Below are 144179 nucleotides of genomic sequence, written 5' to 3'. Positions count from 1 at the left end.
CGAGATGCTCTAACCTTCACATTGGTTTGGATTTGTTAGAACACGTTTAAAGTTTAGTTTAAACTTGATATAGCAACAGTTCAGATGTCCCAGATGCTTCCCAGCTCGCCAACCTACTGAGCAGTGAGCCCCTCAAAGCTTAGAAAGCACCTGCTGTGCTGTTTCGTTGCTAAGTGGTTGCGGTGTTCCACGAGAAGCATCTCATAAGGATATCTCTCCTAGACAGACACTATGGGGTGTAATGTTCACCTGGCAGTACGGTCATTGTGATTGATATCATCTGGTAATAACACATCTGTGTCTCCTGGAATGTTTATTAGGATCATATTTACGTGGTATAAAAATTTAGAAGCTTCTTGACTTTTTGTTTGGTTTGGTTTGGTTTTTGAGACAGGGTTTCTCTGTATAGCCCTGGCTGTCCTGGAGCTCACTCTGTAGACCAGGCTGGCCTCGAACTCTGAAATCTGCCTGCCTCTGCCTCCCAAGTGCTGGGATTAAAGGCATGCACCACCATGCCCGTCTCACAGCCCGGCTCTTGACTGGTTTTGTTTGTTTTTTTTTTTTTTTTTTTTTTTTTTTTTTGGTTTTTCGAGACAGGGTTTCTCTGTGTAGCCCTGGCTGTCCTGGCACTCACTTTGTAGACCAGGCTGGCCTCGAACTCAGAAATCCGCCTGCCTCTGCCTCCCGAGTGCTGAGATTAAAGGCGTGCGCCACCACGCCCGGCTTGTTTGTTTTTTAATAGGTAAACTATTTCCTGGATATCAAAAAATAAATCTTGGGAAACACATCTGATGGAAAGGAAAAGTTCTCGGAGATAAAAATGGGGTGTCAGAGAAAGGAAACAGCTTCAGAATGTGATATCCTCTCTGCCTAGTGCAGAAACACGGCTCTTCCCCTGAAGGGATTAAAGGCAGTTTATTCCAGTGCCAACTAAGAGGGTCATAGCCCAGGCACACAGGCTCAAGAGGCCTAAAAAACCAAAACCATGTTCCAATGTGATAACAGTTTCCTAAAATGTGTATAGACATAGAAAAAAGTCATAAATCAAGACACTTCTCAGATATAGTGGGGCATCAGTTAGGTGCATTACAGAAACACAGGGAAATCTCTGAGACACATTTTTGATGGCATCTAATGACATTCTTTTTTTAAAAAAAAAATATTTTCTTTATTTACATTTCAAATGTTATCCCCTTTCCTAGTTTCCCCTCCGAAAATCCCCTACCCCCTCCACCCTGTCCCCGTTCCCCAACCCACCCACTTCTGCTTCCTGGTCCTGGCATTCCCCTATACTGGGCATAGAACTTTCGCAGGACCAAGGACCTCTCATCCCACTGATGACTGACTAGGCCATCCTCTGCTACATATGCAGCTAGAGACATGAGTCCCACCATTAGCTTTTGGGTTGGTGGAAGCTAGTGGTCTGTTAAGTTAATACATCCTAAAACATTTCCCATTGTAATCACAAGAATGTCAGTCAGACTACGATGAGTAAGCTATTGGGGTAGGGGGTAAAATTCCGGATGGGCAACATTCTAACTTTCTGCAATTGCACACATTCTAATCAGTCCAGTAGCCTTGTAGGGTTTTTTTTTTTTTTTCTTTTTAATGAGTAGCTTATCCCTCCACCCCCACCTTGGAAACTTCAGCTCATACCAGAACCCAGCAGCCACGACACACCCATGAGATAAGCTCACTCTCACCAGCATCTACTTCCTTGTCCCCTGTGATTGACAAACTTTATGAAGGGGGCAAGAACAACAATTTCGTAAGCAAGCTGTCATTCTCTGATGCCTCTGAGTTCCTAATTAGTGTGGACGTTTTTCATTGAGAAGGTGGGGCTATGAAAGGTGGGGCTGTAAGGCCAGGAATAGAGAGAGGGTCAGGAGGGATACGCCCAGCAGTTGAGAATGTGCAGAGACCTCAGGCAAATCAACATTCTATTCACTCAGGAGCAGATGTGAGCCCTCCATATCAAGGACATTTACACAAAACACATGAAAGTGACATCTTGCTAGAACTGGTTATATAACGAGTTATATGTTTTATTTATGGCTAAGTCTAGGTTCCATGGATATCTTTTTTTTTTCCCCCAAAACAGGGTTTCTCTGTGTAGCCCTGGCTGTCCTGGAACTCACTCTGAAGACCAGGCTGGCCTCAAAATCTGCCTGCCTCTGCCTCCCAAGTGCTGGGATTAAAGGCGTGCGCCACCACTGCCCATCCAAGATAAAGATTTAGACAACATGATGCAGGTATGGATATTCAGAATAGGTCAGGTAAGATATCCAGGATAGCCGGGCAGTGGTGGTGCACGCCTTTAACCCCAACACTTGGGAGGCAGAGACAGGCAGATTTCTGAGTTCAAGGCCAGCCTGGTCTACAGAGTAAGTTCCAGGACAGCTAGGGTTACACAGAGAAACCCTGTCTTGAAAAACCTTAAAAAAAATCTTTATCTTATCCTTATGGATTCAAGTCTTTGACTTCCATAAGCTACATAAGACGTTTTATATTTTAATTGTTTTTGTGGATAAAAGTAATCTAACAGATACTTTGCTCAGGATAGGGCAGGGTGGGGACTGAGATGAGGGTTGGGGCTGAGAACCCAGGGTTTGAAACAGAATCCAGAAACTTTGCAACTGAACAGCTGAGGCAGCTTAATTTGTGTTCTCAGAAACTTGAAAGCTTACATGCTCCCAGAAATTTGACTTGAAACAGACCCATAAAACTTTCAATAATTTCTCCCTTCTCACAAGGAGCAAAAGAAACATACATTGACACACAGATGTAGCAAATGGCAAATGACAGCTTTCATTAAAGGCTTGTTGCATGCCCACACCCACATATCACATGTTCATACTGCACATGTCCATGCCTGCACATTGAATGTCCACACCCGAATGTCACACGTTCACACCAAGCAGGGTGTTTTATGCCAAATTTGTGTGCAATAATAATAATAATAAAATTCTCCAAAAGTATGGCTGCTTCAAGAGCACTTACTTCTCTGGCGGCTGTACACACCTCTTCCTGCCATGGCAGATATAGAAATGGTACATGGAAATCTAGAACAAGAATTCTCAAATTAGGGGCTGGTGAGATGGCTCAGTGGGTAAGAGCACCCGACTGCTCTTCCGAAGGTCCAGAGTTCAAATCCCAGCAACCACATGGTGGCTCACAACCATCCTTAACGAGATCTGGTGCCCTCTTCTGGAGTGTCTGAAGACAGCTACAGTGTACTTACATATAATAAATAAATAAATCTTTAAAAAAAAAAAAAGAATTCTCAAATTAGAACCTCAAGACAGGCTGGGGACCAAGCTCATCAGCAGCATTGAGGTGCAAAGCTTTGGTGGAGGAAAGACCAGCTCGGCAGCATCTCCTCCCACAGGCACACACCGCAGAGCCCTGCGCAGTCCTGGCCTCTGCACATACAAGCACATCTCCTTCTTCACAGCTCCTCCTTCCTTGTTTGTCTCTCTTTTCACTGGAAATCATCCTGTGTCTACCATGGGGTTGCAACATGCTTGCCACAGCTGGCCAGCTGGCCTTGAAATAGTTCCACATGCATGGCCCTGTCCCTCCAAGTCCAAGGTCATTGCCAGATCTTCTTTTCTTCCACACCCACCAATAGATATTTCTTCCATGTGCTGTTCCTTCAGCACTGCCTACCACATCACCCCTTAATGGGAACTATGACTCCTCAGGAGGAAAGGAGAACAGATTTATCTTCCATTCTGTCCCTTCATGGCACAAAACTAGGGGAGCTGTAAGGGTCATCTCCTCTGCCTTCTGGTTATGGTTGAAAAATCCCCCCCCCCCAAAATTGTAAATATTTTAAAGAAAGGGAAAATGTGGTGTGAGAAAACAAATAATGCCCCTTATATTCTGAAAATCTGATTCCTGGAGCGCGTCTCTCTTTGCTCTCTGTTTCTCCCATCAGAAATGCCAGACAATGCAACCAAGTCTGTACAAACTCTGACTTTGCCAGTGAGAGACTATTGTGGGGTGGGGGGGAGGGGTCTGGACACTTTCTCATGTGGAATAAAACCAAGTGAAGGTTGTGACTCCTCCAATAACAGCAGACTAAGTAGGAGTGACACACACACACACAGAGAGAGAGAGAGAATCAGACAGACAGACACCAGAATGATGGAGAGGAAGACCACTTTCAAAAGCATCATTGAGACTCATCAGCAAAGAGGGGTCCTGTGAAAGTTGGAATAAAAATAGAGATAGCTCATCATGAGTAGAATAAAAGCCCCATTGCAATGGGGTGCCCACCCTATGAAAATGCTCAGCATCTAAATTATAGAGTGCGCAGACTTTTAGAGGGACCACAGTGGACTTCATAGTGATGGTCAAAGAAGTAGGTGAAAGGGAAAGACTTGAAGGAATCCCTCATCAGAGGAAACACTCAGAAAAGTCTTAACGCCTCAGACTGGGATTTGTGTGCCATCATGGTACACAGGGTCCTATTTGGGGTAAAGAGGTGGGAGGGAGGGAGAAAGGGAGAGAGAGAGAGAGAGAGAGAGAGAGAGAGAGAGAGAGAGAGAGAGAGAGAGAGAGGATTCCTGCAGGTATGAATGAAGCCTGAGCACAACCTCAGATCTCTCCTATCAGGCCAGGCTGGCTGGCTGCATTATAAGCCTACATCACCACACTCAAGGATTTTGTATGTGTTCTGAGTTCTAACTCGGGCCTCAGGCATCACTTTACTTCCTGACGCATCCTCCTGCTTGCCCCATCTGAGACCTTTAAGTGATCCAAAACGGCAGTGCTCATTCTCACATATTATGAACACATGACATGCAATCCTATAAATTCTCATTTTTATAGGCCTTGAAATGAGTTATTTGGCATCACTAAAACCAAGAACCTAGGAACTAAAGTGGACCATTTCTGGTGTATACCGAGGCCTCAGTGCAGAATTCCAATTATAAATCTGTCCTGGCAATGTTCTCACTGTATAAGCATAAATACAAACAGTAAAAAAAATTCTGGTTTTAGCCGGGCGTGGTGGCGCACGCCTTTAATCCCAGCACTCGGGAGGCAGAGGCAGGCGGATTTCTGAGTTCGAGGCCAGCCTGGTCTACAAACTGAGTTCCAGGACAGCCAGGGCTATACAGAGAAACCCTGTCTCGTGGGGTGGGGGGTGGGGAGTTGCCCTATTTCTACTATCCTGGAAACATCTTTTGTTTTGTTTTTACTCCAGTGCTAGACTTGAGCCCAGGATATTGTAACTACTGAACAAATGCTTTAACACAGGGTCACACCTTCATTCAGCACACAGTTTTGTAGAGTAGAGTTCTCGATAAACCATTTACTAGTAAAGTAAAACATCTTTACTGGAGAACATTGGCGCTTAGACATGGATAGCTTATAGACTGGCATGTCCAGCATGCCTGCCAGGGAGCTCTCCATCCCTGGGGACTGTTGGTTTCATCTCTCCTTGCATAGAGCACCTTCTGGTTCTCTGAAAGCTAGTTCTCGGGGAGGACACTTCCGGGTCAAGTTCTCGGGGAGGACACTTCCGGGTCAAGCCCAGCTCAGGGGCCTCTGGACTCTGTGTCTGCGTGCTTGGTGTTTACAGCACTAGGTACTTACTTTCCCCGATGTGCCTGCTGGGGGAAACTAAAGAAAAGCACAACGTAACGGTAGGGAGTCTCTTATACAAGCCTAACCAACAACCCAAAAGGGAGCTTCTTATGCCAGGTGGAATTTTTGTTAAATAGTATATGACTTTTGGAGGGAGCGTTGTCAACCCAGAAGGAAAATGTTATGCGTATTACACAAGTCCATCTGGTCCTGGGCTTTGTTAGCTGGAAGGCGTTTATCACTACTTCCGTCTCCTTGTTTGTGTTTGTGTGTTTGGTTGGTTGGTTTTTGAGACTGAGTTCCTCTGTGTAGCCCTGGCTGACCTAGAACTCACTCTGTAAACCTTGCCCTTAGAGATCTGCCTGATGGGATTAAGGGCAGGGGCCACCACACCTGACTAATCCCATCTGATAAGGGTCAGTTTAGGTTGCTGACTTCTTCTTGATTTAATTTCTGTCATGGGGATAAATCTATACATTCATCCACTTCTAGGTTTCCCAGTTTCTTGGGATACAGATTTTAAAGGTATTCCTTTGTAATATTCTGAGTTTCTTTGGTGTTCCTTCCAATTGTTTTTGATTCTGGTAATTCAGGTCCTATCCTTTTTTTTTTTTTTTTTTTTTTTTTTTTTGGATGGGGTGGTAATTGGGTCAATAGTCTGTCGATCTTGTTCATCTTCTCAGAGATGATTTGTGGGTTTCTCTTAGGTTTGTTGGTCTCTTTTGCCTCCCCACCGATGCATCTTGGCGCTCAGGATTTTGAGTTTAACTCATGCTCTAACTCTCAGAACCACTAGAGGGCCACAGACACCACCGTATGAGGGGACATAGGCCTTTTATAAAGTTGGGTTGTAAGCATTTACACTGTAACAACATTCATTAGGCCCTGTTATTTCTTTAGCTATCCCCTCAAAGTCTGTTTAAAAAAATAATAATTTTCTACAGCATTTAATTACATCACGACATTATTTAGATCCCAAGAGATTAAGAGCTCAGGTTGGCCTGTGTGTAAGTCTACGGAGCACTGTGTTACCCTAGGCAGGGATCCCACACTGTTTAGGTGTCAAGAGTGAGTTGACTATTTACATATGTTCCCCTTCTCTCTGTTCTTGACGAAGGACATAACTATCTCTGACTTTCCTGCTTTGAGTTCCCCAAAGTGATGGACTCTAATCTGGAACTGGAGGCTAAAATAAACCTTTCCAACCCTGAACTGCTCTTTGTCGACGGTCATGGCAACAGACGCTGAGACCAGGATGCCTGATAAGCCTATCTAAATGGAAAGGGAAAACTGTCCACATAGCCTTCAGGCAGTTCTAACTGTGTTACTCCGTGCATTCTATAAGCCTGACCTGGGCAGTGAAAAAGACACGATCCGGCCTCCGAGAATTAAACCAACTAGAAGCACAATAACTAACTACTTGTGAGTGTCAGAGTCACTCGCAGCACCAGCAAAGGAAACACAGTAAGAAAGGCATGAGCTGTCTGGGGAGGGAAGAACGTCTACTAGACTCATGTGCATTCGGTGTGGAAAGAGATGTTGAGAGACCATGTATTCGGTACAGAAAGAGAGGCAATTTGTAGGTTCATTTGTGTTTGTTTAGAGGAGGGAGTTTGCAAGAGCTACAGCATCAGGAACCTAAGCAGATCCAGAAAACACCTAGGTGATAGATTTCTCTCATATTAAATTTAAGTTGTAAAACCCTTTCAATGATTTGTGTGGATTTGAGACAGGCTTTGCTTGGTTGGTTGGTTTTTTTTTTTTTTTTTTTTGGTTTTTTTGTTTTTCGAGACAGGGTTTCTCTGTATAGCCCTGGCTGTCCTGGAACTCACTTTGTAGACCAGGCTGGCCTCAAACTCAGAAATTCGCCTGCCTCTGCCTCCCGAGTGCTGGGATTAAAGGCGTGCGCCACCACGCCCGGCTGCACAGTGTTTCTTTCACTAGAGTAGGAGACAAGAGGAATACCACCCCAGCAGGTGCTGGCAACTCAGAGAGGTAGGAAAACTCTCTAGAAGAGCCTGACAAGGCTTTTAGAGAATACTTAAAAAAAAAAAACAAAAAAACAAAAAAACAAAAAAAAAAAACCAACCAGGCCAGGCATGGTGGCACACGCCTTTAATCCCAGCACTCGGGAGGCAGAGGCAGGCGAATTTCTGAGTTCGAGGCCAGCCTGGTCTAAAAAGTGAGCTCCAGGACAGCCAGAGCTATACAGAGAAACCCTGTCTCGAAAAACCAAAAAAAAAAAAAAAAAAAGAAAGAAACACATTGTGTCTGCTTTGCTCAGGGGAAGATGAAGGTTCTCCAAATCCAAGAGAGAATGTGAAATATACCTTTGACCAGTCCAAAGACCTAAAAACTAACCTTTGTACCATTGACCTTTGCCCTGTGCTCATTGACCTATAATTTGGGTGTTGAGTTGAATCACATGCAGCACAGATAGGAGAACTGGGGAATTCTCCAAGCCCTGGAGGCCTCTTTATGACCCAGGGAACTTCCTCAAATTGTAAAATAGGCCCTAATTCCCTGAGCACAGTGATTAACCTGGAAGTTCAGGATGAACCTCATCCAGTTTCTCAATGCATAGTTACCTCAAAGGGACTGAAGTAGGGCAACCAATCGAACGTCCCGTGCTATGAAAGCTGCTAACACAGAAGCAATAGGCAGTCCTGCCCAGCTGTTAAGCCTATAAGCCACAACAAGGCCTGGACAAGCAAGACATCCCAATGGTACAATAATGGCACTTTTATTCTAAGGGTAACAGCATCTGTGTAATTGGACTTAAAGACCACTCAACAGGAGGAAATTGATTTGGCTACTGTAAATCCAGCCACTGGTTCATGACCTGAGAGGAGGACTTTCCACTGCCACCTTCCTAAACTGGTGCACCCTAGCTGCATTCCATGCCCCAACCTTACTCTCACAGATGTAGCTCTCACTTCTCATCAGAGCTTCTATTTGCAACAGATGGAGGCTACTGCAGAGATGCACAAGCAGCTAAACTGAAGAGGGTAAATGGCTGTGGGATGTCCAGCCCCAACTGACCCGTCTACAGTATTAACCCCTATACCTAAGGCTAAATGGGGAGTCACGGACAAGGGTATAGAAAGATTGCAAGAGTCAGAAGACCAGGATGTCTGCTATGAGATAGTGTCTTCAATATTTGACAGGGCAGCTGAGCCCATGAACTCTCAACAATGTAGTTGCCTGAACAAGACCAACATGATGACACCAATTGACATGCTAACACAGACAGGGGAAATTCCATATGGTACCACCCTTAGATGAAGAGCTACATGTGGCTAGTGCCTGCTGACAGTGGGAGAACCAGTCCAATACCAAGTGGTCAGCACAGGACATAAGTACATATGAATAAAGATAAATGGGACCAGAATAGTGAATATTCATGTGGGCCAGAATATATTTATGTATCTATATGAATAACAATCATATTTTTTTTTCTTTATAATAAAGCACTTGCAAGGAATAGAGGACACGGGGCACTGTGCCAGTAAGGAAGACAAGCCATGAACATAGTTGCTCCATGTGATCTCCTCGGTGGGTAATAATAACTAGACCTGGGTTAGTATGGGCTCAGGATGGTGCAGAATCTCACTAGTTCTACAGCTCCAAGAACACAGACCCCCACGGAAGTCAAGTGACAGACAGTGAGGCAGGACTTCTCTGGCCTCAGGAAGCACCTCACTGTATAACACCACTCCTCATTTGTGACAGGGTCTGAAAGTCCTGGAACCTGCCTCCCTGTATCCCCGACGGCACATAGGCAAAGCCTCTTTCTCTCTCTCTCTCTCTCTCTTGTTGTTGTTGTTGTTGTTGTATCTGAGACAGGTTTCTCTGTATAGCCCTGGCTGTCCTGGAACTGTTTGTAGACCAGGCTGGCCTCGAACTCAGAAATCTGCCTGCCTCTGCCGGAGTGCTGGGATTAAAGGCGTGGGCCACCACGCCCAGCTTTAATTCAGCCTTTTGAGATTCTTTTTTTTTTTTTTTTTTTTGGTTTTTCGAGACAGGGTTTCTCTGTGTAGCCTTGGCTGTCCTGGCACTCATTTTGTAGACCAGGCTGGCCTCGAACTCAGAAATCCACCTGCCTCTGCCTCCCGAGTGCTGGGATTAAAGGCGTGCGCCACCACGCCCAGCGCCTTTTGAGATTCTTATTTGGTGTTGCCTTCCTACAGAGAAAATGAGAGCACCTTGGACTATAAAAAAATAAATAAATAAACAACCCCATGGATATAGACCTAAGCTAGTGATGGAGGGATTCTAGTCATACCATATAATATATGAACAGGGGCTAACGGTCACGATGCAGGTGGACCTTGGGTGACAGCAGCTCAGGATCCTGTGCTGAGCAGAAGCAGCACGGTCTCCCATCCAGACAGAATGGGCTCGGGGCCCAATTCTGCCTCTTCTAAAGTAAAGTCTGGTGGCATGCCGGTTGGTGGTGGTGCACGCCTTTAATCCCAGCACTTGGGAGGCAGAGGTAGGTGGATTTCTGAGTTCGAGACCAGCCTGGTCTACAGAGTGAGTTCCAGGACAGCCAGGGCTACACAGAGAAACCCTGTCTGGAAAAACCAAAACAACAAAACAAAACAATTTTGGGCTGGTGAGATGGCTCAGCAGGTAAGAGCACCGATTGCTCTTCCGAAGGTCCTGAGTTCAAATCCCAGCAACCCCATGGTGGCTCACAACCATCCGTAATGAGATCTGACTCCTTTTCTAGAGTGTCTGAAGACAGCTACAGTGTACTTACATATAATTAAGAAAGAAAGAAGCCGGGCGTGGTGGCGCACGCCTTTAATCCCAGCACTCGGGAGGCAGAGGCAGGCGGATTTCTGAGTTCGAGGCCAGCCTGGTCTACAAAGTGAGTTCCAGGACAGCCCGGGCTATACAGAGAAACCCTGTCTCGAAAAACCAAAAAAAAAAAAAAAAAAAAAAAAAAAAAAAAAGAAAGAAAGAAAGAAAGAAAGCAAGCTTAAAAAAAAAAAGGAAAACAAGTCTGGTGGCGATGTCACTGCTTGAGAGCGTGGCTTTCTCACCTACAACATGGTGACTTATAGGTGATTGTGACTCTGTATTTAGAAAATAGGGTCTTTGCAGAAGAACTTAACATGCAAATAAGTGCAGATGAGCTACACTTAGATCTCTAACTCCAGTACTGATGGCCTATGAGAAGACAAAACCCAGAGAAGAGTGGAAAGGGGAATTGGCTATCTGCGGGCAGAAGCAGAAACTAGAGTGATATGTCTCTGACTCAAGAAATGAAAGGATTCCCAGTCAGCAATGAATGAGGGAAGCGTCCTAACAAAGGATCCTCTCCCAGGGCCTCTAGAGGTGCACAGCCTTGCCATAACTTGACCTTGAACTTCTGATGTCTAGAACTTCAAAAGAAAAATCATTTCTTGTTTGAACCAAGAATTCAAGGTACTTCTGAACTGCAGTGTTGGAAAGTAAAACAGTTACAGAGCCCATTGGTGGGCTGGTTGTAAGGGTTAAATGGGGTTATATGGATGTTTATTGTGTTACTGTCATCCCTTTTTGCTTCCCAAGGACTGGGAGAAATGAATGCAAGTAGGATTTTGATAACCCTGCTATTATCTGAGAACTGAAGGCAGGCCAAGGAACTTGGGCAATCTGGCTTATGATGCACAATTCAGAGGCTTACAAATGGAACTGGGGGGTCCCTCGCTGACCATTCTGGAGGTGTTTGGCCCTTCTCTGAGAGCCCAGCCACAGGGCACCGTGCTCTGGAAAGCAAGCAACAGAAGCCTGTCTCCATTGCTGCTACATATTAGGAACAGCCCCCAAGGAGCATCTCCAAGGCCACATAAATCTCCCAGAGACTCAGGCTGGAGTCTCATGACAGGGGTTACAGTATCATTGTTGTGTTCATTGATATTGAAAGACCCAGACAAAACATCGACAAGGCGATGCCCTAGGCGTGACTTCCTGCTCTGAATAAGAAGATAGTGAGCGTGCATGTATTCATTACTGCTTCCTGACTGTGGATATGACATCACAGAGCTCCTGCCCCCTTGATTTCCTCACTGCAGTGAATGGCACCCATGAGCTGCAAGCCAGAATGAACCTCTTTTTCCGTAAAATGCTTTTCCTCCAAGGATTTTATCAGATAACCAGTCAAAGAAAAGTAAAGACAAAAACTACAAAAGAAAAAAGAAAAAACAACAACTAAGATTGTTAATCTGGGGCCAATCCCAGCACTTAGGGTAGAAAACAGCTGTAGTTGTTCCAAACTGAGTCCATGTAAACTTTTCTGTGTTCTAATTAGAATAGGCAAATCTGAAAAGACAATGGCAGAAGTTACATACCATTAAAAAGAGTTTCTGTAGCCTGGTAATATTTCTACATCAGCCACGTAAAAGAGACGAGCCTGTTTCCTTAGGTGCTCTCAGAAAGCGATTAGCTTTAATGACAAGCAGTTGACAGGTATAAAAAGTCCATATGTTTACAGGTTTTGTGTGTCCCAACGAGGAAAGATGCTACCTCACACAGGGGTATGTAGGTAAGGTGGTGCAAGAAGCATCACAGCCTCTGAAGATGAGACTGGACAGCTCAGAATGTGTATCTGCCCAAAGAGGTTCGTGTGACTCAGGGATGACAGTCAAGAGATGCTGTGGCCACAGGGAGTGAGCACAGCATCTCCCTGGGAGCACGCAGATCCAGTCTCCTCGTGTGAGCACTACCTCTCTATTTCAGGCCCAACAGTAGATTGGTGTGTGGCTATAATTCAGTACCCAGCTGTTAACACAATGCCTAGAAAATTAATCTTATATCTACTTAGATTTTTATCTTCAAGTATCAGAAACCCAATTCAGTCAAACTGTGCATTTTTTTTTTTTAATGGTATCAGCTTGGGATTTTGAAAAGGGCTGATAGCCAGGTGTGGTGGCACACGCTTTTAATCCCAGCACTTGGGAGGCAGAGGCAGGCAGATTTCTGAGTTTGAGGCCAGCCTGGTCTACAAAGTGAGTTCCCGGACAGTCAGGGCTATACAGAGAAACCCTGTCTTGAAAAAAACAAAACAAAACAAACAAACAAACAGAAAAAACAAAAAAAGAAAAGAAAAAGAAAAGGGCTGATACGCCAGATAGATGTGAGAAGGTCACAGATGCAACTGTTCAGAAGGATACCAGGGGAAAACCTTGAAGACACCAGCAACCTCCCTGCTTGTGTGTCTTCTCCCTCGCTGCTGCCAGCTCCCATCTATCACCAGAAACAAAGCCCCACAGCCTGTGGCAACAAAGTGCCAGCCTGGTTCCTCCTCAGTTTTACAGGAGTAAGATGCCACACTCAGACATCAAGACAGGCAGCTGTCCTGATGAAGGTGCCAAAAGCAAGGCCCACAGTTCTGCTAAAGTCTCATAATTAGAATCAGGAATGGCAGTGGGAAGGGCTGGTCCCCCAAATAGACAACAAGTTCTTTAAGAAACAAAGAGGCAACATCCAGGCTGTTTCCAGTTTCTGGCTATTACAAATAAAACTGCTTTGAACATAGTTGAGCAAGTGTCTTTGTGGGATGTTGGAGCATCTTTTTGGGTGTATGCTCAGGAGAGGTACAGCTGGGTCTTGAGGTAGAATTATTCTCAGTTTTCTTAGAAACTGCCAGATTGATTTCTAAGGTGGTTGTCCAAGTTTGCACTCCCACCAGCAATGAAAAAAATGTTTTGCTTGCTACACATCCTGGACAGCATATGTTATCTCTTGAGTTTTTATCTTAGCCATTCTGATGGATGTAAGGCCTTGGACATGTTCAAGGCGATCAGCATCCCAGGTCCCCACAGCCTTACCTCACTGTCAGGTCAGAAGATCACAGTACTCCAAGAATGGAGCAAAAGTCACCTCTCCGATGATCATGTATAACAGCATGCACATATTTTTATTGCTTTTATTGATTGGATTTAAAATACAAACAAACACATACACACAGATGGATTGGTGTCTGGACAGATGCACAAACACACACACAAACACACACTATAAAGCAACATGGAAGAATTCTCTCTTCTTGATTTGCTCTGACCTTTTGTTCACAGACTGTTCATTGAGTAAAATTCCCTTTTCTACCGTGAAGGATGATGCAATTATAAATATTTGACTTATAAGTATTTTAGCCAATAAGCCCATCCCCAGTATCTTAATCAAATAAGAAGCAAAGAGAAAAACAGATAAACTTCAAAGGGCAACGGTGGTTCTTGCTAACTGTATGGATGAACAGCCTGCTCGATTGAGAAACGATGCCTTTGTAAATATAGTAACTTGGGGTGGTTTTGCTTGATTAAATATGAATGAAATAAACAGTATTTACCACTAGGTGTCCTCTCTCTCTCTCTCTCTCTGGTGTGTGTGTGTGTGTGTGTGTGTGTGTGTTGCACACGTGTAGGTGTATGTATGTATGTATGTGCATGTGGAGGCCAACCTTAGCTGTCACTCCTCAGAAGTCAAGCATGTCACACCTCATGCTTGGAGACAGGGTCTCTCACTAGCATCTAAGACTAGGCTAGGCAAACTGGTCAGGAGTCTGCTTGTTTGCTGTTCCCACAGCCCTACGATTTACAAGTACGCTGCATGACACACAGCTTCTTATGTAAGTGCCACAGATCACAATCAGGTCTTACCTACACAGTAAGTACCTTATTGATGGAGCTGTCTCCTGAGCCCCTGCCACTGGATTTTATCAGCACTGCCCACCCCAGCTATTAGGAAGCAGAATTCTTGCCAAGTTTCCACACTGGCTGTCGTTGCAATGGTAGCACCAAACAGGCTTGGGAAGGAGTCCCTCCCTGCTACGGAGAGTAGACACCTGCTTCCCTGCTGCCATAGACTTGAATGAACAAGGACTACAAGGAAGATGTGTCTCCCGGAGTCACCTTCCCATTGGTTACTGAGAATCTCCTCACATAAACAAAAATATCCTCTTGTTCCTTCTCATTCCGAAAGAGCCACCTATAATCTCCTCTTCAGATCATCTAATTCCAGCAATCACATATGTTTAGATTTCTTTTTCTTTCAAAATCCATTAGTATTATAGGGTTTGATCCAGGGTAAATTCAAACCTCTGGGTATTTCCCTTTCATACAAAGGGAATAGCCTGGTACTCTTCCTCCAGGACTTCTGTCTCCTAGCAAGATTTCCTTGTACTTTTCTTGACCACCAAGCAAGATATGCATTTCTAGTGGCAAATTTCCACAGTAAATCCCTATTGATGCTCCTATTTTAAGCTTTTATTTTCCTTCCTGCTCCATTTCCTCCCCTTCCCCAACACACACACACACACACACACACACACACACACACACACACACACATACACACACACACGTGTTGAGGAAGCTTAGCCTGCCAAGAGGAATTCTGTATTACCATATTTATGATTCTAACTGGGCATGCCCAGAAGTGTTCCTGTCCCCATTTTAACCTTTGAGACACGTGTCCCAAGATCTTTAGTTCAGCATGCCTAAAAAGTGGGTCTACGGGCTGGTGAGATGGCTCAGTGGGTAAGAGCACCCAACTGCTCTCCCGAAGGTCTAGAGTTCAAATCCCAGCAACCACATGGTGGCTCACAACCATCCGTAACAAGATCTGGCTCCCTCTTCTGGAGTGTCTGAAGACAGCTATAGTGTACTTACATATAATCAATGAATAAATCTTTAAAAAAAAAAAAAAAGTGGGTCTACATCTGCCCTCTTTCCTTCTTGAATAACTTTAAATGGTTGGGAATGTGCCCCTCAACTGAGAATGCTCAGGAATATGTCAGCCCCTGAAGCACTTTTGTGAGTGAACACAGAAAGGATCTCTGAATGTTTCCTCTTTGCAGTGGTTTGGAGATGAATTCCACAAACTTCTTATCTGACCCAGCTCGTAAATTCCTCCCTGCTTGCTTGGGCTTTGAATTCAATATTAAAACCACCACATTTTCATCTTTAGGGTCTGGAATCATCATCATCCGGGTCTCTCCCGAGACATCAGAAGCAGTGGGATGCAGTACATGCCAGGCCTCCAAACACCCACATGCTAAGTATCTAAACTAGAATGGGGCAAGAGCCACCTCAGGTTGCCTCTGCTAGTACAATGAATTTCAAGTCTCAAAACTGGCTCACACCCAATCTTGACTTGGCTCAATCCAAAGCCAAGTTGTGTTGAAAAAACAAAAAACCAAAAACCTGTTCCTTTAATACAATATCAAATTAGAATCAGTGTTTCTGTTCGAGAAGGAAAACCAGAAATTCTTTCCCTTCATACAGCACAGGGAAAATGGTGAGATATGATCATTTCTAGATCAGGAAGAAGAACCTCCAGGCCTTGCAGGTGATGAGATTGTCTCCATGGCAACAGACAGGGACTATATAGGAGAGCCTGTTATCCTTGCACAAGATGGATTCTAGCAAGACAAGTTTAGAAGGATTTGGGGGGGGTAGAACTGAGGGTCCCTGCTCAGTTGACTCCCTCTTAACATGTCCTCACATTCCTGGCTTCCACCTTGTTTTCACTAATGACACTAAATTTAACACAGGGACTTGGGGGAGTTTTACATTACTACAGCTCACAGAACTGCAGATCCACCTCCATGCCTGCCCTGTGGCTTCCAGAGTAAACAATTATTTTAAGGCTGAGTCCTGAACGTGTTTGTGCCCTAAGCCAAGACTTCCAGCTCTGAACTCACTGTGTTCTTCTATAAACTTAAGACCTCACATTCTGTGATCACCGTTCCTGGCACATCAGTCAAAATCCATGTCTGCTTCACCTCACCAAGATTTGACCTCAGCCAGTACTTAAACCCAGGAGATAGTAGAGAAGGACTGGGGCAACCATGATGCCGCTGATATCACAAGGAGTCACGTTTTTTAAAAAAGTCTGTTTGTTCTTTCAGCTGTAAAAACACCATCACCATGCGGGCGTGGTGGCGCACGCCTTTAATCCCAGCACTTGGGAGGCAGAGGCAGGCGGATTTCTGAATTCAAGGTCTACAGAGTGAGTTCCAGGACAGCAGAGTCACACAGAGAAACCCTGTCTATAAATAAACAGACAAACAAACAAACCACCATCACCATGAACAGGTAAGCAGGCTGTCCTGGAACTCACTTTGTAGACCAGGCTGGCCTTGAATCCGCCTGCCTCTGCCTCCGGAGTGCTGGGCTTAAAGGCCGGCGCTACCAACACCTGGCTCAAAATCTTATCTTAAAAGACCTGATTTTGGCAGTCTCTCTAGAGATTTTAACAACTTTATTATTTGGGATCCAGTTTGTTTGTTTGTTTGGTTGGTTGGTTGATTGGTTGGTTGGTTGGTTAAGAAAGAGATCATTTTAGCATTTGAAACACAGAGAACTGAGAAGTGGGGGTGGGGGTGGGGGGGTGGTCTGTAACCTGTTTGCCTTACAAGCATGAGAACCTGATGTGGTACATGGCGAATACACTGCAAACTCCCCCACCTGCGGCTGGGCATGCTTCTCGTGACTATGCCCGTCGCCACCCACCATAGTGGTCTGTATTCACTGATGAAAGACACACATGAAGCCTTCTATTTTAATATGCCTCGAACAGCACAATGGCTGGGCACTTCCAAACCTCCCTGCTGCTAACACACTCTCCCTTCCGATGTTTCTGAATTAATACTTACTAAGTCTATATTTTATCTTTGCTGCCCTGTACCCTGCTCAGCAGCCCTCCTGGGGCAGCTTCCCCTACCCCCTACATTTTGGCTGTCTTGCCCTCCGGCACCTTTCTGGCTCAGTTCATCTCCTACCCTTTTGCCATGGCGGCATCTCCTCTTCCTCTTCCCTCAGTTCCTTCCCGGTAAGTAATCCTAAAAGTCTGTCTCCCTGCCCAGCTGCTGCTATCTTTACTGACTACTCAGAAAACCAATTGGGGACAGGCTTCCTTTAGTCCTAAGTGAAGGATACTGCAAACAGGTTTTTGGATTACATAATTAGCATGAGAACACAAGCTACTACAAGGACCAGAGCTTGATCCCCTAAGACCCCACATGGTGGAAGGCACTTGCGGTCCCACCACTGGGGAATGAGAGACAGGCAGATTCCCGGAGATCAGACTACCTAGTGTACTGGCAACCAGCAAGCCAGTGAGAGACCCTGTCTCAAAAAAGGTGGATGTAGCATGAGGAATGTACCAGAGGTTCTACCCTGCCCTGCCGTATACACAAATACACATGCATGAACACATACACACAAAAGTGCATGTGTCCATACACACACACACACACACACACACTCATACACATATATTTATATGCACATGAACAGAGAATCAAACTCAGAGAACGAGATAGACATGTGGCAGAAGATCAGAGAAATGAAACGAAAGACACAATTAGAAACAGTGGCACAGGAAGACAGACACATTGTCCTGGGCCAGAGGAACAAAGGAAAGGTTTCTAGAGCCCACAGTCCAGAGCCACCCGGTGGGGGTGGGGACCACAGCAGGTCTCACAATCACACTCAGACCACAGCAAAGTTGCTGCCATTGCTTCAGACACCAAACCAAACACACACAGAGGAAGAAGACCTCTCTTCCATCTCCTCTTCCATCCCCACTGGCCACATACGCTTCCTGACAACTTGGGACACCGTATGCTGATACTCAGTCTCCTGGGGGCAAAAAGGCACCAATCTGATGCTAGAGATGAGTACTGGGCACAGCAGGGCTAGAAAGGCCAGAGGCTATGTGCATAGAGCCTGTTCTGTTGTGGTTAAAAGCAAAAACATTGGCTCTGGCTGGTGGAGTCCTGTGACACTGAATGACTTCTAAGGTTTAAATGACCTCTTATAAATACACTCACTGAATGTAAACAAATACAAGGAAAGAAAAAGCAGCCAGAAAAAAATCAAATGAGCAAAATGCATGTTTGAAGACTTCAGCGTTCTTGATGTGGTGTTCTAGAAGGGTGGATGCCTTTGATACCCAAATCAAAGGACGGAATGATGTTCTGTTTGAAGTTGAACCAGAAGTTGGGAGTGTGAGCCACTCATGTTCGCACCCACCAGCAGGTGCAGGGAGAATTCTAGGGAGGTGAGCACAGACTTCAAGTCTGAACACTTCCTCCCTAACACTAGGCATGCATTTTTCAAGACATATCAAATTCTCCAAAGGTATCAGATTAATCCCTAGATGTCTCATAGCCCACAAGGTTCAAACAGGAGGAGGCAATTTTATAAAGAAGCATTCTGGAGGTGAATTATCTGTGAATGAGCTGTCCTAACGGAACACACTAACTCCCAAAGAAAGAGATGCCAGATATTGAGTTCAAGATCAGAGACAATATCCCAATTTACAATGTAAAAAAAAAAAAAAAAGCTATCTTTTCGTGGGGTTATAAAGATGGCTGGGAGGCTAAGAACACTTGCTGCTCTTACAGAGAACCGGAGTTCAGTCCCCAGCACTCATGACCATCTGTAAACCAAGTTTGGAGGATCTGCTGCCCCCTTCTGGCCTCCATGGGTACCAGACATGCATATGGTACATTTACATACATGCAAGCAAAATACTTATGTACATAAAATAAAAAATACATGAACTTCTAGTTATCAGTTTTGGAATGGAAATGTGCTTAAGACAGTAGAGCGTCTGCCTAGCTTACACAAAGTCATAGATCCACTTTCCAGCACTGCATAAACCCAGAATCATAGAAATACCTATATCCCAGCGCTGGAGAAATGGAGGCAGGAGGATCAGATTTCAAGAGCACCCTTTGCCACCAGATGAGTTTGAAGCCATTGTGAAAAGTATAAGCTCCTGCCTCAAAAAAAGAGGGGGAGGGAAGGTATACTATTTCTTAGTTTTTATTTATTGTCTACACAAGAATGTTTTGCCTGCATATGTGTGTGTGTGTGTGTATGTGTGTGTGTGTGTCTTGGGCATCCCTGGTACCAACAGATGCAAGAAGAAGGTACCAGATCTCTCAGATTTAGAATTACAGGTGTTTGTGAGCTGCCATGTGTTTCTAGGAACTTAACCTGGGTCACTGTAAGAATAGTAGATGCTCTAAACCATGGAACCATTCCTTTCAACACACACACACACACACACATGTTACCCTAGTTTTTCTTTTTTCTTTTGTTTTGTTTTTGTTTTGTTTTTTTGAGACAGGGTTTCTCTGTAAAGCTCTGGCTGTCCTGGAACTCACTCTGTATACCAGGCTGTCCTCAAACTCAGAAATCTGCCTCTGCCTCCCAAGTGCTGGGATTAAAAGTGTGTACCACCACTGCCCGGCATCCTTGTTTTTCTTAAACTGCCTCTTACTCAACAAAGTGCTGCTTAGCATATGTGGTCCGCTATTTTATAAATGGAGAAAACTGGACCCAAAAGACGTATATGACTCATTGTTGAAAGTCACATGGTTATTTAAAGGGAAAACGCTAATTTAAAGGCTGATTCCAAACTCCTAACCCAACACATGAATAAGCAATAGTTTTCAATCATGGAGCATCGCCAAGAGGAGATGGACAAATGTAATAAAGGTGCTGGCTCTGCTTCAGCCAGGAGCTTAAAATGAGGCAACACCAAGCTGCCTTCCAACCCATCTCTTGTGTCACAGCAACCTAACCTGTGTTGCAAGTCGGCTTCAGATCACAGGTAAATCTGTAACAGGCTGGACTCTGATGATACAATGTGCGTGAGAAGACTTCTGGCTCTGGCCAACTCCAGCTCTCATTTGGAATCAAGGAAGTGATTACACAGATGCTACATCTCAAGTTTGAATTCTTCATCTTTGCTTAGTCTCTCATTCCGGGCTCTGCTGGGTTTGGAACACACCGCCTCCGCCAAGCACAAACCCGTGGCACAAGGATTGCTCTCCCTTCCTACAGCTACGCTCCTCTCTTCCTCACCCCCATGCAGCCAGGTGCTGGCAGCTTTTCATCTTCAGTGATTTAATAGAAATCTCAACGTGTTCCAGTGCCATACACACATTCATACATACACACACACACACACACTTTGTAAATGAACAGCTGGACATGTGTGTGTGTGACACTGTTATTCCCACCTGTAACCCAGTTTTCCAAGGCCTTTCTTTACAACTGGCTATAAATACACGGACTTGAACATGAAGCAACAGATCTGGGCAGGAGGTCAGGTTCAGAGATCCACTCTTCCTGAAAGAGAGTTAACTTTCACACCCACCCCTGCCACCGTTCCTACTGCCAGCTCTCTGGGATATCACAGAAGCAAGCTCCCTTCTAAGAAGCAATTTAAAGCATAGCTTCCTGTCATCTAGATCAAGCACTAAATCATGTTCTATGGAAAGTGTATTCCAAGACATTATTTGATTTTGTACATCATTTATTATAGCAGGAGTATAATTAAGACTCAGAGAAGACAAATGATTCATGGAACTACTTTGAATAAGAAATATGCACAGATCATGAGCTTTCTTCCAAGTTTTTTGTTCTCTCGTTCTTTTTTAGTATAAACTTTTATTGACTGTAGACAGGAAGGTTTAATATGATAAGCGACTCCAGAAAAATCTCTTTGTAAAGAGGTACCATTTTTTATATCTGAACATACACTGCAGATAGAATCGTTTGCACCTGACTTTATGAATCACGTCAGATCCCAATGAGATGTTACCTTCAAGCTTCAAATCTTAGCTTGGAATATCGTATGTATATTTATCCAGCAGATACGTGAACCCTTACCATCTAACAGGCAGTGTGCTGGATCTGGGAGACAGACGTGTGCGAATCCCAGGCCAATTCTTCTTTTGTGGGGCTCAGAACCTACTGATTTCATCATTATGTGATATATGTGATATTTTCCATGCTCCGAAAAATCCAGAGCAGATTTCTCAGCTCCATGCCTTTTCTCATTTATTGAAAATGACTGGTCATTTCATTGACCTCAAACAGGGATGGCAGAAAACATGGAAGTAGGCAATCCCCTCCACCCCCACCCCCGCCCCCGCCCCAGCAATCCTTTTCTGTAACAGGAGACACAGCAAATGGAGGTCAAAGGTTGAAATACCAAAAATAATTGAGCTGTTGGTTACTTTTATTTTATATTGAGAAATAATTTCAGATTTATGGAAAACTTTATATGAAAATATACCCCTCTACTCATTACCCAGTTTGTCAGTGACTCCCACGGCGTCCCCATTTGCTCCACCATTTCACTACCACCAAGCGCAGTAGTCTTTGTCAGCTGCTTGAGAAAAAGCTGCGCATTTGCCCCCCCTTCCCCCCCTGCTTTAAGTGAGTTTCCTAAGAACAAAGAGAGCTTGTAAGACAGTCTGGCCTTTGCTACATTTCATGTCAATACATTTTTTTTAACCCAATCTACTATTCTAATATCTACTTTCTTCTCTCTCTCTCTCTCTCTCTCTCTCTCTCTCTCTCTCTCTCTCTCTCCCTCCCTCCCTCCCTCCCTCCCTCCCATTATCCCTCCATTGCCTCTCCTCCTTGTCCCTTTTTCAAAGAGAATCTCAAGGATCAGTCTGTCTTTGAGCTTGGAATTAGCACTGCCACGCCTGGTCTCCCTGACTGTTTCTCTCTGGAGACAAGGCATTTCAAGGACCTGGAACTGTCACTGCCCTTGACTCCCGGTCGGTCGTCTGCAGGACTCTCATGCCCTTTGCTTAGTTTTAATGACAGTGTGTTTCTGAAGGGTGACCCCCGCTGTCCCAGTTTTAAGTAGAACTGCTCTCATTTGAAGTTCATTTCTGTCCTGCACATGTGCCTTGCCCAGCTGAACAAGCACAGCCTTGTCCACCATCCCTGGTGTCTTAATCAGGGTTTCTATTCCTGCACAAACATCATGACCAAGAAGCAAGTTGGGGAGGAAAGGGTTTATTCGGCTTACACTTCCATATTGCTGTTCATCACCAAAGGAAGTCGGGACTGGAACTCTAGCAGGTCAGAAAGCAGGAGCTGATGCAGAGGCCATGGAGGGATGTTCTTTATTGGCTTGCCTCCCCTGGCTTGCTCAGCCTACTCTCTTATAGAACCCAAGACTACCAGCCCAGGGATGGTCCCACCCACAAGGGGCCTTTCCCCCTTGATCACTAATTGAGAAAATGCCTTACAGTTGGATCTCATGGAGGCCATTTCCTCAACTGAAGCTCCTTTCTCTGTGATAACTCCAGCTGTTGTCAAGTTGACACAAAAATAGCCAGTACACCGGGTGACACTCAAGGACCTTTCTTGATGATGTTCATTTGGGTACAAGCCAAGGCATTTCTCAATTATATAATAGTATCACACACATCTGCAGCAAGTCAGATGTCTATGAGGAAATCATAAAAGATCATGCCTAGATCCAGACCATCATGGTAAACTTCCCCTTGGCCTTAACACCCTTCAGTGGTTCTTGCCTGCATCAGCTCATACAGTGTGTGCCAATGATTTCCTCTGTCTATTCCTGCACATTTATCAGTCCTCTGGGCAGGAGTCCTACTTCCCTTCATAATAGTTTTGCCATTCTTATGGATTTTTTTTTTGATGTGAAAAGCAAGAGGAATTTATTGTTCCAGTGCACTGGGGTCGTCCCAGACCCGAAGGAGAGGCAGTGACTCCAGCACCCGTTAGGTGAGTTTTTATATGGTTTCCAGGAGCGGAATCAGCAACTAGGCACAATATGATTGGTGGAACAGTTCATCCTTTAAACTGATTGGTCTTTAGGGAATGAGGTGACAAGGACTTTCCTTGTCTGAGAGTGAACAACAGTTTGTCAGGTGGGATGTGTCCCCACCCGCATGCAGGTTGGTTCTGCCCTGTGGTCTGAGAAATTTTAATTAGCCTCTCTCTTCCAGAGGGGCGAGTGTTTAGTGATCTTCCCACAGTTCCTAAGCTGACCTTTTCTTTTTTATTTTATTTTTTTATTAATTTAGGTATTTTCTTCATTTACATTTCCAATGCTACCCCAAAAGTCCCCCAAATCTTCGCCCCCACTCCCCTCCCCCCCACACACCCACTTCTTGGCCCTGGTGTTTCCCTGTACTGAGGCATATTAAGTTTGCAAGACCAATGGGCCTCTCTTTCCAGTGATGGCCGACTAGGCTATCTTTTGATACATATGCAGCTAGAGTCAAGAGCTCCGGGATACTGGTTAGTTCATATTGTTGTTCCACCTATAGGGTTGCAGACCCCTTTAGCTCCTTGGATACTTTCTCTAGCTCCTCCATTGGGGGTCCTGTGATCCATCCAATAGCTGACTGTGAGCATCCGCTTCTGTGTTTGCTAGGCCCCAGCATAGCCTCGCAAGAGACAGCTATATCAGGGTCCTTTCAGCAAAATCTTGCTAGTGTGTTGTCTTAGTCAGGGTTTCTATTCCTGCACAAGCATCATGACCAAGAAGCAAGTTGGGAAGGAAAGGGTTTATTCGGCTTACACTTCCATGCTGCTGTTCATCACCAAAGGAAGTCAGGACTGGAACTCAGGTCAGGGAGCAGGAGCTGATACAGAGGCCATGGAGGGATGTTCTTTACTGGCTTGCTTCCCCTGGCTTGCTCAGCCTACTCTCTTATAGAACCCAAGACTACCAGCCCAGGGATGGTCCCACCCACAGGGGCTTTTCCCCCTTGATCACTAATTGAGAAAATGCCTTACAGTTGGATCTCATGGAGGCATTTCCTCAACTGAAGCTCCTTTCTCTGTGATAACTCAGCTGTGTCAAGTTGACACAAAAATAGCCAGTACATGTGTGCAATGGTGTCAGCATTTAGGGGTTGATTATGGGATGGATCCCCGGGTATGGCAGTCTCTAGATGGTCCATCCTTTCATCTCAGCTCCAATCTTTGTCTCTGTAACTCCTTCCATGGGTGTTTTGGTCCCCATTCTTATGGATTTAATATTTGCATTTTCTCTGGTGGTTCACATTTCATTACTGGACTTCATTATCTAGGTCACATGCTACATGTGGTCATGGTGCACTGCGGTATCTTGTTGCCATAAATCTCCTCCCTAATAAGCCCCAGCAAATGAAAACATGACAGTTAGTATGATTACGTGTTGTGTGCCTAGATTGGGCAGATCTGCCACTACACTACCATCTTCCACATCTATGAGACCCCTTAGAACTTGTGGTCTCAAACCGGGCCTGGTGGCGCAGGCCTTTAATCCCAGCACTCTAGAGGCAGAGGCAGGCAGATTTCTGAGTTCGAGGCCAGCCTGGTCTACAAAGTGAGTTCCAGGACAGCCAGGGCTAAACAGAGAAACCCTGTCTCAAAAAACCAAGCCATGTGCTTTTCTTCTTCTCTGCATCCTCTCCCTCGTCCATTTTCTCCTTCTTCTCTCCCCCAACTTCTGCTCCACCTTCCCTTTTTCTGCCCAATCATCAGCTCTCCTTTATTTTACAAATTAAGGTGGGAAGCAGGTTTATAGGAAATCACCTGAGTGCTGACTCATTCCTCATACATGACCATTCACAGGAGAATGGAATTAACATCAAATATAATTAGCCCCAGGGCTGTCCACAACGGTATCTGCCCACTATGTATTTTTTAATGTGTTCCATAGTTTTTAACAGCTTAGTTGGCAGCATGATAGTATATATTACATACTTATGCTGTATCTGCACTGCTGAACATTGAAACCAGCCACTTCATTGAGGACACTTGAGAACTGTTCCTGCTGTGGCATTGTGGCCTTCAGACCCTTCCAACAGCCAGTGCCCAACTATCCCTTGTAGGAATGAACCGATCAGAGTGTCTTCATCAGAGGTGAACTTTCAGAAGTCAGCTTTATCTAAAACAGTGTTAGAAAACATGTCTGTTCTCCCACTGGAACAAAGAGTACAAGAGTCCAAGTCAAGAGAAGGAAATCGATACAGACAAGGTGAAAAAATAGGATGACTCACTGTGCAAAGGGCGACTGCCAGGACCCACAGACTCCCCTCAGGACAAAGGTTCCAAAGCTGGATCCAGCCCAGCTGACTTGGTTCTTAGCTTGGACTTCAAGATACCAGATTGTTATAACTAGAAAAATGTGCCGTGTCCTGTCGGAGACACCTGTGCAACCTGGGGGGATCTGCTTGAACTCTTCCTCGTCTTTTTCCTTTTTTCTTTTCTTTTCTTTTCTTTTCTCTCTTTCTTTCTTTCTTTTTTTTAATTAAGGAAATCCAATTCTAATCAGAGGAGGGAGAACATTTTAAAGTCTTCCTCTTTCTTAAAAATTTATTTATTTATTGTATATGAGTACACACTGTAGCTGTACAGATAGTTGTGAGCCTTCATCTGGTTGTTGGGAATTGAATTTAGGACCTCTGCTTGCTCCGGTCAACCCTGCTCACTTCCATCAGCCCTGCTCACTCTGGTTGGCCCTGCTCGATCTGGCCCAAAGATTTATTTATTATTATAAATAATAAGCACACTGTAGCTGTCTTCAGATGCATCAGAAGAGGGCATCAGATCTCATTATGGGTGGTTGTGAGCCACTACGTGATTGCTGGGATTTGAACTCAGGACCTTCAGAAGAGCAGTCAGTGCTCTTACCCACTGAGCCATCTCACCAGCCCCCAATTGTGATTTTAATAGTGAGATGGATTCCTGGAAGGTCTCTGCTCATCCAGCCTACCCTATTTGATGAGTTCCAGACAGTGAGAAATACTGCCTCAAAAACAAGATGGGAGTTTCAGGTCTGTCTGGTCACATATTGAGTTCCAGGCCTGACAGGGATATACAGAGAAACCCTGTCTTAAAAATAAAGAGAAAAAACAAGGTGAATGGTACTGAGGAACAATTCCCAAGATTGTCCTCTAGCCTCCCCATGCAACGTACACACACACACACACACACACACACCCCTGTGCACACATACATGTGGGCACTAAGGGGGTGTAAGGGAAAGACGGGAAAGGGAAAGAGCCTGCGTCCGGCCAGAGTTCCTCCTATGCTCTGGGCAGGTGGACACAGGATGGCTGCCGGTCACTTTCCACCTGACCCCTGGTGGGCATCTAAGCTACTGACCCCACTCAATGAGGGGTGGACAAGGGGCAGCCCCTGATACCATGGGCCCTGGGCGACACCCTCAGCCCCGGAGTTATGGGAGAGAGGGCAGAAGGAGAGAGGTTCCCACTCAGGTGAGAGTCCTAACTCCGGTCCCTGGCTGGAGCACAGGAAGGCCATCCATTGGGAGATTAGAAACAGCTCATTAGGGGAAAGCCTATGAAAGCCTATCCTATTGTCCAAGCACAGCAGGCCTTGATGAACAGAGACAGTCTATGGTTTTAGAGCTTTATTGTAGAAAGACAGGGGGAAAGAGAGAAGGTAGAAAAAGAAAGAGAGAGACTGGCCATGGCCAAGAGGGGGGATGGGGGGGGAGAGAGAGAGAAGAAAGGCTAGAGTAAGAGAGAGAGAGCAGGAGGGAGAGAGAGTAAGAGAGGAAGAGATTGAGAGGAGAAAGAGTAAGAGAGAATGAGGAGAGCATGAGGAGAGAGTGAGGTGGGGCCAAACAGCCCCTCTTATGGTGGGCTGTTATCTTACTGTTGCTAGGTAACTGGGAGGAGTCTAGCGTGAAGGTCAGAAGCTTGGGACATGGTCTACGTTACTACTAGCCACAGGCTTCTCCTGTGGGGGCAGTAACTGACAGGAGCCAGGGTTCCAGAAGACATGAGGGAAAGCCTACAGTGCAATGTAGGTGGTGAATTATCACCACCAGGTCCCGGGGTTCCACACCTCAGCTCGACTGGGGACCAGCCTGTCTGTGAATAGCCCATTGCCCCACACATACACACACAAGATGCCGCCACATACACACACATGCATGTGTATATGCACATGCACACACAACATTTACTGGGAAACTTAAAACATGCAAAAATAGGGAAGAACCTCCTGTGGCCATCGCTGACACTATTTCATCAGTGCCCTTGATTCCCAACACTCAGCAAGAAAATTTTAAAGCAAATTATAAACATAATCATTCAATCATACCCAAAAACAGTTGCCAATGATATCCAACAAATTTTACCTAAGGATACAATCATCTAATAGTATCCGGTCTGTGCTGAATTTTCTCCAGTTGTCTTACAAATATGTTTTTATACTTTGCTTAAGTGAAGGTATAAATAAACAGGACTTATGCAACGTGCTTAGGTTTGTTTGTTTGTTTGTTTGTTTGTTTCTGAGACAGAGTTTCTCTGTGTAGTCCTGGCTTTTCTGAAACTTGCTCTGTAGACCAGGTTGGCCTCAGATTCAAGAGCTTCAGCTGTCTCTGCCGCCACCCAAGTGCAAAATTTGTTTCTTTTCTTTTAATGTTCTTTGCTTGTTGAAGACCCTAGGTGACATTATAGGAATTGCTACATTGTGATACTCTGTTTGTAACAAGCGAGAAGTGTTTAAAACAAGGTCAAGTATCTACTGGCCCAGTGAGTGGCAAAACTGTAGTGACTCAGCAGTCAGTATAAGATTGAGAGAGGAAGGGCACAGAAGTCCAAAGGGAAGGAAGAAAGAAAGAGAGAAAGGCAGATTGTAATTCTAATCCAGGAAAGCACTCTTGGACTTTGACATTCACTCACTGCCGTGGGGAGGAGGGAGGCTGGGCAACAACCAATGAGTTGTTGCTATTTGTTTCAGGAAAACCAAAGACCTGTTTCCCAAACTTGTGAAAGCTGGTTACAGAGTGTTTCCATGGGCTTTCAGTGTCTGCCTCTGTGGCATTACCTTTGATGAACTGTGCTTTGGGGACACACTTTCACTAGCATGGTCCTGGAAAAATCCTCAGTTCATTTTAGAGTCTTTAAAAACAAAACAGCCTTCCTTAAAACAGTGATAATTTTGGTTTAATTTACATCTTTACCTTATTTATTTATTTTTGCCACATCTGACTGGAATGAAACTAAACTCCACAGGAATAGAGAGGTCAATGAGGCAGTAAAAACCACGCTGCAAGATGAAAACAATTCAGTCCTTCATGATCTGACATTCCAGAGAAGACACACATTTTCTTTCCTGAACTGACTTCTTTACATTGATTAACACACAGCAAACAGATTTCGTTTTCAGTTCTGCAGGCTGGAAGTCTGTCATCAAGCTATCAGAAAGACCCTGTCCTCTCTGAAACCTGAGGGGAAGGTCTCCCTCTTCTTCCAGCTGCTAGTATTGGTGTGAACACTTGGTGTTAGCTCGTCTTTTGTAGCCCCGTCTCTCCAGCTACTGTTCTTTCTGTGTATTAGTCTTCAGTGGTTATTTTCTTATAGAAGCACGGATCTTTTCCTTTTCTTTCTTTTTTTTTTTTTGAAAAATTTCAATAATAATTTTTTATTAGATATTTTCTTTATTTACATTTAAAATGTTATTCCCTTTGCTGGTTTCCCCTCCGAAAACCCCCTGTCCCCTTCTCCTTCCCCCTGCTCACCACCCCACCCAGTCCCACTTCCTGGCCCTGGCATTCTCCTATACTGGGGGATAGAAACTTCACAGGACCAAAGGAAAGGCACTGATCTTATTGGATTCCAGCCTACCCTACTCTAGTGTGGCTTTGTCTTAACTAACTGCATCTGTGGTGACGGTGTTTCCAATTAAATGCTATGGGCTATGACTTCACTATCTTGGGAGCGTGGTATCATTCACCACTAACACCTTCTTTGATAAATGGGTTCAATATAACCTAAGCACCCACAAGCAGGTCCAAATGAAGATAGACTGCCAAACTCACTTTCTATCTGTGCTTGAGGAGCACTCTCCTTGGAAGTGGCACAGCAAGGTTCAGTCCCTGATTTGACCAGGATGAATGTATGAGCGAGCCCACTTCCTGTAATCCAGGTTTAGGAGGGCTTGAGTCAAGGTTGCTAATAAACAGCATAAAGCCCTTTGGCATTGGAAAATAAGTGCAGGATGCACACCATGCACTGTGAGGCTCACAACTTAGGATGCAGAGTAAGTAGCAAGAGCCAAGAGGTAAGATCTGGAGCCTCTGGAGCCCAACAGCAACACCTGCTGTATGTCTCACATCAGCAGGTCACTTGGCTGCTCTGACCTTGGCTGGTCTTGACCAACAACTGAACTCTTCTGGACCTGATTATACATCCATACAGGATTACTCCTTCTATCAAAGGTCTACATGGTAGTGCCGGAAGCAGGACCAGATAAGTAACTACCACCGTGATAAGAAACAGCAAAACAATCAATACCAAATGCCTCCAACTGACCTTTGAGTTTAACATACTCTGTACTCTGTGTTGTTGCTTCTTGCACACGGGCCTGACAAGGCTCCTCAACACTCAGTATCTTTTTTTTTTTTTTAAAGATTTATTTATTTATTTATTATATGTAAGTACACTGTAGCTGTCTTCAGACACTCCAGAAGAGGGCGCTAGATCTCGTTACAGATGGTTGTTAGCCACCATGTGGTTGCTGGGATTTGAACTCTGGACCTTTGGAAGAGCAGTCGGGTGCTCTTACCCACTGAGCCATCTCACCAGCCCTAAAGATGTTTTTTTTTTTTTTTTTTTTTTTTTTGGTTTTTCGAGACAGGGTTTCTCTTTATAGCTCTGGCTGTCCTGGAGCTCACTTTGTAGACCAGGCTGGCCTCGAACTCAGAAATCTGCCTGCCTCTGCCTCCCGAGTGCTGGGATTAAAGGCGTGCGCCACCACGCCCAGCTGAACACTCAGTATCTTAAACTGAGAGCACCAACAAAGAGGCTGGCCAAAGAGTACCCTAAAAATATTATAAAGGTCAACACTCAAGGTCTTTGATCTTTGGAATATTTCACATCCATGTACCACTGAGGCTTCAATTAGAGGTTCTCCTATGTATACGTCTCTAGGACCCATATCCTCCCTTTTATATCTGCTTTATAATTATGAATATGAAATGGGATTTATGAATGACAAAACATGCTTCTTGCCGGGCGTGGTGGCGCACGCCTTTAATCCCAGCACTTGGGAGGCAGAGGCAGGCGGATTTCTGAGTTCGAGGCCAGCCTGGTCTACAAAGTGAGTTCCAGGACAGCCAGGGCTACACAGAGAAACCCTGTCTCGAAAAACCAAAAAAAAAAAAAAAAAAAAAAAAAACATGCTTCTTAAAAGAATCATCAATAATGACCTCAAATCTAATACAAAGATAAAATAAAATAATGTATAATTAAATAATAGTATTGATATTAATATGTAAATACTTTGAGACTAAGTACACCCAAAGAATATAGAAAGTTAACTGAAGGGGAGACTTTACCATGTACGTGCACAGAAGTGGCCCATGCTGGGGTGAGATTCTTCAATGACGGGCTGTTTCAAGGTCTCCATGTACGTGCACAGAAGTGGCCCATGCTGGGGTGAGATTCTTCAATGACGGGCTGTTTCAAGGTCTCCATGTACGTGCACAGAAGTGGCCCATGCTGGGGTGAGATTCTTCAATGACGGGCTGTTTCAAGGTCTCCATGTACGTGCACAGAAGTGGCCCATGCTGGGGTGAGATTCTTCAATGACGGGCTGTTTCAAGGTCTCCATGTACGTGCACAGAAGTTGCCCATGCTGGGGTGAGATTCTTCAATGACGGGCTGTTTCAAGGTCTCCATGTACGTGCACAGAAGTGGTCCGTGCTGGGGTGAGATTCTTCAATGACGGGCTGTTTCAAGGTCTTCCGTCCTCCAGAAGTAACTCTTCATGCCCAGGAAACACATCAGCTCCCTGGTACAGACTTTGGTGTGGAATCATTACTGTCACTGGTAACCATATCTGTGTGGTGAGTCGATGTGTATTCATGTCTGCCCAGGGGGAATTCAAGCAGTGTAACACAAAACAGAATGTGTTTAGGGCCATTTTTTTGAGATTGTTAGGAATCCTATCCCAATCCTGGGCAAAATTAATGTCATGAGCTTTCAAAGTTCAACTCAGCGGCTTTAAAAACCAAACATTCTAATACGTTACAATTCGAAGGTAGAATTTGATATTCACGTGCTGATGAATAATGATAGAAGAAACAAAAACAAAAAAATCTGTTGGTAATTAAAGGGCCTCTGGTATTTCTAAATGCCCGTGGAAGATGCTACCAACCCCTGAGAAGGGAGCTTCAGGGTTGCAGACTAGGGCTGAGCCCCAGATTATCTGACTATGGCCTTCTGGAGAATCTGTATGTTCCAGCAAATAATCAGCAGACCCAAGACCTCGGAAGCTCCGCCTCCTGCGCCTGTGCTGAGCCCAGAGTCTTCAATTGTATGTCACAACCCCTTACTGATTTCACACTATGTGTAGGAGGTTGTGAAAAATTTGGCTACAATGAAATGTTTCTGAATGTATAAGGGATTAAATGTAACTCAAAATTAAGTGTACACTGAATTTGAGGTGTTTCTGGTCACACCTGCCTGTGCACTATCATGTGACTCACTGCAGCCTGGGTTCTGAGTGTACAACGTGTGCATTTGGCACTGTGTATGCCATCAGAACACACTAAACACCCTACTCATATACTGGAATACTATCTCTTATACATTTTTTACTGTTTAAACTCACTGAATAAATATTTTTTACTATATACAAAGTTTCTGACTCTTACAGGAATATAATGGTTTAATTTCAAATAAAATTGTTTATTTTTATTACCACCATTCCTCAGCATATAAATATGAAATTATTCCTTTGGATTTGATCATACTGTCACGTTTTGGTTTGTTTTTTAAAACCAGCTGAGATGCTGAATTGAGCTTCAAAATAAAATCATTCAGGAAATTTTGTCATGGAATTAGAATGAACACCTAAGAATTTCTGAAATGGCTCTAAACATGTTGCTGTCTGTGTTATATTGGTGGATCAATTCTTCCTGAGAAGGCATTAACACATGTGTATATACTCACCACAGATACCGTACCAGTGACAGAACAAAGGAAAGTTTCCACCCAAGTCGATCTTGGGAAACTGGTACGTTTCCTGACGTTACTTAGAGGCAGATAAAGGGTTAATTATGGAGGACAGAAGACCCTGAAACAGACTCATCCCTGAAAAGTCCCACACGGGAATGGATGGCTTCTGTGTACCTTTATGGATGGGGTGCCCTCCTTCAGCTAACTTTCCACGCTCTATACACTTGAGCATTTCTGGAGCTTGGATGCAGCTGGGTCAGAATTACACACAGCATGGAGCATGTCTAGGCAGGAGGAATCTCCATGAGGGAATATCAGTAAGTCTGACACCGAGTCTCTTGTGGGTACTGATTAAGATGCTGTTGGCTGATAATGCTCCCAGAACAGCATCATACCACAAATGAACCCATGCACCACGGTAGTCTCAGCATTGACCATTATAGAATCAAAGCAGCGGTCAGCCCTGGAAATACTCCAGAAGCTCTGCATCCTCCAATAGCCAAAGTCTGCCAAGATTTAGTTCTTCATGTAAAGATAAACGAACATCCATCTCACCAATATATTGTTTTGTCATCTTTAATAGTGATAGATTACATGTATACCAAAAATTGTTTTACCAAAAATAAATCTCTTTATGAACAATGATCAGTCAATGTTTGATTTATGTGCCTATCTTTTATAGCTATATACTCAGGATGATATAAAAATTTCTCAGCTCAAGAGAGTCACAGGTAGAAAAAGCTTATGAAGACCACTCTGAGAAAAAGCCCAAAGTATGAACCACTGAGGGAGAGAAACTGAAGCCTCCACTCAGACAGCAATGCCGTGAGGAGAGCAGCAGAGGCACAAGCGCTGGGGTCTTCCAGTTTCCAAGGCTCCTTCCTTCCTGTTCTTACGACTCTGCAGACTCAAAGCTGGAGAGAGAGAGCAGTTGGTAACGTACATGTCACACAAGATGAGAACCCGAGTCAACTCTCCAGAATCCAAGGTTTTAAGAAAATCCAGGTGAAGGGCTAGAGAGTCGGCTCAATGCTCCTCTTGCAGAACTGACCTGAGTTCAGTTCCCAATACCTACTTGAGGTGGCTTCTGACTACCCGTAACTCCGCTGGCATCTAACACCTCTGCCCTTCTTAAGCACGGAAACTCATGCACAAACTCACACATATACATATAATTTAATACACCAAAAATAAGTCTTATATAAACAAAAAGGTCAGACACAGCAACAAGTGCCCAGAGTGCATTGCTGGGGAGGTGACAAGAGATGATTGGGGCTTATTGGCAAGCCTATCTAGCCACATCCGTAGGCTCCAAGTCCAACGAGAAACCCTGTCTCAAAAAAAAAAAAAAAAAAAAAAAATCACATGGTGAGTGATTGAGGAAGTTACCAGACAGAAATCTCTGGCCTCAACCTGTATAACTCATGTGCACGCGTGCCTGCAAGCAACCACATGTGATCTACACAGAAGCTTGCTGCCTCTGGTTCTGTGCCCCAATGTGGTCAATGTTGGAGAGTGGGAAGGATCTTTTGGTGATGTTTCTTCCTTCCATGGTTAGCTCAGCCCTGGCTTTCCTGAGCACTGGTGGCAACAGGAAGCAAGTGTTGGTGAGGGAGGGATGTCATGTTTAATTCTTTATCACAAACTCAGGGAAGAGATTAGGGCATACAGTGGAATTGCAGCCAGTGAAAAGTGCCCCTTGTCTTATCAAACATGGAAGACCTGAGGGCAGCTGAGCAAATCATCTTCAAGAGTCAGGGCTGCCTCACTCCTACCTGTTTACATACCTGTCATAGAGAAAGTCACCAAGTGGCAGCTCAGTTTTGCCCATTGGCTACAGGGCATTGTAGGAACACCCTGATTCCAGAGGGAGCTGTCTCACCTACTTACGACCTGCCAAGTTAGATATAGCAGGGCAATGTAGGAACACCCTGATTCCAGAGGGCGCTGTCTCACCTATGTAGGACCTGCCCAGTTGGATGTAACATTCTCAACCAGGAGGAACAGCCAAGCTGAAAACACGCCCAGTTAAACCACAATGAAGAGTCCAGACTAAGTTTAGCATGAGATCTTGTCCTGGGACCTAGAGCTTTCCAGTCCACATAGTATGGCACTCATTCTTGCAGAGCAGCTGAAGCCCAAGTCACTTATTTCACCTTTGTACCTGTTTGTCCTCTGCTCCCTTGCTTCCTGTGAGGACAGGGAAAGCCATGTAGAGATGACAGAGATAGAAAGCCCCCAGAAACTCCTGTTTCACTGTGTCCTCCCAACCATGTCTAGGTCCTGCATGTAAACAGCAGCACATGGCAAGGCCCCTCTGGACCATGGCCACAAAGCCCCCACCTGAGAGGAAACACATCTGCAGCCAGGGTGTGTTACAATCTCACTGGTTTTCTTTTTGAAACAGGAATTTTTTTTTTTTTCTGGTGGTGTCTTTCTGCTCCTCTTTCTCCTTCTTAATCCTCCCTTTTCCTCTTCCTCTTCTCTCCCTCCTCTTCCTCATCTTCCTCCCTCCTTCCCTCGTGCCGGATGATCAGGTCTTCCAGGATGCCCTCAACCCACCATGGAGCAAAGAATAAATTCGACTAGAAATCGAATAAAGTACCAGCTACCACTGCAGCTGGGGAGGGAGAAGCCCAGAGGAGATTTTCCTAGCAAGCTCTCTGAAGGAAGATGCCCCCCGGGGTTCGATTTTAACCTCCGGAATTGTGGGGAGCACAATTCAGCAGCTCAAGTCACCCATTCTGTAATATTTCATGTCAGTCTGAGCAAACGAATGCACTTGTTTTGAACATTGTCTATCTAATGAATCATAATAAGTCATCAGTACTTAATATGTAATCCATAACGAGAGTACTGTCTTATTACAGTGCTTACAATTTGTGTTTAAAAGAACAGAAAAATCCTGTCCATCAGAAACTCCACCTGTAAATCCCATCTTTTGTTTGGTTTTTGACCAAGTTAAATGCAACATAGATCCACAACTATAAACGCAAATATTCAGAAGGCAGTTTGATATCATGCACATTTATTGAAACAAAAACAGTAGATTCCTACCTAAGGGTTATGACTCCACAGTCATGGAATTTTAGCCAGGATAACAGTACCAGACAGACATGGTATTCTTCCTGTGGAGCGGGCTGCCAATCCAATTAGAAAGTAGTTGGTTACCGCCATAACTATAATGCCACTGTCACAACAACTGGCACAAGTTACCTAACTTGTCAGTATTAGATAGCGTGCAGGATCTGGCACTGGACAAGACTACTGGTGTCTTCTCTCCCCCTGTTGCCCTCATAGCATCTCCTAACACTATAAAAGCTAGCCAACAAAGAGAGTTTCCTGGTCACGAACCCCAAAGACCACCAAGGAGCCGGATCCAATGCAATTGCATTAGGGTCTCTTTATTCAAGCTCGAGCTTGGGCTCCCCTCCAATCCTGACACAGCAGGAAGGTGGAGCCCTGAGTCTAGTTTTAGGCAAGCATTTATAGAGACAAGAAGTGGGTATCTAGCTTGGCACAAATCTGATTTGGGGGCCATTATAGCCTTTAACATAATTGGCTGGTGCTGGGAGCCAAACCATGAACTTCTGCTTTCCTCCTGATTGGTGGTTGTTAGGAAATGAAGTGTCAGGGGCAGGCTTGTAACCTGGGGGTGCAGATTTGTTGGGGAATGACCTGGAAACTGGTGCTAGATGCAGGTCTTGTTGGGGGCAGCCTGGAAACTGGTGTTAGGTACCAGCCTGTTAGTTAACTTGAGTTCAACCACAGGTCAGGTTCTCTAAGATGGAGTCTGAACCCAAAAGATTGGGTCTCTCAATTACATGTCCTGCAAATAAAGTGAATGGTATCCTTAGCATCAGGGTGTTACCAGTGAGTTATCACAGACATCCAAGAGAAATCACAACGGCCTCTGTTGTTTGTGTGCCTCAAGGACTCCACCTGCAGGCCTTCTTATCTTAGTCTGATCCTTCTCTGGGCATGTCTAGATAAGGAAACGAGCCAGTGAGAAATAATAAATGCTAGCTCTGGCCCAATAATACTAGTCGTCTATAATGAATACCCCAAGCCCAAATCAATAAATAGACATCAGTTCCTCCCTTGACCTTGAAAGTACTTCCTTGACCTCAGGAAAGTAGACAGAGAGGAGACTTAGGCTTCTATTTATTCCCTCACGTACCTATTTGAATTCATTTGGCATGTAGAACAGTTTTGGTTATTGATCAACTATTTTATTAGCATGGGCTTTATCCCACTAGTGAGTTAGGGCTGTTAAGGAGGTAAGTCCTGGTTGCTACTCTAACTTTCATGATTGTGAGAAATGATTTGCAATGGGGCTATCAACCACTCTACACTCTAATTCAGTGGTCCTCAACCTTCCTAACACTGCGACCCTTAAATATAGATGCTCATGTTGTGGTGACTCCCAACTGTAAAATTATTTCTGATGCTACTTTATAGCCTAATTTTGCTACTGTAAATATTTGACATGCACAGTATCTGATATGAAACACCTGTGAAAGAGCCTTTGGACATCAGAGGGGTCTCGACCCACAGGTTGAGAACCACTGCTCTAAATAAACACAGTAATAAATAAGAGATGAGTCCTGCTCTAAATAAACACAGTAATAAATAAGAGATGAGTCCATTGTCGTTGTTTTTCTTTTGTCTTTTTTCTTTTTTTTTTCATACCAAGTAAAAGGTTTATATCATGGGAGTCATATTTCAGTGGCAAAATAGGATGATGACATCCTTTGGTTTGGCTCTGGTTCACATGGTATGTCACAAAACGTTTTTCATGCCCACACAAGAATCACAAGCTGGTTAGGCAGTGCTGGTTAGTGCAAGGGGAGTAGAGAGCTCCCATGAGAACAACCTCTTCCTGTAAATACCAAATTCTGTGAGAGTTGTCAGGACTAGACTTTCCTCACCAGAGAGGTAAATACGGAGAAGTGATCAGAACAGGACTCTTACGTCCCACGTGTCATTTGCCAGTTGTGATCGCTACGTGAACTTTAACCCTGGCAATGAAAGTGATGATTACCTAACATGGGGTTCACTAAAGGATTAAAATGTCCTTTATCTGCCTTGCCTGAGTAAGGAACACAGGAACTTTTTCTGGGGTCAGAGATTAGAAAGGAGAAATCAATGAACCCTGCTGAACCACTGCTTGGAGACTAACAAGCAAGAGAGGTCTTTGATTCAGCCAGTCTGGGCTCGGAGAGTTGGCAAGGACTCCCACCTCAGCAGCCCGCTGAAAGTATTCTTTGATTACTGGGGAAACAGGAGACTGGAGTGTCTCCCCTGAGAAGGGCCAAGCAGGAAAGTGAGTGTGTCACCTACTGTGACATTCCCCTGAGAGGACAAGCTCCTCTGGAAGGGCACGCTAAGGAGACCAAGACACAGATGTAAAGCCCCAGCTGCCCAGAACAGCCCTGAAATGGCAGCTAGCTTGCTCTCAGTTGAGCACAGTGAATTAAAAAACAAAACAAAACAGAACAAAAAGCACATGGGCATTTCTATGCCAATCCTGACATGTTTTCTCTCCCCACTGATGGCCAGAACCTCTGCCTGATGAAACATGTATGTTGAGACTTAACCATTGACTCCAGTTTAGCCTGGAGGGCGTCGAATGAAAAACCAGTTGCACAGCACAAGCAGGAAAAAGCAAGTTCATCTCATTTGTGTTGTAAATTAGAAAAAGCACTCTTCAGCCGGTAAAACTGACAACTGTCCTACCTACCAGGGCTGAATCTCCCCAGCCATCCCCATAAACAACTCATCTTAAACAACTCACTTTCAAGCCATGAAGGCTTGCCACGCAGGCATGATGCACAAAACTGGATCCCAGTACCCATGCAAAAGAGTGAGTCATGGTGGCACGCACTTGAAAATCCACTCATGGGAAGGCAGACACAGGAGGATTCCTAGGCCTGGCTGACCAGCCAGCCTAGCATAATTGGTGAACACAGTGGGGGCTGGAGAGGCAGGTCAGCGGTTAAGAGCACTGGATGCTTTTATAGAAGACCTAGGTTTGGTTCCCAAAATGCTTATAGCAGCAGTCTGTGACTCCAGTTCCAAAGGTTCTAACAGCCTCTTCTGTCCTCCTCGGGCACCAGGCAGACACATGGTGCACAGATGTACACACAGTCAAAACATATGCAATAGAAATTGTGAATTTTTAAAAAGCAAAACAAACAACAACAAAACTCCACAGCACCTGAGGAACAACAGCCAAAGTTAACTTCTGGCTTACACACACACACACACACACACACACACACACACATCCCACATAGAGACACATATACCATATACACATACATACAGCACATATACACACACCACATACACACCCATATACACACACATACACATACATACACCACATACAAACACATACACACAAACATAGACACACATACACCACATACACATATATACAGCACACACACACACATATCCCACATAGAGACACATATACCACATACACACACATACACACACACCACATACACACATACCACATGCACACACACACACACACTTACAACATACTCATGGGGCAGAGGGAACATAAGGAGAGAGGTGAAGTGTTCGCAGCCTGAGGTCATTTGGTGGGTTCCCTATGGAAAGGCATTGGTTTCTGGGCCTGCTGGTGCCTAAAAAGAAAGAATTCTTCATTCTAACACTGCCAGTAAGGCCAACTGTTGTCTTTCACAGGAAGCAGGATTCTGAACAGCAGCTCTCTCCCTGCTGCTGATGGGAGCTGGATGTTGCTCAGGATCTCAATCCACTCAGGCTGCAGCTGGCTCTTGAGGGTGCACCCCCAGAGCTATCACAGTGGGATCCAGAGGTAGCCACCCAGTTGAAAACCTCTGAATCTTTCTGTGCATCTTGCTCCTTGTGGCAGCAGCAACAGCATCAGAGACAGGCTCTGGGCAATTACTAGCTCCTAAGGAGCGGGATAAACTCTCATTCCCTCAGAGCAGCAGGCCGAGGTCTAGGTTCTATTGGACAGAAATCTTTCAGTTGCAAGTGACTAAAACCCACCTCAAGCTGACGTAAGCAATCATATGCAGGTCTCAACGTTCATGCTCGTATCCAACTGGAAGACCTTACTATTCTCACAGGTCACGGTTGTCAGAATGTCAGCAACATCCCACACTGAAAACCTATTGGAAAGTCACACCACAGACAGGCTTCAAGAGAGACATCATCGGATGCGTAGCCAGTCTCTCCAGGAACTCAGATTTCCCAGGGCATTGGTGACAGCTTCATCTTCAGTCTCTCTAAGTTCCATCTCAGAAAGACCACGTGACTTAGGATACTGTGATGTCCGTAACAGTTCCAGGCCTGCATCAGTACACGTTATCCCCATGGGGAAGAAGGGCAGCCTTTCTCACAGTGTCCACAGAAGAGGGAGGCAGACTGTCTTTTCCTTGACATACCCCTCTTTCATCTCACAGGTTCTTACAGAACGATGTCATTTAGTTCCACTCTGGTGAGGATATAAGATACCCTTTTACCTCAAGCTAATTCTAACTCACATACAGTAGGGAATGAAGTCCATCTCATGTATGCTATGTAGCTGGGATAGATGCAGGTTTGTATAAGTTAATTTTGTTGTTATCACATGGGAGTGGTTATTCATTGGCCAAGACACATCCATGCACACTGCTAGTATTGAGATGAATAGAAAGAGTGAGCCTAACGCAGTGAGCCACTGAAGGAGGAAGCCTGTGATGGTTTGCATATGCTTGGCCAGGGAGTGGCACTATTAGAAGGTGTAACCTTGTTGGAATAGGTGTGTCATTGTGGGTGTGGTCTTTAAGACCCTCATCCTAGCTGCCTAGAATTCATTATTCTCCTATCAGCCTTCAGATGAAGATATAGAACTCTCAGTTCCTCCTGAACCATGCTTGCCTGGATGCTGCCATGCTCCCACCTTCATGATGATGGAATGAACCTCTGAACCTGTAAGCCAGCCTCAATTAAAAGTTGTACTTATAAGAGATGCCTTGGTCATGGTGTCTGTTTGAAGCAGTAAACCCTACCTAAGACAAAGCCCTGGAGAACAAATGGCCCTGAGGAGCCTCTTGCTCTGGCTTCTCAGTAGACACCAGAGAAACTGGTGCCCAGGCTTCAGCCTCGTGGCACTGCGTCCTTCTACAGTTCAGTCATGCTTTCCACAGAAATTGCCACAGCCTCTCCCTTCTCATGTGCTACACCTCTAGGGATGGCATCAAGAATAGAAGACACCAGGGTCACATTACCATTTCTGTTGCCCCCTCCCCCTCCCCCCCATTCCTGAATCAGGGGCTCTTGTAGCTTCTTCCAGAAAAGATGGAATTCCTTCTCTGGGGGAGGGGGTAAAACCTTGGTGGGGGGTGCACTAAGTTTTCCCCCTTCCTGCTCTCCAGAGACCGCAACTGTCCGTCAGCCCAGATCTGAAGTAGTATGTGTGCTTCTTTCATCTTTAACATTAGATGCGCCAAGAAGCCACCATCTATCTCTTTCCTCAGTATCACAGACAAGCTTCTTGAAATTACAGTCCCCAGTTTTCTGGTCTCCTAGGAACCACCTCCAGCCCCTTTTCTTCCCCTGAGCGCTGCCCCAGGTGAGATGCCATGATCATTGCCCTCGGGCTGGCTCACCTGCATCCCCCGCATCCAGGACCTGTTCTCCTGAGTGCTGCAGCAGGGGAGAGGCAAGGACAGCCCTCCTGCTCACTTGACACCTTCCAGGTCAATCCTCCCACCTGCCCAGGTGGCAAGGGCAAAAGGGAAGGGAGGGGAACTCTCCCTTGCTGATGCTATCACACAGCAGATGTGAGGCCAGGACAGCTCTCCCACACTCACAACCCCCACATCCAGAAATGCACTCTTTTCTTAGTCCATTGAGTCTAGTCATGCTGCCTGTGTGTGCACAGGTTTGGGCCATCTACTGAAGCATGAGAAACCTGCCTCTGGGGACTGCATTCTTGAGGAAAACTGTCTCTCCCAGAAGCCATCAACTACCAATAGTAGTTACCTCAGTTAGGGGTAGTCCTCAGTTAGCTTCGTCACTCCCCTGCTGGATCCATGCTGGCTTGATCTTGGGCAAATTAGAACTTTCTGTTAAATGAAGAAACTCAGCCACTAAAGATACCACAGCTGTTTCAAAATATTCTTCCCTTGAATGGGAAAAGGCATTTATAAATAGTGACTCCTGACCTTTAGGGATTGGCTCAAAGGATTTTAGAACAATTTACTATTTTACACAGACAGACAGACAGATACATGCTATTTAAAAGGATGCCTAGGATGTCTAACTCTGGCACAACTATCTTGACCCACACACCTGCTGCTCTAGATTTCATGTGCCACTCATTAAAGCTTCATTCAGCAGCCAGAAAGCTACTAGGGTATAATTTTAAATTTTTAAAAGCCTATTTTTGTTTGTTTTGTTTTTTTCCAAGACAGGATTTCTCTGTGTAGCCCTGGCTGTCCTGGAACTCACTCTGTAGACCAGACTGGCCTCGAACTCAGAAATTCACCTGCCTCTGCCTCCCAAGTGCTGGGATTAAAGGCGTGCGCCACCATGCCTGGCCTTTAAAAGCCTATTTTTAACGATGGTTTTTAAATGCTTTAACCACCACCCTCTAGAAGTGATGGAAAAGAAAGACTATGGGGGAAATAAATCTGTTTAGAAAAAAAAATTTTTTGGAACAACTCTCATCTATGTTGTTTAAAAATCTATAGTTTAGTTTATAGGTCAGTAGAGACAGCTGAATCTATTTATAAATATTTTATAGATATATCAATAGTCTAGTTTGACAGAGTCAGGTTAACAACAGCAGTGACATGACCTAGTAAAGATAACTAGGCCTCAGCCTTGACATAAGTCAATAGAGGGAGGAATGACAGAAAAATGTTCTTGGCCCTGTCTCTCTCAGGGAAATAAAGATTAGTGAAGGCATGAGACTAACAAGCGCTCTATAGCTAGCTCTATAAACAAGCCTAGCCCTGTATCAGTCATTGTCCATCAAGTTCTATTTATAGTCCCTCCAAACATCACATACCCTCAACACGTGTCTTGTCTCAGCACCTATATCTGTCTCAGCTGACATCACTCTGTTAATTAGCCCGAGTCCACAAAAAAAAGACAAAAAACAAACAAAAAAACTATAACACACCACCAAAAGTTTTTTGGTACGGTTTTCTCTATGGGGTCCCAACAAATAGAGCACAACTACACAATAGAAGTCAGACCTAGGGCTGGAGAGATGGCTCAGCGGTTAAGAGCACTGACTGTTCTTCCGAAGGTCCTGAGTTCAAATCTCAGCAACCACATGGTGACTTACAACCATCTGTAATGAGATCTGCCGCCCTCTTCTGGTGTGTCTAAAGACAGTTACAGTGTACCTACATATAACAATAAATAAATCTTTTTTAAAAAATTAAAAAAAAAAGTCAGACCAATACATACATGTCATTAACGAAAAAGATCCTTTATTTGGTGTCCTTTTTCCTGTTTATTTTAACAGGACATCCTTTCGCCTGTGTCTGTTTCAATAAAATGTTCCTTCATGAGTCTGCCTTAGCCTTTCACCTGTGTCCATTTCAAGAAAACACTTCATGTGCTTGTCCCAACAAAATACCATCTAACACAGCTGACTTTCTAAACAGCCCTTAAGTTTTCACTTCACTAGGGTCTCTCACTGATTGAGAACTAGCACTGCTACTGGCTGACAGTAGGTTATACACGAATCAATGCACACAGCATCAGGACACAGATGTAGATACATAACTTGAACTTAAGGTATTGAAAGACAATCAATCGGTCTTCCTTCAACAGCCTACACAGAAAACCTCTGAAGATCCATCTCAGTACAACCTACCAGGGACATGGTCTGAAACACGAGGGTTAATGGCCATCTCACACTGGTGTAGACAAGTAGATGCCCCCACGTAGCCTGCATTCCTGCTCTAACTAAACAGCTCTTCTGTGTATTTGTTCCCAAATCCTTATATTGGTTTTCTATACAGCTACTGTTACGCTAATTGATGTCCTATAACCCGAAAAATAAAAAAGTACATGGGCCAGCAAGTAGGCTCAGTGGGTAAAGGCACTTACGGCATAAGCCTGAAGACCTGAGTTTGATCCTCAGAACCACAGAAAGGTGGAAGGAGAGAGCCTACTCTACAGAGTTATCTTTTGATCTCCATGCATGCACACCTGCTCATACACATCATACCCACAACAGTAAGCAGGTTTTAGACTTCAAATAAATAAAAAGAAAAGGTGTTCCCATGGTGATGAAGCAGAATGCTTCTGAAGGCTTTAAGGGGCTGCCAAAGTTACTCATCAGGGGCAGGGAGGAACTTTAACAGACCAGGGAAAGCTGTGGAACTCCAGGAATGCTGCTACAGAAATATTTGTTCAGTTATTTCTTTTATTTTTTTAATATTATGATATAATTTCATCATTTCCCTTTCCCTTTATTCCCTCCAAAGCCCCCCATGTACTCCTTGCTCTTTTTCGAATCCATGGCCTCTTCTTCATTAATTATGGCTACATGCATACATACATACAAACATACATATATACATACAAACATTCCCAACTAAGTAAGTACAACCTACTCAGCCTGTATAATAATACTTACTTGCGTTTTTTGGGTTGGCCATTGATATTGGATAGACAGTGAGTATGCTCTTTGGGAAGACTATTTCTCCCACTTTCAGCATTCCTTAGCTGCCTGTAGGGCTGGGGCTCATGGGCTCTCCCTCAGCACATTAGCATGTTTATTGGTGTGTCATCCTTCTTGAACACATGTTTAGGCTTTGTGTTGTGAGATTTCATAGACATAATGTCCGACCTTCCTAGGAGGCACAGAACATGGTTTTTGCTCTAGGATGGGAATTTGTGGGAGTTCCTGCAGCTTCACTCCACTTTGAAGGGAGGGAAGGGGACTTTTCAACAATGTGGAGTGACGCTGAGGGAACTCCCACACCAATTGGTTGTACGGCACCAGTTAGCCCTGAAAACATGCATACAATTAGCATGTACTCAATAGGTTATACTTAGGAATCTGTGTGTGTCTGTGTGTGTGTGTGTGTGTAAATACATGTGTGCATGCAATAACAACTGATGGTAAAAGAGAACACACAAATTTGAAGACCAGTGAGGAGAGGTACATGGGAATATTTGGAGGGAGGGAAGGGAAGAGAGAGAATGTTATAATTAAATTACAAATCTCAAAAATAAAGAACAGCAAAAAAAAATGAAGTCAAAAATTCCTTATTCCTACTGGATTTGCCATGATGTTCAATACATAGAGAAGAGTGCCTTGCTCATCTCTGCTACGTCTTAGATTAGAGTCTCTTAGCTTAGACCAGGAAAGCCAACTCCTGAGAAAATCAGGTCACTACTGGATGCACAACAACAGGAGTTAGTCTTTTGTCTTTAGGTGCCATAGCCACACATGCTCTCCCTGAAGGAAACATGGTTCAGGAAAACTTCAATTCAAAACATCAGCTACTATAGCTCAATCTCCTGGGACCCACCAGGTAGGTGCTCAGTGCTGTGCACATGAATGCCATGTGCCTCAAGATAAACAAGATTGTGTTCTTTCCTACTGCCAGACCTCAGCAGGACGTTTTGGATGCTGATACAATCTCCATTTTCCAGGACAAGAGTACCACTTGTGGTTTGGGACAAGTGGAGCAGAGTCAGGACTGGGCACTGTTCTTGAAATGTGAACTTCCCTGACCCTGAGACACTCAGTCCCTGAGACCTTGTCCAGTTGCTATCATGAGACACTGTGGCAGAGCAAAGATAACAGAAGTCATGGGGCTCAGGTCAGAGCTTCTTTGGCTGTGAGAGCATGGGGCAGGCCCCACCCTCTGTGTTTGTCTCTGATAAGCTTCTACTAGCCCTCACCCTGGAGTTCTTGGACAGACTTCACGATAAACACTACCTCCATCTCTACAGTATTTCACAAGCCAACAAGATCTGGAGAGCTATGCTATGGGTATTAGCATTCCCTTCCCCTCTTGCCAGCCTGGGCAACTGCTGCAGCTAAACACACCTGCACTCTGACACTCAAAAGCTAGAACTGACCATCTGTCTGCAACTCTAAGAACACCCAGCCCTAAACGGTTGGAGAGTTCAGGGTGGCCCTGAACTTGGTGCCATATCCAGATAGTGTCAACCAAGAGTAATGTAAAGACAATGGCAACAACAAGATCAGAGATCCAGATTAAAGATGGGACACCAGGTAGACATCAATCATCTCGTAGCTTGGAAATCCAGATAAAAGCACCACCTGCATCTCAAGTATTGAACGAAGCTCTCAGGAACACAGTGCAGGCAGAGACAATGGCGTGAGCAGATCAGGGCCGACGCGTTAGGAGTGCTTACAGCGATAAGTCGGAGAGAAAAACTGGGCTTGGGAGAAGGCTGTGGCATGAGGGCAGGCAGAGAGATGGGCATGCGATGGAGCAACTGCAAACACTGCAGATAGTTTACATTCAGTTGCGGAAGTCACCGATTCAGCTCTAACATAATCAAAGAGGGCAGAGTCCCTTCTTCAGCTTCGCACACAGCCATAAAGGAGACTGCTTCCAATTGTGGTGACAGCAGGAAGCACACAGGGGAGGGAGGGCCATGGAGAAGAGGACTTCTGCTCTGGAGTGACTGGGACCCTGGGGGTAAGAACATCAGAGAGTATGGTTCTAGGGCCCAGGCGTGAGTGTATCTTGACCAAATTGAGCTATGTTGGGATAGAATTCATGTAAAACACACCAATGGCTTTTAGACTATTTAGAGCCACACAGCCATCACCATAGCTGAAGTCAGAACACTTTCATTATTCTCCAAGAAACTCTGTTCCCATCTCCAGCTATTATCTTTGCTCCCCAGCTGACCTCTGAAGGTCTAGAAAACCATGGTGTCTACAGATTTGCCAGCTCTGAATACTGGAATTACACAAAATGTAGCCTTTGGTATCTTCTACTTGGTATTCTTTCCGATTTTGAGACATGCTATACCATGTACTGACCATACTATTAGGTAGGTGTGTGTGTGTGTGTGTGTGTGTGTGTGTGTGTGTGATGTTAACAGTGCAGCTCAGGTGGTAGTCAGAGGAACTTGTGGGAGTCACTTCTGTCGCTCTACCATGACCTAATGAGCTAACTTAAGAGACCAAGTTTCAATGGAGGCAAGCACCTTTACCTACTATGCCCACATGTCCATAATGCATCTTGCTCATCTGGCTGACATTCAAAAGGACTGTTCCCAAACTGTTATTGGGTTGCAAAGCGTGACAGGTATAATCACAGAAAATAAATCAATTCAGCAACAAGGCATTGAGATCACAAAACAAGAGCTTTCAGAAGCAGAGTAGGCATTAAACAGGGTAATGGCCAAGCGATGAGGAAACACAAGGGCTGCTCAAGCTTCTAATTGTTCATCTACTTCCTCAATTCTCTGTGACTCCAAGGACATTAAAACAAGTTGAACTTTTTAACCTAAAAATGGCAAATACGTCACTTTAATGGTTTCTGTTCTATTAATCTGTGTATATTCATGGGTGCAGTGTATACATGTGTGGGTGTGCCCATCCATGCCCGCTGTGAAGGTCAGAGGATGTAGGATGTATAACTCTCTTGCATTGAGACACTGCCTCCCCCTGCACCTGGAGGAACCCAGTGATCCTGGTTCCAACACCTTCACAGTGCTAGGGTCAAAAGTGCACATGACAATCCCCAGCAGTTTATATAGGATTTGGGGATTTGAGCTTGGGTCCTGAGACTTTCATAGCAAGTGTTAGTCTTTTCTGAATTGCAGACAGTATTTTTTTTAATCTGCATATTTTGCTTTGTGCCCTGCCCCCAGGGGACCCAGTATGTATTAATAAGTATTAATATGTATTAATAAGTATGACTGTTTCACTTTTTTCTTCTCTATGAAGAACAGAATTGATGGTGTTCATGATAACTCCATCCCCGAGTAGACTTATGTTTAGGTCAATCTGGTTCAAGAGACTCTAGTGTACCTAGGTGTAGAGCTCACACAATCATGTATACCAACACAGACCACCCGGCAACAAAAAGATTTGCTGTCCCCTAACACTCCCTTAAACAATGTTCTTTATGCTGGGCGTGGTGGCACACACCTTTAACCCCAGCACTCAGGGAGGAAGAGGCAGGCGGATTTCTGAGTTCGAGGCCAGCCTGGTCTACAAAGTGAGTTCCAGGATAGCCAGGGCTATACAGAGAAACCCTGTCTCACAAACAAACAAACAAACAAACAATGTTCTTTACTTAAGTCAGAAGTTAAACTATCAGGCCCAGGATTATAATTTAGTGGTAGAATACTTGGCCAAACTGGAAAGGCTCTGAAATTCCTATTAAGAGAAAGAAGAGGAAAGAAAAGGAAGTAGAGTGGAAATTGTATTACACTTGTGTCCCTGAAAAACAAGAAGTCCTTTGAATGTGTGTGAATACAGAGATATGAAGATACAAACACTAATTTGGGGTCACGGTAGCATAGGGTGACCCTAAATTCCACTGATTAGTAAATGAGGCAGAAATTAAAATGATACATCTGTCATTTGAAGGCTTGTAAGGGTATCACAGGAAGCTAGAAGAAACTCTGGAAACGTGGCCATCTTAGAGGAGCCAGGTTGAAAGCTTCTGCCAAGAGCCTGCTTCGAGAGCCATTAGAATTACTCACCTGTGCTGCTTTAAACCAGAGAGTGAGTTACACTGTCCTAGGAGAGCCCCAGGACATTAGCACAGTTCCACAGAGAAGCTCAGAATTTGGAAATGGATCCAAACACCCCTCAAAGGGATACCGTCTAAGAGAACTGTCTCCTCACCCCGACTCCCCTGAGCTTCCACAGGCCCTGTTCAGACACCCAATGGGCAAGGAGACTGATCAGTTCCACACAGTATTCACAGGAAGCCACCAAGGCAGAGGAATGGAACATGTGCTGTACCTGGCCCAGGGACTAGGTTCCTCCTGGGAACACAGAGGCTGCTGCACATACCATGTAATTCTGCCCACTCTCCACTATGACACAGTAATAAAGAGCAATGTGAAGCCATGGAAGCCCCTTGGAACACAGTAGAAAAAAAGATTATAAATTAACATGGAAGGAATGGGGGACTGAGGAGGTGGCTCAGTAGGTCAGTGTGCTTTCTCTGCAAGCAGAGGACCAGAGTTCAAATTCACAGTTGCCTGTGTCTATAACCCCAGCTTTGGAAAATGGAAACAGACAGGTAAATCCAAAAAGCTCACCGGCCAGCTAGGCTAAGCAAAACTTCAAGCTTCTGCTTCTATGAGAGACCGTATCTCAAGGCAACAGGCAGAACGCTAGAGAAGCCATCTTACATCCTCTCCATGGTTCGATTCCCAGACCATGTATAAACTGGACATGGTGATGTATACTTACTCTCAACACTGAAGGAGTCAGAGATGGCTCAGTGACACAGCATATACTCAGCATGCACAAGGCCTTGCACTGACCCACAGCACCATGGAATGGTGGGAAAGGGGGATGCATGCCACTGACTATAAAACCATTCATACTCAGTGGTGAGAAAGATGACTCAGCAGTGAACAGCACTTGCTGATCTTGCAGAAGACATGGATTCAGCTCCTAGCTCCCAGGTGACAGCTCATAAACTCATGCAAGGAGTTCCAACAGCCTGGCCCCTGTGGGTACTAGGCACCCGTGTGGTGGGCATACACACATGCAGGCAAAGCACTCATGCACATACAATAAACATAACTGAAAAGTATTTTTAAAAACAACCCATGCTCTGTAGCAACAGGAACATTCCTTTCTGATGTGCTATTTCTTAAGGCTGTTACTGCTGGTTATCCAATCACAGATTCGTACAGATTCATTTCCCAACTAGCCAATTACTCCCTTGGGTTTCTACATTTAAAATGATTAGTCATGGATATTAACAATATACAGGCAGAGGACAACAATGGAAGCCTCGTGATCTGAACCAACTCTTGAGGGTTCAGTGTGGAAATGAGCAGAGGCACCCCAGACTTCTCCAGCCTCACTCAGCAGCTGAAGTTCTTCAAGAAACAAGTACAAAATAAATATCTCCAGATCTGTGCTTTGATGACTCACTTAGCCAGTATTTCCTAAGAAGAGTTCATCGACTGCTTTTGTCTCTGGATGGGGAATTTGTAGAACTTCAAGGTTATGAAACTGAGAGTCTCTGGGGAATGGCGCTTCAACTGAGAACAGGCAGTAACAAGAGTCTTCGTCAGTATGTGAGCTGGTTTGTGTTCCTGTTTGTCACATACACAACATGTGCTGTCTCTTATAGACCATGTAGGCCATGTTCACATGCATTTCAAGTATAAAATTATCAATCTTTGAGATGTAATTTCTGACTCTTAATTTTTTTTTTTTTTTTTTTGGTTTTTCGAGGCAGGGTTTCTCTGTGTAGCCTTGGCTGTCCTGGAACTCACTTTATAGACCAGGCTGGCCTCGAACTCAGAAATCCGCCTGCCTCTGCCTCCCGAGTGCTGGGATTAAAGGCGTGCGCCACCACGCCCGGCTCTGACTCTTAATTTAAAAAAACATCAGCAATTTACAGTTTGGATGTGAAAGGTACCCTCCACAAGCTTATGTGCTTGAACACTTGGGTCCCACCTGGTGGCACTCAGGACATTGTGGAACCTTTGCCTCTATGGCCTAGCTAGCAGGAATAAATTATTCAAGACAATAACACACTTCTGTTTCTGTCCTTAGCTCTCTGCTTCCTGATCCAAAAATGCTACCACAGACCTGCACACTAACCCGTACCAAGTCCTCCTGGCGGTATGGAGACTTACATTCTTTTCTTCTGTCCTTTGCTTCACTCAGTTATCTTGTCAGAGATAGGAATGCAATACAGAAACATGCAATAGGCACATGCAGGCTGATTGCAATTACCACTGAGCAATTAAGACAAGAACAAGCTAGCACCAGGGCTGCTGCTTTACTTTGAGACACAGACAACAGGGTCTGAATAATTAGCACATTAAGCAATTCTGTTAAATAATCTGAAACACTAAGCACTAAATAAAATACACCAAACAAGCAGACACATATGGTATACTTTACAAGCCAGATATATTTTAAAAAGATCGTGTTTACAATAAGTAAATTATGTAGTGAAGAAACATCACAATGAAGTTGAGTAAAAAGGCACATTTAAAAAGTTTAAGAGTACAAAGAGTCCCTTGTTTGTTCTACTAGCACAGGAGGAAAGGGAAACAGATATATTACAATTATGTTCTCAGGGGGAGGTTTCTGTCAGTGGAAGTGATTAACACTGGCTTCTTTTCTCCCCTCTCTGGGGCAGTCTTTTAGTTCCTTGGCTTCGGAGAGACAAGTTAATCTTCTGCCATGTAGAAGCGATACATCAGAGCTACAGCCAGGGCTGAGATGGCTGGGATCACCCAGTTGGTCCACCAACTAGAAAGACACATGAACAAAAAGATGCTTGAGTGACCCTGAATGCAGAGACCTCACCCCCTGCCTCCTCTGATGGAAAACTACCATAGCATATTTTCCTTACTTCTAGAACCACTTTGGCAAAAAGGGCAGCTCACTTTTGCTAACATTATCTTGTGCACAATGCATGCCCTAGAGAGCTGGCCTTGCTGCTCTCCCCTATTGTCACCATGAGAAACTAACACCTTGCTCTGCTTCCATCATCTTTCATTGACTCTATACAGAGAGCTGTTAACAGCTTCCTCAACAGGTGCTGCTCGAAACTAAACTCTGGGTTCCCAATCGTAAGCCCACAAAGGGGAATGGTCCTGACACCTTTTGTTCTCCCACATAAACTAAACAAGCATTTTAATGTCACCAAGATGAGAATCAGATCAATGTTCTCATTTTGAGTATGCTGTCAGCAACCTCTGCAGCCAAGAGCCCTACCTCCCACACCAGAGTAGACAACCAGAAACCTGAGTTCTGAGGCTGCACCTAGCCTCAACTTTATCATTCTCAGATCCTCCTCTGAAAAACAAATCTTAGCATCTATAGTAGATGGATTTAAACCATTCGAGAAATACCATGCCTTAAGTACTTAGTTGGTGGTCTACTCCCAAATTCCAAGGCTGGTCTAATTTATGCATCATCCAGTGTGTATAAGCTTTCCATAGGTGATACATTAGAGACTATGGGTAAAATCAAGGATGTGGCTTGGAAGAGCTTTAATGCAGTCATAAATTTGATTTCAATGTCTATACTTCAACTTTTTATTGAACAAAATTTAATACCTATACTTAGCACCCAAGAATACATACAGACATCTTTCCTCATAATCTCAAATAATCTTCATGTATCAATACACTCAAAGAACAAATTCAATTAAAAGATGTAAAGTCTGAAAGAATTAAAAGTATAATCTCCAGATGAGTGGGATGGAGTGAGGCTTTTCAGCTTCACTTTAGAGAGAGGGAACCTGCAGTTTAAAGAAGTTGGTATGTATTCTAAACTATTCCCAGCAGGCAGTCACACTGAGAGGGGGGCGGTTCAATTTGATGAAATACAGGTGTGTAGCTTTGGGCTTGAGTCTAAAAATGAAAACAACAATAAGAAGACCATTGTTATATAGGTCAACACGGCAGAACTGCCAAAAAAACCCAAGCTTGGGCTGTAATACGGTGAGGAAATTTGTCCCCTGTAACAGGAGAGTCTCCCTGCACTTAGATTAGTGGGCTCAGCTTGAGTAACAACAACTGAAAACCGAGCCATGCTTGCAGAAACATAATGACCAGTCCTAAAAGGTGCTCTTGTGTCAAAGGACTGGCTGCCACGGGGATAAGGAACCCCACTTGTTCTCCATGGTCCTTGGTATGGATGTATCCAGAGGGCGATGATATCTGGGGTCACTGTGTAAAGTGCAGGCAGCCCCAGCTGACAGTCTAGAATGGAACACCCTGATGTTTTAGGAGCGCATGCCCAGACCGGAGGCTAAGAGCAGAGTGGGGATCCAAGCATAGGATCAGATGGGGAGGTCAGGAAACTCTGGCTCCTGAGCCCTCCAAGAGACCTTATGTCAAAACAAAACAACCAAAGAAACAAAAAGACAGCACTGCGTACCTGGAATTAGACTCGACAGTAGTGATAAGAGTATCCTGGAACACAAAAGAAACCATGAAGTTAGGGTCCCATCTGAGCATTTATTCCCCTGACTGAAATCCTGTTTTAAGATAAGAATCACCTTACTTTATTCAACTCTATCTTTTAAAAGTTGTTAAAAGGCAAAATTGTGCCCAAGTTCTTTTTACTAAAGAGCCTAATTTCACCATTTTTCAAGAAAATAAAATTTATATTTAAATTACTTAAGAACACAAACTTCATTACTTGAAAGTGTTAATTAATAGAATACATACAACAATTCACACTTTTAACACTTTTAAGGACTTCGACATAAAAACGGAAACTTCAACATAAAATCTCATGAACACATAGAAGACTGCGTCACTGTCTTTTGGAAGGGAAATTCTTCAAAGGATAGAATATGAAATAAATGTCATTTATTTCATTCAAAATTGATAGGGCATAAAAACATACCTAAATTATACTAACAGTGTGCCAACCAGAATGAAATAATAAGAATTGTCATGTCATGTGCTAGACCACCTTTTCTGAGTCTTCTTTAACTCACTGGATAGTACCAGGAAGACCCGATTAACTCAGAAACCATTCTGCCTAACCAGCAGATAAAGCTCAGTGTTTACCTTCCAGTTTCTGGGCACAGCCCTTCTCATGAAGACCATAAAAAAAATTGCATATATTCTCAAACCATTCCAAACTCAGCCCATAGAAGCACACACAGTTAGGCTTTAGCAGATGTTAGAAAACACTCTTGTTATATTCCACACCAGCAAAACTGTTAGTGCTTCAACAGAAGCAGCTACAGGCAAGCTCGACCCATCAGAAAATCATGTCTAAGCCGGGCGTGGTGGCGCACGCCTTTAATCCCAGCACTCGGGAGGCAGAGGCAGGCGGATTTCCGAGTTCGAGGCCAGCCTGGTCTACAAAGTGAGTTCCAGGACAGCCAGGGCTACACAGAGAAACCCTGTCTCGAAAAACCAAAAAAAAAAAAAAAGAAAAAAAGAAAATCATGTCTATAGCACTCTGTAGACGAAAAACGTCAGTAAAGCAAGCAGCTGTTTGCAGCAAGGCACAGCGGTGTCCCTGCAAGGCATGTTAGGGAGACTCCCAGGAAAGGCAAATCCATTCTAGAGACGCAGAGCAAAGCAGCACCGCAGCACACACCAACCTGGACACACCTTTAAGATTCCTGACACAGTGGGGGAAGAAAAAATGTCATTTAAAAAGAAAACTTCACATCTGCTATTGTTTTTAGCAATTTTAAATCCTAGTAACTATAGAATTCACAGCCACCACAGGATTATGTCCCATGAGTATAATTAACAGTGATTATGACAATTAAACATGCAAACAATGCCAGTCAGTTACAAGGAACACAATCATGTGAGACACCAGAGGGCTCACTGGAGGACACTATGGCATGCTGGAAAGTTAGTGAGAGGAGGCAGACAGGAGAGGCCACTAGCTCGTGACACACGCAGGGATGGATGCATTTCAGGAGACCCCATGCAACTTCAGGTGGCCTTCCTTGACGCCCCTGTCTTGGTGTCTGCATTGCTAATGTAAAAGCACCGATGCCAGGTTAAATATTGCTGAGGCTCAAACATGCCCATGCCATTTAAAATGCTGTCACAAGGGCGGGCGAGATGGCTCAGCAGGCAAAGGTACTTGCTTCAGAGCATGACAACCTGAGCTTTACCGATCCCTAGGACCCTCATGGTGAAAGGAGTATCGATTCTCCTGAAAGCTATCCTCTAAACTCTGTGTGTGTGCTGTGGCGCACAAGCATGTGTGCAGGCACACACACACACACACACACACTAAATAAATATTTTAAAATGTTAAATGTAACATAAATAAAATGCTGCTAGCATGCCACCACAACCACTATCACTGGCAATCATGACCCTCCAAAAAATAGAACTTAAAAAAAACACACACACACACACAGTTTTGGATTGTCTATTTTCTTCATAGCCATAAAACCCAGAATGCTTGAGTTTAAGCTGTAATCACCACTCAGCATTGGGGTACAGAAATGGATTTCTCTGCAGGGCTCAGCTGTTAGGTAGGCAGAGAACTTTTCAAACAGATCAGCAATGAGCTCTGCCGCCTACTCACCTTGAAACCTGGAAGGCTTCCAACTCACAGTAAAAAGGATAACGACTGTGTATGGCATGCATAATGACCTACAAACATCATGCGAGCCAGTATACATCATGATTAGCTCCATATAAAAAACGCATACCAAGTCTCCAAAGTCTTTGCAAATCAGTTATCTCAATTCAAATCCATCTAACCTAGAAGCCTCCTTTATTGGAAGTACTGGCAGGGGAGCCTTCCTGAAAGTTCAGTGCCTCCTGGAACCTAAGAGACCACAGCTGACAAGCCAGAGGCTGGGCATGTGACTCTCACGCAGTGGTTCCCCAGAGCTTCAGGGCCTCGAGGTCTGGGGACCTCAGAGACAAATACAACCTTGTATATCAAGAGGCCTTGAAAGTTAATAGCACGGAAGGCCACCAATACAGCTCATACCTTCTATATTAGCAAATTTGGTTGCTGTGGATACACTTGAAGACATGTAATTTCTGTGTCTATAAAACCTTAACTTGGCAATGTAGGTTCTTTAGGGCAGGTTCACGCTAATACATCTTTTCAAAATTAAACTTGATCCTTTAAGTAACACTTCCTTTCTCAACACTGAGGACTACTGCATACACCAGGGCTTTATGCATATTTGTGAAGTGCTCTACAGCTGAGCCCTAGCTCAGTCCCAAGCATCATGTTTACTGAAAAACAACAGACCACAGAACATGTTCTCCAGCTTCAGATGATTACACACAACCCCGAGAAATCCTTAAGGAGCCAGTATTGTTTGGCAGAAATAGCAAAGCACCCAGAAAAGCTGTAACACATTTTCTTCTGTGTCACTTACTTCCAGCCTCTCAAATCACCAGCAAGGGCCACCCCACTTTCTTCCATCTGTGCTCCTATTTAAGCAAAGTCACAGCTGGAAACATAGGGGTCCTGTTTGTAAGACACCACAAAGTCACCCCTTTGTAAAATCTTGACAGTAAAAGTATCTGCTTTAAACAGCGAGTCAATGCAGACCCGGGGAGAGGCTTCTACCAGCACATCACACCTGATGAAATGACATGTTACTGCGAGCTGTCCCCTCCTGCAAACATGGGCAGGAGGACTTTCATCAAGGCTGATGTTAATAAGTGTGCTCTGTTCACCAGCCACTCCAAACCTCAAAGCGATTGCAAGTTCAAACAGAAAACTAAAACAAAACAGAATAGCAAACACAGCGAGAACACTGGGTTCCTCCCCTTGACACTACCCTTTAGGACAGGCGCTTGTAAAGTAAATCCCAGGCCAGCCTCAGGCTCACTATGGAGCCACCGGCTATGTCTGTCCCAGGCCAGCCTCGGGCTCACTATGGAGCCACCGGCTATGTCTGGTCCTCCTGTAACCACTTCCCAAGCACCCGGGATTAGGGGTAAGCAGAATGACAGCCAGCCAGTTGTTAGAGACTGAACCCAGGCTCTCGCACAGGCTAGGCCAGCACTCCACTGACAGAGATGCCCAGCTGCACAGTGAAGGCATCTGAAAACAAATGGAGGAGGTGCACACCTGCTCGTGCACTACGGTTACAGGAAAGAAACCTCCGCAAAGCCTTGTCTTCCTGCGGATGACTCACAACAGAACCACTTCATACTAAACATGTAAGAGGACAGAAACAGACCTTTTCTCCGACAGACCTCATGGGGACAACAATTAGGTGCTCCACAACTGCAGCTGGTGATAAAGCAGCCACAGAAGACATGGAAAAGTCACTTTCTGAGCAATGGTCACAGACAGCATTCAAACTCTAAACACCATTTTTTTTTTTCCTTTTTCTTTTTTTCCCTCCCCCAACACCATTTTTTTTTTAAATCTTTGTAATGCACTACTATCACTAGTGTTAAGTGTGTCCTTTGTTTTGAACAGGGGGAAACAGAAGTGCAATTGCTGTGCCCAGGGAAGCCCACACAGGCCTTTTCTTGCCGCAGGTGAGAGTTGGAGTAATCACACATTTGTGCTCACACTGTATGCTACACACTGAAAACAGCAGAGGCCTCGCAGTGGACTGTCCAGCAGTCACTGCAAGCTCAAAGAAGCTCGCCTGCCATGTGTGGCCTCTCCACTGAGAAGCAGCACAGACAGAAATAGAAAAGCTGAGTTTTCTTGCTGCCATTTTTGAAGCAAAACCTTCCTTTATTCCAGGCCAGAATGAACTTTTCCTGCTTACTTTTCAGGAACCTGAGTTGGCTGTTTAAATTCTTACTCTAGATTTATTGAGCACGCCAGGGTAAAACCAGCCTTTCCTGAATGCCTATGAAGACACAGGGATGCAGAGAAGGAAGAGGTATGGGCTTCATCAGTTAGGAAGGAAAACATGCCTCAGCTTCAACAAGTTCCAGGTCCTCTGAAGATAAGGCTTACGTTCAGTCTTTCAGAGCAGAGGCACAGTTTTATTTAACTTACTCTATCTAGAAATTAAAGCCAGGGTTTCATGCATGTTAGACAAGTATCTTCCACTGAGCTATGCATCTGGACTTTAATTTATCGGCAATTATGATGTTTAAAAAATTAATACTTCTGTTGTACAAAGTAACACATAAGCTCTCCTCAAAAGGACGTGGACTAGTACAAAAACAAAACAAAACAAAACAAAAACGAACAAACAAAAAACTCCCAAACCAAACTTGTGCAAAACCAGTAAGTTACATATTCACCTTGCCTAGAAAGAGCTGAAGAGGCTGTGATCTTTGCCCAATTTTGGCATGTACTAAATAAATGAAGATGCATAGTTACCTCTATACACCTCTCCTTTGGGATATTTGGACAAACTTACCGAAGGCTTGGCTATCTTTGATCTGTCATCCTGTAAGGGGTAAAAAGGGAGTTGGCATTAAGAATTATACTTTTTATTGAGAATTAAAAAAAAATACTATTCAATGATTAGCGTTTGGCATTCAGCAAAGTTAAATGCAAAATTTGATCCACCTGATTTGACAACAGAAATTAACAGCAGAGCTAGGGCAGGAAGCATTTCCATCCACAGCCCCAAAGTTTAGAATGGATCCATGGCTGCCTGAGATACAGGAGGAGGTGTTCGGAGGCTTACTAGTGCTGAACTCACTTTAATTCAGACAATAACTGAAGACCAAACCTGTCCCTTCCTTCTCTACTCTTAAATTCATGGAGGTACGCATCTTTCTGCCATGATGGCCTCAGAGAAGCCTGCAATCTCCCAACAATGTAATTATAAACTATTTAAACCTCAGACTGAGGGTATCAAAATCCAAGGGCATCAAAATGCTCCCCACAGGAAAGTCTTGCAGAGAGCTGACCTAAATAAAGCCACCCTCCCTCCTCACGGGAACAGAATAGGAGGTGGAGGGACTTTTACAAGGACAGACCTCACAGATGCAGTCAGCCCTGTTAGTTCTGGGAAGTGTGACTATGAAAATGTGTGGTCTGTTAATCCTCCAGTGAAGCAGACTCTCTCTGTACAGATAACATCCCAGTTAACCAAAGAGGCAAAGCACAAGTAGACACACACACACACACACACACTGCTCAACAGAATTTAGACTAAAATGGATTTCTAGGGCTTCTAAAAAGAGCCTGCTTTTATCTTTCCTTCATTTGCAGCTCTTATAAGACTGCAGTTCTTACAAGTTCTTATACAGCAAGACTCATAAATAAATAGGAATATGCCTATATTTACTTATTTTTAAAGTTGTTTTGGTTTGCCTACGTGAGCTGGGGCTACTGGCTATTTATCTCTTGTCAGGGAAAGTGTAGTCGTGACCACCCTTCACTCTCTTGGCTGAAGAACAAACTACATGACTGATGCTCTGCCCTTTGAATTTCTCTCTGTTGACTCTCAGAGGCTGAGTACCATTCCCCAGCGCAAGGCCTTGGAGCACAGCACTCTGACCCCGAGTTCTGCAATAACTGCAACCAAAAGAAACCGCAAAGTAAAGAAAGGTTGAATCAATGTATTTATCACAAAAAATGGTATCCCGATAAGCACTGTGATTCATGCCTATAATCCCAGCACTTGAGAGATAAAGGCCTGAGAAGTGAGTTCCAGGCCAGCCCGGGTTCCAGAGGAAGCTCCAGGCCAACCTGGGCTAGTTATTGAGAACCTGTCACAAATGAAGTATTCTAATTCAAAAGAAATTGCCCGTTCCACTTTAAGTTTTCTGTGGATGCAAATCTACACCTCCCAATGTCAAAAAGCAGCCTTGGAAGAGAAGAAGAAACTTATCCAAGAAATGACTTACTGGATGGAGTTCCCCGATGATGTATGTTTTGGACAGTTCTCGTGCATCCGTAGAGTGCCCGACGTCCTCAAAATTCTCGGTAGCATCACCCCCAGCTTGCTCTCTTAGGACTTCTTCTCCACCAGGATGCTGTTCAAAGAACAGGTTGTATGAATACTAAAATCTTTTCATTCAGATGAGTTAAAAGGAATCAGCTTATCTGATCAGGCAGCCCACGGCAGAAGTCACACATGGCCGACTTTAAGTATCTATTGAGTGGACACTAAACATCCCCCTCCATTTCCTTTGGGATGGTACAGTAGAACCTTCCCAACACCAGTGTTCTATGGGTAGCCTTAATAATACTGTAACGTTTGTTCTGCTTTTCCAGAAAGCTCCCCAAACTTGCCCCCTTCAACTGTTGCTAAACTGTCTCTTCAGCCTTCTACTTAAGATGTCAAACTTGGGACTCTCTCAGTATGAGTGTGGACCAAGGAGAGACCATTGGTCAGAGGTGAGAAAGGAGAGCACAAAGTTTCCCTTCAGGACACACTATGTACACCTGCAATGTGCAGCCAACATCCACTGGACAGGCAGGAAGGCCAGGCCAGGCCAGGCCACGCCTAATATTCTTTCTAGAGGAATGTAAGTAACTGTTGTCTGTATAGCCGGAACATCGAGAGCGAGCGCGAGAGCGAGCGAGACAGAGAGAGAGAGAGAGAGAGAGAGAGAGAGAGAGAGAGAGAACACGCACAGGTGGACAGGAAGAACCTTTCACTTGGCAGAATCACTTTAGTGCTCTGAGACGCTCCAGTTCATTGTTAATACAGAGGGCAAACACCGGGCAGTAGAGGCACACACCTTTAATCCCAGCACTTGGGAGGCAGAGGCAAGTGGATTTCTGAGTTCGAGGCCAGCCTGGTCTACAGAGTAAGTTCCAGGACAGCCGGGGCTACACAGAGAAACTCTGTCTCAAAAAATCCAGAAAAAAAAAAAGTGCCTATTCCTTACACTTCCCTATTTGGACACATCTAGCACTAAAGCTTTACTAAATACAGAGCAGATGAAGCTCCAGGAGACAGAGACTATACTGCCCAAGTGTTTACTACATACTAGGCGTGGTGGTTTAAATGAAAATGATACCTATAGGCTCATATGCTTGGATCCTTGGTCTCCAGTTAGTGAAACTGTGTGGGAATGATTCGGAGGTGTGGCTTTATTGATATGTATGTATCACTGAGGATGGATGGGCTTTGAGTTTTCAAAAGCCTACACCAGGCCCAGCGTCTTCCTCTCTGTCTGCTGTCTGCAGATCAGGATGTGAAGGTCTCAGCTACTGCTTCAGTGTCATGCCTGTCTGCCTCCTGTCACAACAATCATGGACTAAGCATCTGACACAGTACCCAAGCCTCTGATTAAAAATGTTTTCTCTTATGAGTTGCTTTGGTCATGGTGTCTCTTTGTAGCAATAGAACACCAACTAAGACACTTTTGAGGAAATACTCGTAGTTGGGGTTGGAGAGGTGGCTCAGTGGTAATGAGTATTTGCCTCTTGGAGAAAACCAGATTCAGACACCAGCGCTCATGTGGCTCACAACCACTTATAATCCTAGTATGGGGGGGGAGGGGGTCAGTGTGCATCTATCTGCACACGTGTGGCAGACACACATGTACAGAGCATTTTATAAAAGGAAGGAAATGCCAGTATTTATCTCAAAGCCTTTGCAGGATATATTTTAAAATGTGTCAGACACATACCATATGTTCAATAAACACGACAGTTTCTATACTAAACACTTCCCAATATAAGTATCTGTCCTCTACATGACTTCTCGCATTGCATAAACACTCCCCTAGTTCTCCGAAATGTGTTTTCCTCTTGTCGTTCTGACAATGAAAAATCTGACAAACATCAAATAAGACACTAAAGGCAACTCACAGGTATGGAAATAGTAATCAAGGTTTTCTGATTCTGGCATAATCTGGAACCGTGAACCTTTATCTGACTGAGGAGCAGGCAGGTGGGAGATATGAAGTAACCAGAGTCCTCAGGGCATGAAGGTGACTGGTAGCACACCACTGGTCACCATCAAATGACCTAGTTCACAAGTTTGCCAACTTGGGACTCCTGCTCAGGACGAGTGAACATCAGCTTATCTGCTTGAGTCTCACTGTGCACCAGGGACAGCCTGTTTTCCAAAATGACACAAAAGAGGTGATGTCATCAAGAGACCAATCCTATTCCATCTTGGGACAGGCCTCCATTTTAAAAGAAAAAGGGCCTGAGAACTTGATCTGCAGCTGAACGCAAGCTGCATCCAAGATCCAAGAAGAACCACATAGCTTGTCTCTGCCCCGTACCTTAGAGTTACTCCCTAGCAATAGCTAATCAGGATTAGTCTGGTAGTTAGTTCCAGGTGTACTTTCTGACTGACGGTTATTGGTTTTGCTTGAGAGCACCCACCTATCAGCTTACAAATTAGATGCCTGCCAGGCTGGACACCGCTCACTTGTTCACCATTTCCTATAAAACTTTATCCAGCTGAGGGCTCCGGACTTCACCCTGCTGTCCTGCTGTGTCAGTGACTGCAGCGGGCCCAAGCTCAAGCTTGGAAAAAGACCCAGGTGCAATTGCATCAGAATCGGCTCTGCGATGGTCTTTTGGGGTTCATTTTGGTCTGTTATGGAGGTGTGAGAATTTGAACTGACAGTGCTGTGGTGCAGAAAGAGTATGTTCCACCTCAGTCACGTAATAATCATAACCTGGAAGTTAAGGGTGCAAAAGGACAGTCCTTAACTAACACAAGCTCTGAAAGGAAAGGAGGCAAAGGGCAAGAAAGCAAAGGCGTGCTCACCCGATGCTCCTCTTAAAACCCTTTCTAAGGGAAAAAGAGAAAACACTTTGGGCTATTGGTCTCACTGGCCACTGCTACATATGTATGTGTGTAAATAAACAATAAACTGATTTTTGTTAAAATATTTTTAACTCTACACTAAAAACCATTTTGGAAAAATTAAAAAGAAAATCAAAGCCTGAAAAATTGGTGTAAGATTAAATAAACTTCAAGTCTTGCTAAGACAACAAAGATAAGAGACTAAAGTTTTGTAATATCTAATGTTTTCCTTAAGATATGAGACACACACAGATAGAGAAAGAGTCTAAATCACAATTGTCTGGAAATTAGTGATTCTCTTGTTACTCTCTCATTCTCGCTGTTAGATCTGCTGCAGTTTCCACAAGCACAGGCATTGTTGGTGTAAGACTCTAACTGCAATAAACAACTGGAGTGCACACAGTGTGCGTGCCCTGCCTTTTGGGAATGTTGTAGAATTTAGGAGTGACCCACAGGAAAAGCTACGAAAGCACCTGCAGCCTTGTGAGCACCTGCTGATTTCTCTGCTCAAATGCTCAGCCAGACAGAACAATGGCCACGTCAGAAGTCTCCTCTCACCCACTGAACTCTGACAGAAGCAGGCAGCTGTAGAACCTGGAGAGAAGGAGGGGAAGGGACACCAGCGCAGAGGAAAACGCACACAGCCAGTCTTTCTGTGAAGGTTTCCATTTTCCCAAGGGAATACTTCATTTTCAGTGTGTGGCTCTACTTAATTCATAGGACAAATAATTGGTGTTGTGCCCCCAAAGACCAGACTCAAGAGTAAACAAAGACAGCCATGGCTCCTGCCCCTGGAAGCCATAGTCTAACAGGCAAACATGAACAATGCCCAACTGTTAACCACAAATGTCAAGTCTAAAATCACAGGGTGGGTGTCACCATGATGAAACAAGAATGTCACCAATGGAAAAGAAAAGAGCAGACACAACTGGAGTTGTGAAGACTGGGGTCACAGCAGAAAGATCCTCTAATGCATGGAATCCTGAGTTCAGGGTCAGGAAAGAAGCCAGCCAGGGGCTCAGGAAGGAAAGGGCCAGACCAGGCCAGGCCAGTGGAAGGGCTTCCAGGTCTCTTCAAGGATCTTGATCCTTATCTGCTGAGCAATGGTAAGTCACTGAAACAGATGGACGAAGGAACGGAGGTAAGGAAGACAGAGTTCACTCTGAGAAGAGTCCCGAGGGCACATGGGGGCACTGTAAGACACCCAGGCCAGAAAAGATGCTCTGAGTGCAAGGCGCCTGAGGACAAAGATGGAGATGGAGAGTGTCTTACAGTGCCCCCATGTACACTCAGGACACTTCTCAGAGTCAACGCCGTCTTCCTCACCTCTGTCCCCAATGAAGGATAGGAGTTAGGGTGAGACACAGAATGGATGGATGTGAGACGGAGGTATGAAAGGAAGTGTATGAGTCAGGACTCACAGATGACAGGACTCCCACTTAGTGAGGAATGACTCAGATATCTGAGGAATGGATAACTGGATGCTTAGAAGACTTAAACCTCAGCCTTATAGCTGCAGGAGCTGGGAACAGGAATCCCACAGAGACCAGGTCTAATCTGGTTGTTGAAGCAGCCTTATCGACGTACTCTGTTCACATATCTTGTGAGACCACAATCCTTCCATGTATTTTTTTTTTTTGCCTTGATATGTATTTTTTTTATTACATCTTTTCCTCAATTACATTTCCAATGCTATCCCAAAAGTCCCCCATACCCCCTCCCCTACTTCCCTACCCACCCATTCCCATTTTTTTGGCCCTGGCATTCCCCTGTACTGGGGCATATAAAGTTTGCATGTCCAATGGGCCTCTCTTTGCAGTGATGGCCGACTAGGCCATCTTTTGATACATATGCAGCTAGAGTCAAGAGCTCTGGGGTACTGGTTAGTTCATGTTGTTCCACCTATAGGGTTGCGGATCCCTTCAGCTCCTTCAGTACTTTCTCCATCTCCTCCATTGGGGGCCCTGTGATCCATTCACTAGCTGACTGTGAGCATCCACTTCTGTGTTTCCCAGGCCCCGGCATAGTCTCACAAGAGACAGCTATATCTGGGTCCTTTCAGCAAAATCTTGCTAGTGAATGCAATGGTGTCAGCGTTTGAATGCTGATCATGGGATGGATCTCTGGATATGGCAGTCTCTAGATGGTCCATCCTTTCGTCACAGCTCCAAACTTTGTTTCTGTAACTCCTTCCATGGGTGTTCTGTTCCCAATTCTAAGGAGGGGCATAGTGTCCACACTTCAGTCTTCATTCTTCTTGAGTTTCATGTGTTTAGCAAACTGTATCTTATATCTTGGGTATCCTAAGTTTTGGGCTAATATCCACTTATCAGTGAATACATATTGTGTGAGTTCCTTTGTGATTGTGTTTCCTCACTCAGGATGATGCCCTCCAGGTCCATCCATTTGGCTAGGAATTTCATAAATTCATTCTTTTTAATAGCTGAGTAGTACTCCATTGTGTAGATGTACCACATTTTCTGTATCCATTCCTCTGTTGAGGGGCATCTGGGTTCTTTCCAGCTTCTAGCTATTATAAATAAAGCTGCTATGAACATACTGGAGCATGTGTCCTTCTTACCGGTTCCTTCCATGTATTTTTGTGAATTCCCAACTTCTTTATCTGTCCTTATGCACTCTGATCCTGCCAGTACGTGAGAACTCTCAGAGATTAGGGAATACCAATAAATAGCCTTCGCTTTTTGAGAATTAATAGGAACTCTGTTTTGAAATACTAAGAGTTAGCGCTATCCATAACTGGAGAAGTTTGCTGCCACACCTCCAACTTTGAGTGCTGACGTGATACCCCAATTGGAAAATTCTAAAATTTGACTTCATGTAAGGGGTTATCATCAAAACATAAACATACTAAATTATATAAAATTATTTCAGGTGATCAGTGTAAGGACATGGCTTTGCCACGTATCCTGCAAGGATGAAGAGCATTCTCAGCATCGTGGCTGTCAGCACTCCTGAGATGTCTGCACCACTCTGGAGGGGTGAATGATTGTTAAGGGACCCAGAAGAACCCTCTGGAACTCTTTAATTACAATAATTACATCTGTATAGAGCTCAGCCCCCTTAGGAAGAAAGAAAAAGGGCTCCGGCTTGAGAAATGGTGGGAGAATCAGAAGCTGATGAGGGTTCATACTCTCCACAGCGATGTACATAGCACAGGGCCTCCATTACTAGATGCGATCTCAGGGTGCTCACTTCCCTGTTAGGTCTCTTGTTCAAATCCAAAATTTCTGAGGTGAAAATCTGCAAGGTCTGATAAAGACAAGTGTTACCTGTTTTGTTCCCCAAGCCAAGAGCTAGGTTCTGAAGCCTGGAAGGAAACGATGCTGCACTTCTTTCCAGGTTAGTGGCTTTGATTCAGAACTACAACAGGCTTGTGTTGGCATTTGTTTAAAAGGGCATCAGAAAAATGTAGATGGTGTCTATTTCTGTTTTTGGAAAACGAATAGCGTCGTGGGCTAGATCGGACTTCCCCTTCTACAGAAGCAAGGTACTAGAGTAAAACTCTAATTTGTGGTGTTTGACACGACAACAAAAAGGCTTATGATGAAACACAACAAGAAGTACATGAAACACATGAGTTTCATACTGGTGAGCCTCATCCCTCAGATGTCCCTGTAAATATACCAATATTCCAAAACTGGAGGCCTGAAACAGTCCTAGTCCCAAGCATTTCCAAACTGTATCACAAAGAGCTAATGCTGGCTACCACCTCCTGAAAGTTCAGCTGGCTCTCAGAGAGGAATTTCTAATCATGGACCTCTTGAAACGCTGCCTTCATCTAACCCGTTCTCCTACGCAGTCCTTCGGCCCATCTCTAGGGCTCAGTCCTTGGCCCTGTTCCTGCTCCACCTGCAGTATCTCTCCTGGGGATCGCATCTCCAGTTTGCATACTACCTGTCCACTGATGAGTACCACTGAGTAATAGCCTCTCTGACATCTTGGTGCCAGGCTCCTAACCCATCTATCTACGAGAAAACTCTCTTCGACATCCAAACACACAATGTCAAGCATAATATTTTTCTTTCCTGCCATAATCTTTCCCAGTCTTTTTGTTTTCAGAAAACGTTGCTACCACAATCCCAGTGGCCATGGCCATGCCCTCCACCCCCCACAGCCACTTCTCAGGTTCTATCCTTCAGTTCCGACCCCAGCATGGCCTCCCAGCTTCCCTGCCCTTCCCTTCCCATTCCTGCCCTTCACAGCTCACACTGTTACACTTTCGAGTCATTTATCAATTTGTTTGTGAGATCCCTCACAACCCAGACTTCAGCCTATGCCATTCATCTGTGTTTGCCACAGGCTTCAAGGCCCTTAAGTATGTGCTGACTGGACATGGAAGATCAGCACAGGCCTTTACTTTTAGGGTCGTTCCCAGCCAGCTGAGGAGCTGGGCGTTCTCCAACCAGCTCAGACAAATCTCCTTCCCCTCAGCTGCTATAGTTCTTACCCTTCAGATCACAGGACTTCACACTTAACTTATAATTCGTTAAATCAATGGGCAAAAACAGATCTACTATGTATAAAGCGCTGTAGGACATAGAAGAAAGAACACACCCAATCTTGTCTGATCGAATGGCTGAGCCTGTTAGTAGTAATTAGATGAGAGGAATAAATAAATATGGATACAGAAATTATGGTACATTTACACAATGGAGTACTACTCAGCTATTAAAAAGAATGAATTTATGAAATTCCTAGCCAAATGGATGGACCTGGAGGGCATCATCTTGAGTGAGGTAACACAATCACAAAGGAACTCACACAATATGTATTCACTGATAAGTGGATATTAGCCCAAAACTTAGGATACCCAAGATATAAGATACAATTTGCTAAACGCATGAAACTCAAGAAGAATGAAGACCAAAGTGTGGACAATATGCCCCTTCTTAGAATTGGGAACAAAACACCCATGGAAGGAGTTACAGAGACAACGTTTCGAGCTGTGATGAAAGGATGGAGATACTGCCATATCCAGGGATCCATCCCATAATCAGCTTCCAAACGCTGACACCATTGCATACACTAGCAAGATTTTGCTGAAAGGACCCAAATATAGCTGTCTCTTGTGAGACGATGCCGGGGCCTAGCAAACACAGGAGTGGATGCTCACAGTCAGCTATTGGGTGGATCACAGGGCCCCCAATGGAGAAGCTAGAGAAAGTACCCAAGGAGCTAAAGGGATCTGCAACCCTATAGTTGGAACAACATGATGAACTAACCAGAACCCCGGAGCTCTTGTCTCTAGCTGCATATGTATCGAAAGATGGCCTAGTCGGCCATCACTGGAAAGAGAGACCCATTGGACTTGCAAACTTTATATGCCCCAATATAGGGGAATGCCAGGGCCAAAAGAATGGGAATGGGTGGGTAGGGAAGTGGGGGGCGATATGGGGGACTTTTGGGATAGCATTGGAAATGTAATTGAGGAAAATATGCAATAAAAATATTAAAAATTAAAAAAAGGAATAAATGAATAAATAAATAAATAAATAAATAAATTTAAAAAAGTATTTGACTTGATCCTGAAGAAGCATGTAATTCATTTGGGCTAAAAGAAAAAACTAAAACAGAAACAAACCCCAGAAGCCCCATGTCCTTCATTGTTACAGCTTCAGTTTTGACCTATCATGGGTCCGAAACATGCTGCATGACTCTGAGCCCAGTCCCTGACAGGGCAAATATGATGACCCATGTGGCTCCCAAGGACCCATGTCACAGGCAGGTGCACAGTTGTCATCTTTGTTAATGTTAAAACAATTTCTCTCCAACTTTACAGTAAATAAGTTCAGGTTCTCTCGCTCTCTCTCCCCCTCCCTCTGTGTGTATGTGTGTGTGTGTATGTGTGTGTGCGCATGTGATAACATAATGTTCTAAAATACATAAACATTTTGAAGTGACTCAATCAAGATAATTAATCTATCCCTCACCTCACACACCTATCAGGTTTATTGTTTTGTTTTGTTGTGTTGTGTTTGTTTTTTGTAGTAATTTTAAATTCACCCTCCTAGAAATTTGCAAATAGCCATGTTGTTCAACACAGTCCCAGAATGGAGCCCTTTAACACAACTCTCAACGTTTCAGAAGGCAGAGCTTTTGTAGCTGAGTCACACCTGGAAAGGCGCACACGTGAGCCACAGACCAAGTGACTCTTCTGTGACTTTGGGATGAATATTAGGCTCAAGTCAAACCTGTTTTACAATCTTCCCAATCCTAGGACATGAAGACATTCTGAAAATAATCCAATTAAAGCTTATGTAACATTTCATTCATATTATTTTACTATAAATTAAGGGTTACTGCTTTAAGCGTTGTTTTATCACTAAGTATCCAAAGTGGTTTCTTAACTTTCTCACTTTAAAAAAAAAATTATATTATTAAATGCAAAATTCAGCAATATATTGTAAAAGGGTCTACCTATAAAAATGAGAAATATAAATAGGGTAGGAAAGCCAGCATTTAGTGAATGACAGCAATAAACCCGAACAAAGACGGGTCATTTCAGATAGGCAAAGAGACAGGAAGAGATCCGCACTCTTCAGAATCTCTGGCGGGAAGGTGGGGCTGCCCTGATGGCATCAACCAGGCCTCCCAATCATGGCACTCGGTGAGCTAGTGTGCCATCACATATTTAAAAGGCTCCTTGAAAAAAGTAAGAGTTCTAAAAAGGAAGACAATGTCACAAACTTGATCACGTTTTGTCACTGAGCAACATTTACCCATAATGAATTAAGTGCTAGTTAGAGACTTTTGGCCAACGCCAATAACAGCTCAGATTCCCATTTCATCTTTCACTAATAATTTTATGTAATTACTTACTGTTAAGTAAGAATTGCTGTGAGAAATTAGCTCAGTTATTAAAAGCATGAGCATAACACATCAGCTCATCCACAAAGCCATCCATGGCCTACACACCCTACATCTTTCCAAATAAGACTCCAGTGGAAAGAATTTAATTTGAAAAACACCCAGCCTGGGAAGAGATCCTGGGATTGCTTCCTTCATGAGGACCCTAGAGTTATCAAAGTGGCACGTGTAAAATGTCCCCCAAGGGACCAAATGATATTGTCCTTCACAATAAGAACCTCAGTGAGAGCACATGCCTCTTGTTTAAGACTACAGTGCACAATGCTTTACCCTGAGTCATAAAAAATAATTAGCCTGAACATTATAGGCACTGCAGGCAAGCCCATGTGTGTCTGACCCAGTACTGTCTGTGTGGCAAAACCTGACCCTGGAAGGGATTCGTCTTCACTCCATTCTCCCACTCCTTGTTAAAATTGGGAAGATGTTAAAAATAGGCAGCTTTTAGGTATGTGGAGAGACTTGGACTCTTCTTGATACAGAGCTTAAATGTAGCTTGTCACTGTTAGTTGACACTATTGTCCTTACTTTGTTTTCCCAGCTAGTAGAAGAGTGTTGGGTGATTTTTCTCAGGGAGATGTGAGGACAAGTCTATTTACCCCAAGAGGAGCATTGACAACAGACCAGCGAAATCATCCTATAATGGATTTATTGGCATTACAGGTGCATCACCAGAAAGCCCACCCTGCACGAGTGACGAGCACTCCCAGGAGCTGCACATGTGGGTTCCCTGTGCAGCTTTTAGGCAGCTGCACCTCCTTTGCTCCTCGTGTGACCCTGTTGGGAGCAGTAAGTTTCCTGAGCCTCTTAGCCTCCCCTTTCCCTTCAGGAGGAAACTACCAGTTAGACTCCAGCTGTCACTCAGGCCACAGTACCTTCCTGATTCTCAGTGCAGGCACCCTACGGAGACACAATCTGCTACCCCCCAACACTAGCCCCATCAAAGGCCATTTGTTCTCCATCCTCCTCCCTGCCTCCTGCCTGGCTGTGGGCTTGCACAGTGGAACCTCCTCTGCTCTGAGAGAAGTATAAGACACGGGCCCCAGTTCCTCTCTGCAGAGGACCTGCCATGCCATCTCTGCCACCAGGGGCTGAGCTCTCCTTAGAACTGCCACCATGCTGCTGTCTGACTGACAGTCCATGGTGTTAGTAACTCTTCAATAAACACATTGCTCCTTAGTTTGTCTCCGTGTCCTTTTTCAGCACCCCTGCCTCCCAACATGAGACCTTTCACTATACACATGGAAAGGACAGGGGGTGAGAGCTCAGAGGTGACAGTAAGGATGGGGAGCTTTGGATGATGGATGGATGGATAGGTAGACAGACAGACACACACACAGGCACACCGATAGTCAGACACAGACAGACAGACAATAGTGACTTTGAGGTATTATTGAGAAATGCAGGTATCTTGGGCAAAATTGCTGAGCTGCTTCTCAGTCTACCCAGAAAGGGGGGAGAACGAGACAGATATCACTTCCCAACACTTTGTAAATAAACCTCCCATGACCCTCAAACTGAAGATTAAGCAGCCTAATAGTATTCAGTCTGGCACCCAAGCCTGTTCAACTAATCATGTAGTTTCCCTTCTTCACCACCCTGTGACCCTACTCCCAATAAATTGCTGAAAGCCAATTCTAGCACCAAACCCCAAGCAACCCCCATTCTTGCTGACTCCCCTTATCACCAAGATGGTGGGCTTAAGCAGTTACCATGATTCTGAGAGACTAAGAGTCAGAGACATAATCCCTGGCAGGGAGATAGATGGGGAAAGAATTTGTGCCTAGGTCATAAAGGCGGTGAATCTCCAAGATGGCCAGGCCAGCTTCTTCTACCAGGGAGTCTGTCCACCTCCTAGTCTCTCAATTCTACTAAGCCAGAGACTCAAAAAGTTCACAGAAACCTCATAAAAACAGTGAGCTCTTTAAGGTCAGTTATGAGGAGGGCACCTATGTAATATGGCGTCAGCTGTGAGCTGGCAGATAACCAGTGGTTTTCTCTCCTTGAAAAGGGAAAGAAAAAAATTCCTCTTTTTAGAAATAAAATAGTAAGTGTTTGGATTGAGCCATTCCACGAATCAATGCTGACTGTATTCATGCCTGGTCAGTGTGCCCTGACCAGTGTGCTTAATTCACCTTCACTAAACTGTCTCACTGGTAAGATTAAGCAAGTTAAAACATTGGAGACATAGTTATTATTCTGATTCCTGAAGGACACAAAAGCCCCCAGTTCTAATGCAATGACTTTGAAGCAGAGGGAAGAAAGACAGAGGTCAGGCACAGAGGTCAGGCCCACTTCCCAGGGACCGGAGAACCACATAGATGCCAATCAGCCTGAAGTGGTCACAGTGGACTCTTGGCTGACTACAAAACTTCATTGAAATTAGCAAAGCTACCAAAAACAGGGACCAAGAGTCAGATGACTTTGACCTGAGAGGGGCTTTTGCTCTACCTGAAATCTATCTGGAGTCAGAAGAGCCATAACTACCTCATCAACACCAGAGATAGAAGAGGAGGGCTGACCGTGGCGCCATTTCACCTTCCCGGCTTCCTCCTAAACACTAAAGCACCAGGGATGCTCTTCTTCCAGTTAAGTATTAAGAATAAAGAACTGGACTGAAATCTGCAGATGATCAAAGGAAAAATAAAACAGGCTCCCAGGAAATGGATTACTCAATATGACCCAACAGCTATTCTCTATGAGTTTTCTTCTTTTTTATACTTTTTAAGATTTCATTCATTCAATCAACTAACACATACTGAGTCCCTTCTCAGTATTCTTCTAGAGATTAGGAGATATCTATGAATAAGACTGAAAAGCTCCAGGAGTCACAGAGGGCATCTGTTAGTGGAAACAGATATGCAACAATGTAATAAACAAAGTATGTGTTTCTGGGTCTTGTACTCTAGAAAACAAATACAAGGATGGGATGTAACTCAGTGATACAGTAACTGCCCAGCAATGACCCTGGCCATGGTGTGACCATGGAAGGGGGAAGATAACTCAGTGATACAGTAACTGCCCAGCATGACCCTGGCCATGATGTGGCCACAGAAGGGGAAAGATAACTCAGTGATACAGTAAGTGTCCAGCATGGCCCAGATCATGGTATGACCACAGAAGAAGTGAGAGAAGGAGGGAGGGAGGGAAGAAGAGAGGGGAGGGTGAGGGGGCTGAGGAACTCAGGGATCTAGATGGATTTGCAGCTCAGAAGAATATAGTCAGGATAGGTTTTGTCTGTCTGTCTGTCGTTTTGAGATCTCATTCTGTAGCTAAAGCTGCCCTGGAATGCACTAGAAAGTCCACACTGGACTCAAATTCACAGCAATCCTAGCCTCCCACATCATGAGATTATAGGTGGGAGTCACCAACCCAGCAAGATATGCCTTCTTTGGGGTAATGGTTAAAAATTAGCTCAAAATGGACCACAGAAATGCTTTGAAGGTTTAGAACAAATCTTATTTCTTTTCTGACTCCTGGGACCCAGCCACTCCAGAACCATTTGCTGAAGACTGCCCTTCCTCCATAAAACTGCGGTTATATTTTTGTGGAAAATCAGTCAGTGCAAGTCCATTTCTGGATTTCTCTATTTCTATTCCACTGATCTATGTATGTATGTGTCCCTCTGCCAGCATCACATTCTCCAGAATACTGTAGTTATAGCCTAAGATGTTTAATTAGGTGGCGTCATCAACCCTGACGTGTTTACGCAGAACAAAGTAATACAAATTGGCTTTAATTCTAAAATGTCAGTCTATTGTGATGAGCAAACTCAGGGTCCTCGGAGGCCTGGCCAGGCATGAGATGGCAGGGATCAGCCCAGTGAGAGCAGCAGAGACAGTAAGAGTTGGTCAGATTCTAACTTTAAGCCAACAGACTGTTCTGGAGGAGTTAATATGGAGTGCAAGAGACTGAAGACTGGGGCACAAGTGCTAACAACTGGCACGGGCAAGGAGAAGGATGGAAGTCTGGGACAGAAAAGCAGGTATTGTTTCTTTTTAGATGCTAGGTTTGAGAATTTTGTCAGATGCCTTGGTGGAGATATGAAATAGAGAGGCTCAGGAGACAGGCCTTTCTGTCCTGGATATAATAAGTTGGAAGCTGTGACATTGGACAGCATAATCCAGGAAGAATGAAAAACCCCCGGCTTGGGGTGTCATGTACTGAAGTCAGAGATAGGTGGAAATGGAAGAAAAGGAGGCCAACCATGTGACCAGGGAGCCAGGAGGTGGGGGTGGGACTGGGGGTGGGGAGATGGTCTCCAGGAAGCCAAGCAGGAAACAACTGCGTGATATTCAGCTGACACATGGAGAATGTCAGGAGAACCTGGCAGGAGCGACAGATTTTAAGAGAAAGGAGCAGGAGAAACAGAGTGGAAGGGCATGGGTGGAGAAGGTAGAGGAGACACTGGAGAAGCCCTATCTGGAGAAGCCGTGTATAGGTACATTTTTGATTGGGGGTCAGTGGGGGGAGGGTGGGAATTACCTTGTTGAATAACGAAGGGAATGGCCTGGAATGGAGAACTTGCTTATGAAGAATAGAAAACAGAAGGTGGGAAAGAAATGTCATGTCATCAACTGAGAAAGGAGACCCCTGAGTAAACATGGCCGCATTGACTTAGACAGGAAGAGGCAGGAAATCGGCTCCGAAGGTGCTGTTTGTGCTAAACCCCACTGTGTTGTACAGCCCAGGACCCGGCTCAAGTGCTCTTTGCTCTGTGCTTATGTTAACAGGTCAGATTTACGTAACTAAGTCCCAACAAGCCAGATTTACATAACTAAGTCCCAGAAGTGGTGAGTGGTAAAGGATTCAGCTAGGAGTTTCATCAAGTGTCTATGGCAAAGAAAAGATCCTAATGCTACCACTAAGTGCCACTGGTGGGAAAAGGGTGGGGGTAAAGTACGACAGGTGTAGAGAGTGGGTGGCAGCAGTCTTCCACCAAAGGGCTCTCTCATTCCACCACAGGGTCATTGCTGAGCAGTCTCTAGGTCCAGGGCAGAGAGTGATGAGCAGACACAGGAAACCTGCCATCCAGAGGGGACAGGCAGTCACTCACTTCAGTCCCCCCAGTGATGTCACTGTCAAGACAGAGAACTGCCCTTTCTATGGAGCCTCAGATCTGCCTTTTGGGGCAGTAGCCATGGGAACAGAGGATAGGCAGGGAGGGAAGAACAAAGGTTTTCGGCAGAAACAAGTCTAGCTGGTTTGAGAAACAAAAGGGGTGCAGTGGAGAGGAGATAGTGTTACCACCTGAAGTGGAAGAGACAAGGCAGGGCCCGGTCACCCAGCTTTAAATCCGGCATATTGGGAAGGCATTGGAAGGAAGCACAGGGGAAGAAACGAATGTCCTGCACAAGAGGGAGTTTTGTTTCCTTCTGCAAACATTTCTGCATTCCTTAGAGCGATGCTAGCTGTGTTAGCTGGCTGAAAGCTCTTGGTGCCACCATCCATCTGAACAAATACCAAAGGCTCGCTCCAGATTGAGCAAAAGGGTGAGGACAGAGCCACATGTTTTCCAAGGACCGCCAATTAACGGGCTTCTCCAAACCCTCCACAGCCTCCTTACACGGGCCTGACACGTGGGAACTGTCCCTTTGCAGATGAAAATCACTCAGATGGTGAAGCCAGGCCCAGTGCCCAAGAACAAAGACTGCGGAACAACCTCTGCTGGAAGCTAGAATGATTGCGCACATTCCTTATATGCTGTCTCCATTGTCTTTTGACACAGAGCCTCTTACCAGCCTGCAGTTGGGTAGGTTAGGTGGCCAGTGAGCTCCAGGAATCTTCCCAACTCTGCCTTCTAGCACTGGGATTACACGTGTGCGCCACCACACCTGGGTTTTAACACTTGAGTTCTGGGGATTAATCTCAGGGCCTCCTGTTTGTGTAGCAAACACTTTGCTAGTTGATCAATCTCCCTAACCCCAACAAAGAAGGTTTTATAACCAAAACGCACTTGGCACTACAGCCTCCTACATAATGAGTGTTATAAATGTCTAGTAAATGTCCCCAGCAATAGCTTTTATTACTTCATTGAAGAGGAGGGAATTCATAGGTAACATTTACTTTCACAGTGAAAAGATAGAGAATGTATTTTGTGACCCAGGCCATGGTAGGAGAAAACCTGGTACCACATGGCCTGCAACCATTCAAACAGGCTGCACCACCAGTCAGCCAGCCAGGCAATGTGCACCTGGAGGGTGACGTCACCACCTCACACCCTTTCCTCCCGCCCCTCCCTGATATCCATTCCTCTTCCAGCATCTCCCCAGCCTCTGTGGTGAACTACATAGTGCTGTTAAGTAGAATTTATCTTACAGACCTGAGAAAAGTAAGTTCTATCTTTGTGACCCTCATGACCAGAGGCCACAAAGGCCGAGTTCTGTAGGCCACCTACAAGACTTTAGCCCACCCAATCTCCAACTCGTTCTCCTAGTTTCAATAGCAGCAAGAGCCCTGAAAGGCAGTTCACAAATACACTTGAAGTTACTCCCGAGAAAACAATATCCCAGGGTAACACCAAGAGTGCACTCTTTCAAGGGAGAGGAAGTGGCTTGGGACACTGCTATTTCAAGTTCTACTGGATCTGCTGTTTCTCAGGCCACTTGTCGAATAGCTTTGCACCTCGCACAAAGAGACAGTGCTGGTGCTGGTGCACGCTGATGTTCCATGGGACAGTTAGGTGTGATCCTCAAACTGTAATAGTAGCAGAATTCACATGTTAAAGGTGCCAAGCATTCCTCTGTCCATTTCTGTTTCTGAGGGTAACACACACCCACATCACTTAGAAGGATGAGTAAATCAGAAGCAAGTTTCTTGGTCACTGAGAGACCTGAAAAGACTCAGAGAGAGAGAAAAAACAAAACAACAACAATAACAACAACAACAAAACAGAAAACAAAAAACCTAACCTCTAGCATGTGAGCCCTTGCAAGTGCCGACAAGGACCATGACCCCCAAGTACATCATTGAGATTTATGGAAATTAAATGGAAAAGAACACAATGTTTCACCACAAGGATCTATTGTAAGTAATCAAGGTAGACTAAGCACAAACCACGCAAGAGGGAGGTGGCCTGTATGATAAAAATCCACCTGCATAATAAGACGCAGCCAGGAGGGAAGTGAGCTCTAAGGTGGATCCTCAACAGAGTTTAGTGGGGAAGGTGGCAGGTGACCGAGAGCAAGAGAACACCTTTCCACGAATATAAAGCACAGCCATGAGCAAGGTGGCACATGCTCGCACTTGTGGCACTGACTGGAGGACACTCGCCAGGCTTTTCTGTGTGGTATTCAATTCTGGGCAACTGTAATTTTCTTCTCACTCTTGTGTGTCACCCAGGTCCTCACAGTAATTGTGGATTCTTCTCCCCTACCCAACAAGCAGTAAAGTTTATATTTAAAAGTTCTAGAAGTGAGATGATTTCCCATTGTATGTGACGCATCTTCCTAGAAAAATCATATTTCTGGTGCACATTAGAATTCTGAGTAGTTTCTTTTGCTGGCGAACATTATAATTATTATCAATTAAACCAATATTGGACTTAACACAAGCAAAAATTAATGTTAATGACAATTGGTAAGGGAGATGTTTTATTTTTTCAATGCTGGAGATCAAATCCACAGCTTGGATTATGTTCTATAATCCTCTGCCATTAAGTTATACCCTCACCCCAAGAAGACAGTAATCATTGGAAGTGGGTAAGGTGGCACACCAGTTATCTCCGCACTCAGGAAGCTGAGGTACGCGGACTGACCACCCCGATCACATGTTAAAGGCCAGCCAGCATGTGAAAGACTGTGCTTCACAGTAAAATCAAATCAAATCACAAGGAGTGGGCTGTAGCACACTGGCTTATCAGGCGTGCTCAAGGCCCAACTTCAATCTCCAGTACAAAACGAAACAAAGAAAACAAACTTTTAATTGTCTGAACACCTTCTCTTTCCATGGTTTTCTAAGTGTTTTTCACATGTATTGTTTTTCCCAATGTTCTACACCAGAGCCAGTCATGTTCCCATGCATGGAGGCGGGCCAGTTACTGAGATTCTGTTACACAAGAGAGGTCCTGTGGGTTGTCCCCAAGGTTTTAGAGTCTTGGGGAATAACAGACATCCACACTAAGTAGTGATTAGCCTCTTGCCTAGTCCCCACTTGCCCTGGCTGACCTGCATAACCTGTTTTACTTCCTTATTTACAAAATTTTCATCACCTTAAAGACAAGCAGAGTCAGGTGCCTCAAGTGTGATCTGATGCCTTAATTTTGTTTTGGATTTTACTGTGTTAAAACAAAACTGGAATCTCTTTTCAGAAAAGGAACACCTTCCCCAACAGTAGAACTGCTTAAAAGATACTTAGGTGCAGCCTTACAAGATAGGGCTTTTCTACCTATTTATCCAGGATACCTCAGTCACCACCCAAAACACATCATTACGTAGTAGGATTTCACTTTACACGCATTAAAGAAAGGTACATGCGGCCGCACCAAAGAGTAGAGACCTATGCCCTTCCATTTCTCAGAACACAGGTGAGCATCTGAAATGTCTCAGGGAGACAGTGGTCCTCAGACTCTGAATTCTTCATCTGTGAAAGGTAAGCAGCCTCAAAAACCAAAACTTCATTCATCAAGACCCCAAAAAGGCTGAGTCAGAAGCTAACAGCCTCGCAAGGTGGGATGCTTTCAATGAATAGTCAAGACTTGCTTTAAAATCGCAGAATCTCAGCATCACTAGAAAAACATTCTGTGGGGAGGACAGACAACTTGCCTTCAACTCAGGCCTAGGAGATGTTACAGACACCCACTGCCCACCCAGAACGGAAAGGCAACAGGATTACTGCCCGACGCTCTCTCTTCCTCCTTTCCACAGCTCTGCTTAAACCTGGCTCAACCACAGAACAGGGAAATGCAAACTTGCTCCTTGGCCCTTAACACCTGTTTTCATTCCAAATAATGGTCTCTCGGATTTCTATAATCATTAACCTCTCTAATGCCATGATCTTATATAACAAGACTCAATTTCATAAATGTAAACTCAAAACCTAGGGGGCAGGACTAGGAAAAAAAAAAGGTTCAAAATATCTAGGCAATGAGGCTCATAATCCTGTGGGCAGGCGCCAGCTTGGGATCTGAGCCCTGCTGCTGTTTAGATGGCCTCCCTGCGGGATCCCCACCTCTGGACCTCAGATCATTATTTCAGGAAGACAGAGTTCACATTGCACAAGTAACCTTCAAACTGTGTACGTGACTAGAAAGATAATTTTTCTACTATTCTCCTATTTCAAGATTACCTTCCGGATTCACATTTCACCTAAAGCACACCCCAAGCATTCAACTACCCAGGACACCGCGGCAAAGGGGGAATCACAGCTCAAGTCTGGCCCCAACTGCAGTTTCCAAATGAGCAGGGAAACTCATCATGCTTTCTGTTAAAAAACACTCTTTTTTTTTTTTTTTTTTCCTAGTTTTGGTTTCTGGAGAGATTCTCACTGTCACCCAGGCTGGCCTCTCTAATTCTTGGGAACTCTCCTGTCTGACTCCCGAGTCTTGGAAGAGCTGAGAATACAGGCATGCATGCACACTATACTAGTCAATGCCTTAAATCACTGTCAGCTGCAAGCAGGCACTGCTTGTCTCTCCTTTACATGTGAGGAATCTAAGGCACAGAGAAGGCAGGCAGCGGAGCAGGAGCCAGCCAACCACACAGCACGTGCTCCCTCAACAGAAAAGCAGAACCACGTGAATGGGTGAATCCAGAGCCTGTGGAGACACAGCTCATGGTGACAGAAAATTCCAAAAAGGGAAGAAGGATGCTCCTCCCACTTTTTTCATTTGTAAATTAGCAAAACATATTCTTCAGCTCACGGGCCTCGTGAAATTTCTGGAACCTTGAGATGTAGAAGGGAAGGAAGACAGGGAAAGTAGGACATTCTGACCCTTGTAAAAAATATTTCTGTTTTAAGCCAAAGCATGAGACAAACCATGTAGACCTAACAACATAATTGAAACTGAAGGAATCTAGAAAGAAGAACAACTGTGGCAGTATGTTTGAGGTGTGTGTGGAAGTTGTAACCCAAACAGGAACAAGCAGTCATGTTCAGTGCCTGCCGGTGCCCAGAGATCCTAAAGGCAATGCCACACTAGGGGAGGAACGCCAATGACCAAGACTGTGTGAAACAAGCAGTCATAAGTAGTACAGCAAGCTATGAAATGTCAAATGTCAACACCAGGCAGAGTCTGAATATACCAAGAAGCCTGATGATCCCAGAAATTGCTCCATTCCAACATGGTGGGACATTCACACACAGTGAGAGCAGGGGTAAGAGAAGCAGCAAGGGTCCTTGGTCCCTCTAACCCTTAAATCAACAGGACCCAACCATTCTGTGCTTCTCGAAGACTCTGACCTCCTCATCAACGTCCTAGATGCCTGGTTCCCAGGGAGTTTCTCCATTTTGCTCAAGAAGCGTTCTTTCCAAGCTATCCTCAGAGACAGGGTACCAAAAACTTAGCAGAACAAAGAAACTTTCTTTCCAGCTTTTTTCCCTACAGAGTAAGCTTCTTGTTAGCCCTTCAGCTGAGCTCAATAAGTCTGTGGGGTCCTCCCCCCCTTCCCTGCCTCATGAGAATAAATCAAGAGAATCAATGACTTTGAATATAATAATCTCATCCCTGCTACCTACTTCAAAGATCTACTTTTAAAAGTCATACACAATTATTTTGGAGCAGCAATTCTCTATCAGGAACAACTGTATGTCCTGTGGGACATTTGGCGGTATCTGGAGACAGTGCTGGTTGTCACTGTTAGGACATCCACTGAGTATAGGACAGGGAGGCAACCTAAGAAGTCAAGAGTCCCGAGATCTAGGGACCTGTCTGAAAGGACAAGGAGACAAGATAAATAAAACAGCTGCATCGGATAAATTATCCCAATGTTTTGTCTTCTTCTTTTTACAAGTGCTGCACTTTATTACAGACACAAAGTCAAGGGACGAATTTTATCATAAAATTTCAGAATTACATATATCATGGTGGCGGGGGGAGGGACAGTTCCACGTGAAGTCATTCACCTGGCCCTTGGCTTAACAATACAGGACTGTTAGTTTGAGAAGCTGTCAAGCAAACCTGCTCTGGGCTCAGCAGAACAGAGGCAGATCTGAGTCTACACTGCAAGCCACTCCTTACTAAACTGGAGCCCTATTTTACCATTAACAGTCAAGTATTTTAGCATGAAACTAAAACTCCAAACTTTCAAGTTTTTCTGTATTAACACTCTCTGCAAAGCAAATGTCCCTTGAGGTAAATTCTAATCTAACACTGACCCTCGACTTTTGCCCAGCCCACCATCAAACAAACAAACAAACAAACATGCAAATCGCCCTCGTCAGCAAGCACTCTTATTTACTGGAAAGAAGTGGGCTGTAGAGTCGTTGGGAGTGTGTGTGACCCGAAGTCACAGTGCATCTGGAAGGAATAAAGGAAAGACTACATACAAAACGCCCCTTGGGCTGGGCAGCGAAAACTACAATCTTGAGATCAGCATGGCCAGAGGAAATGTTTTCCTCTAAATAAAGCCATTTTACAATTTCCAAAGTAGCCTAAAGATTTGGTTCCAGTTTTCTGACTGTACCACGCTGCCTACCTCCCTTCCTTAGTACTAGCTCAAGGCACACACTAGGGAGTCTTTAGGACACTCACCTGGTGCTGGGGCTCTGAGACAAGTCACTAATCCATTAAGGTCCACATCCTTCAGGCTCTGCTGAGTGAACACTAGTAAATTTATGGGTCTGGACATCAAAGTAGCCCTGGGAGCGCCCCCCCCCCCCCGCCCCTACCTGCGACCCTAAGGAACCCTCTGGGGGAAATAGCTTTTAAGACTAGAGGTCTCCAAACGGCTGATATTAAAAGTCCATTCGAAAATGGAAGCGTTCTACATGGAAAGAGCCTTATACGAAAGCAAAAGAAAGAAAGAAAGAAAGAAAGAAAGAAAGAAAGAAAGAAAGAAAGAAAGAAAGAGAAAGAGAAAGAGGAAGAGAGAGAGAGAGAGAGAGAGAGAGAGAGAGAGAGAGAAGGGTTCTTTCAAAATCCTTATGCGGTTATTCACTGTCCCAGCAAGTGGGTAGCATTTATTCAAGACACTCCTGAGCATCATGTAGGGATCTAGCTATGGCCTGCAAATACTCCGCCCATCGAAGCCTACAAAAACAGCCCACACTGCAATGATGTTTCCCTACCTCCCATGGGCATGCCCAGATGTGCAAACCCAAGGCACTCAGGAGCACAGATGCAGGCGTGCACAAGCAGGTGAGCATGCTCAGAAGCGAACACAAGTGTGCAGACGCGGAAGGCCCTCTTAAATGTTCTCAAACACTTGAGCACCCAGATAACGCATATTCGGACATCGGTCCCTGGTCACACTGGGGGTATCCACAGGCGGGACCACCCTTTCCTGCGCCCCATTGGAGCGTGCGTGCCCATCTCACCTCTTCGAGAAACTTGGTTAGATCGTACACCTTATGATGCAGGATCACCCAGGTGCTCTTGCTGTCTTTGTGCTTCTGAATCTCTTCCAGGGTGTAGTACTTCACATCCTTGTCTGACTGCCCGGCCATCTCGGAACAGTGAGCCTTCCGGGCCCTGCAACACAGCCGTGCAGGGTTGTGCTATGATTAGGTCTGAGCGCCTCCGCCCGGGACATTCCCAGCTCTACCTGGCCTTGTGCCCAGAACCAGGAGGGGGCGGTGCCTCAAACTGGGCACAGACCGCAAGGCCTCTGGGGATTGGCCAGTGTGGTGCTCCCGCCCTCAGCCGCCGCCCTCCAATAGTCCAATCATTCCCCCCCACAGCCCGGCGCGTGGTGTTGATTGGCTACAAGTGGGGCCTTTCACTTTTACCCCAAGCCAGCCCTTTGGGTGGGGAGACGTTTTTCTGAGTCTGCGCATGTGGCAGCGGGTGGGGGTGGGTGGGAGGGAGCTAGGGAAATGTAATCAGAGGTCTCAGCGCCCAAGTATAGAGGAAGCTTTAGGGCCAGGTCAAACTCCATCTCAGCCTTAGTTTCCTTCCCTTACACCCTACTTCACATTAACTCTTGCGTATTTCCTAAACCAAGCGGCCCTACATCCTGATAATCACTTGGAACAAATTGCAGTGAACCAAAGTGACCCTCTGCGTGGTTTCCCTTCAGAACGGACCATTCGAAAGAACCTCTTACGCAAGTGTTACACGATCTGGAAATAAATGTGTGGCCCCAAATAACGCGCCATGCCTTTTGCATCACTGGAATCTGCAGGGGATTGGGGGTGGCTCATCCAACAGGCAAACAAAGGAAATTGTTACATTAAAATTAGAAACATCTAATAATTTCTTCAACCTGAAATAACTTCGGGGCCACAGGCCCTGACATGGCAAAGACTTTCTCTTATCCTCCACTATAGTGTAAATTTACATCCTACATAAGGACCAACACTAGGCACAGCACAGCACTGAGTCCCTCCCCAGGCTGGCACTCCCCTACCCTTTTGTCGGGAAGTCAATACTATATATAAATTACAGATATCTGAAGCAGGAGTCGGGGAAAACAGAAGACAACTTATTTACTTATTTTAAAAGCCCTTCGTAGTTTGTTTGTTTTGGTTTGGTTTTTGGTCTTTTCAACAACGGCAATTAACTCCAAAAACATAGCATTAGTGATAGCCACATCAGTGATTCTCCCAGGAAATCAGGAGGGTGCTTGGACATGCAGAACTTCCCTTTCCCTTAGCTGCTCATTGGGAAGTAAGCATTGCTCAAAGCATCCAAACTATTTTCACTGTTTTTTTTTTTTTTTTTTCTTTTTAACCATAAGGAACCATTTCTGGTTGTAATTGTTACTCAGAAATATTTCTAAGGTAAATTCTTTGTATTAAGATACTAATCCGCCTGGTTCACATACAATATATGAATATTTTATTTTATATCAACCAACTAACATATAATGTAGGAACAATATCCAAGAAGTTCAATGGGGCTTTGTGGGAGTTGGATGGAGACAGGGTTTCTCTGTGTAGCCCTGGCTGCCCTAGAACTCACTGTGTAGACCAGGCTGGCCTTGAACTCCAGAGATCTGCTTCCCTTTAATTTTAAAGCATAGCTTCATGGAAAGTTACAAGTGTGGAACAGATGTGTCCTCTTTCTCTGTATCCCTCACCCAGTTCTCCCAATGACCACATATTAATGTAACTGCGCAGTACCAAAACAAGGCAGCGCACACCTGCAAAAACACCACCCTAGAGACAAAGACAGGCAGATGGCAAGTTAGAAGCCAGCCTGGGACTACCTAGTAAGTTCCATGTCTACCTTAGTTATATAGCAAGACCTTGTTATGGAGAGAGGGAACAAAAGAAATCCACACCAATACAGCAAGGTTCCCTCAAGTTTTAGGACTGGTACATGGGGTATATGGGGTGCCTCCGTATACCCCAGCATAACTGCTCTGTCACAAGCTCTAGCTGGCACTGTCTTCCTGACCTACACTCACACCCTCCTGTAGTATCCTTAACACCTGGTGATAAGTAATCTGTCTCATCCCTGTATTATTTTGTCATCATATTATATAAATGGAATCATACAATAACACATTTGAGGTCAGCTTTCTCATTTGTTCCATTGTCCTTGAAATCCATCCCAGATGTGAACTGTATCCATAGTGATTTCACTGTCTTCACTGAGGAGTGACATAACCGTCCTGGTGGGAGCCAAGAGATTGCTGAGGCATTGTCCCCCAGATTGGAATTTCCATAGACTCTCATGCTGGGAGAAGGAAAGGGCTGAAGTCTGGTGTCAGCCAGAAAAGGAACTTGTCTCCCAGGAAAAGGATTTCACACAGTTGTGACAAGTTGTCAAAGCCCATTGAAGGGAGACAGAAGCTGAGATGGGCCAGTGACTAGGCTTAGCCAGAAGTGCTTAGTCATGCTTAACTTTTACCTTCTGTTTAAGCCTAAACTCCATGTCAGACAAAAAATGAGCTGAGGCAGGGGGAAGGAGGTGGCTAGCACTCTTTATGTGCCCCCTTCCCATGCTCTTTGCTATTCAGTATCACTGTTTGTTGTTGGTCTGTTGGGGAATATTGACTGAGCCTGGCTTGTTTGGGCTGCCAGGGGCCAGGCTTTGACCACAACAGCTCCAATCATCTTTCACCGTGTGCTTGTGCCATGTCACAGCAGCTTATGTACAAACTCACTGCTTGAGGTACATTTTTGGAGATTTCCAGCTTTTGATTAACCACGGAAAAGTTGCTATGAGCAATTGTATACAAGTTTTGTGTGACTGTAACTTTTTACCTTTGCATGCCAGGGAGAGTGGCTGTTGGGAAATACAAGTACCTGAATAATCAGTTTGTCAGAAACTGCTAAGTCATCTCCCGGGCCACATGACTACAGCAATGCCTGAGAGACCCAGGTTCTCAAAATGCTCGCCAGCCTTGTCATTATTCTGTATTGTCCTGACTTCCATTTAATAGGTGTTCAAAGCAGAAGTCTTAATTGGAACCAGCTTTCCACGAGCTTATTTGCCATCTGGATTTTATTTTTCTTTGCTTTTGTAAGTTTGAGTTTTGAGAGTATTCTGTTTTATAAAAAAAGAATTTTATAGATGTACTAGTTCGTTGTCAGAACTGGGAAAATTTTTTAACCCATTTCTGGCTTTTCTTCTCATCATCTCAGTCCTTGTCAAAGCAAACAGTGTTAATTTTGAAGATGGTCAATTTTTATTTAGTTCTTTGTGTCTGTTTTGGTGTTCTCTATGTGTTCCAGTCTGGCTGGAAATGTACTGTGTAGCCTGTTTCTTTTTGTCTGTTTTTGTTTGTTTGTTTGTTTGTTTTTTGAGACAGGGTTTCTCTGTGTAGCCCTGGCTGTCCAGGAACTTACTCTGTAGACCAGGCTGGCTTCAGAAATCCATCTGTCTCTGCCTCCCAAGTGCTGGGATTAAAGGCATGTGCCACCACTGCCCGGCCCCTTGCTTCTAACTCCTGGTTAAAGAGCTCTTTCTGTCTCTGACTCTTGAGTAGCTTGGACTACAGGCATACCTCACTAGGTGCCAACGGTAATACATTCCAAGCTCCGTTTTCTTTGTGTATAATAAATTATTTGGGGGCTGAAGAGATGGTTCAGTGGTTAAGAGCACCAACTGCTCTTCCAAAGGTCCTGAGTTCAATTCCCAGCAACCACATGGCGGCTCACAACCATCCGTAATGAGATCTGACACTTTCTTCTGGTGTATCTGAAGATAGCTACAGTGTACTTAGATATAATAAATAAAAATCTTTAAAAAAAGAATATTAAAAATAAAATAAAATAAATGACTTACACTGGGGTTCCTTTTTCTTCTATCAAATTGCTCAAGCATTATTTGTTGAGAAGACTTGAAAGGAGTAAGAAATGTCCTGCACATACCCAACAGTAATTAAAATGTGGGTTATTTGGCTGTACCTAGCAATCAAACACAGGAGCTGATTTGCAAGAGAAAGCACATGAGCAGTGTTCATTTTATGTGCTCATGGAGATCTTCACAAGACCCTAAAGTGGGGGGGGGGGGGAAACAAGCAAGTCATGGCCCTTTTATATGATTTAGATAAAGAACAATAAACTTTTGTGGAGATGACAGGCAAATGGACCTCTGAACTCTGGTAGTCAACTCAAGGGAAGTTATTAGGAGATAGATGAGATGGGCAGTAGAAGGCAAGGTCTACAAATGTATTGCTGAGATTTTAATGAAAATATCCTTCAGAAAGAGGAGAGAAGGCTGAGTCGTTTAAAGTATGTAATGCTCTTGCAAAGGACCTGGGTTCATTTTCCAGCACTCACATAAAGCTGTCACAACTGCCTGGAGTCTGGTTCCAGTTGCCCCAGAGCCCTCTCTAACCTCCAATGTCACCTTCATGTATGTGGCACACATACAAACAATGGGCACATGCATACACATTTTTAAAAGAATTTTTTTCATTAAAACTATATGTTAAGTTAGGAAGAATTGTTTACTGTGGTCCTTTCAAATCTATGAGCACAGAGGACTGGTGCACAGATTCTTAGATATTTTTCATTGGTTCTTTTAATTTCATCACACAAGTTCTATATGCTTCACTGGGTGTAGATCTAAATTACAGTTGTTGCATAAACTTTTAGGTATTCCTTATTATTACTGTGATGTGGAGGGGGGGTACACATGCCAGCGGCATGTGTGTGAAGGTCAGAGGACAATTTTACTTCCCTATTTCCACCTTGGTGTAGGTTCTAAGAATTGAATTTGTGTCACCAGGCTTGCTGGACAAGTGCCTTTTACCACTGAGCCATCTTGCCAGTCTTAGGTGTTCACTTTTTATCAATTATAAATGGTGTTGTATTTTCTTATATACACCCTATATTCATTTTCAATATATAATTACATAACTAGTTATGATACTTCCCTCGAGTCTGCACTTTGAGGAACTCTGCTTCTTTGCATGTGTGTTGAGATTTCCTTGTAGGCCACTATATCATCTGACAATGACTTATGCCTTCCACTCTCTTTCTTCCTTTTTTTTTTTTTTTCCAATCCTTTATCTCATTGAGTAGAACCATCTTGAAAGGTGACTATAATAATATGCTTGCTTGCTGCTGCAGTAAAATAACTGGGAAAAACTACTTTAAAGAAGGACAGTTTCTCTGGCTCACAGTTTGAGGGTCCAACCTCATGGGGAAGGCATATCTGGAGGAGTTTGAAGCCGACATCCATATTGTATCTGCAGTCAAGAACCAGGAAGAGTGGCTGGAGAGATCGGTCAGCAACTAAGAGCAGAGTCTGTTCTTGCAGAGGACCAGGGTTTAATTCCCAGCAATTGTCGACAACATTAGTTCCAGAAAATCCAAAACCCTTTTCTGCTACCCACAGGCACCAGACACACATGCAGGCAGGACACTCAGACATAAAATACTTGAAGCTCTTTCTTTGTCAAAGAAGCAAAGAGAGTTGTCTCCTCCTGCCCCACCCCACCCCCCAGCGCCTGCCTTCCAAGTGCTGGGATTAGAGGCATGGGTGTTCTTTGCTAAATTGAAAAGCTTCTCCACGACCACCAGCTTTCTGAGAAGTTCTAGCACGAGGAGGGAGAGAGCTTGATCTTGTTTTCCATCAGTAGAAATGGTCATATGACTTCCCTTCTTTAGCCCTTTCCTATCAGGAGATGCATTGTGTTTTAAATATCAAACTAGCATTGTGTTTCTAGAATAAACATCATTTGTGTGTGGTATGCAATTTTTGTGTATACTGCTGAGTTCTATTTATGTTTTGTTTACAATTGTGTGCCTGTGTTTATGATAGAAGATGCTGTCTCAGTTCTATATTAGCTGCTGTAGTTTGCAGGATTGAATAATAAAGGGATCTAGCTTCATATAACAAGGACCTGTTGCCTTCTTTTAAGGGATTTGGTGAATACTTTTGTGTAATGATTTCTTAGAATCCCTAGGTTAATAATTATATGGGTCTACTATGGGTCAGCAGACTTTTATTTTTTTGACTAGTTAAAGAACTGCTTAATATATCTGGTTTATACTGGGTGAGTTATGATCATTTGTGTGTGTGTGTATTGTATATAAATATGATGTGTCAATAGTCATGTGTGTGTGAATTCAGACATACCATGTGCAACTAGAAGACAATGTTGGGTTCCCATCCCCACTTCACTTTATTTCAGCCTTCCAGGAAGCTAGGGTAAGGGTCTTAAAGCCCACACCCACAGTGACATATTTCCTCCAACAAGGCCACACCTCCAAATAGTGCTACTCTCTGGGCCAAATATATTCAATCCACCACAGCCATCATCCAAGCCCCATTTGGAACTTTTCAATTGTGTGCTCAATCTATGTGTGAGAACCCGATCATGTTAGTCTCTTAATAATTCTTCTTAATAATGTAGGATCTGTAGTTACATCCTCTGTTGAATTCCCAACATTAGTAATAGGTAGTATGGTTTTTTTTTTTTTTCTTCTTTGTCAGTTTTGCTAGAAGTTTGCCAGTTTTGCTCATTTTGTCAAAAGGACAAAAGATCAGCTTCTATTTTGCCTGGATTTCTTTTTCCCTCCTCTCTCTTTTTTAATTTCATTGATTTTTGCTTAAAAGGCATTTTATTATAATTTTCTTATTTTATCTACCCCTTCATTATTGATCTCTGACTTTTCCTTTTTTCACAAATAGGCATATAATGTACCATATTATACCTTTTCCCTTGAAGCCCTAGGACCATCATAGGACAGAATCACCCTATGACCTCCTACACAGCCTTCTCTTGAGGTTATGACAGCCTCTATAATTCAGTGCTTCAAACTTTGGTTTCAAGTAATTCCTTATGTATTTCAAAACAAAACCTTGAACCTGGGGAGAGGTATCAGTGGGTGATATGCTTGATGGGCAAAGGACCGGACAGGAGTGTGAATGCCTGAAATCTGCTTAAAAGCTGGGTGGGTATGACAACCTTCTGCCACCTGAGCTCTAGGGAGGCTGAGACACAAAATGCCTTGGGTGTGCTGGCTAGCTAGGCTAGCCAACATGGCAAGCTCAGGTTCAATGGGAGAGCTTGGCTCAATAAGGAAGGTAGAGAACAATTCAGTAAGATGTGTAACACCAACCTCAGGTCATGTGCACATACCTTCACACCCACCAGTGTGCATATACACACAAATCAAAACCAGTACACATATACACACAAAAACAAAACCATTTTGGGGGTTGGTGACCTGAATCCTATCTTTACTTTTATCAGATGTATGATGAAGGTATTATGATGGCCTAGTCAGCAAGTGTTACAAGCCATTCGTTCATGTTTCACAGTGAGCATAGCACATTGGCATCAGTAAACATTACCCAGTACAATTGTTATTCTTACTCAATAAGCCTTCCTTACTCCAAAACACAGGTATGAGGAAACGGTCTATCTGGCAAGGTACTGTAAACAGGCAAATTTACACACAGAAACCTAAGGAATTAAAAGTTCCCAAATATTTACAAATGCCATCTGACTACTACAGCAAGAACATTGTAATTAACATTTAGAAGATTAATCCCTTTTGGGATAGCATTGGAAATGTAAATGAGGAAAATACCTAATTAAAAAAAAAGAAGAAGATCAATCCCACTCTTAACTTTCTGCAAATAAAAAATATACTCTAAGAAATATTTGCCCCACCACTTCTTTACCTGCTTTCCTTATCAAATAAACTTTTCTACTAAAACGGACCTTCAATTTAGATGTGAACACAGAAAATCTGCATATAAATATGCCTTTTTAATATCATGTTTTAAACTAAAGACACTGAACATTTCTTTAAGTGCTTCTCAGACATTTGAGATTCCTCTTTTGAGAATTTTCTGTTTAACTCTGTGCCTCATTTTGGGGGTTATTTGGGTTGTTGGTACTTAACTTCTTGAGTTCTTTATGAATTTTGAATATTAGCCCTCTGTCAGATGTGGGATTGCTGAAGATTCTTTCCTAATCTGTAGGCTGCTGTTTTGACCTAATAAGAATGTCCTTTGTCTTACAGAAGCTTTGCAGTTTCCTAAGGTCCCATTTGTCAATTGATGATCTTAGAGCTTGAGTCACTGGTGGAAACTGTCTCCTGTGCCAATGTGTTCAAGGGTATTTCTCACTTTCTCTTCTATGACATTTAGTGTATGGTTTTATGTTGAGCTCATTGATCCACTTGGACTTGAGAGATTCCATCTTATACCAGTCAGAATGTCTAAGATCAAAAACTCAAGTGATAGACCATGCTGGCAAGGATGTGGAGCAAGGAGAACACTCCTCCATTGCTGGTGGGAGTGCAAACTTATACAACCTCTTGAATCAATTTGGCAGTTTCTCAGAAAACTTGGAATAGTTTTACTTCAAGATCCAGCTATACCACTCTTGGGCATACACCAAAACGATGCTCCCCTATCACAAAGATACTTCTCAGCTTTGTTCATAGCTCAGCTTGGTTCATAGCAGCTTTATTTGTAATAGTTAGAAACTAGTAACAACCTAGATGTCCTCAAACTGAAGAATGGATCTTGAAAATATCATCCTGAGTGAGGTAACCCAGTCCCAAAATGGACATGCACAGTATATACTCACTTATAAGTGGATATTAGACATAAAATACAGGGTGCGCATGCTACATTACACAGACTCAAAGAACCTAAACAAGAAGGAAGGCACAAGCAAAGAAGCTTGACTGTCTCTTAGAAGAAGAAATAAAATAGTCATAAGAGGCAGATGAAGGGAGGGAACTGGATGAGAGAGGGGATGGAGAGGGGAATGGGGGGTGGAAGTTAGGGATAAGGTGTGGGGAGGGACAGGAGACATGGCCAAATGCCCTCGAGAATGAATGGAAACCTGAAACTGATTGGAGTGGAAAGGTAGGGAGCATCTCCAGGAAGAAACAGAGACCATGATAAGGGGGGCACCCAAGAATCAATAGGGGTGACCTTAACCGTGAGGCACACAGCATTGGAGATATGGAACCTGAAAAGGCCACTCCTACAGCCAGGCAGGAACCCCAATGGAGCGAAAGGGACACCAACCCACCCACAAAACTTTTGAATATCATGTTAATGTAGGATATCTTTTCCTTTCCAGAAATATCTGTCTCTTGTTCATATTTAGTTACATCTAAATAATTGTCCACCTAACAGAAGTAATTCCCAACTTTTCTAAAATATGCATTCATTTGAAAATAAAACATCTTTCTATGGGTTGAAGTTGTTTTATCCCATGACTATTCATAAACACCAACAAAGCTACCGAGATTCTTTCAGCATCAGAATGAGGAATTAAAGTACAATAAACTATCATATCTGACCATAGAGCTAGTAAAAGTATCTAGACACATGGTTCGTCATAGGGAAGAGTACGCTGATTGATTATCCAATTCCAAAGGTCATCCCTGAAAACATGCATACAAGTATATGGACGGAACAGGGTGTGTGTGTGTGTGTGTGTGTGTGTGTGTGTGTGTGTATGTGTGTGTATGTGTGTGTGTGTGTATGTGTGTGTATGTGTGTGTGTGTATGTGTGTGTGTATGTGTTCCTAATAACAATTAATGAAAAGAGAAGCCATAAATTAGACAGAGAGTGGAGATGGATATATGGAAGGATTTAGGGAAAGGGAAGGGAGAAACACTGTAATAAAATTATAATCTAAAAAGCAGACAACATTTTTTAAAAGCATCTAGAGTTCATTTGTGATCTAGAGTCACTTATCACAGTAACTTCAGACAATGATAAGTTATTACATATAGGATACTATGCCATAAATTAATTTATATTACTTAATTTTCCATAGTTATAAACAAATAACCAAATGTTTGAAGAAGAGGAAAGAAGAGGAATTATTGATTTTAGCTCACGGTTACAGAGAGGTCAGTGCATGATCACCTGGTCTCATGAACTTGGACCAAACAACAAGGGTTGGGAGCACATAGCAGAGGATACTTAGCTCATGAGAGGCAGCAAACATAGAGGAAAGGACTGGGGACCAGGTCTAACTTCTAAAATATGTCTCTACGTGTTCCATTTCCTCCAGATGAGCTTACAATACTGAAGTTTGCATGATACGGAGGACCAAACCACACACAAGTCAAAGGTGATCATTTCGCTTTCAAGTCCTGAGAGCACTCTTAGGCACATGTGCCTGTGTGTCCCCCTGGGGACAGGAGCAGGGCAGTATCAGTAATTAATAATTGTAGGTACTAGTTTAAATGGTAAATGTAGGAAGCATGGAGGTCTTTGTGTCTGTCTACATGTTAAGTTCATGGAGTTGTTTCTTCAAGGAAGGAATACTATACCTACTACCCACACAGAAGGCTGGGAGCAAATGTGTTTACTAGCCCTGCCTGCTAACCATTGCTCCATCTATGTGGCTAGAGATGCTTCTGGTACTGGGTACTCCCTTACACCTCTATCATAAGCTTGTTTTTCTCAGTCAATCTGTAGGATCTATATTTATGCACTTTCCAAAGAATGAAGATTTATGTATACTCTGTTATGATGGTGGAATTGAGTTGAGTATCATCAGAATAAGTTTTCACCAAATTGTGCTGTGCTTAAATAGTCCTAAAATAAATAAATTACTTGGGGTCAAACTTCAGAAGTTTGAACTAACGCTGGCTACTGAGTTGTGATGAACCAAACTGCCTTCTTACTTACTCTGGCTTGTCACTCTGCTGGCCAGGGTAGTCGCAGAAACCCCTGCAACAAGCAAGAACAATATTAAAATAATATAAATAGAATTCTACATACCATATGTAATTATGCAAAATGTTTAGAATCCTTGACAGTCACAGGACTAGAGACAATGATTAGAAATGATTAGAAAACTATCACTTATTTTTAAACAAGATCACACTAAAGTGTGTCCTATCTGAAACTTTTTTTTCCATTCAGAATTGTAGTACCATGATGAACTATTAGCATGTTTAAGAAGCAGAACTTCGTGTGAGTTGCTTACATACAAAATCCATTAGTGTTGGAGGCCCTAATCAGCAGTTAGGGTGAGCTCACTGGTGGAGGATTTTTTTTTTTTTTCTGGGCATGAATTCTGATAAGCACATCTTATCTGAGTTGTTGCAGTCTTGAAGAATGTTACAGGTAAACTTTGTGTCAGTAATTCGAATGTCTGCAAGGAGAAAGCTCTTTGGAGTCTTGCAAAAGAACTTAATCAAAAAGAGCAGGCAATTCTCTCATTACTTCCCAACTCTCATTTTCTGTGAGTGTAACAAAAATGAGCTCACTCAGCCGGGCGGTGGTGGCGCACGCCTTTAATCCCAGCACTTGGGAGGCAGAGGCAGACGGATTTCTGAGTTCAAGGGCAGCCTGGTCTACAAAGTGAGTTCCAGGACAGCCAGGACTATACAGAGTAACCCTGTCTCGAAAACAAAAACAAAAACAAAAACAAAACAAAAAAACCAAACAAACAAAAAAATGAGCTCACTCCAGTAATACTATGTTTTCCTACTCCGAGTAAATTCTTCTGGGACAGAAAATACTGTTTGTTTAATCATCAAACACGAGCAACCGTGTATGGTGTGTGCTTAATAACTATCTGTCAAATGAGTCACAGGAGTGCATTTCAAGCTTTTTAAGACCTTACAGTGGTGGAGCTTTATCCCCACAAAAGGAGTTCTGGAAGTTGCACAGAGCAAAGAGAATCTGAGCAGAAAGGTGTCTGTAATCGAACATTCTGCCCTCTACTCACCTCAGTAACCGAACATTCTGCCCTCTACTCATCTCAGAGAACTCTGTTGGCTGCTGCTTCGTGGCCGTCCTTTTACCCTGACCTGAGCACCACCCACTCTTAGGCATCTCGGTCACCTGCAAAGTGCTAATTGAACTCTGGATTTGGTGGGGGAAAGCACAGGGGTAGAACTGCGTGGTAAGCTCCACATGTATTGGATAGTAGGGCTTGGGACATGTTGACACAGCAGGTCGTGCTGAAAATGGCTCCCTACGCTAAAAAGGCACCAAAGTACCATGGAAGAAAACAAGACATGCTCAGAACACGAAATGCGCTGGAGCAGCTGCCAAGGGCCATAAGGCACGGATGGATAAGCACAGGGGCTCCGGGAGCTCTAGACCTGGTGGGAGCACAAGGCCCAGCGGGAGCAGGGTTAATAATGGCTCGATTCTGACAAGAGCCCTCTGCTAGGCCTGGCAGTGACTGGGTGGGTGCTGCCTGGGCTGAGTGAAGTCCTAGCCTGACCCCAATGCGGCCCCTGCAGGGCGCAGGAAACTGCCTGGAGTGCCACTGTCCTGACAGGAGCTGGAAATTTGACAGGAGAGCAGGAAGGTCAGAATCGCAGACATGACCAGAGAGCAGAGGCGACCAGAGAGCGGGTAGGGAGCAGAGGCCTTCCCAGGAGCGTACAGCGCAGGGCCTGATGGGAGAGGCCAGACCCGAGCGCAAGGCCCGACGGGATTTCGAGCGCATGGGGCTTGGCGGGAGCTGTCTGAGGAGAGCAGGTTCTGACTGGAGCGCGAGGCTTGCTTCATACACAGAGCATCCCCAGAGTGCGCGGGCAGCAGGACAGTCCTGAGAGGACAGAAGTACAGAGACTGAGGTACAGAGAGGGCCGCCGGCAGCGGCGGCCATGAGTGAGCAGGCTTTGATGCCGGCCTGGCCTCCCTCTTCTCCCGAAGAGAGGCCGTAAAAAAATTAAAAATTTTAAAAATTAAAAAATACTAATAATATATTTATATGTAAAGACTAAATTTATATATTCTTTTATTTTATACATTAATATTTATTTAATATTATTTTATTTAATTTGTTTAATATTTATTTAATATATTTTTATATATTAAGTATATATGTGTATATATACACACACACATATATATTCTTTAACCTAGGAGTGGTTTATAGAGAGAATCTAAACTAGCAGAGCTCTTAGTTATACGTTTTTATATTTAAATTATGTGAGAGGCACCAGGCATTAGGAAGCATGGTGCTTAGGAAAGGGAGGCATCAGAATCATAAGACCCTCCTTCTCCTGAGGGCCCAGGGAAAGTCGGGGTGCGGCATCCTGAGGACCGCACACACACACACACACACACACACACACATCCTCCCCTGTGTTGAACAGAGAGCTCTTTTTGATTAGCGCTAGCTTTAGGGCCAGAGATTATTACTCTGTTAAATCTCATATGTTTTGATTTTTAAAAAGCATTAGACACTTCTAGAATCACTTTTAAAATTTGTTTTTTAAAAGACGTTGGCGATATTGCTGTCACTGAGAAAGTGGCCCGTGGGAAGCATAAGTGAACCCAGCACTAAAATATGACTGAGGAAAATTTCACATGCTTCCTTCTGGGGTTTAAGTGAGCCAAATGTGTTCAAGCCAAAGGCCATGGTTAGAATCCCTCCAATGAAAACAAAGGCTTTTGGTTAAAGAGATCAGACTAAAGTCCACCACACATCAGATTCCAGGGCTTGTCGTTTCCTTTTAAAGAGAGGGGATATGTTTGTGTTAAGTTTAGCATTCAGTCATCCAGATTACCTGGTTACTCTGGTGTATATGTGCACCTCAGGGTAGTTGATCTTCCCTACCCAGCTCTGCATTTACTTCCCAGTTTTGTGAGATGCATGATACACATGCCAAAGGCAGAATGTGAATTAGCAGCTTTGAAAGGTGCCCCATGTAGAGGTTTAAAGCCAAGTAAACTGTTGGAAATGAAACCTATTAAACAGTTAGAGATTCTGGCTAACATTTTCTTTCATGTAAAATAAAAGAGTAATATATTCTTTAACCTTGAAGTAGTTTATAGAGAGAATCTAAAACAGCAGAGGTCTTGGTTATATGTTTTATGTTAAATTATGTGAGAGAAAAGATTATGTTTTTCTGAAAACAAAACTTTAAGGATAGCCAGCATCAGTAGAATAAAATTATTAAACACAATATGGAAAGTACCTAAAAAAGACTAAGGCATTTAACAAATTAGGGATTTTAAAATTATCATTATTTGTATTTAAATTAACCATTCAACTTGTGTTGTAGAACTGAAGATTTAGAATCTTGGGAGAGTGATGAAAGTGTTCTCATTTATTGCATAGTGTATAACTCCATGAATATAGTAAAGAAAAAGCACTGAACTTTATAGTAACTGGATAATTGCAGGTGAATATTATCTCAATAAAACTCTGCTAAATACAAGTGATTAGAGATGGTGAGAAACCGTGGAGGTGAAGCGGTGATGTTTTTGTGGCTAAAGTTTACTAATTTACTTTTTAATTTTCTTATTCTAACATGACATCAAATATTATCTGCTGAGTTGGTGTTGAAGCCTGCTGGCTAAAACTGTCTATGCACTCTTTACTCTCATTTGTTTTTGAAGGCCTGGTTCCTGAAACACAGTCAAGAAGAAAATATGAATGAGTCCAGACTGCAGTCCCTGTTCTTCATCATCCTTCCAGATTTACACAAACTCTGCTCTGTCCAGATAATACTGAGTAGCAGGGTAGCAGAAATAGACATTAGAAGTGCTCAGCTAAAGATGTGCAGGTGAAAACATAGGCTTTCTGTCTAAGCTTTTAAAGTTTAAAAACCCCATGGTTGCTATTGTAGAAGGTGTTTCCTCAAAACATTTATTAAATCTGTATATACACTTTGAAAGCAAAGAACCCGGATAAATTGGATTTAAAGAGGGACTTAAAATACCTGAAGTGGATATCTCTCTGTTAAGCTTTTCTACTTCTGACATCTTCTGTGCTTTATTTTATTTTATTTTATTTTTTTTAATTCTTGGGGCTAGAGAGATGGCTCAGCATTTGGAGCACTAGCAGCTCCATCAGAGGACCTGAGTTCAATTCCCAGTACCCACATGTAAGCTCACGACTGTCTGTGACTCCACTTCTATGGCATCCAACACTCTCACAGAGACATACATGCAGGCAAAACACTAACGCACATAAAACAAAAATAAATTTTAATTCTCTATAAGACTTAACTTCATAAATTAAGTCAGGCTCCCCAAAACTTAGAGATAGAGATACTCAGTAGTGAAACTTTACTATCTGCTCTTTATAAGACACTTAAAGATACTAAAACACTAATATAATTTTCATACCCAAACAGGACAATGGATAGTATTTCTCTAAGAATTATCTTGTAATGTCTGACCCAAGATAATCTTTAATGAACAGCTCAGCTGAAGCCTGATTATTAAGGATTCGCATTTATTAGTTCCTTTAATTGAGGTCCTCAATACAAGACTATATATTTAAATAAATATCTTTAAATATAAATTTAAAGAATAAAACCTTTAAATTTTCTAGGAGTGAACTGGGTGTAACAGAGCATACCTATAATCCTAGCAGTCTAGAGGCTGAAATTTGAGGATCTCAAGTTAAAGGCGTTCTAAACTCTACAGTAAGATGCCTGAACAGAACAGAATGCTCAGGGCAGAATGAGAAAAGCAGTCTGGGAGTGCACCCTGTATCGTATCCCCCCAAGTGCATCAGGAAGTCTGCAGCCTCCCTGTTTGGGTGTAATTTAGTTATGCTTACTGCAAATTACCTCTGAGACCTTTGAAATTAACAAACTAGGTAGGAAGTGAGATTTTTAGACTATTTCTAAGTATTCCAGTAACATACAACTATAGACGTAGACAAGTTCAGTTAGAAAATAAAGTATTTCTTCTCCACAGGCAGTTGCTACTTTTGCATGAAGATATTCTCACAGCACCTGTGTCTGGAATATTAAACCAAATTTCAGTAGTGATGTCGGTTAGTATTACTGATTATTTGAAACAGTATTGGTAAGCAGTAATGCAAGTATGACATCAGAAATTAAAGATGGTTTACAAGGATTAACTACCCCATATTTTTGTTTGAGTGAATACCCCACTAACGGATGTGTCTGATGTTTAAATCTATTTTGTGATTCTAAATTAATATTTAACTTTATCTGGCATAAATGCTGAGGTAGAGACCACTAGTAAACAGAATGTGTTATACGCAATATCTAAGACACAATTTGCTTTAGTGTGTTTTATCAATATTTTAATTATAATTAAGTATCTCATCTCAGTAAATCAACTTTTTGTTATTCTCGGAGAATATCATATATGCATATAATTTTTTTCTGTCACATTCTCCCTCCACCCTCCAGTTTTTCCCTTCAAATCCCTCCAGATATAACCACTTCCTCTTCCCAACTTCATATCCTCTTAAAAAAAAAAAACAATCCACTGACTCTAATTAGTGCTGCCCATACATTTGTGGGGCTGGCTCGTCTACTACATAGTCACCTAACAGGTACCACACCCCTAAAGAAAGCAGATTCTCACTTCCCTAGAAACCATCACTCAGTAGCTTCTCAGCTAGATGTGGGACCTCATGTGTCCCTCATATTCATGTTGGCATGCTGGTTGTCTTGATTTTGTGCAGGCCTACACAACTGCTATGACTTTGTGAGTCCAGTCACCCTATAACACCCAGAAGCTATTCCACAGCAATCCTCCCTGATCTCTGTCTCTTACCATCTGTCTGTCCACCCCCTGGGATGTCCCATGAGCCTTAGTGTAGGGAGTATGATATAGTTATCCCATTTAGGGATGAGCAGTTCATAGTCACTTACTCTCTGCACACTGACCAGCTGTGCGTCTCTGGTAGTCACCATCCACCACATGAAGAAGGGTCTGTGGTGAGGACTGATAGCTGTGCTAATCTATAGGTGCAAACATGTATAGAAGACAGGCTGAGACCCTGCCTGTTTAGCAAAACCGTATCTTCTAAGTTAAATAATACTCTTTAAACATTTAAATTTAAACTTCTATTTAGGTCCATGTCTAGACAGAATGTGTTACTCATGGCTAAGCATGTCTTGTATACTTAAAAGGGGTCAAGTTTCACGTATATGACATTTATTTGCTTTTTGTCCTTTATATGACTTGAAGATCATGTCAATATCAGGCAGCTTCACCTTGACCATGTACCTGTCACAGATCCTACTTCAGGGAAAAAGTGGTTACCACAGTTTCTTTCTTTAAATGGATAGAGAATAGATATGTAAAATGGTAGTCAGAATCTATGCCCTCAGTTGTATTTGCTTAAGATCTTTATATGTGGGGCTAGAGAGAGAGCTCAGCATTTAAGAGCAATTACTGCTCTTCCAAAGGTCCTGAGTTCAATTCCCAGCAACCACATGGTGGCTCACAACCATCTATAATAGGATCTGATGCCCTCTTCTGGTATGTCTTTTAAAAAATTAGCTAGAGTGGACTCATATAAATATAATAAATAAACCTTTAAAAAACCTTTATATGTAACAATACTTTGTTTTGTGTCTATGTTAAGTTCTTTTTATAAATGTGGACTTTCTGTTATAGATACCATTTTTTAAGTCTGGGAGACTTAGTGCCTATATTGAAAAATACGGAGCTAAGGTATGTATTTAGAATAATAATAATATAGATGCTATATTGGTTGTATATTCTACTTCAGTGTCCCAGTTTGCTTTCTGTTACTATGATAAAACACCATGACCAAAAAGCAACTTAGGGGAGAAAAGGGTTTATTTGTCTTATACTTCGATACCACAGTACATCAGCAATGGAAGCAAGGCGGGCAATCAAGGCAGGGACTGAAGCACAGACCACAGAGGAGCTCTGCTTTCAGGCCTGCAGCGTGGCTCACTCAACTTGCTTTCTTACATAACACAGGACCACCTGCCCAGGGGTAGCAGCACCCAGTGGGCTGGCCCTCCCACTTCCATCATTAATAATAATAATAATAATAATAATAATAATAATAATAATAAATGATCCACAGAATTGCCTAGCAACCAATCTGATGAAGACATTTTCTCAGTTGAGGTGTCCTCTTTCCAGATGACCCTAGTATATGTTAAGTAGCCAAAAATAAATAAATAAATAAATAAATAAATAAATAGCCAAAGTCTAACCAGCTCAGTTAACAAACAAAACTTGTAGTATCTTTTTCACAAGTTCTTGTTATGCATGGGAAAAGACCAAGATTTTTGCAAGCAATTATTTTGTGCACATTTATGGAGACACAGAGAGAAATTAATGGATTTTCTGAATTCTCAGACAGGAAAGAAGGTGAAATTCTGAGAGATGGCATCATTGCCACAGTGACATAACTGACATATAGAGAAATAAAATTATAGATTGTGTTCTACTAATGGTGAGCTTCTTTAAAGATAGAAAGTTGGTGTGGGGGTTGGGGCCGTACATCACAGCTTCAGAGGGCTGAGCACACTGGTGGGAAGGTGAAGAAGCTGAGAAGAGCTGCTCTTCTTGTGTCGTCCCCCCCCCCCCCAGGTGGGAGGAGAGAGGGAAGGCCTGCGCTCTCCTGCTTTCTACTCTTTCCTCCTGTGTTTCAGCCTTCCCTCATCTGCAGCCTGTGGGGATGGTACAGCACCGCCCCTCAGTAGGTCCCACCCCTCAGTTGTTCTCTCTGAAATCCTTGCAGACACACCCAGAAGCCTGTTTCCTTTCAGTACCTGTCAAGTCGGTCAATCTGACAGTTAACATTATCCATCACAGCCATGGATCAGTTAAGATACCTGCCATCAGGGATCATCTAGTGAAAAACAAATACCGCCCCCGCCCCCTCTTTAATAAAATCCTATTTCTGGCCAGGTGTGGTGTCACATGCTTCTAATCCCAGCACTTGAGTAGCAGAGGCTAGCCTGATCTACAGAGTGAGTTCCAGGACAGCCAAGGCCCAGAGAAACCTTCGCTCAAAAAAAATTTTAAAAAATGAACAAAATAAACGAGAAAACTTTTTTTAGAAGAAGTCATGTCTAATTTTATTATTTCTTCCCTCAGTGTTTTATGAAACTCATCCATAGGGCTATATGAAATTTAGATTCTGAAAGTTTAACTGCAATTTCATTTTAACAGGAAATAGGGATATTATTTATTTCAAGGATTTAGTTTTCATCTAAACTTTCGAAATTGCTTTGGTAGTCTCTTAGTTTCTTTTGTTATAGAATCTGACATGATGTATCCTTTATGACTCAGCATTGGTTATATGTGTGATCTTTTGATCTTTTTTCTTTTCTTTTTCTTAGGTTCTGATCAGTCTACCTTGAGAGTTAATAGTCATAGATGAGAAATTACTTTAATCCTGCCCGGGGTTTCTACCCCACCGTAGACTTTTTAGTTCTTGGATGAAAGACATACTCACAGCCTTTAATAAAGGCTGTGAATAAATAAAAAAAGAACTGGACAGCTGCCTACTCTTCATGCATAAAATCTACTTTCCTATCAATAACCCCAAGTTATTACTTACTATTTACTGTGTATTATCTCAGCTTCTCTTAACTCCAATAACTTCTCTTAACTGGGCAGCTGCTTCTTCCTCCTCCTAACCCATGGTAGCTTCTTTCCTCCATTCACCTTCTTCTTTGTCATTCCTCTCCAGCCCCAAGCCTGGGAAACCTAAACCCCACCTATGTCTCTTCTGTCCAGCTATTGGCTGTTGGCATCTTTATTTACCAATCAGAAATAACTTAGGGTAGGGTCACAGGGTCTAAGTGCAGACTCCAGGTCTTGGGACGCATACTTCACATTACAGTAGCTAGCAAAGGCCAAGCCTCAGCAGGGGTTAAGGAGGGGACTTGGTTTCATTGGTTTTTCTCTCTTGTTTTACCACTTTGTAGTTCATTGACATTTTTTTTGCTTTCAGTTTATAGTATTCCCTTTCTTCTGCTTAAAGTGACCACTGACGCCACTGAGTTGAGAAGTCATTCTTTTCTGACATGGACATAGTTAGAGTTGTGCCTGTTCTCTGAGTAGTCGTCCCTTTGACTTCCTAACGTGTTACAAATAGGTTGTAGCATCTCCAAATGGGGCTTTCCCAGAGATCTTTCTGCTGATGATTTCTCATCCTGTTATTGTTTAGGAAGATATTTCATAAAGCTTCAATTTTTAAAAACGTCTGAGATAAGAGTATAATTTATCATGGACTTAGTAAACATCCTTTGTCATCTTGACAAGAATATGTATTCTGGTCTTATTGTATTAAGTAATCTCTAAATGTGAAATGGGTCTCGGTGCTTGATGATGATAAATCTACTAAATTCTTGTTGTTCTCTCTTTGTGTAAATTACTGGGATCAGGGCATTGAAATCTGTGTAACTGTGGATTTCCCAGTGATTAATACTGGAGGACACTTCTTGGCGCTCTCACTTTCCTGCTTGTCTTTATTACAGATTCCAATAGAAGTTTTCTAGATTTTTACTCCACAGTGTTTTATATGTGTTTTAGAGGGAGGCTCCACAGCTTTGGATTCCATTCTAACCTTCAGCAATTCCCTCACATGTGTGCTAATCCTTACTCAGCAGAAAACTCAGGGAGCACTGTGCTGATCTGCAGAGCCATCTGTCTCTTCTCTGCAGAGCTGGCCTCTCCAGCACTTCCTAACTACTTTGACTCCCTGTGGACCCTCAGCTCTATCTCTTCAATTCCCAGAGACTAACAGACTCACTAGACTGCTTCTTCCATGACTACAGCCTGGAAACACACTTTGTACAATAAGCCAGTGAGAGTGATGGGGAATGTTACCCTCTATAGAGGGTAATTTGTTCCATAATGTCCAGTATTTGATGAACCATTGTTTCAAAACCTTGCCTATATTTTTTTTCTTTTGAGACTTTAAGTGGGAGGATAAATCTGATTCCTATTGCTTGGGAGTTAGCAACGAAAGCCTTAATATTAAAGATTAATTTTGAATAAATGGATATGTATTTGATTACACGTGTGCTTTTGTGCTGAGCCATTTCTAATGTTAAACTATAGGGAAAATAAACCACAATATCATTCTGGCTTGAGTTCCTCTGTGTGGAGCAGGATGCATGGTTGGATGCTCAGCACAGCTCTTGAGTTTAGGCCCAAGCATAAGCAGGAAATTGGGCAGATAGCTTTGCCACAGTGGTAGCTTCAAAGTGAGTATCTCTTTAAATTCTTTAGCCATATAACTAAACAGTACTATCTGTAGGAACAACTATAATTTTAATCTAGAATTGCTTAGTTTATTGGATGTTAATATGAACCTGTAGACATTACCTGAGTTTACAGATACATAGCAATTTTCTCAATTTGCCCACCTTTTCTTTGATGTTTTAGATGGAGGCTCCACAAAGAGTAACTCCTGCAATTCTTCAAAACTGCCTTTCGTACTCACTCATGGCTAGACTTGCTCCCGCCTGGAATAGGACAGGTCATCTCTTGGTACAAGGTGACTTTGTGTTTGCCAATCATTGAGACTTTTTGAGCTAGGTTACTTCTAGTGTACCTCTGGTTTTTATTTCAAGGATTCTTACTTTTAGAGAAGAGTTTTAGCTCCAACTCTAAACATTGTCAGACAAGCCCACAATAATCTTCTTTCATGGGGATAATATACAGAGTCCTATTGATGCTGCTTTAAAACGCTTTTATTATTTAATACTTGATACTTAAGAATAAATAAGTTATGAAGGATTTGATAAAATACACACAGAATGTCAGTATAGTTGGACCTAAAGAGCTATCCTGAATTTTTACTGAAGTCTGATGGTTTTCTAAATATTTTATAGAAAGACATAAATTTTTGAATGAATTATTGGTTATCTTGGTCCTTTTCAGCAGAGAGATACTTTTTGAATGATTCTATTTTCTATGTGCTATCATTACATATTTGTTTTATAATCTTTATAGCTTTGATACTTTTTCTTCAAATGGTTATATTTATCAATAATGATTATTTCAGTATTATAATAATATGCTATATCCTGTGAATTTTTTAAGGAAGAGATTTTCTTTCTAATGTGGGAAAACAAAGTGCAGTTGGTAAGTAAAAATGTATAAAACAATAGACAAAATATTAATATGATTAACAGTTGTTTAAAAACCTGTTAGGTTTTTGACAATTACTGTATGTCAGAAAGTACTAACACATACTTACAATCAGAATTTCACCCAGAAAGTTACTTCTCATTCAAATATATATACATATATATATGTATATATTATATACTAGAGGAAAAAATTCACTTAATTGGAAGAAACGCTGTATTTTAATTTCTCTACTTAAAAAAAATGATGCTGAAGATCTTTAATTCTGCAAGTATTTGAATATATTTTCCTAAATTATATTATCAAAATTGTATTTCTTACATTGAAGCTTATTTTTATTAGAATTTTATTTTTATCCTGAAAATGCTTTCTAAAGGAACATGACTAATCTTAAAGATAGACTGTATTGTAACATCCAGTCTAATTGATTGTTGCATAGTCGCACTGAAGAGAGGTTGCTCCCTGTAGAGGAGTGCTGAGGTAGCAGAGGAGTGGGATCATAAGCCCCCAGCAGGCATGAGATCGTGTCAGGCTCCCCATCATTGAATATAGTTTTCAAATCCTCATCTGTAATCCACAGCTAGTGCAGCAGAGTAGCCTGTCCTGCTGAACTGAGTCTCCTGTCAGGCCCTGGTTATGTGTTTCAGTTAGACAGTACAGTCACTCTGATCTCACTCCAGGTGAACCAGTTTGCTACCTAAATTTAGCTTCATGACACTGGCTTGAGACCTTGTTAGCAAGACAATAATTTAGAAGAGCAAATTTCTTGGGATTCTGTTAGATTGTTTTCATTTGTTTAAATGTAATATACCTAGATCAAACTCAGAAATTTTGAGTGTATACTCACTAAAGTCTCACAGAGTAAATGCAGCCTCCTCACTGTTCCATAGCTCAAGAAATAATGTGGTCGGCATCCCTGAAGCTCTCAAAGCTCTCTTCAGATGCCATTCCTCTGACATGCCAGCACAGCTTTGTTTATGAAGCTTGGTGTGAGACCTCGCTGGAATTTAGTAATAGATGTCAGATTTGCAGCAACCAGTTAGTGAGTGTCCTTTAAACTGTAGGAGGTATTATTTTTCTTACTGTTATCCTGTTATAGGACCTCCCCCCACACACACACATATCAAATTGTTTCAAATCTTTGTCATAGAAGTGTAATTTATAGACTATGTGTAATTATAAGTGTAATTTATAAACCTATGGTTCACTATTTGAACTTAATTATATGTATAAAAAACTGTTCCTAATGTATACACTGATATACATTATATATACATATATAAAGTAATATGCGTTACTGTAAATGCTTTATTTGATAGGATGGAATACTAACTCCAGAAAACTTATGGTTAATTCTTTTTCAGTATTAGACATCAACGTAACAGAAACACAAGTTTGTCTGAGTATAGAAGTCTATACTATCAGATTGCCACCAGCTGAGGTACAAAATATTTGATTTGTATAAGTTCCTATATTTACTATATGATTAATATATCTTATTATTATAAATTTGCTGTTTGATGTTCACTGTTAACATGGAAGCAGATAGAAAGGATTTCGTTACCAAAACACGTGCAGTATTCTCTCTCGTGGGTAGGATAGACATGCACACAGACACATACTCATGTGGACACAGAGGGGGACTATGTGGAGGGAGAAGCAAGAGGAGAGGACCAGCAGGAGAACAGGGTGGACAAGAGAGACTCGTGGGGCAACTGTGAACAAAGTGCAAGTAGACACTTACACTAAATGTCTTAGTGAAGCCTGTCATTTGTGCTAACATTTAAAGGGGCTTAGTGGTTGGTTGTTTTTCCGATTTGTTTGTTTGGTTTTGGTAGTTTGAAACAGTCTCACTTTCTAGCTCAAGCTGGCGAGCAGTTGGTATCTGCCTGGCTGGCCTTAAACTTTTAAGTATCCTCCTACCTCAGCCTCCTGAGTACTAGGATTGTAGTCAAGAGATACCATGCCCAGATTGTTAGACTATTAATAAACAAAATGCATGGTGATAATTATTTGACATGTCTATATTGTTCTAATTTCCTCCAATATCATTTTTCTCAATTAACAAAGGTTTTATCATATTATTCCTGTCAAAAATGTCACTACCTTATATTGCCTCAGCACCAATTTTGGCTGCTTTTTCACTTCTAGATATTAAAAAAGTTTTCATGTCATGGTAAATATGCTCATCTTCTGTCCTTGACACTCTAGAAGCATTTTTGCATCTCTTTTTCTATGTGAATGCTTTCTGTCTTTGTCTTCTATATTACTAATTCGCAGAGCCTCTCACATAGAGCCTTCTGCATTAGTGGTCACTCTGTACATGTTTCCCTTACTGGGCGCCATTGGTTCCTCAGTGAGGAGGAGGATGGAGGAGGAAACAAGTGTTTCTGCTGTCCACGATGCATTTGACAAAGCCTAGAAGCTGTTTTTGGTTACCAAGGTGTAGAGAAGGAGGGTGTGATTTGGAGCTGGCGTCCAGCAGGCAGAAGCAAGGCATGCTTCTGAATGGGCTATATACAGAGCAAGCCCACCTCTACCCCAGCAAAGAATTACTTGACACCAAGTGCTAATGGTGCTGAGTTAAACACTTCTCTGGAAGTTCTATTAGAGAGCACAGCTTCTCATACCCTTGGCCAAAGAGAGCTTCTCTCTATCAGTAAAGGCTGCTCAACCCAGCGTGAAGCTTTCGGTAGGACACACATTAAATGGTGAGGGAGGAAGGAGACACCTGCCTAGCCAATCAATCAGCCAGCCTAGTCAGTCCTGGTGATTATGGGGTGACAGATGTTGTTGCTAGGTGCCACTCCCTACTCCAGCTTTTCTTGTACACGTCTCTTCCCAGTGTTAAAAGTGTGCTGTTGTTCTCCAGCGACTACGTAATGAAATCCCAACCGCTTCCTATGATGGATGAGGTCCTCATCAGATGGATCCAAGCTTTCCTTATCTGTAGCATCTAGCAGCACTTCTTCCCGATAGCCACTGTTAACTGCTTCTCCAAGGCAGACAGTCCTCCATTCTTCCAAGTTTCGGTTCCAACTGTTCTTTGAACTCTCAGTATGTGTTCTCCATGATCTTTCATGATCACCACCTGTGAAGACTTCACAGCTCTCACGGTTCATCTCTCTATGTTCACACTGTTGTTTATATGAGTGCATCATTATGCCGGGAAGTTTTAGAGGAAAGGCTCTGTGTCTTTCTCACCTTTCTTTCATAGAAGCTACACAACACTTGTCAGTCACTGCTGCAAAATTTTTAGGAACTGAAGCTCGGATGGCCGGAAAAACCACCTTCTAATTTAAATTATAGATGATTTCAGTATTTAAAACCACCTTCTAATTTACATTATAGATGATTTCAGTATTTAAGTAGAAATTTCAGTAATTTTTAAAAACACTGATCTTTGATCTTTTTTTAGAGAACCTTTAAAGATACTTTATCATGATTCATTATAAGAAGTACTATTTCAGACCTTATTTTTGTAGTTAAAAATCCACACATTTCCCCCTAGTAATAGTTATTTCTCCAATTTCAGACTGTGTTAAACTATACTATTTTTCTAAAACTCAGATAAGTGTCTAGATAGAAATTTGTGTGTATAAATTGCCACAAATTGATACATTCAGACTATAATTTATACACGAGGGGCACGTTTCTGAAAGGCATTACATAATATTAACTGTTGCCTTAAAGTTTTAATTATATGGAAAATAAGCACCTGGAAACAAATTTGTGCTTATTCTATAGTCAGTTATTTATTGAGTATCATTAAGTATGTGTACAAAGTGTTTCCGCCCAAAGATTTTATTAAGGTCAGAAGAAAAGCCAGAATAAAGATGAGAACATTTACAAAATACTCATTAATATTTGTGTACCTAAAAACATTTAGAGTTGGCTTCAAATCACATTAACAATTCTCAAATACTCATTTAATAACAGTGCCACTTTGAGTATTCTACTTAATATCGCTTAATCTCAGATTTTGTAAATTGGAGAGAATGGTATGTAGCTTGTACAGATTTGATCGGGTTAATGAGGTAAAGTACACCAAATGCTTCCTATGGCATAGACACAGAACAGAAGATCAAAATTGTTATAACTGAGCAAACTGAGACATGCGTTAAATAGCTGTTGTAGGTCACAAAGATAGTGAGAGAATCAAGATTCAGAGTTTTCCTTTCAACACTGCTAGTGTCATGGTTTCTCTACTTAGCCATAGTCTCCTTGGTCACATTTGGGTGCCCTTTGGTAGAATTAGATACTGTCTTAGCCATTGTTCTGTTGCTGTGGTGAGACACCTTGACCATGGCAACTCTTATAAAAGAAAGCATTGAATTGGGGGCTTGCTTACAGTTTCACAGGCTTAGTCCATTAGCAGGAAGCATGGTAGCAGCATCAGGGAGCATGGTAGCAAGCAGGTGCAGTGCTAAAAATGTAGCTGAGAGCTACACCCTGATACACAAGCAGAGAGACACACAGAGAGACAGACCGACAGAGACAGAGAGAGACTTGTCCTGGGATGGGCTTTTGAAACCTTAGAGCCCACTCACAGTGACACACTTCCTCTAACAAGGCCACACCTAATCCTTCTAATACTGTCAAAAGTGTCACTCCCTGGTGACTTTCAGATATATGAGCCTGTGGGAGCCATTCTTATCAAACCACTACAGATACCTAGTATCTGTGATATATATTGAATAAAAACAATAGTTAAATATTGTTGATTGGCTAGTGGTAGAGTTAGATACGAGCTGTATTACTTTAAGACTCAGATGAAAGATGTCTGAGCAAATTTGACTTTGATGTCATCGAAACGTGTACACTATTTTGTACCATTTAGTTCTTAAAGCCTCATCTCTTTCCTTGGTTTCTGAAACTGCTTTCTCCAAAGTCCAGTCCTCTTGATACATGGCTTTTCTCTATCTTTTGCCACTTGTATATCACTGTTTTCTAGGTTTCATTTCAGCCTAAACACGAGTTATCTTTTACATGTTCTTGTGTAGTTGTGACTGTGTCCTTTTCGACCCTTTCTCTTGATGACACACTGCATCACTTACTTTTCTGTTGCTGTGATACAACACCTTGACCAAGGCATCTTACAAAAGAGTGTATTTGGGCTTATGGTTCCAAAAGGTTAGAGTCCACAATCGTAGAGCAAAGCACAGCACACTGCACAGCTTCAGGAACTGACCTAACTGAGATGATGAAAGAAGAAAGAGCAAACACAGACACGTGCACAGAAAAGACAGGTGGAGTCAGATGGGCTGTACTCAGTCTAATGGAGGGCACCAACTGTAGCAGGAACCTGGAAACAAAGAGCATTTACTCTATACATCTGTGTCAAGGTGGTGTGTCTTAGTCAGGGTTTCTATTCCTGCACAAACATCATGACCAAGAAGCAGTTGGGGAGGAAAGGGTTTATTCGGCTTACACTTCCATGCTGCTGTTGATCACCAAAGGAAGTCAGGACTGGAACTCAAGCAGGTCAGGAAGCAGGAGCTGATGCAGAGACCATGGAGGGATGTTACTTACTGGCTTGCTTCCCCTAGCTTGCTCAGCTTGCTCTCTTACAGAACCCAAGACTACCAGCCCAGGGATGGCACCACCCACAAGGGGCCCTCCCACCCTTGATCACTAATTGATAAAATGCCTTACAGCTGGATCTCATGGAGGCATTTCCTCAACTGAAGCTCCTTTCTCTGTGATAACTCCAGCCTGTGTCAAGTTGACACAAAACTAGCCCGTCCATGGTGGGTCTCTGGCATGCAGCTGTACAAGGGGGCAGTTTTAGTTAATCTCAGTAGGAGGTCTCTCTCGGTAAGAGCAGTTTCAGGCTACTCTCATCCTGGAGGAGAAAGCTGTGCTTGATAGTTTCTTCATACACTGGTCAATTGTTCGTAAATACTTGTACTTGGACCAGATGAAGGCTTTGCCATGCCTCTGAGCTTCATCCAGCAAAGGTTAGCTACTCCCTATGTCTGATGCCTTAGAGTCCTTGACATGACAGTGCTTGGGTTATCAACACACATTCACTCCAGTCTTTATCTGCTTTCTGCAGTAGAGCTAGCCAGTGGCAGGCAGAAAACTTAGAGTTCACATATTGAACCACAAGTACAGCAAAGAGAGCAAACTGGAAATGGTAAGACTCCTTGAAACCTCAAAGATGACCCTCAGTGACCTAATTCCTCCAGCAAAGCCACATCCCCTAAACCTACCCAGGTAGCATCACCAGCTGGTGACCAAGTAGTCAAACAGCTGAGCTTATGGGACATTGTCATTTAAACCACCACACACCAGATTTGATGACACCTAAAAGTGGGTGTGTGCCACCAACCCCAGCAGATCTCTTCTTCCTCTGTATTTGCTGTTTTGCCATCAGAGGACAGTAAGTAAAGACAGTGAGTTTCTTCTCCTCCATATGGACTTCCTTGTTACTGTGGTACTTCTCTTTTCACTTCTACTCTCTAATCTGTTACCTGCCTTGGTTTCTGCAGTGACCAGTATTCTGATTTGGACCTATTCTTTTGCCTCAGCCTTTTAACTAATCTGCATATAGGCCTAGTTTCCAGTCTTGTCAATAGATTCCTATTTCTAAACCAAAGCTTCCCCAACCCAAATTATCTGTAAAATCTCAACATTGCTTAGAAAACTAAACTCAGATTCTTTAGATTGTTGTTATAAGGTAGAAGAAATATTTCCTTATGGGTTATCTTCTCATGGGTTTGGCTTTAGTTGCATAGGGATACTTTTTCTGAAGTGATAAATACAAGGGTTAGTATTCTCCTTAGATATATATTAATAGTTGGAACTTCTTAGTGTTCAGAGTGATCTACGTTGATAAGGACGAGTGTGGCTTGAGCCTCTGAATAGTGTTGGTATGACTCAAGCTATGTAAGTAGATATATGTGAGAACCCACACATTCTAAGCCTTTTACTTTATTGCCTGACTTTAGAATTGCATTTCAGATTCTGTTTTCTCTCAAGCCAGTCATTCTACCTGGTACAGTGTATGGGGACACTTCTGCCCTGGCCATCTTTATTTATTATTTCTTTCTTCCTACTATCCTTCTTCCTTTTATTTTCTCATAGCATAGCTTAGGAACAGACTTCTCAAGCACAGTATATCACATCAAAATATTTACCTCTCGAGGCTAAATGTGATGGCTCAGAAGCTAAATGAATTTGTTGCTTTTCTGGAAAACTGAATTTGGTTCTCAGGATTCATATCAGGTTGTTCACAGTCATCTACAATCCCAGCTGTAGAACATCTACACCCTCAACTCCTCTACATACATACACATTTTTTAAAAAGTTGGCATTTTGGTGCATATTTGTAATGCTAGCACTGAAGTAACAGGGATAAGCAGTAGATCTCTCAGCCTTTCTGGCTGGCGAAAAAGAGAAAGAAAAAGAAAAAGAAAAAGAAAAAGAAAAAGAAAAAGAAAAAGAAAAAGAAAAAGAAAAAGAAAAAGAAAAAGAAATACATTCCCAAGGTTGTCCTCTGGACTTCTCTCACACATTCACACATCTCCACATATATAAACATATTCACAGAAATACAAATCCTTTAGACAGATTTGACTTCTATAACTTAACATAATAAAATTGATTGGATCTAGCATAAGATACAACTTAGGGTTTGGAAGATGAACAGAAAAGCATAATCTAACCTATTTGGTGTACTGTGCTGGGGAGAAGTAGGATATGTTGGAACCCTGATTACCTCATGAAAAGTGGATATATACATGGTTCAGGAAAAAAGTAAATCTCTAAAACATTTCTAAACCACTGTCAGTTTGTATTGTTTTAATGTTTCTTTTTCAATTAAAAGCTACAGGAGTTTGGTATTTCTCAGCGTATTATAGAGGATTTTCATGCCAACCAGAATGCTGTCATTGAGAGACATTCCATTTTAAGCAACTGGTGCTACATTTTGCCCAGGTAAGATCTAAGGTAGTGATGTGGCGCTGGTATGATGGCCACCTTTCACCACTGTAACCATAATATCTTAGGGATACACTTAAGGGAGGGAAGGTTTCTTTGGGCTTACAGTTTTAGTTGGTTCAAAGTATTATGTTATGGAAGTCACGATGAGACAGCGTAGTTTATGTCATCAAAGGCCAAGAAGCAGAAAATGGAGAAGGCTAAGGCTTGGCAGGCTTCATATCTCCCCTTTTATTCTGTCTGGGTTACCAGGCCATGAGAATGTGATACCCACACTAAAGGCAAATCTTCAGGTAATCCTTTCTAGAGTTTTTCTCACAGAGACACCAGGAAGTGTTCCTCAGCCATCTCCCAGGTAGTTCTCAATTCAGTTGAGTTAAAAATAAAGATTAACCATCAAGAGTGGGTTCAGAATATAATAATGTTCTATAATTTTGCTTCCTTAATACTTTATGCAAAACTATTAACTACTTTGAACTTTAAAACCATAATCATAACACTATAAAGTACTGGAGCAAGTCTGGAGAGATAGGTCACTAATGAAGGACACTTGCTGCTCTTACAGAGACCTTAGGTCAGTTCTCATCACCCACGTGCTTCCAGAGGACCTGGCATCTTCTGGCCTCCTGAGCAGCCACACATGGGTGCACATACATGTGTGTAAGCAAAACATTTATCTACATAAAGAGCAAAAGTAAAAAGTACTTGAGCGGGTTTGTTATGTAAACAGAAGCCATAACTGGCCCCCCTTTGAATTACTAAAATAATTTTTTTGCATTTACATTTCTATTAGATCTTTTAATAATGCTAAAATTACCAAATTTCTCAATATCATAATAGTCTTAATATCAAAATTTATGATTTTCTACCTAATAATGATTTATCATAGTTAAATGTAAACAGATTTTTTTGTCTTATCATTAGAAAAAAAGTGAATTATTTCTGAGACAAAAAAACATTAAAAAATCTTTAACTTGCTCGGGAGAATTAAGAGCTTACCCATGGTAAACGATTGAGGGCAAGGGCCTGATTCTGACTCATTTACTTCTTCACAGACTCTCACTGGTGGAAGCATTTTGTAATTCAGTTTTGTGTGTATTTGTAATTGGCACATTGTTTGCAGCAGTTCAGCTCAGTGTTTCCTCACCATTTCAGTTATTAAGATTTAAAACAAGTGAAGATCATACATAGTAAGCTCACAGTAAGGTCATTCTTGATGGTAAGAGGTTGACGGCAGTTAAGATCATGAACAAGACAAGCATTTCACTTTTTTTTTTTTTTTTTTTTTTTGGTTTTTCGAGACAGGGTTTCTCTGTGTAGCCCTGGCTGTCCTGGCACTCACTTCGTAGACCAGGCTGGCCTCGAACTCAGAAATCCGCCTGCCTCTGCCTCCCGAGTGCTGGGATTAAAGGCATGCGCCACCATGCCCGGCTAGCATTTCACTTTTAAAGCTTCTATTCAACATAGTATTAGAAGTCCTAGCCTGTGCAGTAAGAAAGAGAAGAAGATTAAAGGCATTGCAATTGGAGAGGAAGAAGGTGACCGTTTCTGTTTACCGACAACTTGATGCTACAAATAGAAATCCATAAGGATCCCATCAAAACCTAGAACTAGGAAGTGGATTTTAAAAGATGCGCGCTACAGAATCAACTTGTAAATACTCATAGTATCTGTGGTGCACACTTGTTATTCCAGAATGTGGGAAGTTAAGGTAAGTAAGACAAATCTGGATTACATCGCAAGACCGTGTCTCTAAACACCAGAACAATAGGAAAACCCAGCAGCATCTCTATGCTTTAACACAGTAACAATCTCATTCACAATATCTACCCAAAGGAAACTGTAGAATGACTCTCACCAAAGAGGGGAAAGTTAAAATTACACAACATTTCTAAAAGGAATTGACAAAGACACAAATAATTGGAATGAGAACTCAGTTGTGGATTAGAAGAATTAGAATTGTAAAACCATCCACAATACCAGAAGTAATCTATAGATGTTAGGTAATTGCCACCAAGAATCACAACCAAAGCATGTGATTCTTCAAGAACGAGGGAAAAAAATAATCTCATGTAGAAATAAAAGGCCCCAAGGAGCTGAAGCAATCTGAGAAGCATCACACTCTGATTTTAAACTATCCTACAAACTTGCAGTAATTAAAACCATTTGATGCTGGCATATACACAGGCATATAGACTTAAAGAACAAACAGCATGTTTGTAGGTAGGTAGTTATGATCAATGGATTTTCATTAACACTTCCATGAAAGCTTTGCGCAGTGGCAGTATTGTAGCCAATGAGGTTTATCTGAGGTACGATTATTGCTAAACACTTCCATGAAGACAAAAAGAGAAGGTTGTCTTTTCCAAAAGTGGTGCTGGGAAAACTGTATATCTACAAGTAGAAGAATTAAATTAGATCCTTATTTCTCACTTTGTACAAAACTTTAATAATATATTGCTGAACAGAAAAACTTTGTGACTTTGATATGAGGATGAGTTTTTGTATATTGTCCACAACGTTGTACTACAAAAGTAGAAATGGATTAGTAGAACTGCATCAAACTAAAAAGCTTTTGCAAACCTAAGAAAACAGTCAAAAGAATGAAGATCACCCATGAAGGAGGCAAAAATAGTTCTAAACCATGTTTCTTTTAGAATATTTTATGCTTCTAGAATAGAATGCCAGGTACTGGATAATTTATAAGCAATGCAAACATTTCCCATAAAAGTCTGAGGGAAAGTCTGAGATCCAATTGCCAGCACATTAAGTATAAGAGTTTCTTCATCATCGTCATTCCCCAGTGAACAGGCAAAGAGAGGATCAGAAAGACACACAAAACAGCAAAAATTACTATTTTATAAGGAACCCACACCTGAGATAATTATATCAATATACTCATTGTGAGCAGAACCTTTTCAAGCTAATTACATCTTAAAATGGTCACAGTGTTAATTAAATTTAAGACTGAGCAAACACTCCATCTACATTAAGGCAGACATAGAAAAACTCAATTCAGTAACACAAAACAACTTGGTTTTCAAATGAACAAAGAAATAGACATTTCTTCTTCTCTTTTAAGACAGGATCTCACTGCACAGGCCTGGCTGTTCTGGAACTTGCTATTAGACCTGAATTTCACCTTCCCTTTGTCTCTTGAGTGCTGGAACTAAAAGCAGGAGCCACTACACCCAACTTAAATAGAGAGGAAAAAAGATATCCAGGTGGCCAATAAATGCATGAAAATAAACTTCAGCAATAATAACAGAGGAATCCAAAGTAAAGTCAAGAGACATCACCTCATATCTGTTATCAATGGCATTATTAAAAAGAAAAATATCAACAGATATAGAAAGGGATGTTGACAAATGCCAACATCCCTTCATGAGAAAAGTCCTAAAGAGAGTAGAACTTGAAAAGCACACTTCAACATAACAGCTATCTAATGACACACCCACTAGCCAACATTGACAAAAATTGAAAGCAGCCACATTAAAATAGAAAAATGAGAGTGATGTGCTCTATTGCTGTTTCTTTTCAATATAGTACGTGAAGCCCTAGCTAGAGTATTAAAACAAGAGAAGGAAACTAAAGGGATACAAATAAGAAGTTAAAGTATCCCTATTTATAGATGGTATGATATTATACATAAGAGATCTTAAATACTGCATCAGAAAATTAAAAATGATCAACACTTTCAGCAAGTGGCAGGATATAAAATTAACTTACAAAAGTTAACATCTTTCTACATACCAATAGCAAATGTGCTGAGAAAGACAACAGAAACATGCCCATTGACAGTATATTCAAAACAAACAAACACAATGGGGAAAGAGCAGAATAAACCTAACCAAGAAAGTAAAAGATCTCTACAATGAAAACTTTAAATTTCTCAATAAATAAATGGAGGAAATCACTAGAAAAATGGAAAGACCTCCCATATTCGTGGATTAATAGGATTAATTCTGTGAAAATAATTATCCCACCTGCAGTTTACAGATTCCATACAATCTCAATTAAACTTTATATGGCATACAGACACAAAAACTCTGAATTTCATATGAAAGTACAAAAAGCTGTGGATGATGACAGCAATCCTGTATTTAAAAAATAATGGAGGGCTTACCATACAAGATTTAAAGTTATAGTATACACCAATAGTAATATAAGCAGTATGGTACTGGCACAAAAATAGAAATGTAGATCAATGGAATGGAACAGAAGACCCAGGCTCAAATGTGCATAGTGGGAGCCACCTGATATTCGATCATATGCCAAAATACACATTGAAGGAAAGACAGCATTCTCCACAAATGGTGCTGAGGAAACTGGGTATACACAGGTAGAAGGATGCTAGATTCACTTCTATGATCATGCACAAAATTAACTCTACATATATCAAAGATTCCAATGAGAAACTTGAAAGTTTGCAATTGCTAGTAGAAAACAGGCTGTACCCTACAAGGTGCAGATGTAGGGAATGACATTTTTACTAGGGCTCCATTGGTCCAGGAATTAGTTCTAACAATTGACAAATGGGAATTTATAAAACTAAAAGCTTATGTTGTCTGTCTGTCTGTCTGTCTTAGGGTTTCCATTGCTGTGAAAAGACACCCAGACTAAGGCAACTCTTATATAGGACAACATTTCATTTGGGCTGAGCAACAGGTCCAGAGGTTCAGTCCATTATCATCAAGGCAGGAAGCATGGCAGTGTCCAGGCAGGAATGGTGCAGGAGGAGCTGAGAGTTCTATATGTTGATCTAATGGCTTCCAGGAAAGAACTGTCTCAAAGCCCACCCCTACAGTGACACACTTCCTCCAACTAGCACACAGCTCCTAATAGTGCCACTCCTATTATATGTGTGTGAGTGTGTGTGTGTATTCTACATATGATATAGAGAGAGATGGAGAGAATATGTCCTGATGCAGTTACCCCACAGAGCAGTGTAATGCTCCCCCCCCCCAGGAGATTTAGACTAACTAAGCCTCCGTGTCAGGCAGGAGCTACTTCTCTTGAGTGACCCGGGAGTCCATTGCTCCTGGCTGCAGAAGGACTCCCTGAAGGAGTTGCCATGTGTTAGAAGGTGCTATGCCAGATGCCTAAGGAGAAAAGTTATCAAGAGTCCTACCCAACGGTAAAGCCTCAGAATCACAGTAATCACAGGGCTTGCAAGGCATCAGTGCCATAGTGGCACTTGTATCCTGAAGGCAACCAAACAATGTCTAATTAGAACTGCAACTATCAGAACTGGAGGTAACTCCTGCCTGGTACTGTAAATTTACCCAAGAATCTATAGCTGGAAGGGACCCACATTGTTAAAGCAATAAAGCTTCTAATTGTCTTCTGCATACTCATCCTTATGCCCAGAGATAATAACTGCAGCTTCTTTCTGCATCAGAGACCAGTAGATCCATAATCCAATCAAAACACAGAGAATAAGGGACTTGCATCCCCAGCCACCAAAGGGAAACCTGTAACACAACACCTTCATGGCTCAGGGAACATCATGGAAATTTGGGTGGAAAGACTGTTAGAAACGGAGGACTGGGAGTTCTTCTGCACATCAGCGCTGCACCCAAGAACTCTCAACGCTGTGGTTGCCTGTACAAAGCCTGTAAGGACCACACCAGTCAACACACCAGTGTGGACTGGAAGAAAACTTCCCGAGGTCCCACTTCTATATGCAAGGCTGTAGGCAGTAAAGGCCTGCGGAGGGAGGGAGAACCAGTTTTGGAGGTTTTTATTTTGTTTTGTTTTTTAGTTCTAAAGCATCAGCAGTAAACATATGCAAATAAATACGGTATTAATTGGATTCAGTAGGTGATAAAATCTTTAAATACACACACACACACACACACACACACATAACAAATAGAGAAGAGATCAGGGAGGGTTGAGAGGATAAGGGAGTTGAGGGAGGGGCAGAGATAGGGTAGAAAGGACAGAAATGCAATGTGGCTAGGTAGGAAATCCTTAAAGTTAAAAAAAATGAAAGAAATAATATAGATATGATATGTATAGGGAATGCCAGCATGCTGTTCATGAGAATGTAAATTAGTACAAATAGTGTATAAAACACTATGGGAATTTCTCACAAAGGTAAAAGGAATTTTTAAAAGGTAATTACCATATGATCTTTAATCCTAATAATAGCTATATGATATATATCCAAAGGAAATATAATCAGTATGTCAGATATTTCTGCATTCTCACATTCCTTGCAGCTCCATTCACTGTAGCTGAAATGTGGATACAACCTAAGTGTCCATATAGGTGAAATAGAAGAAGATGTGGTTTGTATAACAATGTAGCAAAATTCAGCCTTAACAAAGAAGGCAATCCTATCATATGTGACAGTATGGATAATAAACCTGGAACAAGTTATATTAAGTAAAATAAATTAGACAAATTCATGTCATCTTATATGTAGTATCTGTCAAATTGAACTCAAAAACAGTATAATTGCAGTTACAAAGGGTAGACTGGAGCTTTGGACTAGATTCAAGAAGTGCTTATTAATGATAATCTCAGACATAAAGAATAAGTTAAAACATCCATTATACAACACTTTACACTTAGTATCAAAGACTGTTCTTGGAAATCTCTACAAATAGATTTTAAGTATTTTAACTTCAAAACATGTACATATGTGAACTAGAGTATATGTTAATTTGATTATTGGATTCCACAGCTTATTTGTATTTCAAACCATGCTAGCTATATCTTAAAATATACATTGTAAGATAAAAGGTTTAATGCAACTGTATTTTGAACTAGGTAAAAGCGATTAGTCTGTTGTTTATATTTGGAGAGTAATATATTTGCTAGGTCTTTTGGAATACTTTGTAAATCACAACTTATCAAGTAACATTGGATTGTATTTAAGCATTGATGTAATGTATCAAATTTCAATTTTCATAGTATGAAAATGGGGCAGATAATAAATATTCTTCATACTGCACCCCCTGATTGTCCCCTTCATTCCTTCGAAGATTTCCAGAGGCACTGGGATGACCTGGTAGGAAGCAACTGTCATTTCATCTCTTTTCTTGCCATGTAACCTAAGAATAGCCTCCTCCAAAATGACTTACATTGTGTGCTTAATTTATAGTATGGCTATAAACTTCCAGAAGACCGTGGAGATATGAAAATATACTGCAGCGTCTACTTCAAAATGATTAACAAAAGGACCTTCACGTATCCTTTGTGCACTAGTGATAGCAGATACTTTCTGTCTGCCTGATGAGCCAGGCCTTGGCCATGGCTCATGCTGTCATTAGCATGCTCTCACTATTTAATGGAGACACCTTTTCTGCACAGCTGTGCTTAGTTTAGCTTAGAGGGTATAATTAATAAGAAGTTTTGTGCTGTTTCTTTTGGGTGTTTTTGTTTTGTTTTGGACCTGGGTCTCATTTAGCCTGGCTGGGAACTTGTTAGATATATCTCAGACTATTATTGAATTTTGGATGTTCCTGTCTGTACTTTTCAAGTGCTGTTATTATAGACATATACCACATGTCCAGTTTATGCCAAGGATAGGATTGAATCCAGGACTTGCTGCAAGATAGGCGTTCACTCTATGGCTGAGCTGCATTCTGGCTCTCTCATCTTTCAATAAAAGACACAGCATAGCTTAATTGTTTCTAATATGAAACCATGTTGGTGTCAGGAAGGGGGTTGAGAAGGTAACCCATGCTATCCTTGAACTGGCCATCCTTCTGCCTCAGCTTCCTCAGCGCTGGAATTACGACCATTCAAGGCTATAAGGAATTTTTCATAAAGACTATTGCAAAGAAAAACCTTAGACCAGAAAAGAAAATTCAGAATAGAAAAAAAAAAAAAAAAGTGTGCACACTTAGTTCTTAATAGAATGTAAGAAACCAGTCATGGGTTTCTCCTTAGCCAAGAGCTCCCCCCAGTGTCATTTGGATGTTATTGAAGGGCTAACTTAGACTTCACTAACTTAGGAAAATGGCTTTCTTAACATTGCCTTAAAAATATACACAGACACAGGACACAAGTGTGTCAGTGGAGCTCTTAAACCTCACTTAGCACGGCGGTCACCACTCTGGGATTTAGAAACAGAAGAGCCAGCGTGTTCTCCCTGTGCTCTTTCCTAACCCAGACAATCACATTAAGCCAACAGTTGGCACCAGCCAGCAATTGCCTTTCATTAGGCGCCAACACTATTCCAAGTGGTTAGATTTCTCGGTGGAAAAGAGACTGTCCTTGAAGGACTGCTTTTGAAGTTTGAAAATAATTGGTGATGTTTCTTCTCGGTGCCAAGTTTTTCCTTGTTTTTGAAGCCAGGAGCAGATTGTTGTCCACTATTTTGTCTTTATACTCAGTACAGGTGATGGCACATTCGTTAGAATCTCTTGTGGAGCATTGTAATCTACTCTACTTACATTTCTATTTACGAAATGAGGACACAATGATTCACCATGATTGTGCCATATAAAGGCCTACTACATTTTACACACACACACACAAATTTGTTAATAAAAATAAACTTAAAATAGAATGAAAACCTTTTGGCTTTGGCATCTGTAGACTATAGTATAAAAACAGAAACTGTTTATCCATCCTGACCACATTACCGCCTTTCTAAAAGTGATAACTGCTGTGTCTTGTAGACAAGAAAACGTCACGTTGTTCTTTAACTGTGCTCAGGTACCCTCTCAGCTGCATCAGAAGTCAGCCCATTCAGTTCTTCCCAAGAGTGGATTTGGATGGTGTTTTGAAAAGCTTCCTTTCAGATTTAAAATCGAAACTGCCACATTTATGTGGATTTCCCATAAAGATGACAAATAAGCCATGCTATTACACACAGGAGCTAACCAGACCACTTCTGCAGGTAAGGCGAGCTTCCAGTGGGGCACACTAATCACCCCTTTTTGGGTCTCTTGAATTCTCATGAGCCCTCCTCAGCCTAGCATCTCACAGGTGCTGTCTGTTGTTACTGGTACTTACCTGTTTGCCCTACCATGTGACATTATTGTGTTTCATACAGTGCACAGTAGTTTCAGATATGTTCCATACATATGTAGATACGCATGAGCAGGGCTATTGGAGGTTAAAAAGAGTTTTGTTAAGTGTTCGGCTGGACAGATGAACTATGGGTACAGGCCTTAGCAGTAGCTGTTGGGCGCCTGCTACCCACTAGGTGGAGTCAGGAGAGGACTTCTTTTTTTTTCATATTCAATTTTATTTTTTAAAATTTTTTATTACATATTTTCCTCAATTACATTTCCAATGCTATCCCAAAAGTCCCCCATACCCTTCCCCCCACTTCCCTACCCACCCATTCCAATTTTTTTTGGCCCTGGCATTCCCCTGTACTGGGGCATATAGGGCCTAGCAAACAGAGAAGTGGATGCTCACAGTCAGCTATTGGATGGAACACAGGGCCCCCAATGGAGGAGCTAGAGAAAGTACCCAAGGAGCTAAAGGGATCTGCAACCCTATAGGGGGAACAACATTATGAACTAACCAGTACCCCAGAGCTCTTGACTCTAGCTGCATATGTATCAAAAGATGGCCTAGTCAGCCATCACTGGAAAGAGAGGCCCATTGGATATGCAAACTTTATATGCCCCAGTACAGGAGAGGACTTCTCTGAAACCCACAGCAGGAAAAAAAGCACTCACCAGTGGTTGCCTCTGGACTGGCTTCAGTTAACCAGCATATCTGGCTCCCTGCAGATAGAGAAGTGAAAGAAGAAATGGCTGTTTGGTTTGTTTGTTTGTTTGTTTGTTTTGTTTTCTGTACCCTAGATTTAGTGGAAATGGGGAAGAAGACACAACTTGAAATCAGATTCTGAGTTTTTATGTTTGCTAGGGCTGGAAATTCTTAGGGGAACAGAGTTTTAGAATCTGGCTTTGGGGGTGGGGTGGGGTGATCTTGTATAATACATCCCAAGCATCCCCCAGACACACTCCTTCTGTTTTCCTTCAGGGAAGAGTAGGCTTCCTAGCGTTATCAACCAAACATGGCATAACAAAGCAGTGAGCCTAGACACAACCCCTTGTGTCTACACATACAGCATGTTGTGTAATTATTCATGCAATCCAATGCAGCATCCTGCTCTCACTCTCCCTATTATAACCCCCAACTGTATTCAGAAAGGTAGCATGGCATGTCCTGGGAAGTGTTCTTGGTCTTTACTAAGTATACAGCGTTAAAAACTAGGTTTTAATCCAGAGACTGATCCATCCCATAAACAACCACCAAACCCAGACACTATTGCATATATGCCAACAAGATTTTGCTGACATGACCCTGATATAGCTGTCTCTTGTGAGGCTATGCCAATGCATGGCAAATACAGAAGTGGATGCTCACATCATCTATTGGATGGAACATTGGGCCCCCAATGAAGGAGCTAGAGAAAGCACCCAAGGATCTGAAGGGGTCTGCAACCATATAGGAGGAGCAACAACATGAACTAACCAGTACCCCCAGAGTTCATGTCTCTAGCTGCATATGTAGCAGAGGATGGCCTAGTCAGCCATCAATGGGAGGGGAGACCCTTGGTCTTGCAAAGATTATATGCCCCAATATAGGGAATGCCAGGGTCAGGAAGCAGGAGTGGGCAGGTTGGGGAGCAGGGGTGGGGCATGGGAGGGTATAGGGGACTTTCAGAGAGGAAACTAGGAAAGAGGAAGCATTTGAAATGTAAATGAAGAAAATATCTAATAAAAAAGAAAAAAAACCTAGGTTTTAGTTATGCCCAGTTTTGAACTTTATGCAAATGAAAGCATTGTGTTTGTGTTTCTGTGTCTGACTCTTTGCTTTAGAATAGACTTTGTGACGCTCATTCATGCTGATCCTCTAAGCTGTGGTCACAGTTTCATTCCCATGTAGTTACATAATGATGCCATAGTTGGTGTATTCACCCAGAATGTTGCTGCTTGACAGCTAGATTGTTTGAGTGCTAACTGCAATAATGTGGTGGGCAGTGTCCCAGTGCACATCCTCTAGGCCTGTGGACATGAATCCCATACATGGAGAATCAGTATTTTATGCCAAGTTTAGGACACATGACAGGCACCTGCCAAAGTGGTTGCAGTGTCTTGTGAACCTCTTGCTGTTGCTCCTTGCCCCTGTTCATATGTAGTATTGTCAATCTCTACCTCAGCAATTCTGGCAGACATGCTCATTATCATGTGCATTTAACCTTCATGTATTTGATTAATTATGTATATTGGTTATTTGGATATCTGCTTTGAAGGATTTGTCTACCGTTTTTTCATTTATAGGTATTCCGACATAATGTTCTTTATCAGCTGTGTAGAGAACTTTGTCTCCCTCCATTCTGCAAAATGCTTTCTTTCTCTCTCTTTCTTATTTATTTATTATATGTAAGTACACTGCAGCTGTCTTCAGAAACACCAGAAGATGGCATCAGATAACATTATGGATGGATGTGAGCCATCATGGTGTTGCTGGGATTTGAACTCACAGCCTTCAGAAGAGTAGTCGGAGCTCTTAACTGCTGAGCCATCTCTCCAGCCTGCTTTCTTCCTCTTAATGGTGTTTTGTAATAGCAGTTTTAATTTATAGTCTAAGTTACTAGGGTATTTCTTTATGATAGCCATACTTTTTTGTCTCATTTTAAAAAATGCATGTGCATTCCAAAACCTTGTGTTTTTTCCATGATGTCACACAAACATCCAGTTGGAATTTATATGGTATATAGTGTGATGTGGTAATTAGATTTCTTTGTTAAGTATATATCTGTTTGTCCAACCAATGATAGTGAAAGGACAGTTCTTTCCCCCAGTATCCTACAGTAACACCTCCCGATCTACAAATCTCTGTAGACATCTCATTTCAGTTTGTTGACTTATGCCTACTCTTAGAGACATGTATATAGGTGTAACCACAGATATTATTGAGATTTATTTATCTATGAACTTTTCCATCTCTTCTGTATTCAATATACTTTTTTTGTTTGGGTTTTTTTTTTTTTTTTGAGACAGGGTTTCTCTGTATAGTCCTGGCTGTCCTGGAACTCACTTTGTAGTCCAGGCTGGCCTCGAACTCAGAAATCCGCCTGCCTCTGCCTCCCAAGTGCTGGGATTAAAGGCGTGCGGACCACCACCTGGCTAATATACTTTTAAAAAGATTTAAATAGCTTTAAAGATTTAAAAGCCATAAAAAGATTTTAGTAGCTGGGTGTGGTGGCGCACGCCTTTAATCCCAGCACTAGGGAGGCAGAGGCAGGCAGATTTCTGAGTTCGAGTCCAACCTGGTTTACAAAGTGAGTTCCGGGACAGCCAGGGCTATACAGAGAAACCCTGTCTCAAAAAACAAAAACAAAAAAATTAATAATATTATAAAGTTCTGTACTTATGCTATATTTATATTTATATCTTGCATTTGATAATTTTAATGTCATGAATGGTTTCTTAAACTTTTATTTATCTTTTATTTCAAAATATTTTCAGATTTCCACTGATTTCTCTCTTGAACCCTTCACTTCTTAAGAGTATCTTTCTTAGGGATGAAGAGATGCTTCAGCAGTTTAAAGGGCACATTTTTAGGGACCCAATGCCTCGCGCTGCCATAAGAACCTGCACACACACACACACACACACACACACTACCACCATCAACACCAACAACAACAACAACAGAAAAATAGAGAATTTGGAATTGCTTATATTCCTGGTGACTTGAACTTGACAATGTACATTATATGTGGCTCAGCTTGTTACCTTAGATGATAAGAATCACTGTGGGGCTGCTGGATTTTATTCAACACTCTCTACTGAGAGCGCTGTAGCCTGGCACCAGGATAGCATTGTCTTCCCTTCAAACCCCATGAGTCTGTGAGCATATTGTGGAAAAGCTCCTATATGGCATCAAGTTTTCTGGAGTTCTACTGAGTGCCTTCTGTACTGGAGCATAGCTGACATCTAATACTGTACTTGTGCAGAGCGCCTCTCTGTTACTGGGCTCATAACCAGGAGGACTCTGCTGTGCTCTATAGGACACACCAACACTGGAAACTCTATTTGGAAATCTACCAGAAGCCAAGAGCTACAATTTCTCTGTGCTATGGGTCAACCTCTCTTTCTGTGACTGTGCTATGGGTCAGCTGTTTTCCTTTGAGCTGGTTTCTGTTGACAGTGGCTCCCTCTGCCCTGCTGATTAGACCTTCCTGTGCTGAGCTCTGTGGCCAAGCACCACACCCCATGCCATTTCCTTTAGCTTTCATTTTATTTTGTGCGCATGTGTGTTTTGCCTACGTAACTGTCTGTGCACCTGTGTGTGTACATGCTTGTTGCTGTTGGATGTGAGCTGGCTTGTGAGTGCTGGGTCCCGAAGCTGGGTCTTCTGCAAGAACAACAGGTGCTCTTAACCACTGACCTCTCTAGAGAGCCCCAGCTGAGGCCGCCTTTTCAGGTCTAGTCACATTCACACACATTCACATCACCTGTCACTAGCCAGCCTGTGAACTGTATTTTTGGTCAAGGACCACCCCACTGAAATGCAAAAGTTTTCAAGTTGAGCATTTGTGGCTACAGACAAGGGCACTTCCTGAAAAGGGAGTGTAGAGGACAGATGCCTTAGTTGGTACCTGTGTTATAGTCTCTGGCTTTACATAACTGTTGTGTTGCTTTTCTTCTGAGCATGGTCTCACTATGCAGATTTGGCTGTGCTGGAACTCACTATGTAGACTAGGCTGGCCATGAACTCACGGAGATTTACCTACCTCCTGAGCACGGGGATTGCTTAAAGGCATGTGCCACCATATCCAGCTGGCATAACATTCTTTAAAGTTCGATTGCTTGCCAAATCCAATCTAAGGAAGAGTTGCTAAATAGATACTTACGTCATGCCTTTGTATGGACTACTTATTGCACACTTCATAGTCTCATCTTATGTAAAGCCTGTAGAATGTACTTCAATTACATGTATCATTTTAAAAGCATTTTTACATGTCCCAATGTCATTGCTATACCCACCAGAATGAATGATAATTCTTTAGTGTCACCAAGCACAGGTCATGCCCCAACTCTCATTTATCACAGTTTTATTTTTTAAGAGTTTTGTCAAGTTAAAATGTAAACAGGGCCATTTCAGATCATTTGGTCATTATATATGCTAATCTGTGTTATTATACAGCATTATTTATGGCTGTTGTTTGCTAGAAACAGAACACTTGCCCAGGAGCATGGTCTACATTTTGGATTTGAGCATTTGCTTCCTTGTATGTTATGTCATTTAAAGCTAACATCGTCTTTCAGCTTCCATATGTCGTATAAGCCAGGGGCTCTGCCTTAAGCAAGATAGACAAGTGTGGTGCCACGAACACACCTGACTCTAATAAATTGTGAAATTTCAGTTAGTCATTCTGGTTGCTTTTCAGCCTTCCCCTCCCCAGATGTTTTGCAGCACTGCCTGTTACTGCAAGCATAAGAAGATTGTGACACCCTGGATTAGTTTATCTCCAGGTATAGCAATCACAGGGAGTGTGTATATGTGTGTGTGGTGGGGTGGTGTGTGTGTGTGTGTGTGTGTGTGTGTGTGTGTGTGTGTGGTGAGTTGCTAAGCCTTAGCATATCTCTCTTTGCCTCAGTCTATCTAGAGAGGCATACTGATAGATATGGATATTTTAACAGTTAACAGGAAGGAAGAAGAGTCTGTCCCTTATTGTCCTACATCAAATGTCTGGATGCAACAGAAGGACTTTCTCCCTCAGTAAAAATCTAAGCACCTTGCCCAGGTAAATGGTAGACTTCTCAAATTCTTTTTAACAGTTACCTTAATAGTGGGCCACCATTTTATATCTGTAAAACTTTTAGTTTATATATTGTATGTCAGTGCTAGAAACTAAAGGTCAACCAAGCTTCATCTTCCAATGACCCAGACAAATGATGTGTACAGTAAAGCATGTGCTTACAAGTCAGCTCATGGCTTCACGAAGCTCCAGTGTGGGGACCACCTAAGAATTCCGTGAATTCAGCAGCATTTCTTCTCAGGCGTTTATTGGGTGCTGTTGCTTGCTATGTATGAAGAGAAATGTGTCAAATAAGTTTAGTGTGTACTGAAGAAGGGTGTGAACAACAGTGTACATGGGCTTTTAGAGTACTTTTCAGTCCTTGTAACTCAGCTGTTGAATACCTAAAACAAATTCGAGTGATAACTACATTATTTCCTATTAGAAGTGACGTTTTCAAGTTCTTGTGGCACATTATGATTGTGAATGTCTCAGTTTTAACAGCAAGTCTGTAGGAGCCCAGTGAAGTCTCCTGAAACGTCTGTAGTAGCTGTTAGTCATGTTTGAGTAAGCGTAGTATGAACAAAGTCTTTTATTGCACAGGGTTAACAAATAGTCTGTTGCTAGCTGAGGCTAACTGCTGTTTTATTACAACATTACCTCTTGTTTTTATAAAATGTACCAAGATTTTAAATTGATATCTTTATTTTACATGTTAAAAAAAAGTTTCTTTTATCACCAGAAAAAAAAAAAAAAAGAGTTCTGTGAATTATTTAGGATCTCATCTGTTGTTCACATATGTCCCTTTTGTTTCTCTATACATTTTGAATATAAACCTAAAAGTTTCCTCCCTTTTGGCTATGTACAGTATTTTAAAAATTAAAACAATGAATAATACATTGCCAACCTAGGGAGCAGAACAGTGTCCCGGAAACTCTTCTCACCAGACACGCACTTCTCAGACAGGCGAGGAAGAGCTGGTGTGAACGTAACGTATCTCAGGCACAGACACTCATTCTCTCAGAATGCATGCCATTTGTCCTGATCCACGTCTGTCTAGAGGTTTTCTCTGGGTATCTCAATGAGTGGGTGCAATTTAAAAAAATCATACAGTTTGTGAAACTGTATGATCTTTAAAAAGGAAGTGTTCTTTGATTGTTAATAATTAATTTCAACTTAGTTCTTAAATATGTTTCTTTCAAGGCAAAGGAAAAACATTTGCACTCCAGAGTAACTCCATCAGCTTTGGTATTTGGTAGAATTTCAACCAAATTGAGTGATCTTTCTTTTTTTTTTTTTTTTTTTTGGATAAGGTTTCTCTGTCTAGCTCTGACTGTTCTGGAACTCACTCTTTTTTTTTTTAAACATTTATTTATTTATTTATTTATTTATTTATTTATTTATATGTAAGTACACTGTAGCTGTCTTCAGATGCACCAGAAGAGGGCATCAGATCTCATTACAGATGGTTGTGAGCCACCATGTGGTTGCTGGGATTTGAACTCAGAACCTTCAGAAGAGCAGTCAGTGCTCTTACCCACTGAGCCATCTCACCAGCCCTTGAGTGATCTTTCTTATGATGGCATCTGTGTGCTTACGTAGCATGTATAATACAAGGACAGCAGTCTGTGGGGAAGTATGTTGGTTTGTTATCTGCTACTCTCCAATAGCAGATGAGCAGATATGTCTGTCTACACTGGACACCCAGAAATCGAGTGAGTGCACAATGCAGTTTCTGCCTGGTAGTGGCTGAGCTCAGTCAACAGGTTTATAGTTGAACTTTTTAGCAAAGCAGACACAGGTGTTGTCTCCAAATAGTTGATTATGTGTGGCAGGCAATCACAAAGTCAACACTCTAAGTGCAAATAAGAAAATGACATTTCAGGCTTTATAAGGGCTTGTTCCAGAAGACCAACGTGAAGAGTAGAGTAGAACAGAGGGTCAGCACCAGTCCACCATGCCCTTCCTTCTTGACCTGAGATGACGGTGGTAGTCCTTGCTCTTCTGATGTCTTGACAAAAAATGCTACGCAAGGTTTTATTAGACAACTTTTAGTTTTGTGCTAGTTCCCTTGTACAGAGACTGTTCTGAAGAACGTCTGTACTCCCGTTTTTATTCTTCAGAAGCATGAGAATTGTGTTCCCCTAAGGTGTATATATTGAAGTCCCGTTTTCTCTTAATTTTAAGCCATTTCATCTTTATGTGCCTTGTTATGCCGAGTAGATAATTGGGTCAATCTTATAATTCTGTGCCTGATTATAATTCTGATCCCAAAACTCCTGGACTTATCTCAGCCTCTTTCAAAAACTGAAACTCGGTTGAAGAAGGACAAATTAACTGTTCTGGTTTGCATATTATTTCTATAACTTTTACATTTTTGCTTGTGACGTATTTTTAATCTGTAAGGGTAAGAAGGTACATATACGGTCTACATTTTACCTTCTGTTGATAAATGCCATGAACAAAAGCATCATGGCAGCAGAGGAATGTTTGACCCACTGAGTAATAAGCAACTATTGAGAAAACTCAGAACAGGAATTCAAGTCGGAGCAGAGGCAGGGACCATGGAAATCGTACACACTGGCTTGCTCTCCAGGCTTGCTAAGCTTGCTCTCTTACATAACCTGAGACTACCTGCCCAGCAGTGGCACCACCCACAGGGGCCTGGACCCTCACACAACTGATTAATCCAGAAAATACCTCCACCACAGGTTTATGGGCCAGTCTGATGGAGGGAGTTCCTCAATTAAGATCCTCTATTCCCAAATGATTCTAACTTGTGGCAAGTTGACACAAATTAACTGGCACAACTGTTCTTTCTAAAAAGCTAAAGTCCAGTGTAGATTTATTTCAAAATACTAAAACTACGTATTTTGAATAATTGAACAGAGAAGCATACTGTCATAGACCGCCAATGGAATACTCAGTCGCAGGAAGGGAAATTCTGATACGTGTTACAACATAGCTCAATCTTGAGAAAATAGCCTATCAGGTGAAATAAGCCTGACCCTAAAGAAAACATTGTACAACCCCATATGAAGCATCTAGAATGGCAGACACATAGCAAAAGAAAGTAGAGCAGGAGCTAGGAGAGTACCAGAGTCAGAAGAAATGTGGATGATTTACAAAGTACAAAGGTTTGGAGTTTTGTGTGGGATGAGGAAAGGGCTGGTGATAGTTCTAGCACCCAGCTCAGTGGTAAGTATGCTTGAAGCCTCTGCATGATGCACCTAGAATGGTTCAATGCTAACATTATATTTATTTTTGCTTGTTTTGTTTTAAATATGGAGCACTTCATGAATTTGGCTGTCCTCCTTGAGCAGGGTGCTAATCTAATGCTTGCCTGCTCTGTATTGTTCCAGTGTCAGTCTGTGTGCTCAGAGTGAGCATGGGAAAATTTAATCTTATACATACTCAAAGAACAGGCCATGCTTGGCTCTCTTTGATGTATCCTACTAGTCAGTTAGACAACTTGCTGAGTTACTGCTAGGCACCAGAAACTGTAGCAGACAGTGAAAACAATCAGGCCTAAGACACACAGCTCTGCCTGAAATCAAAAATTTCACTTAAAGATCTCATGTAAATGAATCCACTCTTTCACTAGAGTTTTTTCAGCAAGTACTTCTTAGTAACTTTAGAAAAGGTCAGAGTAAAAGGCCATAGTTCTTTCACTTCAAGATGCCAATGTCTGTTCAGGGAGGGAGGACACGGACACTAAGGTGTCAGAGCACCCTGTTCACCCTGTTCGTGGGAGATGAGACTTAAAGAGAGGAGAGGCCACAGCTTAGAGCAGTGATAAGAAGGGAAGCACTGGGAGCCAGAAGCTTGCCCAAGCACATCTGGAAAACAGTGTAGACACAGATGGTAGCTGTGTGTAAGCTTTACAGTTGGTTGACTTCAGGTTATGATGTGCCAAGAGAAATATACACCTTACACCAGAAGGCTCAGTTATACTTTCTTTCTCAGCTGTTCCATGTGTTTTAGTGTTACTTTGTATTCTTATTCTAATACTTTATATTTCTTTTCTCTTTTCACTTATATTATTATTACATCTTTAAATTTCCCTAATCTCTGTCCTTTCAGGAAAACAAAGTCAAACCATCCAATCTGACCACTAAAAAACTCTTCCGCGCTTCTCTAACTCAAGCCACATTGGTGAAACCCACCAGAGCTCTAAATGTCATGCCACAGTCAACAGCCACGGAGCACAAGGTGGAGCCTGCTGTCAGCCAGCAGAGGTCGGGCTTGTTCTCAGCTGCTTGCCACCAGCCTGGGTTTTTCCATGACCGAAAGCCTTCCTGGCCTCTCAAGGCATCACAGCTTCATTTGGATGAGTCCCATCTCAGCAGAGAAAATACACAAGTTGGGAGCAGAACTCTTTGCATACAAAGTAACAGAGCCCCTGCATTCATACCAGTTTTCAAAAGGAAATCTGAGCAAGTGAACAAAAACATCTCGGCACTTAGCACCTTGAAAAGAAAACAGAGCGGAGTTACAGAACCTACCGTATTAGCACAGGAAACCAGTGTTACTCAGGGGGGCAAACCCACAGCCTCTCGGAAAAGACCAAATAGCAACATTCGAGTACTTGCTGGGAACTTAAATCAGAAGGGCTCCAAACCTCTGCAAGAAAAAGGCACCGAGTTCTATGATCAGAAGAAGGAACAGCCCTCTTCTGATTCGAGACAGACTGTGTACCTTAGAGAAGCTAGACCATTGTCTCCTAGTGCCGTGACACAGGCGTCAAGTAACAGTTCAGTGATGAAAAACGATGTTGACATCCACATTGCTGGAAAAGACAATCTAACAAGCAGATTCATCACACAAATTTTGGGGAAAAGCCACGAGTCCCTAAAACTCCAAAGCCAGCCACACATTTTTGAATCAGAATTAGAAACTGAAGACTCCCAACTCCAACAGCAACAATTAGTGAGTCAGGTTCCAGAAGCCGATGCAGCTGAGCACAGCCCAATAGAAAGCAAAGCAGCCCACAGCCTCAGACAGGAATTGTGTCTGCAGTCTTCAAGGGCTTCTACAAAGCGTCGTTCCAGTGCTGCACACCAGAGGCAATCTAGTTCTAAGAAACAGGTAAAGAATCTGGAAAAATCCACGCTAGGCTGGACTTTTACAACCTTAAATAAGGGTCTGGGGCTGGAAAGATGGCTCAGCAGTTAAGTGTACTGACTGTTCTTTCAGAGGTCCCAGGTTCAATTCCCAGCACCCACATGGCAGCTCACAACCATCTATAACTTCTTTTCCAGGGATCCCACTCCCTCACACATGCAGGCAAAAAAATAATGTAAATAAGATAAAAATAAATTTTAAAAACCAAATAAATTTATTTTTTTAAAAAAAGCATGTAAATAACTTACCCAAGTGGATATAGAGACATGGTAATTAAGAAAGCCTTCTCTGCTCTACCCTAAACCTCCATGGTTTACCAAACATTGCAGAAAAGGGAGCAGCAAGGATGTGAGAGCTGGGTGGTGCGAGTGCTGTGAAGCAGTGTGTCTGGACATGGCATGGCCACTGCGCCCACAAACTCACTGTAGCCATGGTTCCATGCAGAAGTCTGAGCTCACAGACATTTCAGCATAGACAAGGAAGCACTCGTGAGTGCCCACCCAGTGTGAGAGGGTTTGACATACTCATGGTTGCTAGGAGGAAAGGCGCCATTTTCTTCAGTTGTGTAGTCACAGATAAATGATCCATCCATAGTTACTTGCCAATAACTCTCCACCATGCTCATGGAAGTCAACAAAATTAAACTCAGTTGGTCACCAAAATAAAGCTATCAAGGTAGGAGCAGGACTTGTTTTAAAGGGCTTTGGTGGAAGAGGGAGGATTTGAAAAAGTACTGGGATGAAAATAACCAAAATTTATTACACACGTGTAAGAAATTGCCAAAGAATTTTAAGGAGAGAGACCAACTCTCTCAAGAAGCAAAACTGTTAGTAATATAGTTGGTTTGTAACAAAATGGTGTTCTTCGATTCAATACAGGTTTCTAAGACAACAAAACCCAAGACTTCCCTCAACATTCCTGAAGCAGTGTGAACAGAGACTGTCCACCAGGTAACTGCAGTGACTTAAGCACATTTACTTTCCTTAAATTACTTATACAGAGATTTAAGCTAAGCTGAAATTAGCAAGGAAATAGGAACATCACATCCTGTGTACAAGCAACTATTTTACATTATGTATTCCCAAAGAGGAATGGCATTAAGGAAGGACACACACACACACACACACACACACACACACACACACATAGGCTCTCTTCTCTTTAGTTCTGGGGTCTCACAGACTAGGAATCTAGCACCAGTACTGCAGCCACAGCAGCAGTGTGACTATGGAAGGAACATGATCCCACTAACATGTCTCTATGCTTGAGCATGACCCGAATAAAGACCTTAAGCCCAGAGATGATCGAGTTAAAGTCTACTCTCAAAATGCCACAGTGCCAGCTACACTTACACTTCAGACTTAATTCTCACTTTGGGTCCCTGGCACTGAGTTCACAAAATTGTACATCTGGAAATAACATTTTATTCCTTGTTGCCATCTGTTCTATTCTAAGAACAAACACATTGCTAAAACATCCACAAGTATTCTTCACATAAAACTATTGGCATACATTCAGATTCTTTAAGAGCCAACTAGAAAAACATTTTTTTCTTTTTCAAATGCTATTTCTTCCTATAGCTAGTAGAATTTTCAACATGCTTTGAATTAGCTAAAAGGTACATAATTCTATTCCTACTTATGTTATGGTGTGGTATTTTATGTAGTTTTAAACATCTTCATTCTAATGTTCTCATGTGGTGAAGGAAAATAGTGTATGTGCCTTAGAAATGGAAATTTGTATTTTTAGAAATAATCTACTCTAGGTTCCATGTTGTCTTAGAAGTACATTACTTTCTTATTTTGGATTACTTAATGTCTGACACAAAATGAACAATCCATTCTATTAGGAAGAGTAACATAATGAGAAAATTGTAGTTTCTATAGTGATCTGTGGGCAGTACTATCACCCAGTTATCAGCTAGACACCTCTGTAAAAACTTTTGAGTAATGTGGAGTAGTTAAGTAAACAAATTTGAAAACTTGGGGACTGGAGAGGTGGCTCAGCAAGTAAGAGCACTGGCTACTCTTCCAGAAGACACAGGTTCAGTTCTCAGGGCCAATATTGTAGTTCACAAGTGTATATGACTCCAGTTCCAGGGCATCTAATGTCATCTTCTGGACTCTGTAGACATCATGCTTACACATGGTACACAGTCATACATGCAGGCAAACCAGCCATACATATAAAATAAAATAATAAGTTTCTAAAAGAGTAAAACTCATCTCCAACTGCTCTTTGTAGGGATAACTAGGAGCACTGATGAAGTTTCTCCAGACATTGTCTGTGGCCAAGAAGACAACCGTGTGTACTGTTCTGGGACCTCTTGTTTTACTGAACAATTCTCCTTTTAATTTTTGCATAGTATTTCATTGGATGTGGATATACCATGTTTAACTTGCTCCCTATTGGTTGATGAGATACATCATTTACAACCTTTCAGTATTATAAGTCATGTGAACTGTTCTCTACAGAATGTTGTAAGTTACCGAATTTGTGCTATGTGATACTTTGTTTTTAAAGAAAGACTTTAATTCTGTAGCCCCAGCTAACCTGAAACTTGCTATGTAGACCAGGTTGGCCTCAAACTCATAGAGATCCACTTGCCTCTATTTCCCAAGTTCTGGCACCAAAGGCATGAGCTACCTTACTCAATGTAGCACTTTTGATAGTTGAAACTATCTTTATTTTGCCCTTACTATTTTATTACTGCAACTTGTTCGAAGTGATTCTGTTTTTTTTTTGCCAGAATTTGGGGCTTCACAGATACAGTACTATAAACACAATAGACAGTAGTGTGAAGAAGCTGGGTGCCTGTCACAGGTCGGCTGGGGACTAACATCTGGGCACTGTCACCTCTGTTCTGCCCAGGTGCTTCTACTGACACACTTTAAAGCAAATTCAAGGAATCGTATGATCTCGTTCATGGACACTTCATAATGTAACTCTAACATAAGGTATAATGGATGTTTTAAAGAAAAGAATATGTGTGAGCGTATACTTACACTGTGAGCATATACTTACACTGTGAGCATATACTTACACTGTGAGCATATATTTACACTGTGAGCATATACTTACACTGTGAGCATATACTTACACTGTGAGCATATACTTACACTGTGAGCGTATATTTACACTGTGAGTGTATACTTACACTGTGAGTGTATACTTACACTGTGAGCGTATACTTACACTGTGAGCGTATACTTACACTGTGAGCATATACTTACACTGTGAGTGTATACTTACACTGTGAGCATATACTTACACTGTGAGTGTATACTTACACTGTGAGCATATACTTACACTGTGAGCATATACTTACACTGTGAGCATATACTTACACTGTGCATTCTGAGATTGCCCTCTATGTTTGTCTCCAAAGCAAGCACATTGCTTGTAGTTATACAAGAAAGGAGATTCTGCTTTATGGTCACTGTGCTTCTCCATAAACATGGGCAAATTGTTTTACTGTTTATTTAAGCGGATATTGTCACTAAATTTCACTTTTGCCTTTATAAATGACTATTAGAAAGCCCCCAGAGGGGGGCTGGTGAGATGGCTCAGCGGTTAAGAGCGCCAACTGCTCTTCCAAAGGTCCTGAGTTCAAATCCCAGCAACCACATGGTGGCTCACAACCATTCATAACGAAATCTGATGCCATCTTCTGGAGTGTCTGAAGACAGCTACAGTGTACTTACATATAATAAATAAATAAATATTAAAAAAAAAGAAAGCCCCCAGAGGCACGAGATCAATTTCACTACAGAATTAGAGCCCTAACTGCAGTGGAGAGTCCTATGCCCAACAGGTCTCATTAGTCCTGCTAGTGGGCCATTCTCTGTGTTCTCTCCTAAAATGGATGGACTTGCCCTGAAGGTGAGTCAAGTCTCCAGCAACTTCAGGCTAAGGGTTATATATGTGATGGAGTAAGTGTCTAAAATCACCTGTGTGTCCTCCACAAACAGCTGTCCAACATATAAAGGAACGAAAAAGAAGGCACAAAGAGTGCTCTTCAGATGAGAGTTTTCCTCACTTCCAAACATTTTAGGCTTTAATTAGATTTGATAACATATGATCAGCATATATTTTAAAAGTAAAAACTCTTTATTGAAAATCCTACTACAAAAATCCATATGTATGTGTATGTATATATATATGTATATATATATGTGTGTGTATGTGTATGTATATATGTGTGTGTGTGTGTGTGTGTGTGTATGCACACACAAAGCCAAAAAGCAAGTTTTAATCGAACTGTGATTGTTTAAATATGGTTTGCTGTTGCTACCAATTCATGAAAACACTGCAGTTAAACAGAAGAGCGTGTAACTCTCACTCCTGAAGTTATGCCTACCAATAATTTGCTTTATACCTTTACCATGAGCACTTCTGCTTTCCAGAACCCTCTAGTCCCCAACTTATCTGCATAAGATGAGCAGACATTTAATTCAAAGCCCGTTTTAAGCTCTCCTTTCTCATGATGCCCATGTTCCAGATAGCCAACAGGCCACAGTAAAGACTAGGACATTGTTTGGCTTGTGTAGAAACATGTTTGGTTTTGAGAGTGATCGTATTTAAATATGCATGTGTGATCAGCATAGTCAGGCACACATGGTCATTCTTGGACAACCCTTCCCTGGCTGCTTTCTGGGGCTGTTCCATCATTAGACCTTAGGCTGTGAACACGTCATATAGCTCAATTAATCATATTAGTCTATGGCTGAAGCAGTGTGTAGTGTTTCCCAATTCTTAAAAGTCTTAGTAATCCCCCCTCCTCTATTAATCTGAACTACTTAGAACTGACAGCTATTTCTTTCTTTTTCTTTATAGACAGGGCATCATGCATCCCCTGTTGGCTTTGAACTTACTATGTAGCCTGAAATGACTTTGAACCTCTTCTTCCAGAGGGCTAGATTATAGTGTGCTCATGTCTGTCATGCCGGGAACGGAATCCAGAGCTTTGTTCACTTTGAATTTCAGAAATTGAAGTCTTTTAAAAATATTTATCTTATTTCATGTTTATGAGTGTTTTTGCCTGCATGAATATATGTGAATCTAGACCCAAGCACGCCACCAACAGAGCTGTGTTCCAAGCACTAGCATTTCATTTAAGATAAGTGTTCATGCCGGACTGTGGTGACACACACCTTTAATCCCAGCACTTGGGAGGCAGAGGCAGGCAGATTTCTGAATTCGAGGCCAGCCTGATCTACAGAGTGAGTTCCAGGACAGCCAAGGCTACACAGAGAAACCCTGTCTCAGAAAAAACAAAAACAAAACCAAAAACAAAACAAACAAAAACAAACAAACAAAGATAAGTGTTCACATATATTCAAGACTTGCCATGCTAAAACGCATCTATAGGAGTCTGTTTCCATACAGATACACACACAGAGAAAAATTCTGTGCTCAAATTCATCAGAGAAATCGATGAAGATCTTGGCTCATATTAACGATTTCAATTTCTGGGGCCGAGATAACTCAGCCATCAGGAGCACTTGCTCCTCTTGTCAAGGATGCAAATTTATTTCCCTGCATCCCTGCACCATGTAGCTGCTCAAAGCCATCTGTCATATGGATTCCAAGTGCATCTGGGATCTGATGCCCTCCTTCAGGCCTCTCAGGCACCAGGGACACACAGGATACACATGCATATATGTAGGTAAAACACATAAACATAAAATACATATTTTAAAAAGACTTCAATTTCTGAAAGCCAAAATAAATGCACTGCCAATTGGAAAAAAGCAAATTTTCCTTTTTAGGTTTGGATGCTTTGTTTGTAGTATGGACCCTTTCCAAAAACTCATTCCTTATTTCTCAGTTCTGTATTATAGGGCCATTACAGTTTTAAACCATAAACAATTTTATATTTGCCTATATCCAGAGGCTTAGAAACCAACCACCACACCAAAGCAAACTTATGGAAATAGACCAAAATTAATGCCAAGAATCATATTTATAGTTATGTAAAAATGTTACTCAATGTATTTTAGCTGTTTTCTATATTTGTGCTTGGTTTTATATTTTATTATATGTTATAATTATTTTTACTTTATTGTGCTTATTACTAAATGTAGCAAATAAATTTCAAGCTCCTCAGTGGTTGGTTTTTATTTGACTAATTTCCTACCCAATGTTCACTCTCTGTTTTCACATGACATATGATTTGTTTTAATGCTGGACATGCTAATATATAAGTATCTGTTGGTAGTTATGAATAATCAACACGAGGACTTAAAGATGCATGACCCTTATGTATTAATGCGTAGAATGTTCATGTTGTATATGATTTCAAATGCACGCAGTTTTCAGATGTCAGAGTAATTATACAGAGAAATAGAAGGGCTTAAGTGCCCTCCAAATTCCTTTCCCACTGTAGTTCATTTCTTCAGGCAGATTAGCTCCTTAGTACATCATAGACCTTTACTCTCAAAAGACCTTTATTTCTTTCTTTATTTAAGAGTCATTCATTAGCTGGGTGGTAGGGGCATACACCTTTAATCCCAGCAATTGGGAGGCAGAAGCAGGAAGATCTCTGAGGCCAGGCTGGTGTACAGAGCAAGTTCTAGAACAGCTAGGACTACATGGGGAAACCCTGTCTCAAAACAATCAGAAGAGTTATTCATTAAAGTATTTGCTATGTGCCAAGCATTATTGAAGTTTATAAGGAAGTGGTGCTATTGTCCTAGAGCAGGGGAAGATGAAATTTGTGAGCACAAAGAACAGCCTGTGGTTCAAGATCATCAAGAAGCTTAGAGTGCTGGAGTACAAAGAGCCAGCCAGAGAGTGGAACTGACAATTTGGATCCCATGACCTCTGGAAGGAGTTTAGTGACAAATTAACAGGCTTATAGCACCTAAGATGCACTAGAATTCCTTCTGCTTTTAACACTAACAAAAAGAGAGGGAAGTGCAGATGTTCGTGACTTTTTAAAGTAAAATGTTGTAGTTTAGAAATAGTTTACAGTGATTTGGATGAGAATGCCCCCATAGGCCCATATGTTTGAATATTTCATCATAGAACTGTTTAGGAAGGATTAGGGGGTGTGGCCTTGTTGGAGGAAGTGTGTCACCGGGGGTGGGCTTGGAGGTTTCAAAAGTCCATAACATTCCCAGTTAGCTCTCTTCATCATGGTTGTGTCCCAAGATGTAAGCTTTCAGCTGCCATGACTGCTGCCTTGCCCCTCTCCATGTTGGTTATGAACTCTAATCTTCTAGAACCAGGAGTCTCAAAGGTTCTTCTTATAAGTTGCCTTGATCATGGTATCTTATCATGGCAGTAGAAAGGCAGCTAAGACATAGCTTATACAATTTACAGGCACTACTCTAGACCCTAATATTTTTGTATTATCATTATTCAGGACAATTTTTGAGTGTTTACAGTTAATTTCCAAGTTCAAAAAGGCTTTCTGGTGATTATTGTTATTTATACCAAACCCTGAAAAAATTCATATGGTAATAGTTTGTTAAATACATTTTGTAATTAAAGGTACTTTGCTACCACTTTTCACTTAAATTTCATATGTGAAAATTATGATGTTTGGGGTAAAAAAACTGATGAATTTCCAAAATCTGCTCAATCCAAATACATCAAACTGAATGGCAGTGTCAGGCTAAAATGCAGGGTAATGTCCATGGGAAAGCAAATTCACCTCCCCTGAGCTGAGAAAACCTAGAAGTTGGTCTGGTGTATGAGAAATACAGGTGACTCTGCACATTAATTCCAGTCACCTGCACAGTGGTGGCTTCCCCTGTGCTTTCTTTGTCCTCCTCTCTCTTAGATTTTCCTCTAAGAGGGTTTTTTGAAAAGACTTTTTACAAGTTAATTATGTGTACATTTGAGTATATGAGCATGTGAATCTAAGTGTCTGCAGGGCCCTAGGATTCTCTAGAGCTGGAGCCATGAGCCACATTGGTTCCAGGAACCAAACTCCAGTCCTCTGCAAGGATTCTACACACTTTTACCTGATGAGCAATCTCTTCAGCCCCACATTCAGAGTTCTTATAACCCAATTTTAACTTGCTTCTGGTGCTTCGCCTCTTAAGACAGGCAAGCCCTGCACAGCCCACAAAGTATGCATGCTCCTGATTGCTGGGAAAGGCTAGGTGCTATGTGGTGAGCTGAGCCCTTCTCCTCCAGGAAAGATAGTCTTATTGTAGTTCAGCTCTGGTCTTCATTAGGACAGTTTGCAGGGGAGAGATCTAGCATCATCCCATGAAATGTGTTTCCTTCTCTGGGATATAGGAAATAGAAGAAGAAATTATTTATCTTCCTGATCTGGTACCATTATGGGAAATTCTGTCTATTGGCAAGAAGGCATTTCTCCTGTACAAAAAGTCAGTTTGTGTAACTGGCAAGACTTTGAAATGCTTCTCTTAGGTGGTACTGCACTTTTACACTAGATCTATGAATAATCAGAGTTCTCAGGAAATGTCATTGCTGAGCTAGCTATAACTAGAGTATAAGTTTTACACATGGCCTACTGTAGCATGAAGTTAAATGGTCTAATTACATTAGTCCATTTGAGGAATTTTCATTAGAAAAAGTAATGAATAGTGAATTGAGCTGTAATCTTGGCCTATAGGAGTCTTGGCCTACAGTTGTCTTGTATAACTTTTACTTTATGGGATTTGTTCCTAAGAAGTCAATTTATGTGAATTCTTATATGAAGCATTAGCTTGTACCCCTTGTTTCCAGTTCAGTTAATACATAATGAAGATGCTAAGATACAGGCCTAAGAATAAAAGGTGGAGGTAGGGAGTTTCATATTAGGCATACATATGACCAGAGTTGACCTGAAATAACTACATATCATTCTGATGATTAACTATAAAGAATAAGAAAATCAAAAAATTATTCTTCCATTAACTTAAAATGCAAACATATGTGTGTTATAAAAAGAGCTTTTGAGAAGTAACTAGAGCTTGGCATATCTATTGACTTATCAAATACCCCAAGCCCCAAACTTACCCAGAGAAGTAGGAGACCAACATTTAAAGGCTAAATTATTTAAGAATTCATGGAGAAACATTATCTGTATATAGCCAGTGTTGTAATGAGAAGAAATAGGTGCAGTTCACTCAGTACCTTATAGGCACCACCAGAAGCTTCTACATGCCTCCCAAAGAGCCATGTTTGGGTCATCTATCTCACACCCAAACCACTTTCAAATCTCAACCCCACAGAAACCATATGAGATAAATCTTTTTCACATGTGTTTTAAGCCACAGTATTGGAGGTTGAAGGATAAGAAATACTGCAACACACTGTATGTGGTGGTTAAGCTTGACTTGATGGGCTTGAGAAATATCTAGGAGATTAAGAAACATGTCTAGGAGTGTGACTGTTAACGTGGTTCCATAGTCTCTTGAGGGATCCATTAATGAGATCAAAACCTGAATAGACACTTAGGAGGTGGAAGAGCTATGGAAGGTCAGGATATCCTGCTCTGTGAATTGTTCTGTTCTGCCATCCCACCATGCTGTGATGAACTGAAACTGAGCTAGATAAAACTTTCCTCATTTTAAGTTGTTTATGCTAAGCATTCTGTCACAGCCCAAGAAAACTAACATGGTGTAGGGGGAAAAGCCATGCAGTAAGCACTGGACAATATTAATATAAAACACAGAAAAGTGTGTATGCCAGTTTGACTGAGCCCAAAGGTTGTGAACCTTTCCCTGCAGAGACATCTGCTTCCCCAAGACACAGAGCATCAATAACAGACATAAGGAGAATTCCATCATGGTCTACTTGGTGAGCCAATGAGTTATTGGGCTTTGAAGAGCTCACTTACAAGACCATAGCAGCCACACCACCAGAAAATTTTATCCTGACATGGAAGATGACATCCTCATGGCTGGCTAGAGTCCCTCTTCATCTAGCTTTCCATACATCGAATACTCAACTATCTCCTAAGACCATGAGACTGCATGCGATTATGTCAGACTTGTATGTGGGAGGTTCAGGAAGGAGCAATTGAAGGGTCATTAAGTGAGGATACAATGAACCTTTTCACCCCCTCTGATGACGAAGATGGCTGCTTTGCTGGGTTATAGGGCTCTACAACAGAGGAGAACAAAGCTCTGGAAACCCCAAGGAGATCTGCACACTGTGTGGAATATCCATCTAAGTGTTAATTAATGATTAGGGGAGTGCATGCTGAGTGGTCTTCCCAAGAGACCCACTGTTAGTTCTTTTAGGGATCCTACGGCCCTGTACCTTGTATCTTGTGTACCTTGTTATAAGACTCTTCAGTTTTGTAATCGTTCTTCTGCAATTGTTCTGAGCTCTGCTGGGCTTCAGACCCTGTCTTGTGTGGGTAAAGGTAACGTAGCGCTAACCCGTCCATCCTTGAAGACAACTGAGGCTGTAAGAAGAAAGTGGCTTGCTTAGGCCACTAGAGAGCAAACCAGGACAAACATTGGTACCAGGGAGTGGGGATACTGCTGTAACAGACCTGACTATGTTGTTCTAAAGAAGGATTATGTAAGGCTTTTGGAGCTTTAGGCTGGAAAAGTCATTGAGTGCTCAGAGCTTGGCGAGTTATTCTGTGAGAGTAATAGGGGGGTAGCTTATGACATTTGAGGCATTCAGAGATGTTTGTGTGGGTTTTGCAAACAGCAGAGGCAGAGAAGTGGGATGACGCAGCACTCTGAGGCTCAGAAGACTCTGAGTGAGTCCCAGATGTTTGTTTTTAATTTTATAAGGATGCAGAGTTAAAGAGTCTTTGATCTTTTAAAGTGTCAATTTTTTAAAAGACTGAATTGTACTGCTTTTTATGTCGTGATATTAACATGAGCTTAAAAGCGGTCAATTCTAGTCATTTTACATATATGTCGACTGGATTTTAACTTCTGTTTTTGTCACCTAGACACAAACTACAGTCACCCCTGAAGAAGGAACCTTCTGAGGAATTGCTTCCATTCGATTGACCTGTAAGCAAGTCTGTGGGCATTTCCTTGATTAGTAATTGATATGGGAGCCCCTATCTGAGGGCCCTGTTCCACCATAGTCAATGCCCTCTCTTGGAAGTATTGTATAAGGAAGGCAACTGCTCAGGCCAGGGGAGAGAGCTAGTAAGCTGCATTTCCCCATGGTCTTTGCTTCAGATTTTGCCTCCAGAATCCTGCCTTAAAGTTCCTGCCTTGGCTTCCCTCCTCAATGATGTAATCTGTAAGCCAAATAAGTCTTGTCTCCTCCAAGTTGGTTTTGGTCAATGATATCTCCTAGCAATGGGAGGCAAGCTAGAACAGGAGTGGAGGAGGTTTGGCCTGGTGTTCTTCCTGCTACTCGGCTTTAAAACATGATATAACAAGAGTGTAGAGAAGACATACTAACATGGTTATTTTAAAGGATGTGCGTAGTCTACGAACACACAGCTTCTGAGACATCTCTTCAGAGTAATAGCCTTTTTCTTCAGTCTTTTTTTTCTCCTTCAGCATTGCTATATAAAGTTACTTCCTTTAGGAACATGTGCTTCACTCAGTGGTGACGGAGCGATTCAGGGTAGTATATTGAACTGAAATACTTGATGGACAAAGCTCTTTAAAATCTAGATGTGTAGAAGGGGGTTCTCACCGCTTTTCTTTTGAGAATTATTCTTGGATGGTTTGGGGTCAACACCTAAAAAAAAAAAAATCTTCCTAGCTTACAATGCTGAGACTTATATGAGAAACAACCGTTAATTTCTCACAGTTACCATCAGAATGGCCAGACACACAGCCTCGTCATCAGGGAGTCCAGTGTCTCCCAGAGCAACACATTTCTCTGTCACTCTCTGAACTCCAGATCCATGCATGTGGTCAGAGGTGAGGAATGAAAGGTTAGATGCATAAGAGCCCTCTGTTTATGCTGAGAACCAATGACATCTTCCTCATGCAATTCCAGGAAAGCTCAGAAAACCTGTACAAATGGCCATTAGTTGTTATGACCTGTCTTTATAAGGCATCTATAAAAACAAAGGACTTTTATATGTTATAAAGTAGAGCCAATCTGCGTCTTTCCTTCTAAGAACTGGCTTCAGTACTTTGTAAACCAAAGTAACCCACACTACATATGGGGCTGTAGGAATGAAACAAAGGAAGGAATTTTAGTCATATTTCTCTCTGACCAGATTTACCACATTTCATTATTTTTCTGCCGCCGTTGTTTTTCATTCCCTAAGGAAACAGCGAGATGGAACTGAGAGCAACAGAAAGTGGGATATTTGATAACCCAGGCTGTGGATACCCAATCAGGTCACACAATGATTAAATTTAGCTCTCGTTAACCTGATTTCAGTGCACTCTGTGCTGAGGGATGATGAGAAGCAGAATGTTTGTTCCACATTATCAGAAAATATTTTCATCAGAACATACGGCTTTTACTTCCCCTGGATGACAGGACCTTCAACATGACACAGGCACGGTCTCCTTTCAGAGATCACTGGCTAGGCCATCTGTTGTAACAGCTCAATGAGTTTTGTGTGGCTAAGGAAAACATTAACCACCATTCCTTCCTGCACTTTGCTCTACACAGGCACACATGCATGCTTACCACCCCTACCTGTCCTGCCTGGGAAGAAAGGCACAATGGCTACCTGATGCTGGGAACCCGAAAGTCCTCGACACGTTGCCTCGTTCTTATGTTGCATTGCTCAAAAAGAGGCCTCAGAGCAGAGGTAAGCTGTTTGAGTCCAGAGGGGAAAGTCTGAGACATGCCAAGTTGGTTCTCTAACAAGGCCGTGTAATTTCTTCAGGGAAAGTGATGGGAATCAGGGGATAAGAAATGAGGATTTCCAAATTAAACTCTTTTGCTGGTTTTGATTAAGCCGTAATTTCCCTGGAAGCCTATAGATATGCCAGATGACTTCTCAGCATCTCTCCAAGCTGCTGTGTACTGTGTAGCAGAATGTTAGAGCAGAAAGTGGCCTTCCCCCCACAGAAACCCAGCCCCCATAATTTACAAGGAAGGAACTGAGGTGTGGAATTCCATGGTAACTGTGAAAATAGATAACACTCCTCTAAGATTCTCATTTTGCTCCCTTAAAAACCATTTTGTTGGGGAAAATATTGAAGGAAGATGGAATATTGTAACTTGTTTAAGATCCCACAGCTCTGATCTGGGACTGAGAACAAAGCAGAACAGCCCCCAGGCATGCCAGGTCAAAATTCTTTGTATTCCTAACCCTTTGCTTCCTTAAAAACCCCTAACTCCTGAGCCTTGGGGTCGATTCCCCTGCCTCCTGTGTGAGGTACGTATCGACCCAGAGCTCTGCTAATAAAGCCTCGTGCGTCTTGCAACAAGAGAGATTCTTGTGTTCGTGGGTGCTTCCCGTCCCTGGACTAGAGTGGGGTCCCTATATTTGGGTCCTACAATATCAAAGACTTAAAGAAGTTTATATGTATACTTTTATGTACAGATTATTTAAAGAATAATATCTGTTACAACTCAGC

At 42.5% G+C, this 144179-nt stretch overlaps 2 protein-coding genes, 1 non-coding gene and 1 pseudogene across 3 annotated transcripts; 2 read left to right on the top strand and 2 right to left on the bottom strand.

Moving 5' to 3' along the window:
* Nucleotides 1-50487: 50487 nt before the first annotated feature.
* On the bottom strand, nucleotides 50488-81347 carry Cyb5a (cytochrome b5 type A). The gene is made up of 5 exons (XM_021150172.2): nucleotides 81079-81347; nucleotides 58847-58975; nucleotides 57406-57435; nucleotides 52488-52522; nucleotides 50488-50849 (listed from the first exon to the last, which is right to left on the bottom strand). Exons 1-5 carry the CDS (start codon nucleotides 81205-81207, stop codon nucleotides 50768-50770), a joined length of 405 nt encoding a protein of 134 aa, XP_021005831.1. The 5' UTR covers nucleotides 81208-81347; the 3' UTR covers nucleotides 50488-50767.
* Nucleotides 81348-95486: 14139 nt separating this feature from the next.
* On the top strand, nucleotides 95487-133054 carry CUNH18orf63 (chromosome unknown C18orf63 homolog). The gene is made up of 13 exons (XM_021150331.3): nucleotides 95487-95635; nucleotides 96780-96858; nucleotides 98463-98519; nucleotides 102228-102339; nucleotides 102888-102929; nucleotides 104300-104376; nucleotides 110767-110876; nucleotides 117804-117900; nucleotides 117994-118079; nucleotides 119556-119739; nucleotides 129697-130701; nucleotides 131616-131687; nucleotides 132982-133054. The coding sequence occupies exons 1-12, from the start codon at nucleotides 95502-95504 to the stop codon at nucleotides 131667-131669; spliced, it is 2037 nt and encodes a 678-aa protein (XP_021005990.1). The 5' UTR covers nucleotides 95487-95501; the 3' UTR covers nucleotides 131670-131687; nucleotides 132982-133054.
* On the top strand, nucleotides 113147-113208 carry LOC115029934 (U4 spliceosomal RNA; annotated as a pseudogene).
* LOC147000338 (U6 spliceosomal RNA) lies at nucleotides 128892-129003 on the bottom strand. Its single transcript, XR_015046128.1, has one exon. It is a non-coding gene; the product is annotated as a U6 spliceosomal RNA (small nuclear RNA).
* Nucleotides 133055-144179: the final 11125 nt, after the last annotated feature.

This window comes from Mus caroli, unplaced genomic scaffold, assembly GCF_978045245.1.
Source record: "Mus caroli unplaced genomic scaffold, Mus_caroli_1 scaffold_19, whole genome shotgun sequence".
NCBI lineage: Eukaryota > Metazoa > Chordata > Mammalia > Rodentia > Muridae > Mus > Mus caroli.
This window is presented reverse-complemented; position numbering and strand designations above follow the sequence as displayed.

Excerpts from the sequence above, each read along its gene's own strand:
- Cyb5a (XM_021150172.2), bottom strand. The coding sequence starts at position 81,207 with ATGGCCGGGCAGTCAGACAAGGATGTGAAGTACTACACCCTGGAAGAG. Across the intron at positions 57,436-58,846 it reads TCATCGGGGAACTCCATCCA|GATGACAGATCAAAGATAGC; the intron begins GTAAGTCATTTC and ends TACCCCTTACAG. Across the intron at positions 52,523-57,405 it reads CAAAGATAGCCAAGCCTTCG|GATACTCTTATCACTACTGT; the intron begins GTAAGTTTGTCC and ends TTTGTGTTCCAG.
- CUNH18orf63 (XM_021150331.3), top strand. The coding sequence starts at position 95,502 with ATGAATGAGTCCAGACTGCAGTCCCTGTTCTTCATCATCCTTCCAGAT. Across the intron at positions 95,636-96,779 it reads GCTCAGCTAAAGATGTGCAG|GCAGTTGCTACTTTTGCATG; the intron begins GTGAAAACATAG and ends TCTTCTCCACAG. Across the intron at positions 110,877-117,803 it reads TGGTGCTACATTTTGCCCAG|TATGAAAATGGGGCAGATAA; the intron begins GTAAGATCTAAG and ends CAATTTTCATAG.